The sequence below is a fragment of the Conger conger genome, chromosome 13 (genome assembly GCF_963514075.1).
Source record: "Conger conger chromosome 13, fConCon1.1, whole genome shotgun sequence".
Classification (NCBI taxonomy): domain Eukaryota; kingdom Metazoa; phylum Chordata; class Actinopteri; order Anguilliformes; family Congridae; genus Conger; species Conger conger.
In genome coordinates this window covers 28,385,141-28,502,829 of record NC_083772.1, presented here as the reverse complement: position 1 = coordinate 28,502,829, position 117,689 = coordinate 28,385,141, and the positions used below count along the sequence as shown (strand labels likewise).

The window sequence follows — 117,689 nt, the reverse complement described above, 5'->3', positions numbered from 1 at the left end:
GAGGATGTCGACATGTGCAGGATGCAGTCAGCCCAGGCAGGCAGTGGATGTGAAAGGTATCCAGACGCCTGATGTTGGAGCGGTATACCGCTAGGCCTCCGCACATACCGCACAATACAGCAGGGTAGAGAGACACACTGCTTGCTAAACTGCCACCTTTGTTGGTGTCTTTAGGTTGTTATTATCAGACACCCCGGAGCGCAGTCTGCCAAAAGCAGCTGAGCCTTTGTTGAAGCGATCAAAAACCTTGAGGGATGTGCCATCGATGATGAGCTGAGGATGGATGGTGAAGGTGTTTCAGTTGGCGAAGATTGAACAAACTACCATCAAGGCAAAACTGTACCTGAATGCCATCATCAGGAGAAAGATGCGTGTGTGTGTGACTGAAGCAAGAAGCTGGTTGAATATAGCTGGAGCTAGTACACAGCCCTGTTTAACCCCCACCTTTACTGTGAAGGACAGTGATTGCATCCCTCTGACAAGGACATGTGCCTCCATGCCATCATGGAACTTCTTGAGGATGTTCTGGTATTTGGGAGATACTCATCAGGGCCTCTTGTTGTTCGTCAGGCTACACATAGCTGATCAAACCTCTGTGAGCTATGGTGGTTCATCCAAAGAGAAGGCCTCTGGAGGGTTGGAGGGGATATTTTGGTTTTGGTTAAACAACTGGGCTTATCGCAGCCATCAAGGCATCCCTGCCTGCAGTCGAAAAACATGCATTAAACTAAAATCCCCCCCTTCTTGGCTACATGGAATGTCTGTACCCTCCTTTACATCCAAGAAGGCAACACAAGGCCTTCCAGATGAACAGCCCTCATAGCCCATGAGCTGAGGAAGTACAACATTGTTATCTCTGCTCTGAGTAACAAAAGTTAGCACATTTTTAGAATGAGAAACTATTATGCATTTGGCCCGTTGGACACTCTATTTTATCAAACCTCATTGTTCGGTCTGATTATACTTTGGATAAATGTTTGAGCTTACTACCTCAAAAAATGTATACATGTTGTTAAGTTTTTGGTTATTATTTTAATATTTGATATTATTCCCAATGTAAATATGCTATCATCAATGGAGGTATTGCATCTACATTTTGGTGCCACCTGTGAGCATACACTGCCCTCCATAATGTGTGGGACAAAGACTCATCATGTATTTATATGATTTGTAATAAAATAAATCAAATTTGGGTAAAGTGCACATTGTCAGATTATAATGAAGGACATTTTCATTTTCTTTCAATACTAATTAAAAAATTAAAATTAGGAAAATTAAAGAGGAGGTCAAGCGCATTAAGAATAACAAACGATAACTGCTGTATAAGAATAAAGATATTGCTGAGGCCTTAAATGGCTACTTTGTTGAGAGTTTTACCAGGGAGGAGGTTACTAGTAGGCTGGAAGGCATACTTAATACTAACAATGTCTTAGCCAATATTGAGATTGGGGATACAGATATATTGGATAAATTACATACATTTTGTATGTAATTTATCATTGCCAAGTATTTTTAGACAGTCTTTAGAAACTGGATAAATACTGTATGACTGGAAACAAGGTACTATAATACCAATATATAAGAATCTAGGACACTACAGGTCTCTCAGTCTAATTTATATCACATGTAAAATACTGGAATCTATAGGGATAGCCAGCATGGTTTTTGATAGGGTTGGTCATGCCTGACAAACCCTTTGGCATTCTTTGAGGAAGTGTTTTGATGATAGCAGGGCTTGTGATATTGTATACCTTGGTTTCCAAAAACCACATGATTTGATTTGATTTGATTTGATTTGATAATCTTTATTTTGAACTTACATATATTAAAACAAAATAAAACATAATGAAGGCCACAAACTATATTTAATGAAAAATAAAAAATAAAAAAAACAAAATAAATAAAAGTGCGATCATTTCTCATCCCCTGTGTCCAAAAAGGAGTAGGAAGAAGTAAAGACTTATTTACTCCTACCCCCTTATTTCATTAATCATAATTTCAATAATCAATTCCAAATGCGCTGTATGCTTACTATATATTATGATAGCTATATATAATTTATTTATACCTACATATACACACCTATTTGAATATTCTCATATATTTATATATACATACATACATACATACATACATTCATACACATACACACATGCCAACATACATTCATGCATACATACATACATCACATATACATACATATACTGTACATACATATTTACATACACATACATATAACCCGCATCCATGTTGGTGTATGTTACAGGCGTGAAGACTCTCTGATCACTGTATTGTTCACAAAAAAAGATATAATACTAAATTAAAAACAATCCTCTTTCCTCCACACTATAACCATTGAGAATGATGTTTTTATACAACCTCTTAAATTGTACAATATTAGTGCTCTTTTGGAGTTCCAAATCCAAACCATTCCATAGGTTGACCCCACCGATTGTAATCCACTGACTTCTCATAGTGGTATGTATAGGAAGTTGCTTTAACTTAAAATCCCCTCTTAAATTATAACCCCCCTCTCTCTCAAAAAACATCTTCTGTATATTCCCCGGAAGTAAATTATTTCTTGCTTTAAATATGATTTGAGCTGTTTTGAAACTGACCAAATCCATAAACATCAATGTATTTAGCTGTACAAAAAGAGAGTTTGTGTGATCCTGGAAACCAACATTGTTCACAATCCTTATTGCTCTCTTTTGCAGTATGACCAGTGGTTGTAAGATACTTTTATATGTGTTACCCCAAATCTCCACACAATAACTAAGATATGGCAATATCATTGAACAATAGAGTATATACAAAGCCCTTTGATTTAGAATGTGTCTTGTTTTCCCCAGTATAGCAACATTTCTTGCCAGTTTAGCCCTTATATATGAAATATGGTGTTTCCAGCTGATTTTGTGGTCTAGAATCACACCTAGAAATTTAATTTGATATACTCTTTCTATTTTTATATTATCTATCATTACTGTTGCCTCTGTTTCAATTTTACGATGACCAAAAAACATTATCTTTGTTTTATTCAAATTTAATGACAGTTTGTTCCTGTCAAACCACCGTTATAGTTTATTCATTTCTGAAGTGATCACCTTCAAAAGCTGCTGCAAATTGTCCCCAGAACAGAAAATATTTGTATCGTCAGCAAATAAAACAAATTTAAGAATGTCTGAAACTTTGCAGATGTCATTTATATAAATAATAAACAGTTTGGGTCCTAAAATGGAACCCTGAGGAACCCCACACTTGATGTCCATAAGTGTTGACTTACACTCACCCAACTTTACAAATTGCTGCCTGCCCAACAAATAGCTTCTTATCCAGTTCAGCGCTACCCCTCTAATACCATACCTTTCCAATTTATCTAATAATATATCATGATTTATAGTATCAAAGGCCTTTTTTAAGTCAATAAATATTCCTATAGCATATTTTTTGGTATCTATACAATTAGTGATCTCTTCCAATAATTCAATTAGTGCTAAAGATGTACTTCTATTTTGTCTGAAACCATATTGGCTCTCAGTCAACAGCTCGTGTTTATCAATAAATGCGTCTAGCCTTACACTGAATACCTTTTCTAAAATTTTTGAAAACTGTGAAAGCAATGAGACAGGCCTGTAATTTGTAAAGCTGTGTTTACCACCAGTTTTATATAACGGTATGACTTTAGCTACTTTCATTTCACTTGGGAATTTGCCAGCTTGGAAGGACAAGTTGCAGATGTGTGTTAATGGTTTTGAGATTCCGTCAATGACTTTCTTGACTATTGTCATATCCATTTCATTACAGTCAGTTGACCTTTTGTTCTTGAAATTGCTTACAATGTCCACTACTTCTTTTTCTTCTACTGCTTTAAGAAACATTGAACTTGGATTTTTATCATAGTTATAGCCATCAAAACCTTCACTTGACTCTAAATTGATTTGGTTTGATAATTCCGGTCCCACATTGACAAAGAATTTATTAAAACCATTAACAACATCCTCCATATTTTTTAAAGTCTTATCATTTTCGACAAAGTGCGATGGGTAACTAGAACCTCTAAATCCATTTCGAATTATACTATTCAATACACTCCATAAACCTTTAATGTTGCTCTTATTATAATCCAATAATTTATTATAATAATCTTTCTTACATGTTCTCATAATATTAGTTAACTTATTTTTATATTTTTTATATTTATTTTCAGTCTCTATATTTCTATATTTTATGAATTGTCTGTATAATGTATTTTTCTTTTTACAAGCATTTTGCAATCCCTTAGTTAGCCATGGACTATCCTTGTATTTTAGTTTACTGTTGTATTTTTTAATCGGACAATATGTATCATATAATAACTGGAATACATTTAGAAAGGATTCATATGCTCTATCTATGTCTTCTATATTGTAAACCATTTCCCAATTTTGTTCTAATAATGCATTTCTAAGTAGAGTCATAGATTCCTCATTCAGATCACGTTTATAGATGAATTTATTGGCATCCTTGTCCTTCCTATTATTGCAGTCATAGACTACAAATACTGGCAAGTGGTCACTGATGTCGTTTACTAGGAGCCCACTCATTATATTGTCTTCCAGAACATTTGTCAGTATATTATCAATCAACGTGGCACTGTGTACTGTAATTCTGCTTGGTCTTGTGATCTTTGGATGTAAACCCAAACCGTATATTGTGTTGATGAAATCCTCTGTATTCTTATGCTTATTTGGGTTCAGAAGGTCCACATTCATATCACCACAAATGAACATTATTTTTTGATTTGATATTGCAAACACTTTTTCCATCCAATCACTAAACAAGTCAATACTTGATCCAGGTGTTCTGTAAATACAACTAACTAATACATTTTTCTTTTTTTCCATACATATCTCTACTGTTATGCATTCTATTATATCATCAACAACTGCTGTCATACATTCCACCACTTTATAGTTGAGTCTATTATCCACATATAATGCCACACCACCTCTTGTCTTATTCTTTCTGCTCTTATAGTTCAAGTCATAACCATTCAATTGTAAGTCATCAACACCCTTCTCAGGGTTGATCCAGGTCTCTGATATTGCTATTATGTTGAATGGTTTCTTGAATTGCTCTAAGTATCTTTTAATGCTTTTGAAATTGGCGGACAGGCTTCTACTGTTAAAGTGGATGATTGAAAAGCTGTGATCCAACTTAATCTTTGTATTAAACTGTTCTTCTGAATAGTAGCTGCAGTTGTTGTTGATATTGTTAAAGAAATTGTTTTCAGGGTCAATGTCGTTTTCAATGTCCTGTGCTTTGTGTTCAGTATATTGAAATGTTTTTAAACGTTCATCTAAGATTATTAGTTGGTCAATAATTTCACCCTTAGATGAATAGCTTTTGTCCTGATTCGTCATGATGTGTTGTGAAATTGCTTTGACAGTCTATCCATTGATCTATGATGTGTCTTTCCCATTACCTTTTGTTGTTTGATTCATTCGTAATTGTCCAGGTCCTGCAGCTCTCTGATGACTAGCACTTTTGCCTGTTCTGGCGTTCCGTTTAATTTGATGAAGATTTTGCAGTTGGTTGTCCACGTTGATTGTATTTTCTGCTGCTTTTTCAGGAATCGAGCCTTTCTGGCAATGTCCCCATTCTTTTTGGTCAAATGTTCGTTCAAGTACACTTGTGTTCCCTTTAGCCTTCTTCCCTGCTTGAGCAGTTCCATCTTGTGTTTTCTGTTTCATCTTGTGTTTTCTGTTTGCGAATCGCATTATAACGGCTGGTTTATCATTCTTGTTTTTCCTGGTGAGAGGGTGACAAGCCTCAATGTTTTTTCTGTCTATTACAATTCCCTTTGATTCCAAGAAAGTAGTCACCTGGTTCTCCACGGAGTTCGGGTCCCGTTCGTCGCTTGCATCCTCGCCGCTCATTGTTGAGGAGACGGCCTTTGCGTACGATCGGGGCTTGATCTCCAATCCCGAGACAATGATGTCATTAATTTGTGTGTACTGTTCCAAGTCCGCAACGCGGTTCTCCAAACAGGAAATAACTTTTTCTTTCTCCGTGTTCTGCTGTCGCAATGCTTTTACTTCTGCCACCAAGCTCATGATAGTTTTCTGTTGCTTGTTAACAGTGGCAACCTCCTCGGTTAACATGTTGAGAGTAAATTTTAACTCCTCAAGATCCTCCGTTGTAGCTGGAGTTTTCTTCGGTCCCATGGTGTTGTTTGTACCGACGTTGCCCTCCTGGATCCTGGCTGAAAAACGAGCCACACCAGTCTAGCAATATATTCCAGTTTATATTCCAGATGATAAGCTTTCTCCCGCCGCTAAACGACACTAACCTGTACTTCGGCTAAAGACGAGCCTCGACAGGCTAGTTTGTTTGCTAACTAAGCGACCGTTGCGCCGCTGTTTTCCCGCAACGTCAGCCCTTCCAAACTTTCAGCTTCAACAGACACACAGAGGCACTAACTAAAAACAAAACAAACAAAAGTTAAATAACACAATAATACTTGAAAAGAAAAGAAACTCAAACTCATTATCAAAATGAGGGAGGTAGGAATTGTAGGAGCCATTTCAGAGTGGGTTCGGAATTGGCTACAGGAAAGGATACAAAGAGTAGTAGTACGAGGGGCCTTATCCGAGCTGGGTATTGTGGGAAGTGGAGTCCCACAGGGATCGGTGCTGGGGCCACTGCTCTTCCTCATTTACATAAATGACCTAGGCATGGGCATTTCAAGTAATTTAGTTAAATTTGCAGTTGAAACCAGGAGGTTTAGCTAACAGTATAGACTAAAGTAATCCAGGAAGACTTAAACAGAATCCAGAAGTGGGCGGAAACCAAAGTTCTACACATAGGAAATAAAAATATGAGGCAGGATTACTCCATGGGGGATAAAAAATTGGATAGTGCTCAAGTGGAAAAAGACTTGGGGGTCATAGATGACCAAAGCCTCTTTGGTTCTAGTCAATGTGCGGCAGCAGTAAAAAAGGCCAATAGCATGCTAGCATACATAGCCAGGAGTATTGATTATAAGTTCATGGAAGTTATTCTCTTGTTCGACCACACCTGGAGTACTGTGTGCAGTCCTGGGATCCACACTATAAGAAGGGCATAGAAAAGGTTCAGAGAAGGGCAACCAGCTTGATTCCATGTATAAAAGATAAAAGTTAGACGTGGTTTGAGGCTTTTTTAAGAGATTACCAAAGTGAATTATAGGGGATTCTTCAGGTAGAGGTCGGTTAGCAGAATGAGAGGGCACACATGGAAATTGTCAAAGGAGAAATTCTGTACAGAATTCTTTTCACACAGCGAGTGGTCTAGCAGATGTGTGGAATAGCTTGCCAGGACATGTAGTGGAGGCAGAAACACAGGGGGTTTTCAAGACCAGGCTTGATATGATGTTAGATTCTATTTAGCTTTTAGGCAAATTAGGTAGTAGGAACACTTAGGGGTAGGAAAAGGCGAGCATTGCCTGTTCTCAACATGATCAGAGTCTATTCAGATATCAGATATCTTATTTCAGTTTTTCCTACAAGCAATATTAAAACTCTTTGCATTTGAATGGCTCTCTATGGGAATTGGGGGGTAGGACTAGATTCAGCTGAATTGTGATTTTCTTTTTCTGTTGCCTTTGTTGCCTTTGCAATTTGCTCCACCTCAATCTGCTTATCTTGGGACCCAGTCATGCCTTTGAGAATCACAGAACATTGGAGGATTGTATTTAACTCTGGTACACTGCAGTACAGTATCTGAGATGTGCAGTGGGATGGCACTTCAGACCATTCTTCTGGCACTGACAGTCCTCTGGGCTGCAGCACAGACCCCACCATGTAGAATACTGGGAAGGGCAGCCAGGCCCAGCTTCTATCAACATGGAGACATTAACATTGGTGGAATTTTTTCCCTGCGGCAAACTCCTCAAGACCTAACCGTCAAATTTGACGCTAAGCCAGAACCACTAAGGTGCTCTCGGTGAGGTTCACAGTTGTTTGTATTGAGGGTATTTTGAAGATCACTTTTTGTGATTCCAACAATCCTAAGGGTTATGTGAAAAATGTATTGACGGAATGTACTCTGCGTACATTACCCTGCATTTGGTTTGCCAGCTTTGGAAATGCATAATAAGTGGCAAATGACAGTGTAAAATACTGTATGTTAAAATGGTTATTTTTAGTATTAAAAGGATCATTAAAACAACAATCAAAATGTGTCATTTCTAGCGTTAACTTCAGAGAATTCCGGGTGGCCCAGACCATGATCTTCGCCATTGAAGAAATAAACAACAGAACTGACCTCCTCCCAGGTGTATCTCTTGGATATAAAATATATGACACCTGTGTCTCTGCAGTATTCTCTATACGATCAGCCATGGCTCTGATGAACGGTTATGAGGAAACACTGACTGACACATCTTGCTCCACACCAGCAGTAGTGCCGGCCATCATTGGAGAGTCAAGTTCTACGAACACTATTGCAATTGCTGCAACAGTCGGATTATTTCAAATTCCAGTGGTGAGTTATTTCAGTCTTTTCCAAATACTGCAGTACAAGTAGCCATTCAGTGATATTTAAAAGTGAAAGTAGCATAAGAATAAGGGTTTATGAACTCTCATGCTCAGGGATTTTCTGTTGTGTGAATCATAGTAAAAAAAGCAATAATGGAAAATGTGTGATTGAAAAATTGTCCAAAACGCTTGATTGCATTTTGTTAAAATGTCCAAAATAACACAATTCATAAAAAAATTTCATATATTGAGAGTTTTTCTGCAGACATTTGCTGATGATATTCCGTACCGATTTCTGGCATAGGCAATTGCCTTGAGTGGCAGGTGCTGAGAGGAGCATACACATGCACTCTGCGTGCATAGACACACACTCATGCACACTTCCCTATCAATCTACACACGGTTCATGTTGAGGCATCTGATGCGTCCAGAATGGGCCCTATGCTGTGCTCCTCCCACTTCTGTGGCTGTCTTCTCACCTGCTAGGAGCCTGAGGATGGATGTCATTGAGCACCTGTCACACTCAGGTGTAATTTCCCCTGCACTTTTACATATGGCTTTTTTTGTCCTGCCCACTACTCAGAAAATAAAAAGCAAAAAATTATTACGCGCTTTATGTGAATCTGATTTATAAAAGTTTGGCCACACAGACCCAGCGCCCACTTAGAGAGCCCTTCCTCAATCCAGCAATTAAATGCATACAAGCATGCAGCCATGGTCAAGATTCAGCTGTTTTTCATGTCAGAATGAGGAAGAAAGGTGACTTTGACCATGGAATGATTGTTAGTGCCAGACAGGGTGGTTTGAGTATCTCAGAAACTGCTGAACTCCAGGGCTTTTCACCCACAACAATCTCTGCGAAAAACAAAAAACATCCAATGAGCAGGAGTTCTGTAGACAAAAACGTCTTGTTAATGAGAGATTTTAGAGGAGAAGGGTCAGACTGGTCAAAGCCAACAGGAAGGTGACAGTAATACAAATAACCAAACATTACAGTATGGTATGTTGCACATACAACGCGTCAAACCTGTAAGTGTACAGGCTACAGCAGCAGAAGACCAATAAGTCTAAAAAATAAGTATAATAAATACCAAATAATGTGCTCACTAAGTGTAAACCCGCTGTGATACAGCAGATACAATATTAATTTCTAGACTGTTCTGATTTCAAAAGTAAAATAATATAGCGATACACACATGGCAAGGCAATAGGGTAGTAGCAATTATAATTAAAGTAGAACCTGCAGACCCAAAGTCATTATAATTTTTTATTTGAATCAAACAACATTTCGACCCATAGTGGATCTTTGTTAGGTCAAACTAAAAGGGGCCATGTACATAGGCACATTGCCCACCTGGTCTCGATCACCTGATGTCAATTCCAGGTATATGACATCACATTATATGTCATTTGGCTGATGGATGATGGCCGATGGAGATAAACCAGTATAGGTTAAAAACCAGTATAGGTTAAAGACCATTAACCACTTTCAATCAGTGAAGTATTTTGTACAATTAACATTAATGATATCATCACATCTAACATCAGTCATCAATATGTATAGGCACATGTTGTAAACTCTATACAATACATGAAATATAAAAAAATTGTATATTAAAACAGTAGCATATAATCAAATTGTCCACCATCTACAGAAAATGTGTAAATTAATTTTCTTGATGGGTCTTGTATTTTCTTAGGGTGTACTGTCTGCAAGGTGTATACACTCAGTGAGGTATTCTTCTGCATACCACTGTTGTAATGTGTGGTTATTTGTATTGCTGTCATCTTCCTGTCAGATTTGTCCAATCTGGTCATTCTCCTATGACCTCTCTCAGTAACAAGGCATTTCTGCCTGAAGAACTGCTACACACTAGATGTTTTTTAGTTTTTTGCACCATTCTCTGCAAACTCTAGAATGGTGTTGTGTGTGATAATCCCAGGAGATCAGCAGTTTCTGAAATACTCAAACCACCCTGTCTGACACCAACAATCATTCCACATTCAAAGTAATTTAGATGACATTTTCCGCATTCTGATGGTACATGTGAACATTAACGGAAGCATCTGACCCGTATCTGTATAATTTTATGCACTGCTGCCGCATGATTGGCTGATTAGATACTTGCATGAATAAGTAGGTGTGTTCCTAATAAAGTGCTCTGTGAGTGTATATGGTACATTTTCATCCTTAGACAGTCCATATTTCCCCCCTAATTTGGAACTTTTACATGCTCTATGCCTATATATATAAAGGTGTAAATGTTGTGTTGGGCTTGCTTAAAATCTAGTGTGACTGCATTTTGTTTATCACATGTTCGTATGTTGCTTTTGTGCTCTGTTATCCTCGTTTTTAATGCTCTTGTTGTTTAACAGACTACATGTACATTTGATCAAATAGATGACAGACCACATGGACATTTGAGCAATTAGATGACATTCTTTTGTGTACATGTGATAGTCCATTTGATTTTGATGGCCTATCTGTATGTGGGTGATTATATGTGGTACATCTAACGGTAAAATTGAACTGTATACATGACCCTCTGGAACATCATTTAGGAATGTCTTTTTTTGGATCGGGGGTAAGTATGGCTTGACTACCAGTTGTCTTATGTTGGGAGGACATTTATACAAAATTCTAGAGGGTTCCTTAAAAATATTGGAAAGTTGTCAGTCTGTGCTGTCTCAAGATTTTTTTAAATTCTCTGCTTAGGGGTGAATAATGTAGGAAGCAGTTAATGGAAGGATAAAAGTTTTTGGAGAGTGTCTTAGCTTACAGACTTGTTTCTGGTAATACTGATCCAATTTCAGGGTACTCTTTCTGCCTAAACCTATTGACAGGTTCATTTCTCTTTTTTCTAAATCATGTGGATATTTACATATTCTGTGAATGCGGCAGTGGAGGCTGGTGACTTCCAGAATTGAGGAGGCCATTTTTTTCCGCTTGCTCACTTCACTCGCGATGGAATGTTCCCTGTTCTCTTATCTGTCTTTGTGCTGGCCAAAGGCATACTATTTGGAGTGTAAGCTACAGTCAGAAAGTTCTGGCTGATGAAATTCATTGTGCAGAGCTTAGCCTTGTGCCTTCCTGAAGAAATGACATTGCTGTAAGTCTATGAGCCTGCCTGATAATTAAGCTGAGAAATGACATTTGGATGTAATATAAATGCCAAGTGAACATGTGTAAAAGGCAGGAATTTTAATTATGTAGTTAAAAACAATTTTGTTTAGCTTACATTTTTCATTCTTCTACAGCTTCAACATGTAATCACCAATTTAATCAAGTTTAGCATATACAAAAGATAAGATAACACTTTCTTTATCATATGTAGTTTTATTCAATATATTTAATATAAAATATGTAAAAATATGGTTCCAGTTGGCTTTATCTAACGTTAACGTTATCCACTAGAGGGCAGCACTCTATTCGTATTTAGAGTGAATTTCCTCACAGAGCAACAATTCGGTAATTTGATATGGAAGATTATTAAATTGACTTGTAATAAAACGAAATGGACTACATTAAAAATAAAACTGTTCAATAAATCCCAAATGGTGTCTAACATGACCTATTGAATGTCATTCTCACTCCCTAGTATCTGGAATCTGCATATCTCCAGCCCAAGATCTCAAATTGCGCTAGAATCTCGCCGACTTCCGAGGTAGTTTTAAGCAAAAGTGTTTGGCCAAATGAGCTATAAACTCCAGGGATGATAGCCAGGGGTGTTCTCTAAATTTCCTGAAAAGCACAAGTTGATAGGACACTCGTAGCCACTATGGCGAGTGTTTGTTTGACTGAAGTGACTAGCGAATTCTCAAAAGGGCTTCTGTGTTGAATAGAAAGGAAAGGATAGTTGATTCCAAATGAACCAGTAGCATGTGATTGGACGAACAAAATGTCAATCTTTGCCCTGGACACAATGCATGGTGAGGCCAGGCCTCCGTTGCCCACCCATTTTCAGTGATCTGGCCAATCACATATTGGCATGAAAAAAATGCATTAGATTGACTTCTATGAGAATCTCATTTCCTAGGGGAGGCCTGGCCTGGCCTGGCCTCCCTTAATACAAACTGATAGGGAAATCTGGCCTGTTGCTTTACAATTGCAATATTGGGTTTTAGCCATGGGAAAATTGAGATTTATGAACAAAACTAAAATAATATGAATATAAAAAATAAAAAATATGTTTTTTGTTAAAATAAATAAATAAAATAAATATATTTATTGTTTTTTTTTAATCTCTCTCTTCTCTCAAATTATTGGGGAGGCCAGGCCTCCTCCACCTCTATGGAGGAGCCTCCACTGGAATGCGGCTATACTGGCTTTTGGGCAGACTTTTTTCAATTATGTGAAATGGAATGAGCTTGTATGGAGGAACACCTATCAGCTTTTCTATATAGATCAGTGGCTAGGGCCTGGAAAATCATCCAAAAATCTTTGCCACAATGTGATGTAGATACACATTTTTTTAACTAAATTTATTTTCAAAAATAGCAACATACACTGAGCTGAAGTTTGGACTCATCTTACTTCCCATTGATGTTCCCTTACCCTGAAGATAAAAAGTGTCCTCTAACATGAAAAAGTACTTTGACAGGACACATTTCTGATCTCTTACACTGTGAGCTAGTCAACTTGTCCTGTGATCTTTGATATAAGTGAGCGCCTCCAATGCCTGGCTTATGCAGGGAAAACAGCAAGATCATTAAAAGCAGAGCACAGAAGCAACATACAGTGTATCATTGGTAATATTTCCAAACTCCCAAGGGGTGAGAGGACGAAAATGGCAACTCTAAACATCAATACCAAGATATTCAGCAATGGGTTGTTCGTAATACACGCCACAAACCATGAGAACTTGTCCTGTGGAGGACAACCATACAACTAATTTCCACCAAAAATATTTAAAATCTCAGGTCAGTGAGAAAGGATAAAAATATAGCAATAACATAGATTCATTGTGGTTGATTTCTGCACAGTTTATGGTTGCTCAAATCAAGCTGATCAGGAGAGAGACGTTTGCCAAATATTATAACCCACCAGGGACAAGGAAATTGAAGGTTGTCAACAGAAAGAATCTTACACCAGAAACATGGAATATATATATATATATATATATCAGTGGAGGCTCCTCCATAGAGGTGGAGGAGGCCTGGCCTCCCCAATAATTTGAGAGAAGAGAGAGATTTAAAAAAAACAATAAATATATTTATTTTATTGATTTATTTTAACAAAAAACATATTTTTTATTTTTTATATTCATATTATTTTAGTTTTGTTCATAAATCTAAATTTTCCCATGGCTAAAACCCAATATTGCAATTGTAAAGCAACAGGCCAGATTTCCCTATCAGTTTGTATTAAGGGAGGCCAGGCCTCCCCTAGGAAATTAGCTTTTCATAGAAGTCAATGTAATGCATTTTTTTTCATGCCAATATGTGATTGGCCAGATCACTGAAAATGGGTGGGCAACGGAGGCCTGGCCTCACCATGCATTGTGTCCAGGGCAAAGATTGACATTTTGTTCGTCCAATCACATGCTACTGGTTCATTTGGAATCAACTATCCTTTCCTTTCTATTCAACACAGAAGCCATTTTGAGAATTCGCTAGTCACTTCAGTCAAACAAACACTCGCCATAGTGGCTACGAGTGTCCTATCAACTTGTGCTTTTCAGGAAATTTAGAGAACACCCCTGGCTATCATCCCTGGAGTTTATAGCTCATTTGGCCAAACACTTTTGCTTAAAACTACCTCAGAAGTCGGCGAGATTCTAGCGCAATTTGAGATCTTGGGCTGGAGATATGCAGATTCCAGATACTAGGGAGTGAGAATGACATTCAATAGGTCATGTTAGACACCATTTGGGATTTATTGAACAGTTTTATTTTTAATGTAGTCCATTTCGTTTTATTACAAGTCAATTTAATAATCTTCCATATCAAATTACCGAATTGTTGCTCTGTGAGGAAATTCACTCTAAATACGAATAGAGTGCTGCCCTCTAGTGGATAACGTTAACGTTAGATAAAGCCAACTGGAACCATATTTTTACATATTTTATATTAAATATATTGAATAAAACTACATATGATAAAGAAAGTGTTATCTTATCTTTTTTATATGCTAAACTTGATTAAATTGGTGATTACATGTTGAAGCTGTAGAAGAATGAAAAATGTAAGCTAAACAAAATTGTTTTTAACTACATAATTAAAATTCCTGCCTTTTACACATGTTCACTTGGCATTTATATTACATCCAAATGTCATTTCTCAGCTTAATTATCAGGCAGGCTCATAGACTTACAGCAATGTCATTTCTTCAGGAAGGCACAAGGCTAAGCTCTGCACAATGAATTTCATCAGCCAGAACTTTCTGACTGTAGCTTACACTCCAAATAGTATGCCTTTGGCCAGCACAAAGACAGATAAGAGAACAGGGAACATTCCATCGCGAGTGAAGTGAGCAAGCGGAAAAAAATGGCCTCCTCAATTCTGGAAGTCACCAGCCTCCACTGATATATATATATATATATATATACATATATATTTATATATATATACAGTGGTGTGAAAAAGTGTTTGCCCCCTTCCTGATCTCTTATTTTTTGCATGTTTGTCACACTTAAATGTTTCAGATCATCAAACAAATTTAAATATAAGTCAAAGACAACACAAGTAAACACAAAATGCAGTTTTTAAATGAAGGTTTTTATTATTAAGGGAGAAATAAAATCCAAACCTACATGGCCCTGTGTGAAAAAGTGATTGCCCCCTAAACCTAATAACTGGTTGGGCCACCCTTAGCAGCAACAACTGCAATCAAGCGTTTGCGATAACTTGCAATGAGCCTCTTACAGCGCTGTGGAGGAATTTTGGCCCACTCATCTTTGCAGAATTGTTGTAATTCAGCCACATTGGAGGGTTTTCGAGCATGAACCGCCTTTTTAAGGTCATGCCAGCATCTCAATAGGATTCAGGTCAGGACTTTGACTAGACCACTCCAAAGTCTTCATTTTGTTTTCTCCAGCCATTCAGAGGTGGACTTGCTGGTGTGTTTTGGATCATTGTCCTGCTGCAGAACCCAAGTTCGTTTCAGCTTGAGGTCACGAACAGATGGCCGGACATTCTCCTTCAGGATTTTTTGGTAGACAGCAGAATTCATGGTTCCATTTATCACAGCAAGTCTTCCAGGTCCTGAAGCAGCAAAACAGCCCCAGACCATCACACTACCACCACCATATTTTACTGTTGGTATGATGTTCTTTTTCTGAAATGCGGTGTTACTTTTACGCCAGATGTAATGGGACACACACCTTCCAAAAAGTTCAACTTTTGTCTCGTCAGACCACAGAATATTTTCCCAAAGGTCTTGGGGAACATCAAGATGTTTTCTGGCAAAATTGAGACGAGCCTTAATGTTCTTTTTGCTCAGCAGTGGTTTTCGTCTAGGAACTCTGCCATGCAGGCCATTTTTGCCCAGTCTCTTTCTTATGGTGGAGTCATGAACACTGACCTTAACTGAGGCAAGTGAGGCCTGCAGTTCTTTGGATGTTGTTGTGGGGTCTTTTGTGACCTCTTGGATGAGTCGTCGCTGCGCTCTTGGGGTAATTTTGGTCGGCCGGCCACTCCTGGGAAGGTTCACCACTGTTCCATGTTTTTGCCATTTGTGGATAATGGCTCTCACTGTGGTTCGCTGGAGTCCCGAAGCTTTAGAAATGGCTCTATAACCTTTTCCAGACTGATAGATCTCAATTACTTTCTTTCTCATTTGTTCCTGAATTTCTTTAGATCTCGGCATGATGTCTAGCTTTTGAGGATCATTTGGTCTACTTCACTTTGTCAGGCCGGTGCTATTTAAGTGATTTCTTGATTGAGAACAGGTGTGGCAGTAATCAGGCAAGGCAGGAAATTGAACTCAGGTTTGATAAACCACAGTTAAGTTATGTTTTAACAGGGGGGGCAATCACTTTTTCACACAGGGCCATGTAGGTGTGAAAAAGGTTTTTCTCCCTTAATAATAAAAACCTTCATTTAAAAACTGCATTTTGTGTTTACTTGTGTTGCCTTTGACTAATATTTAAATTTGTTTGATGATCTGAAACATTTAAGTGTGACAAACATGCAAAAAAGATAAGAAATCAGGAAGGGGGCAAACACTTTTTCACACCACTGTATATATATTGTTCAGATCACTTTGTCACTGGTACGCTTACTTTTAATGCGTTCTATCATATAACTCAGTGATATAACTAACCAGTGAGCTGACAAATCCCAAGGACCTGTTTTATCAAGTGTAAAGTCCAAATTAGCGAGCTACAAATTAATGGGTTACTATGGCTGCTCCAACATGTCATCGTTAGGAAATTGTTGTGTGATTAAGAACATAGGCTATTGAAACAGTGGGTAGCACTGCAGCTTCACAGCAAGGAGGTCCTGGGTTGAAATCCCGGTCGGCCGCCAGGGCCTCTGTGTGGAGTTTGCATGTTTTTCCCGTGTTTGCGTGGGTTTCCTCCGGGTACTCCGGTTTCCTCCCACAGTCCAAATACATGCAGGTTAGGCTGATTGGAGAGTCTAAATTGCCCGTGGATATGAGTGTGTGAGTGTGTTCAGGATAAGCAGGTTAAGATAATGGATGGATGGATGGGCTATTGAAACAGCAGTTGCAGCTAATATACTACTTTGCCCTTTTTCCAAAGTGAAAAAAAGTCACAGTTTTCGCCTGGTTGCTACAATGTAACTAATAAAGTAGTGGGCTGCTTGGACACATTACTGGCTGTCTGCAACTCTTTGTAAATAGCCTGAACTTTGGACTGGAAGAAAGTAAGACATTTATTGCAAAGTTCAATGGAGATAGGTACAGGAAAATTGCCTGGAGCAGCTTGTTGACAGTGGAGAAGAGAACTTTGTTGTTGCCTCTATTAGAATAAGTTATACTGGCATAGTAAGAGGAGCTTGCAACCGAAAGGGCTGATTTGTAATTTCGGAGGTGTACCAGGGTGATTGAGGTTTTTAAATTCATAAAAAATAAATTAAGAAAGTGAGATTCTTCAGACTTCGGTTTGCAGAACAAAGGTACACAAAGTGAAATTAGCAAAGGATACATTTCACATAGACAATCAGAAGTACAGAAAATGGGCCCTGTATGGAATAACAGACGAGGATGTGTAGTAGAAGCATACATGTTGGGGTTTTCAAGACCAGGCTTGATACGCTGCTAGATACTATCTAGCTTTTAGGTAAACTAGGCATTTCGTACACTATGGTGGTAGGAAAAAGGGAGCATTGCTTGGGCTGAATAGCCTGTTCTTGTACTTATGCTATGCAATGTTCTGATACATTTCATTTTTTGTGTTGTTTTCAGATCAGTCACTTTGCTACATGTGCATGTTTGAGCAACAGAAAAGAATTCCCCACATTCTTCAGAACAATTCCCAGTGACTATTACCAGAGCAGAGCACTCGCTCAGCTGGTGAAGCACTTTGGCTGGACCTGGGTTGGAGCAGTGAGGAGTGACAGTGACTATGGCAACAACGGAATGGCCACATTTATAGAAACTGCTCAAGAGGAAGGGATCTGCATTGAGTATTCGGAGAAATTTTACAGGACGGAGCCAGAGAAATTACTGAAGGTTGTAGATGTTATCAAAAGAGGTTCTGCAAAGGTAATTGTTGCATTCCTTGGTCAAGGTGAAATGAACAAGTTATTGGAGCAGCTGACCATTCAGAATATTACTGGTCTCCAAATGGTTGGCAGCGAAGGCTGGATAACAGCAAGCAATCTAGTGACACCTACGAGTTTCAGAATACTGGGAGGGTCTCTTGGCTTTGCTGTCACCAAAGGTAAAATTGATGGCTTCAAAGAATTTATACTAAAACTTCACCCCTCACAAAGCCCAGGAAACCTTGCGATTATAGACCTTTGGGAAAATGCATTTCAATGTTCCCTAACAAACAATCTACCTCACATGAATCCCTGTACTGGATCAGAGAGCTTGAATGAATTGGAAAATGAATACACTGATGTATCCGAGCTGAGAATCTCCAACAATGTTTATAAAGCAGTGTATGCTGTTGCTCATTCTCTACATAACCTGCTGGCCTGTACATCCCATGAGGGCTGCACAAACAGTGTGAAACCAGAGCCCTGGCAGGTAATTGAATAAGCCCTTTTTACTTGGATAACGAAAAGTTAATCGGCTACAATCCGCATTATGAACAAATCCAGATTTTTCAAATCTTTGTTTCTGTACAGGTGCTTATGGCTTTGAAAAAAGTCAATTTTACTTTGGGAACTGGAGAGAAAGTCTCTTTCGACAGTAATGGTGATCCAGCAGCCAGATATGAGCTGGTGAACTGGCAGCTTGCTCCTGGCGGTGCAGTGAAGTTTAGAGTGGTCGGCTACTATGATGCTTCTTTACCATCTGGTCAGCAGTTTGTGATGAGTCCTGTTAGTATGGTTTGGGCAGGTGGACAAAAAAAGGTAAATGTGTTTATGCACTTCAGGAGAAGTTAATTTGATAACAGCACATGCATGCATTCATAAATACAAATACAACAAGACAAAAATGTCACGTGTGAGGAAAGACTGTAACATTACTGTAGAAAGTCCAGAATTGTTATACTTCTGTGTGAAAATATTTTTCTTGTGTTTCATGTTCTATATGCTAAAGTATTGCAAATAATTATTATGATGTACTAACATGTCACATTTCCCATGTATGCTTGAGTTAATAACTGAAACATCTTGCACACAGAAACCCAGATCAGTGTGCAGTGAGAGCTGTCCCCCAGGCACCCGGAAGGCTGTGCAGAGAGGAAGGCCAGTCTGCTGCTATGACTGTGTGCCTTGTGCTGAGGGAGAAATCAGCAATGCTACAGGTAACCCAAACCAGTCAAAAAATAACATTGTTTTGCATATGCTCATTGTACTGTACAGCCATAGCTGTAAGAGGGTTCTAATAATGTCATTTTTTTTCCAGATTCTAATGACTGTATTCAGTGTATGGAAGAATACTGGTCTAATGCTAAAAGAGATCAATGTGTGTTAAAGGCTGTCGAATTTCTGTCATTTCATGAAATTATGGGAATTGTGCTTGCTATTTTTTCTGTATTTGGAGCATGTGTTACCACATTTGTGGCAGTGCTGTTCTTCATAAAGAAGGAATCACCTATTGTGAAAGCCAACAACTCAGAGCTGAGCTTTCTGCTGCTCTTTTCATTGGAACTGTGTTTCCTTTGCTCTCTTACCTTCATTGGCCAGCCCTCTGAGTGGTCCTGTATGCTGCGCCACACTGCGTTTGGGATCACCTTTGTCCTCTGCATCTCTTGTGTTCTTGGGAAAACAATAGTGGTATTAATGGCCTTCAGGGCAACACTTCCAGGCAGTAATGTCATGAAGTGGTTTGGGCCACCCCAGCAGAGACTGAGTGTTCTTGCTTTAACCTTCATACAGGTGCTTATTTGTGTGCTTTGGTTAACAATATCCCCTCCTTACCCCAACAAGAATACGAAACACTACAAAGAAAAGATCATTCTAGAATGTGACATAGGATCAGCAGTGGGGTTCTGGGCTGTGCTGGGTTATATTGGGCTCCTCTCCATCCTGTGTTTTGTTTTGGCTTTTCTGGCTCGTAAGCTGCCTGATAACTTCAATGAAGCTAAATTCATCACATTCAGCATGCTCATATTCTGTGCCGTCTGGATCACCTTCATACCAGCTTATGTCAGCTCACCGGGAAAGTTCACTGTAGCTGTGGAGATCTTTGCAATTTTAGCATCTAGTTTTGGCTTGCTCTTCTGTATCTTTCTTCCAAAATGTTATATAATATTATTCAGACCTGAGCAGAATACAAGGAAACATATAATGGGTAAAAAAGACATGAAATCTCAGTGATTCCCAGAAACATTTTATCCCTAGGATAGTGTTTTAGGGTGCTAGACCACATATTCATAATATGTGAAATAAGAATGTTACCTTACAAGGATCACACAATATATACATTGAAGAAATTATGTTTAGAAACCCATGTTCATTTGATGGCAACCCTCAAGAACTACTGTAAGGGCCTACAACTGGATCATTTTATTATGGCCAAAAAATAAAAAACCAATTACATTCATAATAGACTTCGTTCCAATGGCGTCACTGGAACATAGCCCAGCATTTTCTTATAAAAAAACACTATGAATTAAATGGCTGCTGTTGATGGTGAAGTGTTCATGGTACTGAAGCAATCAAATGGTAAATGAAGTGTCAATGAAGTACAGTTGCATAATTACAGAGAGATGGGTAGTTCAAGTCAATGATTCAGGAAGACACAAGTCGATTAAATTATCCATTAACAATAATAATAAACCAGCAACCCTTGTATAGATGCAGATATTGTGTATGTTCTGAATCCCCTCTTCATTCAACGCAAGTTGAATCAGTTTATCGTTTTGGTAGAAGCTGGTTTGCAAAGTAAACGGTTGTACTTTTGCTTGCTCACGTTTCATACATGTTCATGCAGTCATTTCACATTTTTTATATGATAAATGAGGAATAACACACAGGGGTGATGAGAAAATGGCAGATTTAATGAGCGAGAAAATCCAATACATAATCCAAAAAAAGGTAATGGTTATCCAGGCAGACAGACACATATGGGGCAGGCAGAGCATAATCGTGATACAGGCAGAGTTCAAAAACCATGGCGACAGACCAAACCAGCGAAAGTACAAATCCAAAATCCAAAAACACAGGCAGATATCAAAAAACCATAGAATACAAAAATCAGGGCACAGAAAAACAGACAGGATACAGGGTAGCAGAATAAGGCTAGAACCAGGGGCAGACTCGGAAAATGGGACAATATGGACTAGCAAAAAGAAACTGAAAAGGACAGGTATAAATACACAGGGGAATGAGACAACCTAGGCAGGGCATGGGAGTGTGGGCGGTCGAACAAATAGACAACAGGTGAGAAACAGGAAAGGGCAGTACGATAATAACGAGGGATGCACAAAGACGCTGACTGGAGTCACAAAGACACACATGTAATCCAAACGGCTCCGGTCTAGGGAGTAGACAATTGCACAGAGTTAAGGAATGTAGAGATAGTGGAGAGCAGGTGCGAACACTTCGCTGAATTAAGGCAGGCGATTAAGAGATAGAAAAGGGATGCCGAGTTATAGAGCAGTATAGAAGTGGAGATAAAGTCTGTTGGTTTATGTAATTAAATTACTATTACCTAAAACTAGTGACAGTTAGTTAGTTACACAGACAATTAGTGTGTTAATATAATTAGTACTGTACAAAATCTATGTTAGTTGTTATTAGTAGATTAGGGCTATCTTCAAACATGAATGGAGAAAAAGCAGGAAGTAAGAAAAATTAGACTAAGAAGGAATTGTGGAAAACCAGAAAATTCCGAAAACCCCCGAATAGTGATTCACGCAGACAGGGAAGTGACTCGGGCTCAGTACTACATAAAGACACAGACATCACAGGGGAAGACGAGTGCAACGACTAATGAATGTAAACAGAAACCAGACATGAATATGAAAAATAATACATTGTCTTTTCAGATTTTCCTCTTTTTTGCCCCAGTCTTGTTTTTCCTGATGTGAGACGACATTTCTCAAATATTTGAAGTATGCTGTGAATGTATGCTAGCTTGCAATGTGATCGGCAACTAAATGCAATCAAGTGTTTGCTTTCGATACATTTAGGTAAGCCTATGCGAATGAGAAGTGGTGGGGAAGAGGAGGTCATGAAATAAGTCTAGATTTTGCGTAAGGTTTGGTTTATTTTATTAAAGGTAGTTCCATATGTATGATATACTCTATGAACACATTTGTTGTACTGTAATTAATATTGGGCGCAAGTCTATTGATGACAATACTATTGAAGATTGCCCATTGGTTTAACGCGGCCGTGATGGCAACAATTATTTAATAATTGAGAAATAAAAAAATGAGTTAACCAACAGGTGGAAATCTAATGTGTCATTATACTGAAGCACGCATGAATCACTAAATGCAGCATATCCTACCTACAGGAATCAATCATACACAATACAAAGTATTACAAGCATACCAACTATATTACATCATTCGACAATCTTTCTGTAAAGCATCATTTGGAAGAGTGAGGATGACCATTTCATCTCATTCTACTATTTCTAAAATAATATGCCCACGTCAGCCTCTTTTGTGGCGAATTTATAATCGGGATTACCCTCGTTGTACCAGGTAACTTACAAACTCATTCAGACTATGAATAAGATGCTGAATAATGTACATGGGACGGATGTCCGTTTAATAAGTGTCAGTGAGACGGGTGCGTGGGGGGTTTGGACCCAAAATGCACAACTCAGAAACAGTAGTGTAGTAAAGTTCCGTCAGGGCTTTATTTGGGGAATATCCAGAGAGCGTAGTCAAAAACAAGCAATGTTCATACACGTAAATATCCAGCCAGAAAACCAAAGCGCAGTACCGAGGGAGAAGGCAGTCTCGTAGTCGGTACACCATGCGGGAAGTCCGGTAGCCAGGAAAGCTGTCAGTGGGGCAGAAGTACAGGCGGACAGTAGGCAGGCTCAGGGTCAATGACGGTGCAAGAGTCAAGACCAAAGTCTGCTCCGTGGGGCAAAAGCACAAAAACAGCAGGCAAAGTCATGGTACAGGCAGGCGATGGTCAACAAACCAGAAGTCAATAAACAATGGTCAAAAACAGGCTTGGATCGTAACGGGTAGCCAATGGCTTGGCATAACCGCTCAAGCGACTGCACTGACAAACAGGAGGCAAACAATTTTGCACAGACATGACGTGAAACTGAGCTTATATGCAGGTGTAGACAGGAGTAGACAATTAGCTTGAGAGCAGCAAGAGAATGGAAATCAGGTGTGGAGGATTGACAAGTTAACAAGGTAATTAGTAATCGTCAGTAATAAACCTATCCTGCCCTAGCATTAGTAAATTAGTAAATGACATGCACAAGAAACGTAAGGTAACATGAGCACATGATTAGTATGTTAGTATTACCAAATCCTGATCTAGCATTAGTAGATTTAGTAAATAGACTAGGGAAATTGAAACAATTAGGGTGTGAGTGACAGAAAGGGAGAGAGAGAAAGCAGGAATGCAAGGTTTGCAGAAAGACACAAAAAAGTGTATGCTAAATCAATGAACAGTACAACATAACATGGAACATAAATTGTGACATAAGTTTGCAAAACAATGACAATAAACTATATAACATGACATGGCAAGACTAACAATTAAATCGTAACAATAACTAAACATGAAACATAACATGACATGAAACCTAAAAACGTGGTGATACTAGACTAACATAATACGTGACATGAAAATAACATAACCAAGACAATAACTAAACATAAAACATGACATGACAAACATGAAACGTGACAGTCAGCAAGACGCTGGCTAAAGACAATTTTAGCATTCCTGCTTGCATGTAAAATAAATTGCTCTGGGTGCTATCCAAATTTATTGTTAGAGTTTCTGCTGCATTTATAGTAATCATTGTAGTGTGTATATGCTTGAGATGAATTGATCGCATATATCGTTATAGTTTTCATACAAGTTATGATTCTAGGTAGCTTAAAACTATTTCAGGAACCAGCACATCCCTCCACCTTCTCTGTAAACATGCTGGCATTTAAATGTCATTGGCCGTGGCAATTAGAACCAATTTTCAACCAATGAGCTTGAATTATTGTAGTTTACAATATTTTGGTACAGAGTGTCGGGCCGTCAGATGTATATTTTGAAACCCGAATTTAAAGACTATAAACACAGGCTGAGGGTGAGTGAACATGTCAGTGATAGGTAGGGATTTACAATGGTCTTGTAACCATGTTTTAACACAAAAATCTTACCTATTTTACCTTTAAGTCAGGGGGTTGTTTTTAAAACCTTATGATATAGAACAGGGTTGTCAAACTGAATCCCCAAGGGGCCGCAGTGTCTGCGGGTTTTTGTGGTTTCCTTTCAATCAGCTGCCAATTAAGGCCAATTAAGGCCTTGAGAACAAGGTGTGTGGATACTTTAACCAATCAATGACTTGAATGAACCCAGAACACCCCAAAAACCAGCAGACACTACAGCCCTCCAGGACTGGAGTTTGACACCTGTGATATAGAAAGATTCAATTGTATCACTTAGCAAAGGAAGTGAACAAATCGGTGTGTGGACGTTTGATTGGCAAGTTTCATCTGTTTAGTTTTATCAACTGCAGGAGGAGTTACATCCATAATATGTCAGGGTTTTCCTGCTCATTTTCCAGGTAGTATCATTTTTCGGTCTCACACATACAGATTGCTGCCTTGGTTAATTGGTTTCCAGGTGCAGTTTAATTACTGACCAATTATCTCTTATTGGTTGGCGGGCCCTACCCTATTTAAGACTCATTGTCCCTCTGATCTGTGTGTTACATTGTGTTTCAGACACTGAGCCAGGTAGAGGTAGCCTTCAAGGCTGGTATTTCATTAGAGACTTTCTGGCGTGTTACCATGTATTCGGGTAACTGTATCAGGTTTTCTTTATTATTTTTCTTTTATCTATTAAGTCAAAATAGACTTGTGTACCAGGTTTTCGATACTATTTTGGTTGGCGTTTCACAAGGGAGTTTCTGTCCTGTTTTCCGTTTTCCCCTTTCTCTTCTAGTGGTTCCCCTAGATTATATTGGGGTGAACCCGAGATTATTTTAGTGGTTATCACATGTTCTGTGGGTAACTTGAAGATTCCCTATTCACTTGCGTCTGGTCCTCGTCCCCGCTCCCTCACATAATAAGAATAAGTACCTGTGATAAACAGAAATATGCTGTTAATTAAAAAAAATAATAATCACAAGGTGAAATATTTTTTTAAAATCTTTAACAGATTTTCATAATATATAATTATTAATTTAAATTTTTCTTTTATATGAATTGATATTTTATTGTAAAAAATGCATTCAGGGAATTCGGCATAAGAACACAATGAACAATACATTCAGTGAATTTATTGTGTTGTGCTTTTCCTATGATACTGACACATGAGTAGCCTATGGGCCTAAGCTTTAGCTATGTAAAAATCCCAACTATCGTTAGTTGATTTGTTGACTTGTTGATTTGATTCTACGACCATCCACGTTGGTCCATAGTTTTGACTTTTTACAAATGTTTTAAAATATCGCAAACGATGTAGCCTGTGTCCCAAAAACCAAAGTTACTCATGAGCCAAATAAAATCTAAAGTATTGTCTGCAAAATATGTCTAATGGTGCTGTGTGTGTGTGCATGCATGTGTGTGTGTGCAATAGAGGAAGAGCCCCCAAAAGATTATTGCACCAGGGCCCATCCTAACTAGCTGCCGCCACTGGTTGTGTGTATAGCCAATACAGCACGCTCTTCGTGTAATAATTTCAATGAAGCTTGGGAAAAGCCTGATGCTTGGTTGTGTTTATTGTGCTCAGTAAGGGCTGTCTTTGAGCCACCCTTCCAAAGAGTTTGTTGGTATGGATGTGCATTTTCTAGTTATTTTTGAGATGTGGTGACCACAAAATGCAACCAATCTCTGAAATTCTTAAACTGTGATCCTTGGGTTCTTTATGGCCTTCATCACCCTCTGTGGGAACAAATTACACTTGCATCCTCTTTCAGGCAAGTTTGCAACCATTCCATATGTTTTACATGTTTTTATTTTTACATTTCCACGTGGTATGTTTCACCATTTATGTATTTTTTTTCCCATTGCCAGACTTGTGACAGTCAATTACCATCTATCTCTTCTGATCTGAGTTCCTTGGCTTTTCCCATGCTGATGGATGAAAAAGGGACTTTGCATGCTTGTTGGAGGTTTCATGCATGCTAATTGTTCTACTTTAGTGAAACAGGAAGTGATGGAATGACACAATATACTTCCTTTAGACTGAAGTAACATTGTATTGCCAAATTCACTTTGTTCGTTTTTACTGGATTTAGGATGCCTATGATAATACTTAATAACTTAATAAGAAACATTGAAACATGAGAGGAAATGTATTTAAATAAAAGCATACAGTTTTTCCATCTTTTGGTTGACCATGATACAAGCTTATACTGTAGATGAGTGGTAATTACATGATAATGGGACTTCCAAAAATGTGCTAGAGTTGCCCTCTGGTGGTGATGGCACCCTCAATGGTAGCAGTATAAAAACCAGGTCATGTTTATATGGTACAAATAAAGTATGTGAAATATGCTATTATTAGTTATGCCTTGCTGATCTGCATTGTTTTAGGATTCTGCTCTGGGCAAAATAAAACTGCATGCTTATGGAAGGATAACAGTATTTCAATTCTTGCTTTTAATTCTTGCAACGTTGTTTCACTTTCTCCAGAAAGCAAAATAACACGATGGGATTAGTGCTTGATCAATTGCATCATTTGCAAGTAATATGTGGCCATACCTTCTTCCACATTACTTAATTAAATGAAAGCGTTGAAATTGAATGCAGGTTGCAGTGCTTTCTGACTCTGTTCAGATTTGCTATTACTCCAATGCTTCTGCAATTTGTTCCACCTCAATCTGTTTATCCTGTGGTCAGGTCATGCCTTTGAGAATCACAGACTGATGGAGAATTAAAACTGCTGTATTTAAAACTGTTACACAGCAGTGCTAGGTCTGAGATGTGCAGTGGGATGGCACTGCAGACCATTCTGCTGGCACTGACAGTCCTCTGGGCTGCAGCACAGACACCACCATGCAGAAAACTGGGGAGGGCAGCCAAGCCCAGCTTCTATCAACATGGAGACATCACCATTGGTGGGGTCTTTGCCCTGAAATCTGCTTTGGAAATTACTATTAAATTTGACATTAAACCCAACTTCCAGAAGTGTTCAGGGTGAGGTTAAATAATATTCAACATTTAGCTGCTGCTTGTATTCATGATTATTAGATGACGCTGTCCTGGAGTACATGTAATTCAAACTAATTCATACTAATTAAAGGTAATATCAAACACTACTGAATATTCTTTGGTAATTACACTGCAGTAGACTTGTATGTGAAGTGAATGCATAATTTCATGGATATTTTGAAATTAGAATTATCATCATAACGTGAAATTTCTAGAGTTAATTTCAGAGAATTCCGGGTGGCTCAGACAATGATCTTCACCATTGAAGAAATAAATAACAGAACTGACCTGCTCCCTGGAGTAACTCTTGGATATAAGATTTATGATTCCTGCATCTCTACAATATTCTCTCTAAGAGCAGCCATGGCTCTGATGAATGGTTATGAGGAAACACTGTCCGACACATCATGTTCCACACCAGCAGTAGTGCAGGCCATTATTGGGGACTCTGTGTCAACTAACTCCATTGCAATTGCAGCAACTGTTGGATTATTTCAAATTCCATTAGTAAGATTTCAATTTCTCCCTTGTATATACTCCAAAAAAAATTTGTAACACACTGATATGTAACTGAAATAACTATGTTAAGTACTGGACCTCCTCAGGAAGGATTTTCTATTGTGAAAATAGAATGGTAAAAAATGTAATATCTTTCACAAACAAATAAAGTCACAGTAAAATATCCACTGTTAATTCTAGCCTTGTTTACAGAGTACATACGGTCTTACTCTGGACTGGTGCAGAGCCATATGTACCTTGTATGAGTTGATCTAACGATGGTCACTTTACTGCATAGCCATGATAATTTTGCTAAATGCTTGTAAGTGTATAAAGCAGGTATTTCCCATTGTGTCAATTCTATGATATAAATCTATCTATATACAGTTGTCTTCAAGAAAATATCAGAACAACATCAGTAACCTGATGAACCACTGTTATTAGTAGTGGTGATATTTCTGCATGGCAAATACACTACTACATCTATGTAGTGAAGTAATAGAAAAACAACAGACCCAACTGTCACGACATGCACGCTGCTTGTTCTTGACTGATTCATTGAAAGGGGCGTGTTCAAAATAATAGCTGTGTGGAGTTTGCTTACAGAATTAATTAATTCTGTGAAAAAACAGGTGTCATTAATTGTCCTTTATTAATTCAGAAGGGAAGCAATATTTCACACATTGTGATAAAATATATTTCCTTCTAAAAAGTAAAATGGGCCGTTCCAGACAATGTTCGGAGGAAAACGTCATTTGATTAAAACTTTGAGAGGGGAAAACATATAAAGAAGTGCAGCAAATTATAGGATGCTCAGCTAAAATTCTCAAATGCTTTAAAATGGCAACTAAAACCTGAAACAAGCGGAAGAAAACAAGCAACTACTCTTAAAACCGATCGAAGAATAGTCAAAATGGCAAAGATTCAGCTATTCATCAGCTCCATAAAGTTCAAAGATGATCTACAATTACCTGTAAGTGCTGTTACAGTCTGAAGATGTTTGATCGAAGCTAAGCTATCAGCTGTTGAAAAAGGGCATGTGTGGAATCGGTAAAGATTTGGCAAGGAACACATCTATTGGCCCAAAGAGAAATGGCGTAACGTTCTGTGGACTGATGAGAGTAAAATTGGTGTTTTTAGGTCTATTTTTTTCATACTACGGTGTTGGGTTTGTATACCAGGGATCATGCATCAGTTTGAATACATCAAAATACATGAGATTATGTTGCTGTATACTGAAGAGGAAACAGCGACCGCAAACACACGAGTAAGCAAGTAATCTGTCTCGCCATGTTTTATGTTTATTCATTTTGTATTAGTCTTGTATTGTCTTATCATGTATTATGTTAGTCTAGGTTTGTCATGTTGTTTAGTTATGTCTCGTTACGATTTATTTTCTTGTCATGTCTAGTTATGTTTTCGTACGATTATATTACCTGGTTATGTTGAGTGGTTATTGTCTTAGTTTCGCTTTGTGTTATGTTTTGATGCATGTTTATTGTTACGTTAACTGGTCGTTGTTTATGCATACACTTTTTCCGCAAACCTTGCGTTCCGCCTTTTCTCTCTCTCTCTCTCTCTTTCTGTCATTCACTCCCTAATTGTTTCCATTTGTCTATTTACTAAAACTACTAACGCTAGATCAGGATTGGGTAGAAACTAACAAACTAATCATGTGTTCATGTTACCTTACGTTTCTCGTGCATGTCATTTACTAATTTACTAATGCTAGGGCAGGATAGGTTTATTACTAACGATTACTAATCTCCTTGTTAAACTTGTCATCCATCGCACCTGTTTTCCATTTCCTTGCTACGCTCTAACTAATTGTCTGCACCTGTCTACACCCGCATTTATAGCCCAGTCGCGCTACTGTTCACTGCGGGTTCGAATCCCCGTCGGCTGGGGCCTTTCTGTGCGGAGTTTGCATGTTCTCCCCGTGTCTGCGTGGGTTTCCTCCAGGTACTCCGGTTTCCTCCCACAGTCCAAAGACATGCAGGTTAGGCTGATTGGAGAGTCTAAATTGCCCGTAGGTATGAGTGTGTGAGTGAATGTTGTGTGTGCCCTGCGATGGACTGGCGACCTGTCCAGGGTGTATTCCTGCCTTTCGCCCAATGTAAGCTGGGACAGGCTCCAGCCCCCCTGCGACCCTGTTCAGGATAAGCGGGTTAGGATAATGAATGAATGAATTTCAAATCCGCATACAACTACATTACATGTCAAACTTGGGTTTTATGGTAGCTAATGTCAATTACAATGTCAATTACAAACAAGCTCTCTCGAAAATACAGTTAATATTTGTATGACACTGGAATACCAAGCAATGTCCAGGCAACTAGTACATAAGGTCACCTAACAAGACATTCAAAATCACTTGCTGTCCTACTTGCATATCGATCTTAAAGATCAAACTGAAAAGTTTTTTTTAAAATAGTGCAACCCTGGATCATGCTCCAGATCAAAATCGAACGTGAACTACGTTGACAATGAAAATGTACCGGGCTTTTCAAGCCAACCTGAAGAACGTTAATGTTACTGTACCTTAAGTTTGTGGTTCGCTAGCTTCAACTATGAACCATTTGAAATGCAAGCCAACATCACTACAACTTGCCAGTCAACAAAATAAGAAAATATGCATATGCTGATTAACGGTGACACGAGCCTTTCCGTATGAATTTTCAAATGTCTGTTGAAATTTGACGTGGTTGCTCCCGCATCTTTTATTTTAATTCTCCACATTTTGCTAGTTGTAATCATTTGGTTTGGCTTGATGAGCCAGAATTATTGAAACTCAAAGGCCACAACATGCAGAACTGTAATCTTAGTGAGCTATGCTGCAAGAAATACAGTGTAGGGTGTTGCAATGGTAGCTAACTAAAACGATGTTGGGTGTGTTTTAACAAAGGAATGTCTTTCATATAAATGGTTGAAAAATAATAATTGGCTGTGACATTATTCACTTCGTCATTTTCATGATGCCATTTGGCAGACTCTCTTTGTTCATGAGTCCTTATTGAGGAGTCCGAGTCAAGTCTGGAGTCTGTGTATGTGCGAATAAAGTGCGACTCGAGTCCCCATCTCTGGTGTGCACGTACGTACAGTAAATCCTCAAATTGTGTCCGGGATTCTATTTGAAGCCAGGCCTCGGATAATAGCCGGGGGCGTGGTCGATTCGGACAAATAAAGGCCGGCCCCCAAATACAAGCTGGGGTAATATTGCCTACCAGTAGGGCTATCAGTCCATGGGCACTAGAAGACATTGTTTCGATTTAACTCAATGAAATAAAAGAGCTCTTCTTAATATTTTATATTGTTGGTTGGTTTAATACTGTTGCCAATGAAAAGTCGTTGTCCTACACCATGGGTCTCCAACACGTTGCTCTCAAGCTACCAGTCGCTTGCCGCCCCCTTCTGAGTAGCTTGCCAAAGGCTGAAGCAGTATACATTAAAATACATTTGTTGCCGCGAGGCATTCCAGCCTATGAATTTAATAAAATTTAGGCTACTTGGCTACGCAATACGGTTTCCATGTATTTACAGCACAGCGCATGTTCGATGAATGAAAGCGGCTGCCTTGGCTCGCAATAAACGGGTGGAAATCCCGACACTCTTTCAACTACATAAAACTTAACAGTGAACCATCGAATACCCCCCAGATTTCAGTGCCCATCAGTCCCAACATTTAGCAATAGAATCAAACAGTCAATTAAATCCCAAACCAAAGCGAAAATCTTTTGATACCCTACCGGTATGCTACTCCAAACGAAACGCATGTCTCATAATAAAACGCACTTTAGGAAAAAAAGATCCTTAACTTGCTGTTATCTACGCTAATTTGTTATTGTTCATGAAGGCGTGTCTGGCAAGTTGTTATTTTATGAAGACGCATCTGTTTTGGCTTTCATTCATGGTTTAGCTACTCAAGTTGCGTTTCTGTACGGTTACAAGTGTTGAACAGTGTTGGCCCACTTGAGGGGTGTGGCCTTAGCCAAGATGGCAGCTTAGCCCGAAAGACTCCGACAACCGTACGCTATTTCAATTAAAAACCCCAGGAATGCACTGGGTAATGTGAAAAAGTTTTGTGGCATCGATTATGTCAGACGACTCTACGAAGCAGCCATACGAAATATTTACTAGAGCACGCACGGCAAGCAGTATAACAGCTGAGACAACCCCGCAGACTGCTAGCAGTAGCACAGAAGCTAACAAGATGGCTAATATAGCAGCGGTGCTACTTCGCAGTGATTTTGGTTTGAAGTTAGACAACATCGATAACCGGCTGACTGACGTGGCAAACTCCATAACATCGTTAGAGGGCAAAATGATCAACGTGGAACAAGATGTCTCCTCAAACACCAAAAGGATTGACGAAGCTGAAGCACGCATATCCACAGCGGGGGACCAGCTGCGGAGGGCCGAAACAGAGTTAACATCAATGACCAAGCGCATAGCCTACCTCGAGTCAAAGACAGATGACCTGGAGAACCGGGGAAGGAGGAAGAACCTGAGACTCCTTGGTCTTCGCGAAGGAGCTGAAGGGACCCGACCACTCTTTGACTTTGTAAACGACATGCTGCCACAGTGCGACATGCTGCCACAGTGCGACATGCTGCACGTCCACCGCACTCTGGGACCAGCAAAGCCTAACCAAAGCAGAGCAGTCCTCATCCGCTTTCTGAAGTTCCAGGAGAAGGAATCCGTTTAAGACGGCGAGACATCACACACGATGGAGCCAAGATTTCATTTGCCCAAGATCTTTCAGCAGAAACGGTCCGAGTCCGACGCGGATTCAACGCTGTTACGAAGCTGTTTGTTGACATGGGAGCCTTCCGAGGCTTCCAGCACAACCCATGCAAGATCAGAGTGCTACATGACGGGAGGATTCATCTCTTCTCAACACCACAGGATGCCGAAAAGTTTCATCGTGACATCAAGTAGCGTTCATCAAGCAACATTACGGTTATTCCACTAACGATCACTGAATCCGATCACAACAAACTTTGAGACTCAGCCGGAAAACACAATGATCGGCTGGACAGCTGTTCAGCTAGGACTCGGCTATTATAGTCTCAAATAGTTAATGCCTTGTAGATTGGGTTATTTGCACTATGTGTCAGGCTTGAATAAGTGCTAATAGGTAGTAGCAGTACATTTTGTTTTATTTTTATTTTTTTTGGTTTTGTTATGATCAATATTATTTTACTAACATGTTGAATGTGTGCTACTATTTTGGTATTATTTCAATTAGAAGAAGGGGGTTGATTTGAATACATCAGATGAGCGGTTGTTGGACATTGATGGTTGTTCTGTCCAGAGCTGAGTCCATGCAGCCTAGCTGCTCCTCAAAGGAGTGTGGATCAGCGTCTCTCTCATGTCCACCCACAGAAGGGGGGAAGCATAGCACTTTGTTTGGGGAAGTGGGGGTGGGGGGTTGGGTACAGTTTACGTAATTTATGTCATGTGGTTTCTGTTGTGTGTGTGTGTGTGTGTGTGTGCGTGTGTGTGTGTATGTACTTGCACCAAAAGAAAAGAAAATACAATGTCATGACTTTATACTATGCTGAGATAATCATGTATGGTGAGGACAAACATGGAAAGTAGTTTTGATATAAACATTGCGGGGAATGAGAAAACTGTCTAAATTAAAACAAGTATTGAACAGGGTTAAACATCTCAAATCTAAAATAGTCTTTCTACAAGAATCACATTTGACTCCTTCAGACATACATCAACTGAGTAAAAGATGGCCTGGCCAAGTATTTCACGCTTCATACAATACCTATGCAAGAGGTGTAGTTGTTCTCGTTCACCGCTCAATTCCATTTCAACACATTTGGAAGGTATATTATTGTCCAGGGTAATAATTTTGTCACAGAAACTAAATCTTGTAAATATATATGGTCCAAATGAGGATAACCCATAATTTTTTGAAAGATTATTTCTTACTGTGTCAGCCTTAGAGGGACTCAATATCATCGGAGGAGATTTTAACTGTACCATTGACCCAGTACTGGATAGATCCACCCAAATTGATGCAACTCATGTACAAACTAGAAAAACACCGACTAATTATATTAGGGACCTGAGGTTGATTGACGTTTGGAGAGCGCAGAACCCAAGTAAAAGGGAATATTCTTGTTATTCAAGTACATATAAAACTCATTCACGCATTGATTATTTTCTAATCTCAATGGAATTAATGTCTAAAGTTAAAAAATGCTGGTACAACAGTATAGTAATTAGTGACCATGCAACAGTATCTATGGAAATACATTTAGATAAACTGGAGCGGTGCTCCAGGTGGAGACTACAAGTTTATCTGTTACAGGATCCAGCCTTTGTTAAATTTATGGAAAATTGCATTGACAAATATTTTGCACTAAATACGGACGAAACCACAGCCAGCATTAGATGGGAGGCATTTAAAGCCTATATAAGGGGAGAAATCATTAGCTACACAAGTTCTAAAACCAAGCGGCAAAACCAAGAATTACAAACATTAGAAAACAAAATTAAAGAGGTAGAGACCGAAATTCATAAAGACAATGACCCCCAAAAATTGCATTATCTATCCATAAAGAGAGCGAAATATGATAGATTAACAACAGACAAAGTGGCAAAAAGTTTAATGTGGACTAAACAAACATACTATGACCAAGGAGAAAAGGCTGGTAAATTACTGGCCTGGAGGGTATTATGCAGTCAGAGAGAGCAATTAATAGTATAACGTCAACAGCTGGCAATTTGACTATGGATCCTGTGGAGATAAACAATAGTTTTAGAGACTTTTATAAATTGCTATACGAATCAGAACATAACGGAAATAAAGAAGCTCAAACTACATTCCTGGACCAATTACAATTTCCGACTGTATCAGACGGTGAAAAGAAAAAATTAGATAGTCCAATAACAGCAGAAGAGCTCTGTGAAGCTATGGGAAACATGAACAGCGGGAAGGCACCTGGACCAGACGGGCTACCAATAGAGTTCTACAAAACCTTTTCAAGACGACTTGTGAGGCCGTTGCTTGACATGTTTGAAGAGTCATTTACTAACGGAACGCTCCCAGATTCATTAAGATTAGCTATAATAACTTTAATATTAAAACCAAACAAACCTCCAAATGAATGCTCATCATACAGGCCAATTAGTCTAATGGGATGTGATACAAAAATACTATGCAAAGTACTCTCTAGCAGATTGGATAAACACATTCCTCAGCTGGTTATTGATGATCAACAAGGTTTTGTACGAAATAGACAAGGTTATCACAACATTAGAAGGGTTTTGAATATACTATATGAACGACATAATGAAAAAGACACAGCAATGCTATCTGTAGACGCGCGACAAGCGTTTGACAGGATAGAATGGGATTATCTTTTTGAGTTACTTCCCAGATTTGGGTTAGGCGTGACCTTTCTCAAATGGATTCAACTACTATATACAAACCCAACCGCTGAAATCCTAACCAACAATAACATCTCAAAACCTTTTAGTTTATGGAAGTCTACTCGGCAGGGGTGCCCTTTGTCCCCGTTGCTCTTCATACTAGCAATCGAACCTCTAGCTATGGCCGTGAGAACACATATAGGAATATCAGGCATTACAATTGGTGGGAGAGAACATTGCATATCTTCATATGCAGATGATATTATATTCTTTCTAACTAATCTAAAAACTAGTATACCCGATCTGATCACTTTGATTGACAATTTTGGGACGTTCTCCGGATATACAATTAGCAATTCCAAATCAGTATTGATGTTTCTCAATAAAGAAGAAAGACATAATCCCATAATCAGTACTCCATTTACAACAACTATGGAGGGATTTCGGTACTTGGGTATTAAAATCACCCCTGAACTCAAGGAAATAATCTCACCAAACTATGATCACCTGGTAGACAGTATAACCGAAACATTGAGTCGTTGGTCCAGTTTGCCTATATCTATGATAGGGCGAATAAATCTAATAAAAATGACAATTTTACCAAAATTTTTATTTGATTTTCAAGCACTCCCATTGCCACTAACGAACATGTTTTATGACAAACTTGACAAGTTGTTTAGACAATTTATCTGGAATGAAAAGAGGGCTAGACTCCGCCTTAGACTGTTATATCTGCCTTATGAGAGAGGGGGGCTTCAGCTTCCCAACCTTAGATGGTATTATATGGCAGCCCAGTTGACTTCAGCATCATATTACTTCTGTACAACATCACCCCCAGCCTGGGTAAGCATTGAGCAAGAGTCCATTCCAGATCTACCATTAAAGTGGTATATATACTCCTCAGATGTTAAAACATTGAAGAAAAAAACTAAAAATCCTTTTCTTAAAAACAACATTTCGGTTTGGTATGCAACGCACAAACATATAGGTGACAGTACTATCCCAATATACTCCTATTTGGGGTAATGAACAATTTAAACCTGGTAGAAGGGATGGAGGATTTAAATTATGGAGTATGAAGGGTATTCAAAAAATTGAAGATCTGTATGTAAAAGAAGTTTTGCTTTCTTTTGATCAATTATGTCAGAAATACCACATACCTAAAAAACATTTGTTTAAATACTTACAGTTAAGAAGCTTCATGGCATCGAGATGTGAAGAGATAAAGCACATTCCACCCTTATCAACACTTGAAGGGATGACACTTACAAATTTAGAAGGTAAGGCCATGTTTCTAGGTATTACAGCATTTTGGTTGAATATAGCAATGAATCATCATTAGATAAATTAAATGCTTGGAAAATAGACATACAAGAAGACATTGACGAGGAAGATCGGTGTGATGCTTGTTTAATAGTGGTGTGTGTTTATATATCATTGAATAAGCAAACTCATCTCGGTCATGGTTATTACACTTTCTTTGTACAATATGTCATCATGCAAAATGTACACCGCGTGTCTATTTTACAGAAAAAAAGGCTATAATGTATAAACTATTCAATGAAATAACTAATTCATTTGGTGTTGGTATTATTTTCTGATATGCAAAGAGTGCTGCTGGGAAATATGTTTGCTGTTTTCCAATGTGAACCGTCTTGATCATGTGTTGACAGCTAGTCTAATGCGTAAAATATTGAGTGCCATTTAGCTGCCTTGTGTGAAAATGCCCTTCAAGCACAAAAGTGGGTCGCAGTAGCAGCTGCCCATCGCAATCACTGCAAACTCTGATCCTTGGGTTCTTTATGGCCTTCCTCACCATCTGTAGGGACAAATTGCACTTGCGTCCTCTTTCAGGCAAGTTTGCAACCATTCCATATGTTTTACATGTTTTTATTTTTACATTTCCATGTGGTATGTTTAACCATTTATGTTTTTTTTTGTCCCATTACCAGACTTGTGACAGTCAATTACCATCTATCTCTTCTGATTTGACATTCTTTGGCTTTTCCCATGCTGATGGATGAAAAAGGGACTTTGCATGCTTGTTACCTAATTGTTCTACTATCGTGAAACAGGAAGTAATGGTAAATGGTTGGCATTTATATAGCACATTTCTCCAAAGCGCTGTACAATTGATGCTTCTCATTCACCCATTCATACACACACTTACACACACTTACACACCAACAGCGATTGGCTGCCATGCAAGGCCCAGCTCATCAGGAGCAAATGGGGGTTAGGTGTCTTGCTCAGGGACACTTAACAGAGGTTAACACAATTAAGTAACATTGTATTGCCAAATTCACTTCGTTTAATTTTACATTTAGGACACCTATGATTTTCGAAAAAATGTCAATAATTTAATAATTTAATAACTTAATAAGAAACATTGAAACATAAGAGGAAATGTATTTAAATCCATTTTTTGGCTATGATACAAGCTTATATTGTAGATGAGTGGTAATTACATGATAATGGGACTTCCAAAAATGTGCCAGAGTTGCCCTCTGGTGGTGACGGAACCCTCAATGTTTAGCAGTATCTAAACCAGGTCATGTTTACATGGTACAAATAAAGTATGTGACATATGCAATTACTAGTCATGGCTTACTGAACAGCATTGTTTTAGGATTCTGCTCTGGGGGAAATAAAACTGCATGATTATAAAATGGAAGGATAACAGTATTTCTTGATTTTGCCTTGAAAAAAAAAAAAAAAAATTTCCCCAGAAAGCAAAATAACACGATGGGATTAGTGCTTGATCATTTGCAAGTAATATGTGGCCGTACTTTCTTCCACATTCTTCATACTTAATTAAATGAAAGAGTTGACATTGAATGCAGGTTGCAGTGCTTTCTGATTCTGTTCACATTTGGTGTTACTCTGATGCTTCTGCATTTTGTTCCACCTCAGTCTGTTAATCCCGAGGCTCAGTCATGCCTTTGAGAATCATAGACTGATGGAGAATGAAAGCTGCAGTATTTAAACCTGATACACAGCAGTACTGGATCTGAGATGTGCAGTGGGATGGCACTGCAGACCATTCTTCTGGCACTGACAGTCCTCTGGGCTGCAGCACAGACACCACCATGCAGAAGACTGGGGAGGGCAGCCAAGCCCAGCTTCTATCAACACGGAGACATCACCATCGGTGGGGTCTTTGCCCTGAACCAAACTCCTTTGGAACTAACCATTAAATTTGACATTAAACCTGAGTCCCAGAAGTGTTCAGGGTGAGGTTAAGTAATATTCAACATTTAGCTGCTGTTTGTATCCATGATTAGTAGATGATGCTGTCCTGTAGTACATGTAATTCAATCTAATTCATACTAATTAAAGGTAATATCAAACACTACTGAATATGCTTTGGTAATTACACTGCAGTAGGTTTTCATGTTTCTATTGAAATTAGAATTATCATCATAATGTGAAATTTCTAGAGTTAATTTCAGAGAATTCCGGGTGGCTCAGACAATGATCTTCGCCATTGAAGAAATCAATAACAGAACGGACTTGCTCCCTGGAGTAACTCTTGGATATAAGATTTATGATTCCTGCATCTCTACAATATTCTCTCTAAGAGCAGCCATGGCTCTGATGAATGGTTATGAGGAAACACTGTCTGACACATCATGTTCCACACCAGCAGTAGTGCAGGCAATTATTGGGGAGTCTGTGTCAACTAACTCCATTGCAATTGCAGCAACTGTTGGATTATTTCAAATTCCATTGGTAAGAGTTCAATTTCTCCCTTGTATATACTCCCAAAATAATGAGTAACAGACTGATATGTAACAGGACGGCTTGTAGCGTAGTGGTCAAAGTTCATGACTGGGACACAGAAGGTTGTTGGTTCTAATCCTGGTGTAGCCACTATAAGATCGACAAAGCCGTTGGGCCCCTGAGCAAGGCCCTTAACCCTGCATTGCTCCAGGGGAGGATTGTCTCCTGCTTAGTCTAATCAACTGTATGTCGCTCTGGATTCAGTAATGTAATGTAATGTAACTGAAATAAGTATGTTCAGTATTAGACCTCCTAAGCAAGGATTTTCTATTATGAAAATAGAATGGTGAAAAATTACATTTTAATATCTCACAAACAAGTGAAAAGTCAAAGTAAAATATCCACTGTTAATTCAAAGAGTACATATGGTCTTACTCTGTACTGGTGCAGAGCCATATGTACCTTGTATGAGTTGATTTAACGATGGTCATTTTACTGCATAGCCATGATAATTTTGCTCAATGCTTGTTAGTGTATAAAGTAGGTATTATTAAGTAGGTGAATTATATGATATAAAGCTCATTGACTTCTGAATAAATCCAGATAAATATTTAAACTTTGTTTAAATTTTTTAAATACTAATTTTCTACCTCTTGCTATGCTTTTCAGATCAGTCACTTCTCAACATGTGCATGTCTGAGTAACAGAAAAGAGTTTCCCTCATTCTTCAGAACCATTCCCAGTGACTATTACCAGAGCAGAGCACTGGCTCAGCTGGTGAAGCACTTTGGCTGGACCTGGATAGGAGCTGTGAGGAGTGATAATGACTATGGCAACAACGGAATGGCCACATTCATAGAAGCTGCTCAAGAAGAAGGCATCTGCATTGAGTATTCAGAGAAATTTCACATAACAGAACACGAGAAACTACTGAAGGTGGTAGATGTTATCAAAAGAGGTACTGCAAAAGTAATTGTAGCATTTTTTTCTCAGGTTGAGATGAAGAGTTTACTAGAGCAGCTGACCCTGCAGAATATTACAGGTTTACAAATGGTTGGCAGTGAGGCCTGGATAACAGAATACAATCTAGCAACACAAAGAAGTTATAGAATTCTTGGAGGGTCTATTGGCTTTGCTATTACCAAAGGCAAAATAAGTGGCTTCAAAGAATTCATACTAAAACTTCACCCCTCACAAAGCCCAGCAAACCCTGCTGTTCTAGACTTTTGGGAAAATGTGTTTCAGTGTTCCCTAATAAATGGAAACAATCTTCCTCACATGAATCCCTGTACTGGATCAGAGAGCTTGATTGAATTGGAAAATGAATACACTGATGTGTCAGAGCTGAGGATCTCCAACAATGTTTATAAAGCAGTGTATGCTGTTGCTCATTCTCTACATGACCTGCTGGCATGTACACCCCATCAAGGCTGCACAAACAGTGTGAAAACAGAGCCCTGGCAGGTAACTCAATTAGCCCTTATATAGTTATTCAACTCCTCCATTATGAACACAGACAATCAAGCATTTACAGCATGTCTGCTTGAATATCTACAGGTGCTTGAGGCTTTGAAAAAGGTCAATTTCACTTTGGGAACTGGAGAGAAAGTCTCTTTTGACAGTAATGGAGACCCAACAGCCAGATATGAGCTGGTGAACTGGCAGCTTGGTCCTGATGGGGTAGTAGAGTTCAGAGTGGTTGGCTACTATGATGCTTCTCTACCATCTGATCAGCAGTTTGTGATGAGTCCTGTTAGTATTGTATGGGCGGGTGGGGAAAACGAGGTAAGCGTTTATTCACAACATGAACTACATCACATTGCCCATTAGTGCTTTTATTGAAGAGTTGAAACATGTTGCACAGAAACCCAGGTCAGTCTGCAGTGAGAGCTGTCCCCCAGGCACCCGGAAGGCTGTGCAGAGAGGAAGGCCAGTCTGCTGCTATGACTGTGTGCCCTGTGCTGAGGGTGAAATCAGCAATGCTACAGGTAATTCAGAGTCTTCTCAGTCTGAAGAGAACATTTTGTTTTGTTTTGCTTCTTGCATTATGTAATATCCAATCATTGTTCTGTCATACACTCATTGTGTTATATATCCATACCTATTCATTCAGAGCAATTGCACATTGTCACTGAATTTTCTAATCATGGTATTGATTGTTTTCTTACAGATTCTAATGAATGTATTAAGTGCCTGGAGGAATACTGGTCTAATGCTAAAAGAGATCAATGTGTTCTAAAGGCTGTCGAATTTCTGTCCTTTCAAGAAATTATGGGAATAGTACTTGCTATTTTTTCCATATTTGGAGCATGTATAACTGTACTTGTGGCTGTGCTGTTCTTCATAAAAAAGGACACTCCCATTGTGAAAGCCAACAACTCAGAGCTGAGCTTCCTGCTGCTCTTTTCATTGAACCTGTGTTTCCTTTGCTCTCTTACCTTCATTGGCCGGCCCTCTGAGTGGTCCTGTATGCTGCGCCACACTGCGTTTGGGATCACCTTTGTCCTCTGCATCTCTTGTGTTCTGGGGAAAACAATAGTGGTATTAATGGCATTTAGGGCAACACTTCCAGGCAGTAATGTCATGAAGTGGTTTGGGCCACTCCAGCAGAGACTGAGTGTTCTTGCTTTCACTCTCATACAGGTCCTTATTTGTGTGCTTTGGTTAACAATATCGCCCCCTTTCCCAAACAATAACATGAAGCACTACAAAGAAAAGATAATTCTAGAATGTGATGTAGGATCAGCAGTGGGGTTCTGGGCTGTACTGGGTTATATTGGGCTCCTCTCTATATTGTGTTTTGTTTTAGCTTTTGTGGCTCGTAAGCTGCCTGACAACTTCAATGAAGCTAAATTCATCACATTCAGCATGCTCATCTTCTGTGCAGTCTGGATCACCTTTATACCAGCTTATGTCAGCTCACCTGGAAAGTTCACTGTTGCTGTGGAGATATTTGCAATTTTAGCATCTAGTTTTGGCTTGCTGTTCTGTATCTTTCTTCCAAAATGTTACATCATGTTATTCAGACCTGAACAAAATACAAAGAAACATATAATGGGTAAAACACATGTAAAATCTCAGTGATTGTTGGCATGTGTTATGCTGAGCAGAAATGTCATGTCTGTAATATCTGAGAGAGGAATGTAACCGAATGGTCCAATAATAAACTAATTTCAATTAATTATATTCACCAAGCTGTGCTCATCACGATTGTGTTATTACCACCATAAGTGGCTTAATCCTTGAGTATTGCAATCCAAACACAGGCTAACAGAGCGAAAGGACTCTAGAAACAAGCAGTCTTTTTTTACCAGTGGTAAGATTGCTAGCTATACAGTCTTATCAAGACATGAGGCGGGTTTAGAAAAGCATTGTCTAGGTGATATTCAGTACAATGGTGTCGGTAATTAGGTCAGATGGAGTGAAAACACACTTAATTTGACTGAGAGCAAAGCACTGAAGTGCCAGAAGCTGGAGCGCGAGAGACTAGCTAGCCACTAGCTAACTACATGGTAGGCATTACAAGCTAGGTAGTAGTAGTGGTTGTATACAGACTAAAGAGCCGAGGGACGCCACTCAAATTCATTATAGGTTAGGTATTTCTGGTCAGTGGTGGAGTGAAAACACTCCCTGAGACCAAAAGCCAGGCACAGGACACAGTTCCACAATCACTGGTAATAGTATCAGTGGTACAACACAGGCACAAGCTGGCTGAGCGAAACCAATACTAGGCCACAAGCACGTGTGCTTAAGGCTAAGAAAGTAAACCGGGAATGGTTTCATTACAGTCACAGAAATAAAATTATCAGCAGCGCAATTCAAACAAAAGGCTGACAGAGTGAAAAGCACTCCTGGCCATGGTACAATATTCTGTCAGACATAGTGGAAGCACTATTAACAGAGCCGATCCCTCAAACTCGAGCTTCAGAAACTTGTTAGCTAATAGCTAACTAATACATATATAGAGCAGTTATCAGCCTAGTTTGTGCTTGTCTGAGCAAGCTAGGGAGTATGCCCAGCTCTGCTTAGTTTTCTTAGAACAATTAGCAGTAGGAGAACGGATGAGGGCAGGTGTCTTGTCGCAGCCTCTTGAGGGCGAATCACAATTGCAGCTCCAACAGCATGGTCATGAAGCTTCTAGCGAAGCGAATTTAGATGTGAGTCTAGTAGAAGCCCTTGTCCATGACCTGTGAGTGGTTACCAGGAGTAGTGGACAGGAGGGGCAGAGATTGGGGTGAACAGGGCATTTGTGGGGCACATTATGCAGCCCATATCACCCCACTTCAGAAGTGATTTGTTGGTATACTTTGCTCAACCTGTGCATTCATGAGATGGAACTATATCCAGTAGTGAGACTGCCTCTGGCAGTAATGAAATAGAACAGGACTTTAAGAATTGATATCCCAAGGTATTCAGCATATTGCAATAAACACTCTGTGATCACTTTATTTGGTAGAACTGTAGACCAGCTTGTTAATGTAAATATTTAATCACCCAATCATGTGGCAGAAACAACAGCACATACAGGCATGTAGGATCCACAGTCATTCAACTGTAGTTAGCTTACTTTTGAACTGGAACTGGAGACAACATTCATTGGAATAAAAATATTTTTTCAAATGTATGGTGTCACTTTATTAAAACATTTTTATTATCTCAATAGATGGATTATATTTATTTTGCCACTCGAATGGGTTATCTGAAATGCTACCAGACACATAAACGTTATGAAACGAGAACCCGTGGTATTTCATGGATTTTGGCACAGCTAACAGGGTGGTTAGGCACAACGCGAAGCAGAGTTCCATTACATTACATTACATTAATGGCATTTGCCAGACGCTCCTATCCAGAGCGATGAACAACAAAGTGCAAATTGCAAACCCATACCAGGGATAAGTGCACTGAAAGACCCTAGAGGGAAGTACAATTTCGACTGCTACCTACACAACAAAGATAAGGACCAGTACCTATTTGACCACCCCCTAGCTGTGCCAATATCCCCTTTTTCCAAAGATTTAAGTTACACATTTATCTTTCAAATTTTCAAAGAAAGACAAGACAACTTTAAATTAATATATTTTAACAGAACTATGTTTTATGCTAAATGTATTCTTCCGCTGACCAGTAGTTTATTGGTTGCTAAGCAATGGTATTGCAAATGTATCCCCACTCCACTATCGGTGCTCACGTTAGCTCGCATAACAGCTTTAACCCAGTCGTCTTTAAGGTGGGGTCTTTTGGACAACTGTGAAACTAAGACTTAGATCTATATTGTTCTTGGCCTGCTTGAGGCAGCCAAAAGCTGTACAGTGAAGCATTTTAAATATTGAAACTTTGAGACATAAGTCAGCACTTGTTCGATTTCCAGTTATGTTTGCACTGAAATGTGAACAACTGCAACCATGTGACATGACACTCCTTAGATACTTTACGAACTTGCAAATATGGCGGTGCTCAGGAAATTCAATACTGGATAAGCCAATAAAATAAAAACTGAAACTAAAAAAATATATTTTATTGCTTTCATTTATTTACGCATAGTCTGTACATGAAGTAAGAATGATCTGACTGCAAGAGGTTTGCTTCAAACAAATCAAATAAAATTGCTCAGTTTTTGGAATGTTACATTATTTATAAAGTTCTGAAACCATTCTGATTGACAAAGATGTAATAATAGAGGACATGAGAAAGGGAGCAAGTATGTAACAATCACTTTGTACATACGGGAAGTGAGCAGACCCAGCAATGCTGCTCAAGATTTTTCAGCTTTTGTTACTTCTGCTAACAGTGGAAGTTGAACCATCTTTTCCTGCTTATCCTGGGACTCAGTCATGCCCTTGAGAATCACAACTGAATGGAGAATTAAAACTGTTGTATTTAAACCTGGTACACTGCAGTGCTAGATCTGAGATGTGCAGTGGGATGGCACTGCAGACCATTCTGCTGGCACTGCCAGTCCTCTGGGCTGCAGCACAGACACCACCATGCAGAATACTGGGGAGGGCAGCCAAGCCCAGCTTCTATCAACACGGAGACGTCAACGTCGGTGGGGTCTTCTCATTGCACAGCAATCCAACAGATATAACCATCCAATTCGCAGCCACACCAGTGCCCCTAAAGTGTGCAAGGTAAAGTTAAATAATAATTGACTTTCAACAGCAGTGAATATTTGAATTTAATGAAGAGTACTGGATTAACAGTGTTCTTACAATACAGGAATGCAGGAAGTTGTTGTACAGTATGTATGCAAAGTCCCATTATGTAAGGATGTTTATTATGAAATATTATATAGCATAATGATATTTGTGAAATGAAAAATCTAAATTATAAAATAAATAATAATAAATAAAAAGAATTAATGTAATAATGTCATTTCCAGAATTAACTTCAGAGAATTCCGGTTGGCTCAGACCATGATCTTTGCCATTGAGGAAATAAACAACAGATCTGACCTTCTCCCATTTGTATCTCTTGGATACAAGATATATGATTCTTGTGCTTCTACTACGTTCTCTGTACGATCAGCCATGGCTCTGATGAACGGTTATGAAGAAACACTGTCTGACACGTCATGCTCCACACCTGCAGTAGTGCAGGCCATCATTGGAGAATCTGGATCTACTAACACTATTGCAATGGCTTCTGCTGTTGGATTATTTCAAATTCCAGTGGTAAGAGTTATTTTACTCTTCTCTACATACTGAGTTACTTAAGGATAGCATAAATGACGCCTGGTAATTATAAGGTTTCCCAAGCAGTCCATTGTGGCAGTGAGCTAAAACAAATTAATAGATGTCATTTTTAAATTATTCAAATGAAAGATTGTGTAGCTATTGAAATTACACTGCGATATACACTCACTGAGCACTTTATTAGCTTTTTATTAGATTAATTAGACGTATTCATTAGTTACTGTCACCTTCCTGTCATGTTTTTTAACCAGTCTGGCTGTTCCCCTCTGACTTCTCTCATTAACAGCACATTTTTGCCTGCAGAACTGCTGCTCACAGTGTTTTTTTTTGGTTTTTCGCACCATTCTCTGCAAACTAGAGTGCTGTGCATGAAAATCCCTGAAGATCAGCAGTTTCTGAGATACTCAAACCACCCTGTCTGGCACCAAGTCACTTAGATCCAATTTTTTGCCCATTCTGACTCTTGACCATGTCTGCATGCTTTTATTTATTTAGTTGCTGCCACATGAGTTTAGTTTACATTGAAATTGTCACCTGTTTATCAAACACTTCATATTTTTATTTTCTTGTCTCGTGGTTAATGGTGAAATAACTACGTCACTGCTGAATTTAGTATAATGCTGAGTTAAAAGCAAATTTCTGATGCATTTATTGTAGTGTAATTAGCTGAGTTCTGATGTATTGTATGTCTTCATTTCAGATCAGTCACTTCTCAACATGTGCATGTCTGAGCAACAGAAAAGAATTCCCCACATTCTTCAGAACCATTCCCAGTGACTATTACCAGAGCAGAGCACTGGCTCAGCTGGTGAAGCACTTTGGCTGGACTTGGATAGGAGCAGTGAGGAGTGACAGTGACTATGGCAACAATGGGATGGCCACATTTATAAAAGCTGCTCAACAAGAAGGGATCTGCATTGAGTATTCAGAGAAATTTCACAGAACAGAACCAGATAAACTACTTAATGCTGTTGATGTTATCAGCAGAAATACTGCAAAGGTAGTTGTCGCATTTCTTTCACAACTAGACATGAACAGCTTATTGGAGCAGCTGAACCTGCAAAACATTACTGGTCTCCAAATAGTAGGCAGTGAAGGCTGGATAACAGCAAGCAATCTAGTGACACCTACAAGTTTCCGAATACTGGGAGGGTCAATTGGTTTTGCGGTAAGCAAAGCAAAAATAAAGGGCTTGAAGGAGTTTGTGCTGAAACTTCATCCTTCGCAAAACCCAGACAATAGTGATATTGTGGACTTTTGGGAAACTGCTTTTCAATGTTCTCTGACCAATGGAGAAAAAATACCTCACATTAATCCCTGTACTGGATCTGAGAGCTTGAGTGAACTGGAAAACCAGTACACTGATGTATCAGAGTTGAGAATCTCCAACAATGTCTACAAAGCAGTATACACTGTTGCTCATTCTCTGCATGATGTGCTGGCATGTACACCCCATCAAGGATGTCTAAGTAATATGAAAACAGAGCCCTCACAGGTAAGCCTATTAGCCTTTCTTACATAAATAAATGTCCACACGCATATTTTCAGCTTTTCGAATAATCCTTGAGAGCTTTCGGTTTGTGTTCCATAATGATTCAAGTAAATTGCCATTTTTGTTGATGTATGCATATTTAAAACTATTCCCACGTGACATGACATATATTTTTGCATAATTATCGAATGACATTCGTAATATAAAGCTTTGAGCAATCTGCCTCTTTTAGACCGAGCCGAATGCCTTTCAACACCCTTTGAGAACCCTGTTGATCTTCTAAATTAGTTAGGTATTTACCAGTCTCCATCTCTTTCACTACTGCCCATGTTAACATGGAGAGCTGACTGCAGAGGGCAGAGGGGGAGGGGTTAGGAACTCTGAAAACACTGCTCTTTGTGAACACTCTATGGGTGTTTTAGTCACTAAAACCAGGAAAAGAACGCTGATTCTTGTGGGCCTTGAATAACATTCTCATTATGAACAAAATGAGCCACACTTCTCTCAACTGACACCTGTGGCCCTTCATTATAGGTGCTTGAAGCTCTGAAAAAAGTAAATTTCACTTTGGGAACTGGAGAGCATGTCTCCTTTGACAATAATGGAGACCCGGTAGCCAGATATGAGGTGGTGAACTGGCAGCTTGGTCCTGATGATGCAGTGAAGTTCAGAGTGGTTGGCTACTATGATGCTTCTTTACCATCTGGTCAGCAGTTTGTGATGAGTGCTATAAGCATGGTTTGGGCAGGTGGACAAAAAGATGTAAGTGTTCTTGTGCAACTTTGGTCAGATATAATCAATGATACAAATGAGAACATCTTCTGTCTTTCAAATGGAGTGTATTTTATTAACATGACCAGATATCTTCCTTTATCTAATATATTCCAAAATCTGGTGGCCGCTTCAATAAACATGTAATAATGTGCATTTAACATATACTTATATCATATATACATATATACATATATATATCATAATCTAATAATAAGTATCTATGTCTGTCCATCAATGTTGAACAGAAACCCAGGTCAGTGTGCAGTGAGAGCTGTCCCCCAGGCACTCGGAAGGCTGTGCAGAGAGGAAGACCAGTCTGCTGCTATGACTGTGTGCCCTGTGCTGAGGGTGAAATCAGCAATACAACAGGTAATTCACAAACCAGTCTGGAAATAATATTTCTGGGTTGATTGCAGTGTGCCTTCAAGTTGGAGATTAGCATATTTTACTGTGACATGCTGTATTTCATGGATTTGGATGAAAATCCAAATTGCCCTATTGCAGCGTGTCCTCTAATTTGTTTTTATAGTCCCATGCTAATGCTGACTGCATCGTGCTCTACAGACCACACCATAGGATACAAAAATTGCATACTTCATAAACCTGCTGCTGACCAGGTTTTAAAAGAGACTAAAGGCCAGATTTTACATGAAACACGCAGGGCAAAATGCGGCCTGATGAGGGTATGTTGGTGCGGTCGTAGTCTGCCTGAAATCTGTCAGGAGCAATTGGGAGTTAGATGTCTTGCTCAGGAACACTTTGACTCACTCAAAGCGGGATCGATCCGGCAACCCTCCGACTACCAGACGACTACTCTTACCTCCTGAGCCAATGTTTCCCCTTATTTTATTAATATCTTATTTATGAAGACTACAGCTCATTACACAATCAGCAAATGGGACTGCCTACAAACCACATTTTGCTAAAGAGGCAGATCTTAAGCAGAGCAGTCAAAACACGTTTTGAATTGACTATGTTCACTGTGTGTGCTGTATTCCTTGCATCGGCTGCCACATAAATGTGTATCCAGTTAAAGGCAACAATGTTCTGTTAAAGGCAAAAATCATGTGAACAAAAGCAGCATATCAATGCATTCAGCATACTCATATTTTTTTACAAGTGGCAACAACTTCAAACACTTGTTACTGTCACTATGGTTGCGCATGTTATTTCAGCTTGGATGAGATATTGGTAAATTTCATAAATTAACAGTAACAGTAACAGTAACAAACATCTAACAGTGGAAATAGGTTGTTTGAAACATTGAGAGTTTTTTTGCCTTCTCCATCTTGGTGGAAATTAATTATCTTCATTCGAAGACAGAACAGCCACTGCATTAGGATACTTTAGAAAGCATGGAGTTACTTCACAATTTAAAGTTCAGCCCTGGAATTATACTCACCGGACTCTAACGAGTAAATCACCTGGGTCTGGGCCTTAGTAATCATCTTTTTAAAAAGTAACAAATAATCCAAAAGGATTCCCAAACTATTACACAGGGCCCTTTTCCTTTTTTATAATTTGCGGAAAGGTCTCATGTTTAAGGTCTCAAGGTTTAGCAAGCATCGTTATTGTTGAAGTGGTTTAAAGTATTGTCATATTTAAATGGTCCCTGCATTGTAATCATTACAATCACAGCTATATCATGAATTTAATGGTGCAGAGGGTAGCACTGCCGCCACACAGCAAGGAGGTCCTGGGTTCGAATCCCGGTTGGCCGGGGCCTCTCTGTGCGGAGTTTGCATGTTCTCCCCGTGTTTGTGTGGGTTTCCTCTGGGTACTCCAGTTTCCTCCCACAGTCCAAAGACATGCAGGTTAGGCTGATTGGAGAGTCTAAATTGCCCGTGGGTATGAGTGTGTGAGTGAATGGTATGTGTGCCCTGCGATGGACTGGCAACCTGTCCAGGGTGTATTCCTGCCTTTCGCCCAATGTATGCTGGGACAGGCTCCAGCCCCCCTGCGACCCTGTACAGGATAAGCAGGTTAAGACAATGAATTAATGAATGTTCTGTGCCTTATATGTGCATACCACAGAATGCGTTCCTACAGCTTTAAATATCTCTGAACTCTGCTCAGGAGCATGTGCACAATGGCGGGAAAAACAGTTCAAGGAGCATTCTCACGCTTGTTCCACTTCTTCCAATGAACTCCTTATCAACTTCTGCAGCAATTGGAGAATTAATTAAGTATCCACAACCAAGATTTTGATACAGCTTCTTAGCTAGATATTTACTTATTCATTGTTTAGTTGACCCCTTCCTCCAATGAATCCTCCTATTACTGCAGAAGTTGGTAAGTACTGCAGGATGTAGCAAGGGTTCAAAGTTATTATCGACAGTGATGCAAACTCCGTGTTCACTTTCTGCCAACAGCCGTTGCCCCCGATCCCATTCGCTGCAGCAAAGGCTCTCTGTCTCGGTAGGCATGGGTTCACAGTTCCCGCACTGACACCAATTTCTGTTCCCACTTCTCTGCTGTTAGCTTCAGATGCTTCGTAGTCCACTGTCTGTCTCTCTCGCTCACTTAATTGTTTCTCTGTAAATTGCTTTTCAAAACTGTAAGGTATTTCTAATAACATTACTATATTTTCAGGGGAGTGTCATGTGATCCCCTGGATGGGTGCGCGCCCATAAACACAAGCTGGAGATTCAAGCCACTAAGTTTTGCCGCATATTCAGGAAGCGGCTACACTGACAGTGATTTTAAGGCTTTGAAGGCTTACACCCATAATTTAATCCAGTTTACATTACATTACATTATTGGCATTTGGCAGACGCTCTTATCCAGAGCGACGTACAACAAAGTGCATACCCATAACCAGGGATAAGTTCGCTGAATGACCCTAGAGGGAAGTACAATTTCAACTGCTACCTGTACAACAAAGATAAGAAGGGCCATTTTTTTTTTTTTTTTTTTTTTTTTAACAAACAAACAAACAAACAGAGCAAAAGTGACCAAAGTGAACTATCCAAACACTGCTTACCTAGCCAACTAAAAATACCGATACACAAAGCAAGTCACAGAGACAACAATTAAGGTTCACAGGGAGGTAGGGTGGGATGGGGAGAGGTGCTGCTTGAAGAGGTGTGTCTTCAGCTTGCGCTTGAAGGTGGGGAGAGATTCTATAGTTCTGACCTCAACAGGGAGTTCGTTCCACCACCGTGGAGCCAGAACAGACAGTAGTCATGAGCGTGAGGAGGAGGTTCTGAGAGGGGGAGGTGCCAAGCGGCCTGTGGAGGCTGAACGAAGAGGTCTGGCAGGGGTGTAGAGTCTGATGATTTTTTGCAGATAAGCTGGGGAAGACTCTTTAACTGCTTGGAAGGCTAGCACCAATGTTTTGAATTTGATGCGAGCCATGACAGGCAGCCAGTGGAGGGAAGTAAGCAGGGGGGTGACGTGTGAGTATTTGGGAAGGTTGAAGACCAGACGAGCTGCTGCATTCTGGATGAGTTGGAGGGGTCTGATGGCGGACGCTGGGAGGCCAGCCAAAAGGGAATTGCAGTAGTCCAGGTGGGACAGAACCATCGCTTGGACCAGGAGCTGGGTCGAGTAGGGGGTGAGAAATGGGCGGATTCTCCGTATGTTGTATAGGAAGAACCTGCAAGACCGGGTCACCGCCGCAATGTTCTCGGAAAGGGACAGTCTGCTGTCCATCACCACGCCGAGGTTCCTTGCACTGGGTGACGGCGTGAGTGTGGTATCCCCGAGGGAAATGGAGAGATCCAGATGGGGAGAGGTATTAGCAGGGATGAATATCATTTCAGTTTTACCTGGGTTGAGCTTTAGATGGTGGTTGTCCATCCAGCTCTGGATGTCCCTCAGGCAAGCAGAGATACGGGCTGAAACCTGCGTATCAGACGGCGGGAACGAGACGAAGAGTTGGGTATCGTCCGCGTAGCAGTGGTAGGATAGCCCATGTGCAGTGATCACAGGGCCAAGGGAGCGAGTGTAAAGAGAAAAAAGAAGTGGGCCAAGGACTGAGCCCTGGGGAACTCCTGTGGCGAGGGGCCGAGGTGTCGATACCGAACCAGCCCAGGCAACCTGGAAGGAGCGACCAGAGAGGTAGGACTCAATCCAGTCCAGGGCTGTGCCACAGATGCCCGTTGCTGACAGGGCAGACAGGAGGATGGAGTGATCCACAGTGTCGAAGGCAGCAGAGAGATCTAGAAGAATGAGGACAGAGGAGAGGGAGGCTGCTCGTGCGGCATGGAGTGACTCACTGACGGAGAGGAGCGCAGTCTCTGTCGAGTGGCCCGATCTGAAGACAGACTGATGGGGGTCTAGCAGGTTGTTGTTAGAAAAGAAGGAAGAAAGTTGAGTAGAAGCGGCTCGTTCTCGTTCGTAGTTTTAGAAAGGAAAGGAAGAAGAGATACCGGGCGGTAGTTCTGGATGATGGAGGGATCCAGGGTAGGCTTTTTTAGCAGCGGAGTGATGTAGGCCCTCTTGGAGGATGCCGGAAAACAGCCGGAAGACAGGGAGGAGTTGACAAGGGAGGTGACAAATGGGAGAATGTCAGGTGTGATAGTTTGGAGAAGAGAAGAGGGGATAGGGTCAAGGGCACAGGTTGTAGGGCGGTGGCAGAGCAGGAGTTGAGAAACATCAGAGTCTGTAAGGGAGGAGAAAGTGGAAAAGGAAGGGATGGGCCTAGAGGGGGGGAAGGGCACAGTGAGGGGGGCGGTGGTTGTAAAGGATCTGCGGATGACTGTGACCTTCTCATCGAAGAAATCAGCAAAGTCATCAGCAGCGAAGGAGGACTGAGGAGGAGGAGGCGGTGCGTTGAGGAGAGAGGAGAAAATGGAGAAAAGTTTCCGGGGGTTAGAAGCGGAGTTCTGAATTTGTGTTTGATAGTATTTTGCTTTGGCGGCAGTGACATCGGAAGAGAATGCCGCCAGGAGAGACTGGTAAGTCATGAGGTCTGAAGCGTCTCTGGATTTCCCCCACTTCCTCTCCGCTGCGCGGAGGCTGGCCCTGGAGGTACGGAGGGTGTCAGATATCCAAGGACTGGGAGGGGATGTGCGAGGTGGCTTTGAGACAGGGGGACAGAGAGAGTCAAAGGCGGAGGAGAGAGATGAAAGGAGGGTGGCAGATGCAGAGTCAGCAGGGAGTTTGGAGAAGGCTTCGAGAGGGGGGAGTGAGGCGGTGACGGTGCTGGGAAAGGAAGAGGGTGAGAGGGAGCGGAGGTTACGGCGGGCTGAGGAAGTGTTGGTGGGAGGAGGGGGAGGAGGATGGGGAGGAAGAGGGAGGGAGAATGAGATGAAGTGGTGATCAGATGTATGCAGAGGGGTAACCGTGAAATCGGAGCATGAGCAGTTCCTCACAAAGACAAGGTCTAGGACATTGCCCGCCTTGTGGGTTGGAGGAGAGTGTTGCAGGGAGAGGCCGAAGGAGTGGATTAGCGGTAGGAAGGCAGCAGACTGGGAGGCTTCTAGGTGGATGTTGAAGTCTCCAAGGAGAATCAGTGGGGTGCCATCCTCAGGGAAGGAGCTGAGAAGGGTGTCTAGCTCATCAAGGAAGTTTCCCAGGGGCCCTGGAGGACGGTAGATAACTGCAATGAAAAGGTTAGTAGGGTAGGATACTGCAACAGAATGGAATTCAAAAGTGGATATGGACAGGTCAGAGAGGGGGAGAACAGAGAATTTCCACGAGGGGGAAATGAAAAGACCAGTACCACCGCCACGGCCGGAAGGCCGGGGAGTGTGCAAGAAGGAGAAGGACGATGAGAGGGCAGTGGGAGTGGCGGTGTTGTCAGGTGTGATCCAGGTCTCTGTGAGGGCAAGGAATTGTAGGGACTGGAGGGAGGCATACGCAGGGATGAAGTCAGCCTTCCGAGTGGCAGACTGGCAGTTCCATAGTCCCCCTGTGACAGCAAAGTCCTCACAGGGGGTCAGCGGGGGATAGCTGAGGTTTGAGGGGTTCCGACGCCGTGGAGGCCCACGTCGCAGGGGGGGTCTTCGAGGGAGAGAGCAGACTGGGATGGGGTGAAACATAACATCACAACTGGGACGGAGCGACGCTAGCGTCGCTCTGACACGCCTATTTAAATGGCCTACAATTGCTCACAAGCAATACCAAATCAAAGCTAATCTACTGATAAATTCCACAGCTATTTAAGTTATTTAAGACAAATGTTCAATCACTCTACAGGTATGCAACCAGAAGAAGTGATTAACAGGTAATAGACAAACAACCTGGCTCAACCCTTGCTGTTCAAATGAGCAATTTTAAAAAATCTACGTTACCGCGTCTAGAGGAAAACCCGCAGCGATACTAAACACCTGGTCAGAATGATGCACTTACTTGCCTACTATTGGGTACTGGCTATAATTTCAATATACTGGTTAAGTAAGGTGTTGGATAAGTAGGTAAAATGTTCTCTAAATGTAGTGTACTTAAAATCCCTGGATGATATTTCTGAGGTTTCGCTGGGTGTATGTGGTAGCACACTTGATGAACCTTTTAGGAGGTCCTACGGAGAGGAAGAGGTGAGGCCATCTTTGGGTCCCATTCATCAGAGAGGAAGAGATTGGGGCCTTTTCACTACAAAGGTGGTCATTTAAAGAACTTCCACAGTAACATTGAAAAATAGTATGGAGGATATTTTTAATATAATGCCCCTAATGTACAAAAATACACATTAAACAGTTGGCATTTTAGTAGACAGTACATATTTTTAGAACAAAGGTCGTTTGGAGACTGTTTCAGACACTGGACTAGGAGGACGCTTGAGTAATGTTAATACACAGCTGTGGAATAAAAACTGAAGGCACACTGCAGCCGACCCTTCTAGGTTTTGGTCTGTATATTATTCACAGTATTCTATCAGAGTTCTGAACATTATCACAATGAGTTTTCTAATAATGGTATTCATTGTTTTCTTACAGATTCTAATGACTGTATTCTCTGCGCAAATGAATACTGGTCTAATAAAAAAAGAGATCAATGTGTTTTAAAGGTGGTTGAATATCTGTCTTTTAAAGAAATTATGGGAATAGTACTTGCTATTTTTTCATTATTTGGAGCATGTGTAACTATACTTGTGGCTGTGCTGTTCTTCATAAAGAAGGATACTCCCATTGTGAAAGCCAACAACTCAGAGCTGAGCTTCCTGCTGCTCTTTTCATTGAAACTGTGTTTCCTTTGCTCTCTTACCTTCATCGGCCGGCCCTCTGAGTGGTCCTGTATGCTGCGCCACACTGCGTTTGGGATCACCTTTGTCCTCTGCATTTCTTGTGTTCTGGGGAAAACAGTAGTGGTGTTAATGGCCTTCAGGGCTACACTTCCAGGCAGTAATGTCATGAAGTGGTTTGGGCCACTCCAGCAGAGACTGAGTGTTCTTGCTTTCACCCTCATTCAGGTCCTTATTTGTGTGCTTTGGTTAAAAATATCCCCTCCTTACCCCAACAAGAACATGAAGCACTACAAAGAAAAGATCATTCTAGAATGTGATGTAGGATCAGCAGTGGGGTTCTGGGCTGTACTGGGTTATATTGGGCTCCTCTCTATATTATGTTTTGTTTTAGCTTTTCTGGCTCGTAAGCTGCCTGACAACTTCAATGAAGCTAAATTCATCACATTCAGTATGCTCATATTCTGTGCAGTCTGGATTGCCTTTTTACCTGCTTATGTCAGCTCACCTGGAAAGTTCACTGTAGCTGTGGAAATATTTGCCATTTTAGCTTCCAGTTTTGGTTTGCTTTTCTGTATTTTTGCACCGAAGTGTTACATCATTCTGTTAAAACCTGAATTAAATTCGAGAAAACATATGATGGGCAAGGTGCCCTCAAAATCTCTTTAATTATTTCAATAAAACTATTCTATATATTATTCTTTCCTATTGACGTGTACATTTCTTCAGCTGTGCAAGTGTCATATACATGTTTGGGTTACATGGTTACAAATGGACAACATCCAACTTGCATACTCAGTAGTTATTGTAGAAAAATCAGTAAGCATTGTTGTCTACCAGCTAGATTTATATCAGACTACAGCATTAGATTAATTACCAAATGTATGTACTTGCAGCAAAGGCTGGGTATTTGTCACAAGTGTCATGCGTGTCTGTGATTTTTCCCATTACTTGGCAGTTTGGCAGGTGAGTTTCCTCAATTCCCTAGATTTTCCTAGATTTTGGATGATAACTCAACCTTAATGTAGCCTACAGTGGTATGCAACAGGCATACCCATTTTAACAATATTGCCAAATGCTTGGAGAAACAACTAAAATATGCTGGGAATAAGATTAATTCACTGGGATTTTAAAGGAATTTAAAGACATTAAAATAGACAAATGGTAACCAGGTTTTTTTATTAATGCAATTTGAGCATGTTCTTTCTGTGATGGTCTGAATTAAGCAATATATATTTTACTCTGAGGCTATTTGTTCCTAGCAGCTTGTTCCTAGCAACTGCCCATTGATTTTCTTTAATTTCAAGTACAACTCCATGATTTATTTTCTACATTTTCAACAATTTTGCCGTGACTGTTCTGTGGCTTTGGTCAATATTTCCTGTCGCAAATACCCACCCTTAACTATAGTGTTCCGGTCTTGTTTATATTGCTCAGTAAGCACCATATGTCAAAGACATATTTCTTGATTTGGCTCTGTACTCTAAACCTGTTTTTTCACATGGTTAAAGTGTATTTTCAGCTTAGTCACATTTAATGTTCGGTACAAACAGATTCACTGGGTTGGTCTTTTGAGCAGGTATAAAACAGCATTCAGTATCTAGTCAATGGAGTTGTGCGAAAAGACAAAGCCATTATGAGGCTCAGAAATAAGAGTCAGAGACATAGGCTAAAGCCAAAATCAACTCTTCGGAACATGGGCCAAGGAAAATGACCAAAGAATTCTCAACTTAATGTAGACAAAAAAAAAAAAACTGTCCAACAGTACAGAAATACTTTTCTGGAGGCAAGACAGTACAGACTCATGCACCAACCACTCCTACGAGCATATTTGTTCTTAAATCGCTTGGACGAGTGATTGAAGAGAACTTCCATTCACCTTTGTGTCTTTGTGTCCTCTTATTTAGTAGAGAATGTTTTTATCAGGAAGGAACAACATGTATAGGTGGTCCCGTCCAGTCGTACGAATCATGGAAACACTGCATTCCACTCACTTCCTATGGAATCAGCACTGTTCGTCTGGCACACTGGACATGGATCAAACTAAAAAAATAGGCGTTGCTAATCAAATATGATTAAAGATTCAGAAACTGCATTGCTCATTTCTTGCCTCAAATGTTTTTAGAAACATATTTTGGTGGACTGTTTAGAAGGAATAAGAGAACCTTTATCAATGTTTCACCATATTATTGGTGAAAAATGTTTTCTTCCCGAAAATCGGGAAAACCCATCATTTTTTTAAAAGGAGACCATGTAACTATCTTTTCTATTATTGAGTAGTCATGTAGTCATTTAGGTAAACTTATATGCAATACTGGTTTGATGTTTGAATAAATAGTTTCATATTTTGACATCTTTGTGACACTTTATTATACCTTAGCTGATTGTTACCCATCAAAATATGCAGAAAAATTTTATGTTCAGCCAAGCCTCCTACAATGCCTGGAAATTAAACTTTCTTCATTTGACTTTAAAATTCAGTTTTTAGTGTATGGTCTCCCCAAAATACCGATCTTTTTGCACCACATCCATACATTTGTTTGTCAAATTTATTTTGACTTAAAGGTACAATAGGCAATTTCAGACTTCTAACGGTCAAGAGAGGAATTTCAACAACAGACAACCTCAAATGACAACACTGTTTATGCTTCCCAAAGTCTATGAATATAATGTGTAATATAAATCGTTATTATCCAGTTAAGTGTGCTCGTGCACTGTTTTGGAAAGCTGACAGTGACAAACGCAACAGAGCCTGCCGTCTTTTCGTAGTGTTCTAGTAAGAAAATGTTGTCCAATAGGTGACTTTATGAGATTGGTTACGACATTGGTTTGCGACACAACTCTTATACTTATAGTTTTCACTTTAGCGAAGCAACTATATTGTAAGCAAGCAAGTTATTTGGCTGCGTAACTAGCTGGCTATATAACTAAGATATGATAGTCTACCACAAACGATGCAACTTAGAGTTTTAGAGAAATAAAGGTTTTTACAGATGATTGAACATGTAAAGAGACAAATGGAATGTGTAGCTGCCCAAATTGCACTCCAGACAAGCGATCACTGAAACTGTATACGATTGCTTATCTAGTTATAAAACAACACCAGTTCGCTATGACAAGCAAATTAGCGATTACTAGTTAGCTTCCCGAATGTGCAAATATACACCTGAAGCACAACGCTTGTGCAATCGCTACTATGTTCGTATTGCCTATATTTTATCTTAAGTGGATATCTGTAAATTATTCAAGCTAACTAGCTACTGATAACAAACTGGTATTGCTTTATCATTAGATATGTAGTCTTTGCTGGGATAATAAGCAAGACAGAGTTTCAGTGATTGCTTGTCTGGAGTGCAATTTGGGTAGTGACACGAACAATCAGAATAAGCCCCCAGAATGCCATTGGCTGTGGCAGTTGGAACCATTTTTCAACCAATGGGCTTTAATTGCTCTATAGTTGTACAATGTTTTGATACATTTGACAGCCCGACAAATGTACACTTTTAAACCCGAATTTAAGGAATATAAACACAGGCAGAGAGTGAGTCAACATGTCAGTGAGCCTTTGTCAATGTCTTGTAACAATGTTTTAACACAAAAATCTTACCTATGGTACCTTTAACAATATTTCTTAAATGAGTTTTTTGGCCCTTCCCCTTAGTGATGAGAAAATTTGTTAATTTTGGTGAGCCGGATCTTTTGGCTCCATTTGTTCAAAATATTTCCTCACTTGTTCATTCACTTGTACACCTGGAAAGTATGCACATTAGTGTCATATGTTACTCAGATCAGTTGCCCTGTTGTAGCCAAGCCTATTAATCGGAGGAAAATAAAACGATTGCAGGCAGCAAGCGAGTCCGGGTTGGATCTGCCCTGATTCAAGCACAAATTCAGCTGGTTCTGGCACAGAACCGGTCCAGAGTCACTTGCTGGTCAATAAATTTAACATTTGTTTAATTATGCGTTGCAGTATGGATGATACTGCACAAAAGCCATCTGTTTAATAGCCTAAATAATACATTAGCTATGAATAGTATTATTAAACATTTTACAGCTTCATTTCAGGTTTCTTATGAAAATGTAAGTTATGAGATGTTGTCAAAGTTAAGACTATTTAAAATTACATAGGCTACAATTACATTGTATATAATGTAACATTCGCTCAAATTAAACATTAATGCAATTAAGACAATACCTGAAATATATTTTTGCAGCCTACAGATAGCTAGCTACTTTTCTTCTTATGACTCATGGCTTACCAGCTCATGGGTCTGTTCTTCAGTTGATCAATGGTTAATTTGGCTGTCTTGTTCTATGGCTCATTTGGCCCTCTTGTTCATTAGCTCTTTTCAGTCACTTCTAGTTCACCGGCTCAGTGGCTCTCTCGTTCGTTCACTCCTTTCTGTCACATTTCATTCACTTGCTAAGTATGATTTTATGACTCTCCTGACATAGGTACTTACGGTTGTTCATTTGCGATTGCTTGATTGGCATTTATGTATGCCCTCACACGAATGCTGGCCTGATAAATAGCTATTGGACACTGTGTCACTAAAATCAATGTCTTCTTACGGCAAAGGAGGCGATGGGGGAGTCGGCAGATCTCAGCACTTGGGGAGAGAGCCAAACAAACAAATCTTTCACAGAGAAGAATCGGGTCAGTTTGTTCATTTGAAAGATTCGTTCAGAAAGATTTGTTTCTTCACGTCATTTTTTTGGAGGGATTTTGTTTGTCATTTTGAGTCCAAATGTCACATTCATAACCCTGGAATTTTATCAAATCGCTAGGTAACATGAGACGGCAAAAAAGAAGAAGATTTTTTATCAATAGAATTCAGTTAATTCAATTAAGAATGAATATAGCTATAGTATAAGAATATTGACAACTGAAATATGAATGTTTGGACCCAATGGGAGATACCGAATTGGCCTGTAATCAGTGTAGTTCTCACAGACACATCTACGGAAAGACCGGTGTTCTGCCGATCCAACACATAGCAGTACTAATTAATTAATTCCCAGTCATTGCCTCAAAATGTAAGCCCCTGATAAACTTAATCTGTACATCGGTGTTATTTATATATATAAAGCAGAGAAATGGGGCGACTTCGGCTCAGGCGATAAGAGCAGTTGTCTGGCAGTCAGAAGGTTGCTGGTTCGATTCCCACCATGGGTATGTTGAAGTGTCCCTGAGCAAGACACCTAATCCCTAAATGCTCCTGATGAGCTGGTTGGTACCTTGCATGGAAGCCAATCGCCATTGGTGTGTGAGTACATGTATGAATGGGTAAATGAGAAGCATCAATTGTACACTGCTTTGGATAAAGGCAGTATATAAATGCCAGCCATTTACCAACTTGTTGTTACCTTCAACTGACAGGCGATGCCTGGCCAAATTCTATGAATAAAATGTTCATTCATTCTACTGTGAGTAACGAGGAAAAAAGGTGTTGATTCCGTGAAGCGGATGTTATTTATTTGCCGGCTGGTTTGTTCCACCATATTCCCGATATGCAGCAAATAGAATCAATATATTCAAAACCACATGTAACCGCAACCTGTCCTCTGCCACAGCAATCTCAAAGTGCCCTATTGCAACTGTACCTACAATGCAATGCTCTTAAAGCATTTTCAAAAATTCTGTTGTAATATAAGTTGCCTTGTGAGATGGAAATGGCTCTATGGGCGTTAAATTGAACATCTTTTCTGGTTTCATGGGATAGATGTTTTATCATTGGCATAAGTTATATATTTCATTCTTTATTAAAAAAAAAAGTGAAAGAGGGTCCAATTCCACTTGGGCATGGGTCAACCGAATTAGCAACATCAGGGTCCGGCAAAACCAGGCTCTCCTGGTCCTTTTTATTGTTTCACTGGTTTATAATTTTGTGTGCATGCAATAAACTCCTGAAGCCATTGTGATGGGACTTTTCTTATGCCTCTTATGTTATTGTTTTTTTGCAACATTAATTAAAGGGGTAGAGTAATGGAATATTAATTATTCAATTGGTAGGCTGTGCCCTTGGTTTTTGTGATGTTGTTGCATGTAACAGTCACATTTAGATTATAGTTAGCCTATTTTATAAAATGGATGCAATCTGATTGGTTCATAGCAGGGATTTTTTGTATGCCATTGCTGTGCATTCTGATGCTTGTTTAGAGGCAATGCACGACAGTCACCTTGCAACAATGCTGCCCAGTATTTGCAAGCAAGCAGGACGCAGAGCTCCACTGGTTTTAGTAAATGTATACATATAAAGTGGCTTCAGAAAGTATTCAGACCCTTCACATTTTGTACACTTTATGTTTCAGATTTACTGCCATTTTTTTCCCATCAGTGTACACTCAATAACCCATAGTGAAAACATGTTTTTAGATTTATTTATTTTTTGCTCATTTATTAAAAATAAAAAACTTGAATCTCTCATTTCTATAAGTATTCAGACCCTTAATTCAGTACTTTGTAGAAGCCCCATTGGCAGCAATTACAGCTTTGAGTCTTCTTGGGTAAGTCCCTTCTTGCCCGGTTAGGAAGAACTGGTGTTTCCAAATGAATATGGAGGCCACCGTAATCCTGGGAACACACACAGCTTTAGAAATGTATACCTTTGCCTTGATCTATGCCACAATTTTATTGCAAAGGTCTACAGCGAGTTCCTTGGACTTCATGGCTTGGTTTCTGTCCTGACATGCAGTGTGAATTGTGGGACCTTATATACACAGGTGTGTGCCTTCCTAAACCATTTCCTTCTAGACACATTTCAAGGATAATTAAAGCAAACAGGAGGCATCTGACCACAATTTGGAGTGCCACAGCGAAGGGTCTGAATACCTATGTAAATGAGAGATTTCAGTTTTTGATTTTTAATAAATTTGCAAAAGAAATTCTAAAAACATGTTGGGAGAAAATGGCAGTGAATCTACAACATCAAGTGTACAAAATGTGAAGGGTGTCAGAGCGTTTGCCTCTGTTGCCAGTGTAGTTGGCGCCACCTCAACCTGCTTATCCTGAGACTCAGTCATGCCCTTGAGAATCACAGATCAATGGAGAATTAAAACAGCTGTATTTAAACCTGCTACACCACAGTGCTGGATCTCTGATGTGCAGTGGGATGGCACTGAAGACTATTCTGCTGACACTGGCAGTCCTCTGGGCTAGAGCACAGACACCACCATGCAGAATACTGGGGAGGGCTGCCAAGCCCAGCTTCTATCAACAAGGAGACATCTACATTGGTGGGGTCTTCTCCCTGCATAGCAATCCAACAGAAATAAACATCCAATTCAAAACCACACCGGAGCCCCTAAAGTGTCCAAGGTAAAGTTACATTACAATGAACTTTCAGCAGTAATGTGATTATGGAAATGGTCTTGTGAAAAGGAGATGGTAGGTTTACATCCGAGTTGGAGCATTGAGCTTAATGGTATGCAGGGTTGGGCCGCTGAGGGTTTTTTGCATTCATTCCATTTTTAACAAGAAGAGCCCACGTACAAACTTCTCTGACCAGTATGTATCAGTAATCCTGTTGCACATTAAAGGTGTGATCCCCATCTGTGAGCAAAAAATACAGTATAACTTAAGATGAACCAAGAACCAAGTGGTATGACATTGAAATAAGGACTGAGAAGCATTTTAGCAAATGACATTACGTTTCCAATGGTTTGTTAGGCTTTCAGAAAATAACACAGCATTATTTTGCTTGTTGTAAGCATTTTCAATATGCACGCTGAGACAGTTCTTGAGATTTTATGGCCAAAAAGGTTGACGTTTTATAACAAATTTGAGATTTGCTAAATAGAGGACTTCCTTTGGGGGAATTCCAAGGAATCTTTCATCTCTCTAGCCTCTCAAATATTATTGAGTAAATATTTCTGAGGAAGACAGTGCACCTGAACACCTGTGGCTCCACAATAGAGGGTAGTTTAATCGTTGTGACACCATTTTATATCAGTGCTCATCTAAATACATTCTCAAAATATTGTATTATTCAGTACGCTTATAAATTAAGGGCAAGCCTGTGTTTGAATAGTAAATAGCATGTGAAATTGTGGAATATGTTTGACTTGTTGATGGGGGTTGGGTATTTGGCAAAATCGTTAATCAATGGACCTCAATTAATATATTAGTATGCACAATGTTATTATTGTGATTATTGTACTTATTTTTGACCGGTTGCTATCTGAGGAGAGCACAAGGAGAGGGAGAGATAGGGGGACGGTAACAGGCGGGGGGTCAATGCAAACACTTTTTTTCTGTTTTATACTTTAGTAAACAAAATACAATATTTCAAACATCATAATAACTCATAATATAATTTAGTTTCTATGTGTCCTTTTGGAGTCTCCAAATGTCCATTTGAGAAAACTGCCTACTTAGAGTAATTCTGACTGAGTAAAGACCTCCAAATGGTTACCTTTCAGAAGATGCCAAGATTATGCTTATAGTCAAAAGGGTTCAAGAATAGGGGTGTCTCCGTGGCGCAGCCTGTAGAGCACTGACCGCATGCTCATTGCGAGCCGCGACGTCGGCGGTTCGAATCCGACCGTCTGACATCTGTCGCATGTCTTCCCCTCTCTCTCGCTCCCATTCTTCCTGTCTCTCTATACTGTATACTGTCCAATAAAAGCTGAAAAAGGCCTAAAAAATATCTTTAAAAAAAAAAAAATGGTTCAAGAATAGTAGGCATTTTATTTTGACTAGGTTTATTTTAACATTTGGCAAGGATGTTTGGTAAGAAATACAAGAGCGATTTATCTGTCTGTGATTAATGACACCTTGCTGACTTTTGTTCAATCCAACGTATAATAAACAACTAGTAATGTGCCATCTCTAGGATTAATTTCAGAGAATTGCGAGTGTCCCACACTATGATCTTCGCCATTGAAGAAATTAACAACAGAACTGACCTCCTCCCAGGTGTATCTCTTGGATATAAGATATATGACACCTGTGCTTCTACAACATTCTCTATACGGTCAGCCATGGCTCTGATGAATGGGTATAAGGAAATGCTGAACGACACATCTTGCTCCACACCAGAAACAGTGAAGGCCATTATTGGAGAATCTCGGTCTACAAACTCCATTGCAATTGCTGCAGCAGTTGGATTATTTCAAATCCCACTGGTGAGAATTCCTTTATTCCTTTCTGCAAAAAAGGGTGAGTTATGCAAATGATGTTCTCATTTGAATAATAAATTGTATTCAGCATTATTTATCATGGCAGGAATGATATAAGGCAAAAATACATTCCTAACAATGTGTTATAAAGCCATTTACTAGTTTAAAATCAGCTAATATTTATTTATCCAATAAATACAACCAGTAAAACCGATTTTCATTTGTAGTCTGTAAAAGCAGTTCAGTGCTGAAATGTACAGTACTTGAGTATTATACAACATACTTATCATCAAAAGGATCACTGCACTGAATGTATAAAACAATTGGCATAGTCAAATTGTGGAAATGTTTCACGCATTCTGTGTTCAGAGATGCTCTTCTACTTACTACTTTTGTAATATGTGGTTATTTGCATTACTGTCACCTTCCTGTCAGCTTCGACCAGTCTGGCCCTTCTCCTCTGACCTCTCTCATTAACAATGCCATTTTGCCCACAGAACTGCTGCTCACTGAATCTAACTGCATTATTACTTGTCAGCTGAACCACAGCAGTTAGATAGCCTTTTAAATAATACATTTGTCAACATTTTCTATTATATTCTTACAGGCCTCAGACAAGAGATTTGAGACAGGGCTTTTTATTGTAAAATTCAATATTGTTCCAAAACTTAAGGACCAAAAGCTGTTCTGGATGTTAAATCAGCTTGGGTTTTTACATTGAAGTCAATGGGTAGAAAACTCTTTTGAACTGAGCAGGCATACTTCCAGCTTCACTGCCTGGAGCCTCCCACCCTCTCAATGATACTAAATAGAGTGGAGAAAGCTAAACATAAGCAAACCACTGGGTCTGGGTATATGTATATGTTTCATGGTTTATATACACTCGGCAAGCACTTTATTAGGTATTTATTATACTTATTTGTCTGAGTTATTCTGCTGCTGTAGCCCATCCACTTAGAGGTTTGTGTTGAGATGCTATAGTCTACATACAACTGTTCTAATGCATGTTTATTTTCATTACGGTCACCTTCCTGTCAGCTTCGAACAGTATCTTCTCCTCTGACCTCTCTCATTAACAATGCGTTTCTACCCGCAGAACTGTTGCTCATGTTTTTTTTTCCACCATGTCTGGCACTAACAATCATTCCACGGTCAAAGTCACTTAGATCATATTTCTTCCCCAATCTGACATTTGGTCTGAAAAACAGCTGAACCTCTTGACCATGTCTGCATGCTTTTATGCATTTAGTTGCAGCCACATGATTTACTGATTAAATATTTCCATTAACAAGCTGGTGTACAGGTCTACCTAATAAATTGCTCACTGAGTGTATATTTGGGGTCTGTTTTAATGTTTTCATTTCAGATCAGCCACTTTTCAACATGTGCATGTCTGAGCAACAGAAAAGAGTTTCCCTCATTCTTCAGAACGATTCCCAGTGACTATTACCAGAGCAGAGCACTGGCTCAGCTGGTGAAGCACTTTGGCTGGACCTGGATAGGAGCTGTGAGGAGTGACAGTGACTATGGCAACAATGGGATGGCAACGTTTATAGATGCGGCTCAACAAGAAGGCATCTGCATTGAGTATTCCGAGAAATTTCAAAGAACAGAACCAGCGAAACTACTGAAGGTTGTAGATGTTATCAAAAGAAGTACTGCAAAAGTAATTGTAGCATTTCTTGACCAGCTTGATATGAACAGCTTATTAGTTCAACTGACCATTCAGAACATTACTGGTCTTCAAATGGTTGGCAGTGAAGGCTGGATAACAGCAAGCAATCTAGGAACACCTATGGGTTTCAGAATACTGGGCGGGTCTATTGGGTTTGCTATCAGTAGAGCCAAGATAAATGGATTTAAAAAGTTTTTGTTGAAACTTCACCCATCCCAGTACCCAAACAATACTGTGGTTATAGACTTTTGGGAAGCTGCCTTTCAGTGTTCTCTAAGAAAAGGAGATGACAAGCCTCATATTGCCCCATGCACTGGATCTGAGAGCTTGAGTGAATTGGAAAACCAATACACTGATGTATCAGAGCTGAGATTCTCCAATAATGTTTATAAAGCAGTGTACGCTGTTGCTCATTCTCTACATGACCTGCTGGCATGTACACCCCATCAAGGCTGTACAAATGGTGTGAAAATAGAACCCTGGCAGGTAACTCAATGCTCTCCTTTAACTTCATTAATAGAACCCATACTCCGAACCAGTTAAATGGCATCTGTGATGAAACTTTACCTTTTCAACAGGTGCTTGAGGCTCTGAAAAAAGTCAATTTTAGTTTGGGAAATGGGGAGTATGTCTCCTTTGACAATAATGGAGACCCAGCAGCCAGATATGAGGTGGTGAACTGGCAGCTTTCTCCTGATGGTGCAGTAGAGTTCAGAGTGGTTGGCTTCTATGATGCTTCTTTACCATCTGATCAGCAGTTTGTGATGAGTGCTGTTAGTATGGTTTGGGCAGGTGGGGAAAATGAGGTAAGTGTTTATGCAGTACACCGAAGGGTCCTCTGACACCAGTACTTATCCAATATGTAGCTTTCAGTATTGAGCACCAATGGCTATTTCACTTTTATTACAAAGGAATGTATCAGCAAGATTGATAAAACACTGTAAGCATAGAGTATATTCCATATTTCATTATATATTGACTTCATAAAACGTGTAAATCGCCTGAATTTAAGAAAGGGTACCTTGCTTGTATGTGTTTGTATGCTTTTAAAATTCTGTTATAATTTGTCACATGCTACGCATTAAATTTGTCCTTCAGAATTTGTGTTTGGGAGGGGTAAGCCACAAATTTTAGCATTATAGCTAATATGATTTGTTTTAATGTGATGCTTACCCATTCTCAAAAAATAACAATATAGGAGAACAAATACAAAGCATAAAGGGACAGAATGTATAACGTGAATATCAATGTATTATGATACGAAAATGTATCTTTTGTATGCAACAATGATGTAATCATTACTTGTACCCCTTTCTCACAGAAAACCCAGGATATACACAAGATATTGTACCTGGGATCGACCCGTGCTTCATTCACTGGAATGTCCCGGGTCCTTTCCATTCACACCAGACGCTGGACTTTCCCAGGTCTGCCGGTTTAGTCACTGCTGAACAAGGCTGTCCCATCTTGAAATAAAAATGGACGTTATGTTCCCATAAATTGATCTGATGTTTTTTGCAATAAAAATATATAAATACATAAAATAAAACAAACAATGATGGACAGTTTTGTTTATTGGAGATTCAATGTGGAGGACGGTGTGTTTGATCTGGTATTTTTCTCAGGCAATCTTAAAATTTAAAGGATTTAATAATTTTATGCTGTCACCTAATGTAAGCTTAATGCAAATAATTACGGTATACAATCTTGTTCAAGCATCTTTACGATCGAGAATAGTTCTTCTGCTGTCATCGCCTGTTTTACTAAAGAGTAATGAAATTGATCGCAAGATAATTACCTGATCTAGTTGCGGCTGAGAGAAACATTGATAGCGTCTCAACCAGATGATAACTTGCAACAGCCACAATGCAGTTCCTTTGAGGGAGAGAAACATAACTAGCATTGCCAAAAAATATAAAATAATCATAGGTGGGTGTTAAAATGACGGTTTTAACGAAAATGATCCTACATAGTCAAGCAAAGAGACCGTATTTAACATGCACCTGCAATAACAGAAATATATGCTTGTTCACAAGTTGCATTGTGTTCTTTATTGTAACGACAACAGACCACATTGGGTGCATGATCTAGCCTGATAGCGATTGGCTGGAAAGATATGACATTTATTTTTTTAAATTACTTGGGTGCACCTTGATACACAGCTCCAGGTTGACATTACATTTCCCAACCCCAAGCCTAATTCTGTAACCTCTGTGACCTACAATAAAACGTAACATAGATCATGAACGATTTTCGAGAAGAAAAGAATGACACAACTTATTTAAAATTAAAACTTAAATTCAGGTACCATTGCCAGTGATTCTCTGGGCATAACCAGTGATGTTCCTTGATTGAATCCTGGGTTGAGTAACCCAGGATCCCCCCTTTCATAACAAAGCCAAGCTGTGTCCAATCACAGGTAATTCCCAGGTTGTGAGCAGGGTCGCGGTCCCGGGACGGATTTCCCGGGTTGACCCTTTCACACCAACAACACAGGACATTCCCGGGTTGTTGTTTCTGTGTGAAAGGGGTATTTGACAGAGAGAAGATCATTAGTTGTTGTTGAACCAGAGCAAAGGAGATGGGGAGGCTAGTTTCTCAGTTATCAGCAGTTAGGGTTTAGCAATAAGAGTTTAGGAAAGGTAGCAGCAAATCTACCATACAGTCTACCAGTGTTGAGACACAAGAGAGGAGTCATTATTACATCATTAAAAAACAGATTGGTTCGCTGTTATGGAGTATCCTTATGGAGAATGTATGGGCCATAATATTTACAAGTGCTTTGCATTGAAACATGTTGCACAGAAACCCAGGTCAGTGTGCAGTGAGAGCTGTCCCCCAGGCACCCGGAAGGCTGTGCAGAGAGGAAGGCCAGTCTGCTGCTATGACTGTGTGCCCTGTGCTGAGGGAGAAATCAGCAATGCTACAGGTGATCAGTATACCTTGTTATAAGCCCAAGCAGAAGTAGTGTTAATTGTATGCTTTACCAGTGGTGTCTGGTGAGCTGAGAATTGATAGGGCACTTTCCTTTAAACTAATCATTGATCTCAACCTGTTTTCTTTCATTTTCATTGATTAACAAGCAATGATCTGACTAATCAGAAATTAACACCCAGGTACTTAACATTGTGTTAAATGATGAATACAATTTAGGAAAATACCCTTTAATCACTAAGCCGTGGTGGAGACATCCCCTGATTTCCCTTGAGTATCAAAACAATGATTAATTCACGATCCATCAGTACCATCAGATATAGCCAGCTCACCCCACATAGGCAGTTTAGGAGCCTGTGCCTTATACATTTACTTTTATTTGCATGGCGAAATTGTGAACATTTTAGCAACATTATCTGCGGACACATGTAGACTTATTTATCTACACTGGAGACTGGCGTGGAAAAGATCTGCAATGTGTACTGTACATTGTAAACAAATCTTGAAGCACAGATTTTTGTTATTGTTTTGTTATTTTGTTATTCTGAAAGCTAACGTTGTAGATAACTGTGTGGTGCCTCTTTTTTGAAAAGTGTAGGCTAGGCTACGTAGTGATTGTTAATGGATAAATTGAATTTATGATTTAATATGAAGAAGCTGTGTTGTACTTGCCAATTGATTAGTCACACTTTTGATTGACATACTTGTCAAAAAGAGTTTATGAAAACAGGTTGAGATCAATGATTTGTTTAAAGGAAATGTTTGTGCCCCACTAATTGTCAGCTCACCAGACGCCACTCTACTTTACACTTAATTGCAATTGCGTGATATGAATCCCATCAGAACTGTTTACTTACAATGTCTCCACAACACTTGAGTTTTCTAATCATGGTATCGGCTGTTTTCTTGCAGATTCTAATGACTGTATTCAATGCCCGGAGGAATACTGGTCTAATGCTAAAAGAGATCAATGTGTTTTAAAGACTGTTGAATTCCTGTCTTTTAAAGAAATTATGGGAATAGTGCTTGTTCTTTTTTCATTGTTTGGAACTTGTGTAACTCTATTTGTGGCCGTTTTGTTCTTTATTCAGAAGGATACACCCATTGTGAAAGCCAACAACTCAGAGCTGAGTTTCCTGCTACTCTTTTCATTGAAACTGTGTTTCCTGTGCTCTCTTACCTTCATTGGCCGACCCTCTGACTGGTCCTGTATGCTGCGCCACATTTCATTTGGGATTACCTTTGTCCTCTGCATTTCTTGTGTTCTTGGGAAAACAATAGTGGTGTTAATGGCTTTCAGGGCAACACTTCCTGGTAGTAATGTCATGAAGTGGTTTGGGCCTCCCCAGCAGAGATTGAGTGTTCTTGCTTTCACTCTCATACAGGTCCTTATTTGTGTACTTTGGTTAATAATATCCCCTCCTTTCCCCAACAAGAACATGAAGCACTACAAAGAAAAGATCATTCTAGAATGTGATGTAGGATCAGCAGTGGGGTTCTGGGCTGTGCTGGGCTATATTGGGCTCCTCGCTATATTGTGTTTTGTTTTAGCTTTTCTGGCTCGTAAACTGCCTGACAACTTCAATGAAGCCAAATTCATCACATTCAGCATGCTCATATTCTGTGCAGTCTGGATCACCTTTTTACCTGCTTATTTCAGCTCACCAGGAAAGTTCACTGTAGCTGTGGAAATATTTGCCATTTTAGCTTCCAGTTTTGGTTTGCTTTTCTCTATTTTTGCGCCCAAGTGTTACATCATTCTGTTAAAACCTGAATTAAACTCAAGAAAACATATGATGGGCAAGATGCCCTCAAAATCTCTTTAATTTTTCCAACTAGTCAGGGGCACAGTTCAGAAGTTTGGGCCCCCTGAAAGAATATTGCCCTTGGCCCCCCTTTTTAAATAAAAGAAATATGATTTTTTTACACAAAGGGCATATTTAGTAGACTGAATCAATACATTACTTGGATATAGAGATCAAATCCATAGAGGAGGGGGTGGGGTGTTTTGCTAGTCAGTCAGGGCCACATCAGAGTCTGCAGGTCCTATTGTCCATAAATAATTTTTCAACAGTTTTCTGCTTTTGCATATGGGCACTGGGGTTCAAGCTAATAGTTAACAGAAAAGGCTAATATTCCCATGTCCGTTTGCATTTGTAGGAGAGTTGGTTCAACCCGTAACTTCTACTGACAAGTTAGCAATTACATCAACATCAGCCTAATGTTAGTGCTTAATGATGGCACAGAGTGTGTAATCCCTTTTATCAGAGTTTATGGTTTGACCAGCTGAAACTATGTTTTGAAACATCTGGTAGCTGGTCATTTCAAGCTGGTCATCACTGGATTTTACAGTGGGGATCATTCAAGAAAATTAATGATAAGCTGAGAAAGACAGAGACATGGAAAGGGAATGGAAACAGGAATCTTTATTGAATTTTCACAGTGATAACATCCACTACTTTCATCACATATTACATCATTTGTTGGTTTATTTTTATTCTGAAATGTCATATGTAATTTATAGAACACATTTAATTAATTAATACGTTATAGACATGGTAGACACGGTAGACACTCAAACTGACCAGGAGGAGCAAGGTGGAAGCAAGACAAGTGGAATTACTCTAATTAAAGCACACTTGCACACAGAGATTTGTCAGAACGGGAGGCAATGGATATGTCCTGTTACTGTTTCCATCTTCCATCCATCATGCAATTCGTTCGGATTTCATATCGCATTCTGTCCAGAAGACGTTTTCGTAGGTTTTGACAAGAACATGATCTAACATTGATGTTTTAACTAGCTGTCTAATTTCAATCTGTATATATTTGTTCTATGTGTTCTATTTGAAATTTCAGTTAGACTGTAGCCTGTACACATATATTACATAGCAGAGATAGGAGTGTATAATTGCAGTTGTTCATATAGACTAGAATATAATATGGTTGAAAATACTTCACAAGGCTTTTATTAGGTTTTTTTATATTATTTTTATTTTGTAGCTCTACATTTATGTCAATAAAATAATTGCTGTTACATTGAATTCATCACAAATGTGTCGACTACGTCTACATAAATAAAAACAACTATGTTTTTAGTGAAATGTTTGCATTTACTGAAAGCTTCAAAAGACAAGAAAATAAATTGATCAGCCCTAATGCTGACATCAGCCTACTCTTCTTCAAAGTATCAGCACAGATGTCTGACAACATGCTATACAGCCATGTACAATGTGTATTGTATGTCAATCAACATCTGCTCACAACTGGGTGAGATTCAAGAATTCATAATCTTTGAGTAGTTCACTGTACAGTGTATTCGCAATTTTGCATATTAAAGTTATAGTACAAGTATATAGTAGATGACATTATGGAATGCCTCTAAATCCACTGCTGTGCTAGCTGCAGACATATCTCTGTATCTGCCTTTCATATCATGGGGCAGCAACAGGGGGCCAGGGTTTTCCATTCTCTAAGAAGCTTGCAAGCTCCAGTAGTTACTCAAGGTATTGCTGTTTTGTAAGCCTCTGGTGCCCAAAGCAAATTTCCATTCCATTCAAAACTATTTTTACTAAATTAAAATTTCCGAGGCCCACAGAATAAGATCTAGGATTTATTTCATTCCACTTTGGTGCGCATGGTCACAATGCACGCCATGAACGAGAATGCGGCTGAAATTGACTCAACTCGATATGCTGTGTTGAGGTACCTGCACAGAATAGTTTCTTATATTGTTATTTTGATATTATTATGGTCAATAATTATGTTACCTGCTAACATAATTGAATAATGAGAATAGCTTCATATATTTAATTTGCTCTTCATTTGTGAGACAATGCATATGGTGCTGGTTCAGGTGGTGGTGATTAAGATGATAAACCTGTCAATTATAAATATGCAAATTTTATGTATATAAAATAATAGCCTATATAAGACTAATTTATCAACAGATTTAACATAATTCTTTGCGTTATATCCATGTATTTTTTATTTTATTTTTTTAATGAGAATAAAACCATAATTAGCTGTGACAGTTCTCACTTGGTAATTGTAGCCCATCACCTTCCCAATCTGTCTCCAAAATAGTGTAGTTGAGGTTACGTTTGATTATAATGAAGTGATAGCATCAAATGTCGCTTGTGGCAAGCTACTTGATGATATAATATTCATCATTTCAGATCTTTGTTTGTACTTGTTCCATTGACCGATGCTATGCACTATTATACATTGGTTAGGATAAAAGTTTATTCCCAATGGGCCAGATATCAACCAGACATACAAATATCAGCTTGTTGAGAATTGCATGAATTCATGGTGTTTTTAATCACAAATCAGTCCACATCTATCTTGCAGCTATAGCTTTTCAACAATATATTATTACCTTAAAAATGCTGTCCAGCTATGGTATTGCATAATGGCTTACACTGACAGAGGTTGTGGCTAGCCAGCTATAATTACTTATGTTACAGTCAAGTGCCACACAATGTTTGCTCATGTAATGTCACAGTGTCACCAAATTCTTCTATAAGAAGAACATTCATTCATTCATTCATTACTCTAAGACATGCAGGTTAGACTGATTGGAGAGTCTAAATTGGCCATAGGTATGAGTGTGTGAGTGAATGGTGTGTGTGCTCTGTGATGGACTGGCGACCTGTCCAGGGTGTATGCTGGGATAGGCTCTAGCCCCCCTGCGACCCTGTTCAGGATAAGCGGGTTAGGATAATGAATGAATGAATGAGACGTAGAAGCCATATTACAAATGCCCATTATGCACACGGCTTCCACTTTCTCAATTCTCAGAGCGTACCCATGGATTAAATCATTGCTATGCATTTAACCGTGATCCTTACCATTTGAGGTACCCAATGTGCCTACTCTAGTGCTGATAGCCCCATAGTCCAATATGGCCACCTCCCTGAATTGGCTCCTCGCGCCATTGAGCAGCTCCCATAGGCATCCATGGGACCGAAAAGTGGACGCTGTCTCCAGTTATATACACACAAGCACTTTATTAGGTATTTATTCTTTATTCTTTTTTTTACTTCTACTGCTGTAGCCTATTCACTTAGAGTTCTGTCTGAATATTGAGTATTTGCAGCATAATATAAAAAACAAAGGGTCGGCTGCAGTGTGCCCTCCAAAGTACTGTAACTACACAAGCAAGTCTCCTGCTAGTCCAAAACAGCTTCCGGACTACTGTGTTCTTAAAATATGTACTCTCTATTGAACATGCTGCCAGCTGATTTGAGCATATTTTTTAAGTAAGCAATTTGCACTACTGTCACCTTCCTGTCAGCTTTCTCCTGTCAGGCATCTCTGTCTGCAGAACTGCAGCCCATTGGATGTTTTTTGTTTTTTTGCACCATTCTCTGCAAACTCTAGAGACTGTTGTGCATGAAAATCTCAGGAGATCAGCCATTTCTGAGAAACTCAAACCACCCTGTCTGGCAACAACAATCATTCCACAGTCAAAGTCACTTAGATCACATTTCTTCCCCATTCTGATGGTTAATGTAAACATTAACTGACGCACAAGCCCGTATCTGCATGATTTTATGCATTGCACTGCTGCCACTCGATTGACAGATTACATAATCACATGAATAAATAGGTGTTCAGGTGTTATACAGTGCTCTGTGAGTATATGTTCCCTTCTATTGTGCTTGGACTTTGTCTTGTTTTTCCTGTTAGACTTTAAGCCCCTCAGTGTCTTGATTTTCTCCTGAACCCTTTGTTTTTTCTTCCCTGTGGTTTTTTGTTCTTTTGTTTTGTTGTGAAATACTTTCCTTGTTTATCCCACTCTGGTTCTCCTGCATTTGGGTCAACACCATAGCTCCCCCTGTTGCTGTAAATAAAAAAATAAAAACAGCAAATATCCCATTGGCTTTTTAAAAAATGCATGTACAAATCACAGTCTAAACATGGCCAATGAGAAGACCCAGCAGGGCTTCTCAGGATTGTTCAGCTTTTCTGTCAATTCTGCTAACAGTGCAAGTTGACCAACACTATCCTGCTTATCCTGTGACTCAGTCATGCCCTTGAGAATCACAACTGAATGGAGAACTTCTGTATTTAAACCTGGTACACGGCAGTGCTGGATCTGAGATGTGCAGTGGGATGGCACTGCAGACTATTCTGCTGGCACTGACAGTCCTCTGGGCTGCAGCACAGACACCACCATGCAGAAGACTGGGGAGGGCAGCCAAGCCCAGCTTCTATCAACACAGAGACGTCAACATCGGTGGGGTCTTCTCCCTGCACAGCAGTCCAAAAAAAATAACCGTCCAATTTGCAGCGACACCAGAGCCCCTAAAGTGTGCAAGGTACAGTTAAATGACAATTAACTTTCAACAGCTGTGTATATTTGAATTTAAGGAAGAGTGCTGACTTAACAGTGTACTTATAATACATATTTTGGGCTTAAGTAGTAAGTAAATCTACAGTATATATGCATTGTAAGTCCCACCATGTAAGGATGTTTGCTAAAGAATATGTTACAGCTTAATGATATTTGTGAAATTATTTATTTATTTTTTATCTCTAGAATTAATTTCAGAGAATTCCAGTTTGCTCAGACCATGATCTTTGCCATTGAAGAAATAAACAATAGATCTGACCTCCTCCCACTTGTATCACTTGGATATAAGATATATGATTCCTGTGCTTCTACTACATTCTCTGTACGATCAACAATGGCTCTGATGAACGGTTATGAAGAAACACTGTCGGACACATCATGCTCTACACCTGCAGTAGTGCAGGCCATCATTGGAGAATCTGGATCTACTAACACTATTTCCATTGCAGCAGCTGTTGGATTATTTCAAATTCCCGTGGTAAGCGGCATTTTACTCTTTTTCACATCCTCAGTAATTTAAAGATGTCATAAATTAAGCCTGGTTTCCTAAGCAGCTACTGACCATTATGGCAATGTGTTAAAACAAATTTATAGATGCCATTTTTAAACGATTGAAAGATTGTGTAGTTACTGAAATTACACTGCTATAAATATGTGCATTATTATCATTATTACTAATTTTATAATAAGTGTACATTACTCATTCATATTCCTCATTGTTTCTGCTGAGTTAAGAGTTCATTTTTGGTGCAAGTATTTGCAGAAGTGATACTGCAATTACTTCCGTGCCATGTTGCTGTCTTGATGCAATCCATATTGGGGCGACTCAATGTGGATATAATTGTAGCTTCATTGAGACACAAATGTCACATCAATTGATATTATTTTAATTATATTGAAGCTATTTTTAGCTTAAATAAATTAGCTTAACCAAGTCATATAAATAAGCCTGGCTTAGTTGTGATGTGATGTATATCTTAATTTCAGATCAGCCACTTTGCAACATGTGCATGTCTGAGCAACAGAAAAGAATTTCCCTCATTTTTCAGAACCATTCCCAGTGACTATTACCAGAGCAGAGCACTGGCTCAGCTGGTGAAGCACTTTGGCTGGACCTGGATAGGAGCCGTCAGAACTGATAATGACTATGGCAATAATGGAATGGCCACATTTATAGAAGCTGCTCAACAAGAAGGCATCTGCATTGAGTATTCTGAGAAATTTCACAGGACAGAACCAGATAAATTATTGAAGGTTGTAGATGTTATTAAAAGAGGTACTGCAAAGGTAATTGTAGCATTCCTTGACCCGTTTGAGATGAATATGTTATTAGTGCAACTGACCATTCAGAATATTACTGGTCTCCAAATGGTAGGCAGTGAAGGCTGGATAACATCAAGCAATCTAGTGACACCTACAAGTTTCCGAATACTGGGAGGGTCAATCGGCTTTGCAATAAGCAAAGCCAAAATAAATGGCTTGAAGGATTTTGTGCTGAAACTTCACCCTTCGCAAAACCCAAACAACAGTGATATTGTAGACTTCTGGGAAACTGCTTTTCAATGTTCTCTGACCAATGGAGTAAATCTCCCTCACATTAATCCCTGCACTGGATCTGAGAGCTTGAGTGAACTGGAAAACCAATACACAGACCTATCAGAGCTGAGAATCTCCAACAATGTTTACAAAGCAGTGTATGCTGTTGCTCATTCTCTACATGATCTGCTGGCATGTACAGCCTATCAAGGCTGCACAAACAGTGTGAAAACAGAGCCCTGGCAGGTAAGCCAATAAGCCTTTCTTAACTATCCTCATTATGAACTAAATGAGCCACGCTACTCTCAGCTGATACCTGTGGTCCTTCATCATAGGTTCTTGAGGCCCTGAAAAAAGTCAATTTCACTTTGGGAAATGAAGAGAAAGTCTCTTTTGACAGTAGTGGAGACCCAGTAGCCAGATATGAAGTGGTGAACTGGCAGCTTGGTCCTGATGGTGCAGTACAGTTCAGAGCAGTTGGCTACTACGATGCTTCTTTACCACCTGGTCAGCAGTTTGTAATGAGTCCTGTTAGCATGGTTTGGGCAGGTGGACAAAAAGAGGTAAGTGTAACACAAATATATTGATATAATCAAATAATATATGTGAGAACATCATCTTTCTTTCAAATTGAGTGCATGTTATTTTAACTTTACCCAGACTTCCACCTCTATCTGTTCATACAGTATATCTGAAAAAATGTTGATGCATGTGCATTTAGATGATACATATGCAGTGCAGCATAATCAATAAGTTTGTAAACCTATCGATCAATGTTGACCAGAAACCCAGATCAGTGTGCAGTGAGAGCTGTCCCCCAGGCACTCGGAAGGCTGTGCAGAGAGGAAGGCCAGTCTGCTGCTATGACTGTGTGCCCTGCGCTGAGGGAGAAATCAGTAATGCTACAGGTAATTTAGAGTCAATGCAAACCAGTCTACATAGAACATTTATGGGTCGATTGCAGTGTGCCTTTAAGTTAGATGATTTTCAGAGACTTTCTGTATTTCCCCAATGTAGAAAATTGTCTTAGTCCTGATTCTTACTCCTTACTTTTGTTGCATGCTAATCTTGATTACACCTTCCTTTAAATGCCACGCCACAGAACACTAAATTAACATACTTCATTAACATGTTGCTGCCAGGTTTTAAAGTTTTAAGTTCACTCTTTATAGCTTACACCACACACCATGAACCTGAAACTAGCTTGTACTTTTACACCAATTATGATATAATATCAAATAATATTGTATATCATTGCATTGAAAAGGCGGCACGGATGATGCTGCTTCAGGTTAATATACATCCATATTGGGTGATCCGTGTAGGAATTACATGCCTTTTTATACATGGTCCTCCCATTTTGAGGGACCAATATTTGACAGTATGCTTCTCAATTGTTCCTGATTAGTCAGGTGTATTCAATCTCTTCTTTAGTGCAGGTATAAGAAAGCTTTCAGTGTCTAGACTTGATTCTGGGCTTTTGATTGCCTTTGGAGTCTGTTATTGCCGTTTGTCAACAAGAGGACCAGAGTTGTGCCAATGAAAGTCAAGGAAGCCTTTGTGAGACTGAGAAATAAAACAGTCAGAGAAATTGTGAAATAGTAAAATAAATATAATTGTTGTGTTTTTGCTTAGTAACGAAGCTAGAAAAGAATGTTTGTTTCCAGGAGCACTGAATGTCTAAATGGGGCCAGCGCCATGGCCACTAAAACTCACGCGAAGGGATTAAAATGCTGGCTGTATGTTACAAACATTTATGTTGAAAATGTACACTTTACCATTGCTCAACAACTTTTATACTGTTGATCAATATTGTGTACATGTTTTGGATTTCAAATAACTTCCCTAATCGGCATGTCATCATTGCAGTCCAAATTGTATTAACCAGGTATGTGGCCTATACTGATGAGAAAGCTATTAAGTTGGTGAAATTTTCTCAAAGGGCTCAATCTTGGACCCAAACATGTGTCATTGCTAGTTTCAGAGAGATGCAATACAATTGTCCTTCTGTCCTGCGCCTATGCCAAATGACCATGCACCTGGGTGGGTTGGTCTTGAAGTGAGAGATAATTGCCTATCTTGCTATGTTGTTGCAGCAGAATGCATTTGCGTTATGACCAACCAAAACCTGGTCATATCGCAGTTCCATTGCTATCTTAGTGGCATAATATGTGCCGCAGTGCTGTAAAGGGTGTATCATCACGTGGTTTTAAATTTTAATTAATACTTTAAAAAACTGTGTGAGAATCCATTTTGCTCAAAAACGAGATAATTACAATGAGATAATATGAAAAAAAGTTATTAAAAGTTATATTAAATCTAGCTGAGTCCGGTCACATATTCTGTAGGTCCTCCTTGTTCTTCTTTGCAAGTGCATCACCTGTAGCTATGCAAATGAAGTGGTGATGAAAATAATGTACATGTTAATTGACCATTCTTAAGACTCACACACTCGAGCAACCTCAGTCAAAACATTCATTCAAGATGATGCTACCCATACCATTAAGCCAGCTACTGCAAGAAACAATAGATTGTTGCTGGAGATCAGCTGCCATTTCTTCAAACCAACAGCAAGCCTGAAATTATGTTGTTGAAGTCCTCAAGTCATCAAATGCAAGTCTGAGTCAAGTCTCAAGTCTCTGAGCTAGAGTCTAAGTCAAGTCTCAAGTCCCTGAGCTAGAGTCCGAGTCAAGCCTCAAGTATCCAGAATGGTGCAGCCTAAACAACAGTATGGCTATAGAAATTCATCACGATTCTGATGCTAACCAGAAGTGTAGAAGACATATTTTGTTTATGACATGAACAACTGAAGAAGCAGTATTATCAGGGCACACAAAAAGATAGTGGTTATTTCATTTACTTATTCACATATCATTGAACTTCCAGGCCTGAGCCAACATTTTGGTAAAGCCTTTCTCAAGATGGGAGGGAGAATGAGATGAAGTGTTGATCAGATGTATGCAGAGGGGTAACCATGAAATTGGAGCATGAGCATTTCCTCACGAAGACAAGGTCTAGGACATTGCCCGCCTTGTGGGTTGGAGGAGAGTTTTACAGGGAGAGGTTGAAGGAGTGAAGTAGTGGTAGGAAGGCAGCAGCCTGGGAGGCTTCAAGGTGGATGTTGAAGTTTCCAGGAGAATCAGTGGGGTGCCATCCTCAGGGAAGGTACTGAGAAGGGTGTGTAGTTCATCAAGGAAACTTCCCAGGGGCCCTGGAGGACGATAGACAACTGCAATAAAGAGGTTAGTAGGGTAGGATAGTACAACAGAATGGTATTCAAAAGTGGATATGGACAGGTCAGGGAGGGGCAGAACTGAGAATTTCCATGAGGGGGAGATTGACAAACGAGTTCCACCACCACGGCCGGATGGCCGGGGAGTGTGAGAGAAGGAGAAGGAGGATGAGAGGGCAGCGGGAGTGGTGGTGTTGTCAGGTGTGAGCCAGGTCTCAGTAAGGAATTGTAGGGACTGGAGGGAGGCATATGCAGGGATGAAGTCAGCCTGAGTGGCACACTAGCAGTTCCATAGTCCCCCTGTGACCGCAAAGTCCTCAAAGAGGGTCAGCGGGGGGTAGCAGAGGTTGGAGGGGTTCCGGCACCGTGGAAGCCCATGTCGCAGGGGATGTCTTCGGTGAGGGAGAGAGCAGACTGGGATGGGTGGAACATAACATAACATAACATAACAAACTGGGACGGAGCGAAGCTTCGCTCTGAGCACACCTATTTCTATTGGATAAAATCGTTTAAAAGGAATACCAAATCAAGACTAATCTAGCGACAAATTCCAGTTCTATTAAAACAAATGTTCAATCACTTAACATGTAGGTCTAGCCAACCAGTTATTAACACAACGATAAAACAAACTAGCTCAAGCCCTAACCTCAGCTGTTCAAAATAGCAATTTAAAAATGTACTTTACCGTGTCTAGAGGAACGGCCCGCAGCTATACCAACACACCTGGTTAAAATTATGCACTCACTGTCCAACGACTACTTTCCCAAATCTAATACATATTTTAAGAACACAGTAGTCCGGAAGCTGTTTTGGACTAGCAGGAGACTGGCTTGTGTAGTTACAGTACTTTGGAAGGCATACTGCAGCCGACCCTTTAAAGATTAGTTTTTTATATTATGCTGCAAATGCTCAATATTCAGTCAGAACTCTTTGAATATTATCACCATGAGTGTTCTAATAATGGTATGTCATTTTTTTCTTACAGATTCTAATGACTGTATTCCCTGTCCTAATGAATACTGGTCTAATACAAAAGGAGATCAATGTGTTTTAAAGGCTGTTGAATTTCTGTCTTTTAAAGAAATTATGGGAATCATACTTGTTATTTTTTCCATATTTGGAGCATGTATAACTATACTTGTGGCTGTGCTGTTCTTTATAAAGAAAGACACTCCCATTGTGAAAGCCAACAACTCAGAGCTGAGCTTCCTGCTGCTCTTTTCATTGAAACTGTGTTTCCTTTGCTCTCTTACCTTCATCGGCCGGCCCTCTGAGTGGTCCTGTATGCTGCGCCACACTGCGTTTGGGATCACCTTTGTCCTCTGCATCTCTTGTGTTCTGGGGAAAACAATAGTGGTGTTAATTGCCTTCAGGGCTACACTTCCAGGCAGTAATATCATGAAATGGTTTGGGCCTCCCCAGCAGAGACTGAGTGTTCTGGCATTCACTCTCATACAGGTCCTTATTTGTGTGCTTTGGCTAACAACATCGCCTCCTTTCCCCAACAAGAATACAAAGCACTACAAAGAAAAGATCATTCTAGAATGTGATGTAGGATCAGCAGTGGGGTTCTGGGCTGTACTGGGTTACATTGGGCTCCTCTCTATATTGTGTTTTATTTTAGCTTTTCTGGCCCGTAAGCTGCCTGACAACTTCAATGAGGCCAAATTCATCACATTCAGCATGCTCATATTCTGTGCAGTCTGGATTACTTTTTTACCTGCTTATGTCAGCTCACCTGGAAAGTTCACTGTAGCTGTGGAAATATTTGCCATTTTGGCCTCCAGTTTTGGCTTACTTTTCTGTATTTTTGCACCTAAGTGTTACATCATTCTGTTAAAACCCGAATTAAACTCAAGAAAACATGTGATGGGCAAGATGCCCTCAAAATCTCTTTAATTCTAAATAAAGAGATGTGCATTTCTACAACTGTGCAAGTGTATACATGATTGGGTATGAAGTGGTAACCCATCATCATGGTTGCACATGCTACCACATTCCTTTATTGTGAAAGAGTATATCTGGCATTTGTCTGTTCAGTTAATCAAAATATGTCGTGATACTAATAGGAATAATAAAAACAAAGTTTTAGCCTTTAGCCTTTTTTCTACATAGTTATTCGTCAAAGAATGTCAAATACATAGAACATATACATTGCTTTTCATTTTCTAGTCATTACATGCTTTGAGAGTCACTTTAAGATTAATCCTAATGAAATCAAGACCCTTGTGAGTTTGTTTTTCAAGGGTCACAATTACTCTATGACAAAAAACTAAGTAACAAGCTCAGACACAGTGCAAGTGGCTTTTTCTCATGAGAAAAGTGGATACTTGTGCTTGTGGAAACACAATGGGGTCATAACCATAACCACAGACAAAGCGTGGTTCAAATCTGTGGACAATAGCACCAAGATTATTATTCTGTTTTGTCTTGTTTCTGATCTATGTCTAGATGGGTTTCAAAAAAGGCCAAAATGAATAATTATTCAATAATTCAATCAGGCCTACTCCTTCGTTATAAGCATACTGAATAATAAAAAGATATTTTGAGAATGTATGTAGATGTAGACAATATAAAATTGAATCATGTCACTGAACATGCCCTCTGCTGTGGATCAAAGCTGTTTGCACTGTGCTCCTCAGAAATATTCCATGGCCTCCAAATTTAGAGTTTTCTGTTTTGACTTAGGCATTGCAAAATAACAACCTTTTTAAGAGTAAAATTTCAAGCACTTGGTTTGTGTATGCTGCAGAAATAAATCTGTGTCATTTCATGCAAGCCAATGAACCCATGTAATTTAATTGGCTCAATCGTCACTATAATAACTTGCCACTAGCTGGCTGAATATGGAAGTTATACTGTAGTTACTTGCACACAGCAGGTCCCATTAGCTATACTGAGGGACTTCTTGCCCAGTGCTGGTTAGAGAATCTTGTAGGTGAGCTCCTCTTGTTCCAGGGAGTCTGTACAAACTGGAGATAATAACATTCCTATGCATAGACGGTGAGGACCCTCCAAGCTTGTTTTGCTACCCAACATTACAAAATAAGGAACTGTTGTGACTAAAACATTGGCATCATAAAATAGTTTACAGAGATAAAACCATTAGTTTTAACACTTTCAAACGGTATATCAAGTGACCGGATTCACAGTAAGAATGCAAATAAACTTCAGGGTTTAAGTATGCATGGTTCAGAGAGGTGTTCCCCCCTCTTGCAGCTCCATAAAATGCTAACTTTTAACATCAGTCAGTTAACATCTGCTGGGCAACATCTGTGCATAGACATTGGAGGTTGAAATCTGCTATTGGCATCTAAATCATGCATCCGAGCTGGTGTTCTTGGTATTCATGTGCACAGGGTCTTACATTCTTGGTCTTACAGGTACAATTCATCTAGCACTTTTGGAAAATTCAGCTTTCTTGTGTTTTTGAACTTTTTTTCTTTGGGACTATCTTGGGGAAACAAGCTGTGATTTGATATTTTCTCACATTAATTGCTTTTGGGACTGTAACTTGTCTATGTCTGTAACATATGTTGTTTGCTAAGGTAGTTGGACCTTTGTCTTCACATCAGACATTGAATACTTGTTGTAACTAAATAAAATGTCTTCATTTTAATCTTGCTTGTTGTAGGGGAGAGCTGGGCATATTGTCACACTCTTTCTTACATTTCTTGGGCACAATACATCACAATGTAATGAATGTCATACCAAACAATCAAGTCTCAGAAACATGTTGTATTCATAAAAGTTGCATATCTTATATGAGTAGTTATAGACTGTTAAGTAGAAAGAGTGCACTTGTGGAGGTAAGTTGTCACATTGGATTTATCAACAAACCAGAACAAAATCAAGTCATTGTGAAATCAATAATCTCTATGATGAAAGACAGTGGAACACAAGCTTCCTGACATTTTGCCTAATATCTGAAACCATTCATTGTGACAAATAATAGAGGAAATCAGGAAGGGGGGATACTTGGTACTAAATAAATAAATATATACACTCAGTGACAAATTTATTAGGGTCAGAACCTGTACACCCGCATGTTACTGCAAATATTCAATCAGCCAATCATGTTGCAGCAACTAAATGCATAAAAAACATGCAGACATAGTCTAAGTGACTTTGACCATGGAATAATTGTTGGTGCCAGACAGGGTGGATTGAGTATCTCAGAAACACCTTATCTCCTTGGATTTTCAGGCACAACAGTCTCTAGTTGACAGAGAATGATGCCAAAAACAACTGCTGCCAAGAAGCTGATGGGAAGGTGATTGTAACACAAAGAACACTTAGTAAGTCTAATAAATACCCAATAAAGTGCTCATTGTGTGTATATTTATCACAAAAAACTATGTTTTAAGTGAAATGTTTGCATTTGCTGAAAGCCTCAAAAGAATCGGATATATGTACAGTATTGGAACAGCAAGGTCAATTTTTGCTATACTCTGAAGACAATCTGAATTTGAGGGCAAAAGATGTACATGAGATGACAGAATTTCAGCTTTTATTTTCTGGTATTTTATCTAGATTTGTTAAACAACTTATGTGAACATATCACCTTTTGTATTAGACCACTCAATGTTAATACAGCCCAGACGTGTCCTGTTAAATGTATTGGTTAAACAATAAATAGTTTATGTCAACTCTTGGTTTCAATATTAGGTTTTGCCATATAAGTACATTTGTGTACTTATATAAGCAGATAATCAATAGTGAATTGCATTCAAAAGTTTAATTTATAAATGAAAATGAAAATCTTGTAAGCTCATTGGGAGGGGGGAGGCAGGATTAATACAAATTGAGTGGTCTAATACAAATACAAATTCCTATGTATCCTTGAGTTAATGCTCCCAGATGGATGCTGCTGTCCAATGTGTCAAGCTAGCTGCAGATGAGACTGGGCTGGGGGTGCTATGTTAAGTGGCCAAACTACATGACAACCATGGCCATGAGAAAACTCTGTATTTAATATCATTGTTATGATTCACTTGCTAAAGAAACTGGAAAACAGATTTTGTTGCTTCCTCTCATAGTTTGGTTGCAGGAGCACTGAATATCTGAGTTGAGCAGTCTCATTGCACAGTAACGGATGAGATTATCATTATGCAATTATTAGATATAAAAAATACAATAAAAAATGTTCAAATAAATATAGGATAGGATTGCATATTCTCACTCCTCTAAATTATATACACCATTGATCTTGTCTCTGCTTCCACTGCAAGTCACTCCACCTTATCCTGGGACTATGTTATGCCTTTGAGACTCACAGGTCAATGGAGAATTAAAACTGTGGTATTTAAACCTGGTACACAGCAGTGCTGAATCTGAGATGTGCAGTGGGATGGCACTGCAGACCATTCTGCTGGCACTGACAGTCCTCTGGGCGGCAGCACAGACACCACCATGCAGAAGACTGGGGAGGGCAGCCAAGCCCAGCTTCTATCAAGAAGGAAACATCAACATTGGTGGGGTCTTCTCTTTACACAGCCAACCCAGGGAAAGAGACATGCAATTCACAGGAACACCAGAGCCTGTGGACTGTGTACGGTAAGGTAAATAAAAATGAATTTTAAACTGTAGTGTATGCAGAAGGCAGGGAACTAATGTGCATGTGCAAATCCCAGGTGTAACTGACTTTAGATGAGTATAAACTCGTGAAATATCACACTTATAGTGCTCTCTGGGTTATAGTATCTTGTAACAGCCTTTTAAAATGGAATTCATTTGAATATTGAATTTGAGTTACAAATTATGAATTTAAGTCAATTTAAGTTAAGTATATGAATTACTGAATGAATGAATTAAGTATAATAAAATATATTATCGAAATAATAGTGTGCAATTTCCATAGAGTTAATTTCAGAGAATACCGACTGGCACAGACCATGATCTTCACCATTGAAGAAATAAACAACAGAACTGACCTCCTACCAGGTGTATCTCTTGGATATAAGATATATGACACCTGTGCTTCGTCAACAATCTCTTTACGGTCAGCCATGGCCTTGATGAATGGTTATGAGGAAACACTGACTGACACATCTTGCTTCACACCAGCAGTAGTGCAGGCTATCATCGGGGAATCTGGATCTACTAACACAATTGCAATATCCGCAACAGTTGGATTACTTCAAATTCCAGTGGTAAGTTTTTTCTCTGTTCTTCATGGAGTTATGGGTAGTTATTCAGGAAAATGTTCATTTGAAAGCAAAATCATTCTGGCAACTACATTTGGATTTCATGAAAGTACAGAATCTGATTTGATCTGATCCTGACAATTAAGGATGTTTAAATTAATTTAAACTTGGAACCAGCACAACTGCACCGTCCTAATTGCTATTATGTTGTAGTGCAAGACAAATTATGGAAATTTAGATTTTTGAACAGACATATTTATTTTGGCCAGTATAAAATGTCATATATTATTGTGTTTACCAAAAAATTCTGATTTTCATAAATCTGTTTTAATTTAAATGTAAGCTTTGCTTAAAATATATAATTCATCTTCACAGAGGATGTTTCAAACTCAACAATAAAATGAAAGAACAGCATTTGGAACTACAAGAACAAATCTTACCCAGGTCCCCATTTATTCCCACTTGACCTCATTACTAAGCAAGTGATGTGCACCTCCACTTTTGTTTATTGTTCTGAATCTAGATTTGTTCTTGAACCAGGATAAATAAATGAAAGTTCTTGCAAAAATTCTACTATTTTGTAACAAATGTCTACCTCCAACAGTATTCAATGCAAATATGCAGTAAATGTTTTGTTTATCACTTATTATCTTGACTATAACCCTCTTCATTGATTTACATTTCATTGTTATATTTATTTACTTTAATTTCTTTACAGATCAGCCACTTTGCTACATGTGCATGTCTGAGCAACAGAAAAGAGTTTCCCACATTCTTCAGAACCATTCCCAGTGACTATTACCAGAGCAGAGCATTGGCTCAGCTGGTGAAACACTTTGGCTGGACCTGGGTTGGAGCAGTGAGGAGTGACAGTGACTATGGCAACAACGGAATGGCTACATTTATAAAAGCTGCTCAACAAGAAGGGATCTGCATTGAGTATTCTGAGAAATTTCATAGAACAGAACCAGAAAAATTACTGAAGGTTGTAGATGTTATCAAAAGAGGTACTGCAAATGTAATTATAGCATTTCTTGCTCAGGGAGAGATGAACCACTTATTGGAGCAGCTGATCTTTCAGAATATTACTGGTCTCCAAATGGTAGGCAGTGAGGCCTGGATAACAGCAAGCAATCTAGTGACACCTACAAGTTTCCGAATACTGGGAGGGTCAATCGGTTTTGCGGTAAGCAAAGCCAAAATAAATGGATTGAAGGAGTTTGTACTGAAGCTTCATCCTTCACAAAACCCAGACAACAGTGATATTGTGGACTTTTGGGAAACTGCTTTTCAATGTTCTCTGACCAATGGAGTAAATCTACCTCACATTAATCCCTGCACTGGATCTGAGAGCTTGAGTGAACTGGAAAACCAATACACTGATGTATCAGAGCTGAGAATCTCCAACAATGTTTACAAAGCAGTATATGCTGTTGCCCATTCTCTACATGACCTGCTGGCATGTACAGCCCATCAAGGCTGCACAAACAGTATGAAACCAGAACCCTGGAAGGTAACTCAAAAAGCCCTTCTCATATACGTAGTTAATATTTGTCATATACAATCTTCATTTTCAACAAAGGAACCAATCTCAGCTTTCTATATCTTTGTGTACAGGTCCTTCTGGCTCTGAAAAAAGTCAACTTCACTTTAGGATCTGGGGAGCATGTCTCCTTTGACAGTAATGGAGACCCAGTAGCCAGATATGAGGTGGTGAACTGGCAGCTTGGTCCTGATGGAGCAGTAGAGTTCAGAGTCATTGGCAATTATGATGCTTCGTTACCACCTGGTCAGCAGTTTTTGATGCGTCCTGTTACTATGGTTTGGGCAGGTGGGCAAAAAGAGGTAAGTGTTCATGTTCATGACACGTTTCCAAATTTATTTATGTAATGTATACCTGAATGGGTATACATTACACTTTACAGTACAGTTACAGTATAGTTTATACTGTACACTCCATGTACAATGTACTATTTCATACTCGTTACACCAAAATATAATTGCAACACCTTTTGGCCTCACTACAGCATAGTCATCTTGCTTTTTGCATTACTGGAAAAGTGTTCCTTTCCCTTCATTTGTAATTTTGGCATCCTCATGATATTATTTTTACATAATATTATTCATGAATGGAAGTTTGGCACAAACCTTCTCTTTCATTCAGAAACCTAGGTCTGTGTGCAGTGAGAGCTGTCCTCCAGGCACTCGGAAGGTCATGCAGAGAGGAAAGCCTGTCTGCTGCTATGACTGTGTGCCCTGTGCTGAGGGAGAAATCAGCAATGCTACAGGTAAGACAGAGCTAACTCTAACAATTAAACATACAAGGAGTGGCTAACTGATCTATGGTTCCTTTTGTGCTATTAGCCAGTAGAGGCCATCTGAAAGAAACACATGTATCTACAATCACTAAATTACGACCATTTCAAAGTCTTTAATTTCTACAACTGAATTTAAACCAAAGGCATTCTGGTCTCTTGGAAATTAACCTGGAACTTTTTGATTGAAAGTCCAGCTCCCAAAACATTATACCAATCTGCTGTCAAATGGCATCATGACATTGATCATAACACAACAGTATGTCAGCCTGTTTTAATGCGCAAGGCATGTCATGACTACAAATTGAAGTCAAATAAGAATGACTGTATGAGCAGTGAGAAGAGAGAACAGCAAAAACAAAACCAAGCAAAAACCAAGCATCACACAGAAATGGTGTCAGTTGTGTACTTATGAGTTTTAAAATGTAGATTGCTTCTCATTAAGGTATTTCTTATATTTCTACAGATTCTAATAACTGCAATCAGTGTCCAGAAGCCTACTGGTCCAATTCCAAAAGAGATCAGTGTGTTTTAAAGGCAGTTGAATTTTTGTCCTTTCATGAAATCATGGGAATCATACTTGTCATTTTTTCACTACTTGGAGCATGTGCAACTGTACTTGTGGCTGTGCTGTTCTTTATAAAGAAGGATACCCCCATTGTGAAAGCCAACAATTCTGAGCTGAGCTTCCTGCTGCTCTTTTCATTGAAATTATGTTTCCTTTGCTCTCTTACCTTCATCGGACGGCCCTTTGATTGGTCCTGTATGCTGCGCCACACTGCATTTGGGATCACATTTGTCCTCTGCATCTCTTGTGTTCTGGGGAAAACAATAGTGGTGTTAATGGCCTTCAGGGCTACACTTCCAGGAAGTGATGTCATGAAGTGGTTTGGGCCTCCCCAGCAGAGACTGAGTGTTCTTGCTTTCACTTTCACACAGGTCCTGATTTGTGTGCTTTGGTTAACAATATCCCCTCCTTTCCCCAACAAGAACATGAAGCACTACAAGGAAAAGATCATTCTAGAATGTGATGTCGGATCAGCACTGGGGTTCTGGGCTGTGCTGGGTTATATTGGACTCCTCTCTATATTGTGTTTTGTTTTAGCTTTCCTGGCTCGTAAGCTGCCTGACAACTTCAATGAAGCCAAATTCATTACATTCAGCATGCTCATATTCTGTGTAGTCTGGATCACCTTTATACCAGCTTATGTCAGCTCACCTGGAAAGTTCACTGTAGCTGTTGAAATATTTGCCATTTTAGCTTCCAGTTTTGGTTTGCTTTTCTGTATTTTTGCACCTAAGTGTTACATCATTTTGTTCAAACCTGAATTAAACTCAAGAAAACATGTGATGGGCAAGATGCCCTCAAAATCTCTGTAGATTAATACATTAAATGATTGGAAATAATAATTGTTTGTAGTAAATACTTTTAAACATCAGTAAAAACAAGATATATAGTATATACAGTATACAGTATACCACATTCATTCACCTCCAGAGGTATTGGAACAGCAAAGTCAATTATTTTGTTTTACATTTTTACATTTTAGTCATCCAGCAGGCTCTTTTAATCCAAATCGTTTTACAAGTGCATAGGTTCTTCTACAAGTTAAAACATCAAATCCATAAATAGCAAAACATGCATGAAGAGCTGTTCTAACAAAAAAAACAAAAAAAATAGTCATTGTAAGTGCAATTTATTTATTTTTTTAAATAATATAGGGTGCACAAAAGGGATATCGGAAGGGAGGGGTGGATCAGGAGGGAAGACTAAGGTATAGTCTGAAGAGGTGTGTTTTTAGTCTGCATCGAAATATGGAGAGGGATTCTGCTGTCCTGACAGTGGTAGGCAAGTCATTGCTCTTCTGAGGAACCAGAATGGAAAACAAGCGTGAACGTGCTGGGGTGTAGGGAGTAATTCAAGTTTGGATGTACGGTCGGGAATTCCCCTTAGCAGCCTGGAATGCATGTGGCAATAGGCAGCCAGTGGAGGGCAATCAAGAGTGAGGTGACGTGAGCTTACCTGGGCTGACTGGTGGTGAGGCAGGCTGCAGCATTCTGGACCAGCTGGAGAGGCTTGATGGCACAAGCTGGGAGACATACCTGGCGGGATTTGCAGTAATCCAGAAGGGAGATAACAAGCCCCTGGACTCGGAGCTAGGTAGCTTTATCCACCAGGAGATGATGGATATGGCGTATATTGTGGAGGAAGAACCTGCAGGTTCTGGCAGTGGAGGATATATGTGGAGCGAGGGTGAGATGGTTATCAAGGGTCACTTTACTAGCTTTATGGGAGGAGGATACTACAAACTCCTCGAGTAAGAGGTTGATTGTTGGAGAGGACTTAGCTGGGATGTAGAGAAGCTCAGTCTTGCCAAGGTTAAGCTTCAGGTTGTGGGAAGTCATCCACACAGAGATATCGGCCAAACAGGCAGAGATCCGGAGATAGGCGGAGATAAGTTGACAGTTGGGAGCAGACAGACATTCCAGAGTTTTAAATAGGAAGGGAAGAAGAGAGACTGGTATCGGCCTGGTAGTTGTTCGGAGCAGAGGGGCCAAGAGTAGGTTTTTTGAGAAGAGGAGTGACTCTGGCCCTCTAAAGGGAAGAGGGCATAGTGTTGGAAGAAAGGGAAGTCTTGATTAGAGAGAAGAGAAAAGGGAGAATGACATTAGAAATGGATTGTAGAAGGGATGGGGGTCAGGTTGGTAAGGGTTGATTGTATATGTAAATATATACAACATTATTTTACAGTTGGGGGCGGGTTAATTTACATTACATTACATTACATTATTGGCATTTGGCAGACGCTCTTATCCAGAGCGACGTACAACAAAGTGCATACCCATAACCAGGGATAAGTTCGCTGAAAGACCCTAGAGGTAAGTACAATTTCAACTGCATGTTAATGTAATTAATGTAATTACATATGTGTTTATCACAACCCTAACCTACACAAAAAATAAAGCAGCACAAATCTTACATTCTTACTCACTGAAAACAAATGAAAAGATGTCCTACTATAAAAACATAACATTGCCTACATATGAATTAATCTATTTGTTCATTTATTTCACAGATCTTTACTTTGGTCTGTGAGCCCAGTAAATAGTAAATGGTTGGAATATATATATAGGACCTTTGTCCAAAGCGCTGTACAATTGATGCTTCTCATTCACCCATTCAGACACACACACACACCAACGGTGTGATTGGTTACCATGCAAGGCACCAACCAGCTCGTCAGGAGCAATTGCGGGTTAGGTGTCTTGCTCAGGGACACGTCGACACACCCAGGGCGGGATTGAACCGGCAACCCTCCGACTGCCAGACGACTGCTCTTACTTCCTGAGCCAATGTCTCTCATGCACACCCCAAATGACAGGCACACAGAGAGGGCCAGTAAAAAAACAGAGGGCCGGTGAAAACTTCATCGATTTTTTTATGGTCCATCAGTCAATGCGGCGGGATTACAATTTGCAAAGAAGTACAGAGATGGGCCACAAAGGTTCTGGAACAAGGTTGTCAGGACTGACTGACAACCAAGGTCTAAGGCACATGTTGTGAAAACAAAATGGAGAGAAATCAAAAGCATCCGGTGAGTAGCTGTTCTGCCGGCATGAATGGCTTGTTAATTAGAGATATCAATGGAGAAGAGCCAAAGCTGGTTAAAGCTGACAGGAAGGTGAGAGTAATGCAAATAACAAAACATTAAAACAGTGGTATGCAGAAGAGCATCTCTGAACACACAACAAACCAAACCTCTTAAGTGGCTAGGCTAAAGCAGCAGAAGCAGCAGATCAATAAGTCAAAGAAATAAGTAAATAAATACCTAATAAAGTGCTATTATATATCAAAAACAGTAATACATATGAGTAGTTTATATTGAGTTTAATAATAAAATTGGAGAATAATAAACATTAATATGAACCCAAAAATATGGTGGCGGTCATGTTGCATTGACTGTTCCTTTTCTGGTCCCTAGGCTGTAACTTCTTGCGGTCAGCTAGCCATAGCACCAGGTGTATACTAGTTGTAAAGTATAACAGGACACAGTCAGTCACCGCAAAGTGAGCTGCTTGTCTTGGCATTTAGCAGAGTTATGCGGGGTTGTGAGAACTCTGGTTTCATGGATGCAGCACAGTGTGTGTGAGCACCAGAGACACGTCCTTGCTTGGCAAGAGAATGAAAGGTGAATAAGAGATAATGGAATAATAGAATTGTCACACTTGGGCTGCGTGAAGATTCATGTGTGTATTGTGCTTATTGTGCTAATTGCAAGTAATTACATAAAAACATATTTTTAACTCTTGAAATTAAATGCTGTGGTGAATCTAAATATTTGCTGGATGCGTGGACACCTGGACACTCAAACTAACCACATGGCAGATAATACAGAATTGATATTGAGTCATACCTGCATTGTGTTGATAAATTAAGGGAAAATGATCAAATAAATTAAGCATGTGTGTTCAGCAACCTAAATTTGAGCAGATTGATTAACCTCATTCTATCATTTGTTTACAATATAACACAATAAGCACAATAGAAACACAGTTTTATTCTTCATGGCATGCATAGCCATGTCTGACAAAATGTGGCTTAACAGGGCAAATAATCCCTCTGAACACGAAAAGCACATCATTAAGAAATATTAACAGCTTGTAATGCAATTGTGGTTGGAACGAAAACCAGCATACAAAGAGGGGCCCCAGGACTGAGTTTGGGAACCACTGGTGTATACAGTATGCAACATCACCACATGTGTGTAAGCACAAGCTCTGATACATGCCTCATACAGAATAAAATACAGAACAAAATTTTCAGGAAGACAGGTAAAGTCTTCCAGAGGAAGAAAGGTGAACAGGTGAGATTGAATCTCAAATCCACTAGTACTTAGCAAGCTAGCACCATGGGCGATAGGGGCTGTGTTGTTCTGCAAGCAGAACATTTGTCTCTCCTTTGGGAGACTCAGACACTCCCCATGTCAGGCTCCTCATGTAAGTTGTCAGCATAGTCCTATATAAGTCATTGAGACAATGCTGCAGTACCACTGGACACTGCCAGGTTAAGACACAAAGATTCTAAGAGATGCTGCTGCTCACAGACATCTTGATACTTGTCATGTTTGCTGGCCTTGGAAAACCTGTCTGTCGACCATATGGAGCTCAAGAATTCTCACAGTTTTCAAAAGAAGGCACCATCACAATAGGAGGCATTTTTTCATTTCATCAAAATCCAGTGAATGTGGATCCAACACTTCAAGTCAACCCTGGAAGTATTCAATGTCAGGGGTAATCCAAAATTAAAATAATACCAGTTGCGATGCAAAATGTGATGCAGAACCTATCATTACGTTTTTGTTATTGCAGTAATTAGCTTCCATATTGCATGCATTTATAACCAGAGTGGAGGAAAATGTGGCCCGATAATTTATCAGCTTCTCGTGTGGAGGAAACACTGAACAGTATTGTGACCTTTTGTAAAATAAAATACAGTATAAGGTATCGTGAAAAATATTTAATTAAGTGAATATTTAATTAAGTTTTGACTGAGTGAATATAAGTTGTAAATACCTTGTGTTTTTGGCATCAGAACAGAACGTTATGTATTCTGAAATTGTATTTTTGGAACTAGTGTATTTTTTAAAATGTTTTGGTTGTTAAATAAAGTGCATGTTTCATAACATTTACATTTTTTCTTTTACTTTTGCGTTTCCTTCAGAGGGAAAAAAGACCAGTTTGATAGTTCTTTTTCCATTATCATATTGCACACGTTATAATATTTTTTAAAAATGACAACACCAGTCTATTTCTCTTGGCAGGTTGGATCCAGGGGAACTGCAGTATGCTCAGACTATGATCTTTGCCATTGAAGAGATAAACAACAACTCTAAGATTCTCCCAGGAATTTCTTTGGGCTACAGGATATATGACTCCTGTCCAAGCATTCCTCTCTCTGTAAGGGCATCCCTGGCTCTAATGAATGGACCTGAGGAAGGCACAAAGACCTGCCTCAGATTATCAACAGTCCATGCAGTAATAGGAGAGACAACCTCAACTTCATCCATTGGGATTGCAAGAACAGTGGGACCATTCCATATACCTGTGGTTAGTGAACTTTATGTAATTGTCAACTGTTGTCAAGTAAATATGCTTTAAAATGTACAAAATTAAGATATTCTCTTTGTGTATGAATACATATGGTGCATGTATGTGTGAGAAATATGATCTAAGTGATTTTGATCTTCGAATGATTGTTGGTGCCAGACAGGGTGGTTTGAGTATCTCAGAAACTGGGATTTTCACACACAATAGTCTCTAGAGTTTGCAGTGAACAAAAAACAAAAAACATCCAGTGAGCAGCAGTTCTGCAGGCATAAATGCATTGTTAATGAGAAAGGTCAGAGGAGAAGGGCCAGACTGGTCAAAGCTGACAGGAAGGTGACAGTAAAGCAAATAACCACTTTACAACAGTAGTTGGAGGGTGTCTTTTATGATGAAAAGGGGCAAAATTCAAAACAGGGCAAGTTCTCAAAACTTTGTGAAAACACAGCATTCAAAAATATTTACTAAATCTCACCAAGTGATACCTTATTTTATTGCTCTAATTCTGTACTTTACCATGACATTTGAAACATGTATCTGAAGCACAGAGCCACATATACCAGTCATTATTAGAACACATGTTGGACATTCGATGAATGAATAAATAAACAAATAAAAAATGTAATGAATGTGTTATGTCCGTCCTGGGTTTGAATCCCCGTCAGCCGGGGCCTCTCTGTGCAGAGTTTGCATGTTCTCCCCGTGTCTGCGTGGGTTTCCTCCGGGTACTCCAGTTTCCTCCCACAGTCCAAGTGTCAAAGCCAGGTAATCCAATAAACAGTGCCAAATCGAGTTTCAAAAAGAATAGTAAATAAACAGTCCAAAGTCAAAAAATGGCAAAAGTACAAAGGGGCAAGGCAAGAGAGATGTTGAAAACACAAAGCGTAGATCAAAACAAAAAACTCAGAAAGGCATCAAATCAAAAGGGCAAAGGCAAACTCAGAATCGGGCAAAAGTGTGTCTCAGGAATCTCAATCAATAACAGGCTTACACAAAATCGGCACTGACATGATGATCAACGTTCTAACAAAGTTTCTAGCAGAGACTTGTTTAAATACATGAAGGGAAATAACATACTAGGTGGGGCACGGGAGTGAGGGCTTAACAAACAAAACAGGTAAGGAACATAATTGGGTAGTAATGCAATAACAAGGGGAACAGGAAAACGTGGACTGGATACATATAGACCCACATGTAATACAAGCGGCTCCGGATAAGGAGTGGAAAATTGCAATGAACTTGGGTGCCAGCTTACGTGCCTCGATGCGGAGGGTGATGTCTCTGGTGGTAAGACAATGTGGTAAGATGGTGCCTTGGACCGACGTCGGTAGGCTGTCACCATCTGGGCATTAGCACACTGCAGGTTAAGTCGAGTAGTCCTCCAAGTCCTGATGCAGCACCAGATCAAGACTTCAGCCAATGGAACTCCCACCTCCTCCTCTTGGCTGGGGAACAGCTGGGGTTGGTAACCAGGGCAACATTTGAAGGGGGATAACTTGGAGGAGGAGGAGGTGTGGGAATTAATAGCATACTCAGCCCAAGGCAACAAGTGGCTCCACAAGGATGAGTTCTTCTCACATAGGCATCTATGCACAGTCTCAATCACCTGGTTGGCCCACTTGGTCTGGCCGTTGGTCTGGGGGTGAAAACCTGAAGATAAACTGGAGGTAGAACCTATTAACATGCAAAAAGCTTTCCAAAAACGTGCAGTGAGCTGGGGACCTCTATCGGTGACTATATCGGATGGGATACCACGTAACCAAATGAAGTGGTGAATAATTAGGTTAGTGGTCTCATTGGCTATGTGAAATCCCGGGGTGGCATGAGAGGAGGGACGAGTGACCCCACTGCAGGACCTGCAATCTGGCACAAGGTGGTACGTAGAATCGGTCCCCAGGACAGTTGCTGTCTCACCGTTCTGGGCGTTCCGGACGGGGAAACGGGGCTTGTGCCCCAGTAGCTAATGCCTCCATTCCTCAAGGGCTAGTTTGACTGCCAGCAATTCCCTATTTCCAATGTCATAATTCTCCTCCGTGGGTGAGGGGCGGTGAGAAAAGAAGGCAAAGGGATGTACCTTGTTGTCCTTCTTAGAGTGTTGAGATAAGACAGTCCCGATGTTAGATGCATCCACCTCAACAATGAACTGGAGAGCGGGGTCTGGGTGAATAAGGATAGGGGCTGTTGAAAAGAATTCCTTGAGGGCAAGAAATGCCTGATTAGCTGTTTCGTTCCGTTGGAATTTCCTTTTGATGGAGGTGAGGGCAGTGAGGAGGGCTGCAATGGTGCTGTAGTTGTGAATAAACCTACGGTAAAAGTTGGCAAATCCCAAGAAGCGCTGTGAGTCTTTTCGGCCCTCAGATGGCGGCCACTCCACCACAGCACTGATTTTCTTGGGATCCATGAAGATGCTACCCACAGAGACAACGTACCCCAAAAATGAGGTAGTGGGGCAGTGTAATTCGCATTTCTCTGCCTTTACAAACAACCGGTTGTCTAGAAGGTGATGGAGAACCTTGTGGACGTGAGTAACATGCTCCTCCTCAGTTCGGGAATGTATTAATATATTGTCCAAGTATACAAAAACAAACGTGTTGATCATATCCCCCAGAATGTCATTAACTAGGTTCTGGAAAATGGCAGGAGCGTTAGTAAGTCTGAATGGCATCACCATGTATTCCCAGTGGCCAGTAGGGGTGTTGAATGCCATTTTCCCTTCATCCCCCTCTCAAAACCAGATGATAGGCATTGCGTAGATGCTTTGTGAATATGGTGGCTTCCTGCAGCTGTTCAAACGCCGAAGCCATGAGGGGGAGAGGGTAAGGGTTCTTGACTGTGATGTCATTGAGTGCACGGTAGTCGATGCAAGGGCGTAATGAACCGTCCTTCTTGCCCACAAAGAAGAATCCAATGCCAGTTGAGGATGAAGAAGTCGGATGATCCCTGCAGCCTGCGACTCACCAAGGTATTTCTCCATGGTGGGGGGGGGGGAAGGGGTTGTGGGACCCAGGAGGAGATTGATCACACAATCATAGAGGCGATGAGGAGGCAGGGAGGTAGCTCGGGACTTACAGAGAACTCTCTGAGGTCAAGGTACTCGGAAGGAACCATTTCTTGGTCCAGAATATTCTTGGGACAGAAGAGTGGGCCTGGCGAAGACGATGGATACTGTGTCTGTTTTGTTACTATTTTACATGTTTGAAATAAAGATATCATATCATATCATATCATGAGCAGCACAGAATGGGTTCCAACCCAAAATCTCATGTGTCTTCCAGTCCATCTCAGGGTTATGCTACACTAGCTATGGGTGGCCCAGGACGATTGGGGAGTGAGGGGAATCTATGATGTGGAGCACCAGCTCCTCTTGGTGGTTTCTGGATACCAGCAGTTTAAGGGGGACGCTAATGTTGGTGATGTTAGCCAGTTTCTGGCCAATGAGTGAATTGGCCACTAGGGGGTGCGGAATCTTGACCAATGGAATTCCCCATCTAGCGGCTACACCAGCGTCCCGGAAACTTGCCTCGGCCCCGGAGTCGACAAGGGCGGTGATCTTCCTCGTCTGGTGCTCCCAGGTGATGGTAGTCAGAAGGCAAGTGTGGTGTTTGGAGGAGGATTCTACAGGGATTACATCCACTAGTGCTCCTCTACTCACTAGTGGTTGTTTACTAGGCGTGAAGAGACAAAGTGTCCAAATTTGCAGTAGAGGCATCACCTGCTAGTCATTCTCCACTCCCTCTCCTCCTTGGATAGACGGGTACGGTCCACCAGCATGGGTACCATCTCAGATGCTTGGGTAGGAGGGTTACTTCGGGGAGGAGAATAAACACCGGTTTTGGAGATCTCCCTGCTGGATTGACCTGTGCGCCCCGGACTCCGGAAACACTGGCAATCAGAAAAAGCAGAAAGTAAGAAAAAGCGAGGCAGAGAAGCAATCGTTGAAACCCGGAAAATTCCAAAACCACCCAAAAAGTGCTGCACGCAGACAGGAGAGTGACTAGGGCTCAGAAACATACAGACACAGACATCACAGGGAAGACGGATGCAATACTGTGGATGAATAACCAGATATGAAATAATACAAAATAATAAATTACAAGAATAACGAAGATAACTAACAGACGGGAACATTACAGAATGAATAAATACATTATCTTCCTATTGAAAGATTATTATTTTACTTAAGTCACTTCATAAAAAGTACCAAAACATTATGTGATAACCCATAGGTCAGACCTGGTTAACCTGATAATATAAATAATGATGCTTTGCTTTCAGTATGCTCAGATTATACTCTTTGCCATTAAAGAGATAAATAACAACTCTAAGATTCTCCCAGGAATTTCTTTGGGCTATAGGATATAAGACTATATATATAAGGTGACAATAATCATGCATTACAACAGTGGTATGCAGAAGAGCATCTCTGAACATACAACATGTCAAACCTCTCAGTGGATAGGCTAAAGCAGCAGAATACTTAATACGTCTAAAAAATAAGTCTATAAATACCTGCTCACTGAGTGTGTCTAAGGGCTTGTGAATGTGTACCAGTGAGTCTGCATTTGTATAGTGTGTGAGAGAGTTGCTTCAACTGAGCTGTTTCAACTGAATCCGATGGATGCTTTAGGAATTTTGATGTTTCCCTCTGTACACAACACTACTTTTTTATCATACTTGCTTATCTTGTTTGTTACAGCTCAGTCATTATGCTACATGTGCATGCCTCAGTAACAGACAGGAGTACCCAACTTTCTTCAGAACCATTCCCAGTGATTTATATCAAAGCAGAGCCTTGGCAAAGCTTGTCAAGCACTTAGGATGGACCTGGGTTGGTGCCATTAGAACAAACAATGACTATGGCAACAACGGAATGGCTACTTTCTTAAAAGCAGCCAAGAACGAGGGCATCTGCATAGAGTACTCAGTGCCCATCTACAGGACTGATTCAAGACAGAAATTTCTTGAAGTTGTGGAGATCATAAAAAAAGCATCTTCTAAAGTCATTGTTGCTTTTGCTGACGGTACTGATTTGGACCTGCTCATTAAAGAAATGTTCCTGCAGAATGTGACAGGTTTTCAGTGGGTGGGCAGCGAAGGCTGGATCACATACCGGTACATTGCCACCCGAGTGAGCTATGCCGTGGTGGGAGGGGCCATTGGCTTTGCTGTCCCTAACATTCACATACCAGGGCTGAAGGAGTTTATCATGAACACACGACCATCAACCAGGCCAGGGAACCTGGGCTTGGTAGAGCTCTGGGAGAGTATTTTCAGCTGCATTCTAACACCTCGCAAGGATGTCAGCATGAAAGCTTGCACAGGATCAGAGTCTTTGCATGGAAAACTCACCCGCTACACAGACATATCCGATTCCAGCTTGCTGAACAACGTGTATAAGGCTGTGTATGCAGTCGCCCATTCACTGCACAATCTTATCATATGCAAAGATGGACATGGACCTTTCATGAACAAAACATGTGCAGACAAGGCCAGAATAGAACCATGGCAGGTTGTACTGCATAGATGCTGTTGTTTATACAGTGGGGTCCAAAATTCTTCTATTTTGCATTCTTCTATAATAGAATACAAACTTTTTAATTACTATTTGTATTATCAGCATGACAATTTGAGCGAATATTGAATCTTTGAAAAGATTACATTAATTTCAGAATTTCTGAGTAATTGGAATGTCAACCTTTTGCTTTAATAGCATGGACAAATTTGTGCAAAAATTATGATTCATGTTATCCCAGCATTATTTGTCAATTTGCCAAGAGCATTTTGTGTTGTTACTGAATGCTTGGCTTTTGTCAGTCTTCAAGTGCCCCATAAATGTTCAATGGGGTTGAAGTCAGGTGGATGTGAATTTTGCAGCACACACTTTTCTTCAAGTAATTCTTGCTTTGAAGTGACTTTAATTTGTTGTAATTTTTTCAAAATTCTAAAACGTTTCCAGGATTATGTGAAAAAAACTTCTCAGATTTTCAATGTAGTCTCAGAATTTTAGACCCCACTGTATGTGCTATGCGTACATAAATATATACATCCGCATATCAAATCAAGTAGTTGAATCAGTGCTTTTGAATTGTTTCCCCCCTCTAGGTGCTTCATTATTTGACCCAGGTAAACTTCTCCACTAAACAGGGTGAGAGGATTCACTTTGATAAACAGGGGAATCCTGCAGCAAGGTACTCCTTGGTAAACTGGCAGTTCAATTCCCATGGTGCCATTGTGTTCAAGATCATAGGACTGTATGATGCATCTCTGCCAGAGGACCAGCAGTTTGTGATGAAGGATGATGTGCAGGCTGTCTGGGCAGGCAGTCAGCAAGAGGTAAGCTGATGTGCTACTGTACTCAGACAGTTTGGTAACATCAGACTATGGGAAATAGTTGATGCGTACTGCCCTTCTCATGATTATGCATTGTCAACAGTCACCAATTACCAAAATATTCAATGAAAAAACTATGTTTAAAGTGAGAGATAATGTGATCATGGTTGGCAAAAGCTGAAAAAGACAGGAAATTCAACCCAAAACCCACGTTTTAATGAAAAGATAATGATTGGCAAAAGCAGGAGTACCTGTCTGAACATCGATTCTCATGGCTGCTACCATTAGATCAGATATAGACTATGTACTTAAGTAATTTGGCAGTGATTACCCCTTTAATTTCTTTTAGAGAGCATTAAGTACTAGGAAGTAAACACATTTTCCGTACGAAATACTTACCTAATTAATTTCTAAAAATGTATCAATTCTTCTGAAAATAATCAATTTGGTTGTTGATTCAAAGAGAATATTTGATTGAATCCTCAGCAGCCTTCCCAGTGGTACATGTTGTTTGAAGTACAGTACTGTGCAAAAGTTTTAGGCAGGTGTGAAAGAATTCTGTAAAGTAAGAATGCTTTCAAAAATAGAAATGTTAAGTTTATTTTTATCAATTAACAAAATGCAAAGTCAGTGAACAGAATAAAAATCTAAATCAAATCAATATTTGGTGTGACCACCCTTTGCTTTCAAACCAGCATCAATTCTTCTTGGTACACTTACACAAAGATTTTGTGGGCATATAGTCAAGTGTGTGATTAACCAATTATACCAAACAGGAACTAATGATCATCAATTTAATATGTAGGTTGAAACACAATCATGAACTGAAACAGAAACACCTCTGTAGGAGGGTTAAAATTTGGTGAGGAACAGCCAAGGTGAGGTTGCTGAAGACAGTTTAATGTCAGAAGTCATACACCATGGCAAGACTGAGCACAGCAACAAGACACAAGGTTGTTATATTGCATCAGCAAGGTCTCCGACTTGGAAACAAGGCCAAGCGACTCAACTATGCACGAAAATACAGGAACTGGGGTGCAGACAAATGGCAGAAATATTTGGCTGTAGCAGAAGGCAGTTTGTTTGCCGAAGGGCTGGAGAGCGGACAAGAATGAGTCTCTGCAGGCAACAGTGAAGCATGGTGGAGGTTCCTTGCAAGTTTGGGGCTGCATTTCTCCAAATGGAGTTGGGGATTTGGTCAGAATTAATGGTTTATTCAATGCTGAGAAGTACAGGCAGATACTTATCCATCAGGCAATACAATCAGGGAGGCATCTGATTGGCCCCAAATTTATTCTGCAGCAGGACAATGACCCCAAACATACAGCCAATGTCATTAAGAACTATCTTCAGTGTAAAGAAGAAGGAATCCTGGAAGTGATGGTATGGTCCCCACAGAGTCTGTCTGGGATTATATGAAGAGATAGAAACATTTGCCTAAATTCACAGAATAACTGTGGCTAGTTCTCCAAGATGTTTGGAATAACCTACCTGCCGAGTTCCTTCAAAAACTATGTGCAAGTATACATAGAAGAATTTATGCTGTTTTGAAGGCAAAGGGTGGTCACACCAAATATTGATTTGATTTAGATTTTTCTTCTGTTCATTCACTTCTGTTCATGCATTGAATTGATAAAAAATAAAGTATTAACATTTCTATTTTTGAAAGCATTCTTATTTTATAGCATTTTTTCACACCTGCCTAAAACTTTTGCACAGAACTGTAGATCACCATAGTTACAGTACCCAAAGGAGGTATTAATGCATTGTGTGTTGCAACCTTGTCAGTGCATATGTCAAGATAATGTTCTCGGTATTACTGTGAATTTCCTGTTTCCAGTTTCCTTTTTCGGGTTTTGCCAATCATTATCTCTTCTTTTAAACGTAATTTCTGGTTTGAATTTCCTGTCTTTTGCCAACCATTATGACATTATCTCTCACTTTAAACATAGTTTTTGCGCTGAATTTTCAGACTTTTTTTACCGGAAGGTAATGTAATCATATCTATATAAACAGTGGTTGATACCTTGTGTTTTCAGAAAGTAAACCATTTCAAAATCTGCATTTTAAAATATTCCACTTGCATTCTGAATAAATTTAGTATAATTTTGCAGCCATAATAACTTGAACTATTAATTACTAATATAGTTTGTATTTGACGATTAAAAAAGAAAACGGAGTCAAAAATGAAATAGTTGAAGTTATTGTCCAGAAGCATTCCAATGGCTGATTTTGTTAAACTTTCAGCTCCTGCTTGGCTTGTGCCATTGCAAGTGGATTTTTTAAAGTTTGTTTTACACCAACTAGTTAGCTAGGTCACTAAGCAAGCGCAAAAAGAGAAGAGATGAAAGAGATGCATGCGCTTTACTTTCTATAACTTGCTTCCCAAGACCATGTAAATATTAGGATTCTAACTACAACACATGCCTATGCCGAAAGCTGATCTGCTTCAAAACACTGAGACGGGTGCGTGGGGGTTGGACCCAAAATGCACGACTCAGAAACAATAGTAATATAAAGACCCCTCAGGGCTTTATTCGGGACGAATCCCAGGAGCGTAGTCAAAACAAGCAAAGTCCATACACGTAGATCCAGCCAAACAAATAGTAAACAAACAAAAAGCACGGTACCGAGGGAAGAGGCAAACTCGTAGTCGGTAGACGTGCAGGGAGGTCCGGTAGCAGGAGAGCTGTCAGCGGGGCAGATGAACAGACGGACGGCAGGCAGAGTGGCGTAGTCGTGGGCGAAGCGGGAGTCGAAACCATGAAACAATCAGCAAAGCAAAAGTACAAAAACTGTAGGCGAGGACGTGGTCAAAAAACAAACGATGGTCACAAAACAGAAATCAATAATCAATGGTCGGTAAACAGGCTTGGATCGTAACGTGTAATCAATGGTAGTAAATGCTCAAGAGTTGCGTGATAAACAGAGGCAGACAATTTCGCAGTGAACAATAGCGCGACTGGGCTATAAATGCGGGTGTAGACAGGTGTAGACAATTAGTTAGAGCGTAGCAAGGAAATGGAAAACAGGTGCGATGGATGACAAGTTTAACAAGGAGATTAGTAATCGTTAGTAATAAACCTATCCTGCCCTAGCATTAGTAAATTAGTAAATGACATGCACAAGAAACGTAAGGTAACATGAACACATGATTAGTTTGTTAGTTTCTACCCAATCCTGATCTAGCGTTAGTAGTTTTAGTAAATAGACAAATGGAAACAATTAGGGAGTGAATGACAGAAAGAGAGAGAGAGAAAAGGCGGAACGCAAGGTTTGCGGAAAGACATGTAAAAGTGTATGCATAAACAACGACCAGTTAACGTAACAATAAACATAAATCAAAACATGACACAAAACGAAACTAAGACGATAACCACTCAACATAACAAGGTAATATAATAGACATGACAAGAAAATAAATCGTAACGAAACATAACTAAACATGACAAGAAAATAAATCATAACGAAACATAACTAAACAACATGACGAACTTAGACTAACATAATGCATGATAAGACACTACGTGACTAAGACAACATGAATAAACATAAAACATGGCGAGACAGACCTGAAACGTGACAAACACATTCAGTTATGTCAACAGGGTCAGTTTGTTTGTGTGTGTGTGTGTGTGTGTGTGTGTGGCAGCAATTGCAGATATTATTTTTACAATATTAAGACTGTAGATGTGCAGAACTTATGGCTGAACATGTGGTTAACCACGGCTATTTTCTAGGTGCCGAGGTCAGTCTGTAGTGAGAGCTGCCTTCCTGGAACACACATGGCTTTGGTGAAGGGGAAACCTATCTGCTGCTTTGACTGCATTCAATGTGCAGATGGAGAATTCAGCAACACCACAATTGAGTTTTGGCACATGTTTCTTATATACTAATACTGACATTGTTTCCATGAAGCAACAGTACCATTTAGTTGATTAATTTATTACTAAATTATTGCATATTTATCAAATTGAATGGTTTCAAACAAAATCTAATATTGGAGAATAGGTAATGTGCAGGGTTAAGGGCCTTGTTCAAGGGCCCAATGGCTGTAGGGATCTTATTGTAGCTACACCGCGATTAGAACCACCGACTATGCTACAGGCGGCCCTACAAGTTACCAATGTCACCTCTGTGAAAAAGAGTTTCCACCTTGATGCTCTCTCATGAATCCAATCTTTTCCCAGTCTCTCTTATTGTACATGTCATGGACACTGACATTAGCTCAGGTTAGAGGCCTGCAGGTCATTGCATGTTCTTCTGGGATCATTTGTGTCTTCCTGTCACTGTGCCCTTGGGGGAATTCTGGCAGGCTGGCCACTCCTGGTAAAATTCACTACCATTCCAATTGTTCTCCATTTGGAGATAATGCCTCTCACTGTGGTTTGGTGGAGTCACAAAGCCTGAGAAATGGTTTTGTAACCCTTTCCGTTTACCCAGGTTCTCTTTGGCTAATATTACATTTTCTCTAAAGATTTTAAACCATTCAGTGTGACAAATATACAGTAAAAAGGAAATTATAAAGGGGGCAAACATGTTTCCACCGCACTGCATGTACCACTTTAATTTGTGCATTTTACATAAAAATAATAATCAAATATATTTAATGAATCTTTTACAGATGCTCTGACATGTGTCCCATGCCCTCCGGAGTACAAGTCAAATGAAGAAAGAAATTACTGTGATTTAAAAAGCATTGAATTCCTGACCTTTGATGAACTAATGGGGATACTGTTGGTGGCATTTTCTGTAATTGGTGGGTGCCTTACAATCACAATAGCACTCATATTCTTTGTCTATAAAGACACTCCCATTGTGAAAGCCAACAACTCAGAGCTGAGCTTCCTGTTGCTCTTTTCATTGAAACTGTGTTTCCTTTGCTCTCTTACCTTCATCGGTCGCCCCTCTGAGTGGTCCTGTATGCTGCGCCACACTGCGTTTGGGATCACCTTTGTCCTCTGCATCTCATGTGTTCTGGGGAAAACAATAGTGGTGTTAATGGCCTTCCAGGCTACACTTCCAGGCAGTAGTGTCATGAAGTGGTTTGGGCCTCTGCAGCAGAGACTGAGTGTTCTGGCATTCACTCTCATACAGGTCCTTATTTGTGTGCTTTGGTTAACAATATCGCCCCCTTTCCCCAACAAGAACATGAAGTACTTCAAAGAAAAGATCATTCTAGAATGTGATGTAGGATCAGCAGTGGGGTTCTGGGCTGTGCTGGGATATATTGGGCTCCTCTCAATATTGTGTTTTGTTTTAGCTTTTCTGGCTCGTAAGCTGCCTGACAACTTCAATGAAGCCAAATTCATCACATTCAGCATGCTCATATTCTGTGCAGTCTGGATCACCTTTATACCAGCTTATGTCAGCTCACCTGGGAAGTTCACTGTAGCTGTAGAAATATTTGCTATTTTAGCATCCAGCTATGGAATGCTTTTTTGTATTTTTCTTCCAAAATGTTACATTATTTTACTGAAACCAGAGAAAAACACCAAAAGAAATATGATGGGTAAAACATGAAAAACTAATTTTGGAGATTTTCTAGTACCATATTTCTGTCATATGTGCCTTGATGGCAGAATGATGTATATAATGTACAGCTATAATGTAGCTGTCACACTGGTCACAAAAACCTAATCATGTATTTGTCACTGAATAAAACTGAGAAAAGCCAGCCATCTGTTTTTCAGTAAATTTCCCCATACAGAGATAATTCACCAGTCTACAGTGCAATTCACACAAACCTATAAAGGTAGAAAGTGTACCATATGTCAGGTTCTGTGTTTTTCTCTATCTGTTTTTGTGTAAGTTCTTGTCTCAGACCACCGTAGTCTGTCTGTCTTCCCATGCTTTCCCACTCATTCATCTCACCTGTTCTTCATTTAGTGTCTCCGCCTCCCATTCCTTATTTGGATTTCCTTCCTGTCTTTCTATCTTGCCTCCCACCTGTTTCTCGTTGTCTATTCAATCGGTTTTGTATTTATCCCTGTCCTTTTCAGCTTCTTGGTGCGAGGTCGTCCTCCCAGGTTCCTGAGTTGTCGCTTATAGCCTTTGTCAGAACGTTTGTCTTTTTTTTTTTTTTTTTTTGCTGTTTTTCTGTTTGGGTTTTTTTTTCTGCCCATTTTCACTTTCTGTGTTTTTGGTTTCTTGTCCTTTTGCTTCCCTGTTTTTCTGCGCCCTGATTTTTGGGATATATTGGTTTTTGTTTTTCTGCCTGGGTTTGACTCCGTTTTGGGTCTTTCCTGTGCTTTTTGTCACCCCTGAGTCTGGGATTGGTTGCCCCTGAAGGGGTTCTTGACACCATAATAATGATACGGTGAAAGTTGTGAGTCACTTAAATTGGCAATTGTACTGGTTGGATGTACTGTGTCAATATTAAATGTGCATTTGCTTTAGTTAATTGCAGTCAGTCTGTGCAGTGTAACAGCAGGATGAGGATGTACAGAGATTAACTGATGGAACTGACAGACAGGATCTACCAGACCAGACCACTGGCTCAGCTGGTAAAGCACTTTGGCTGGACCTGGGTTGGGGCAATTAGATCACATGCTGACTATGGATACAATGGCATGGCTGCCTTTCTTAAAGCTGCCCAGCTACAGGGGGTTTGTATTGAGTATTCAGAGCCCATTTTCAGAACCTATTCTAGAGATACATTTTTTTGAGTTATACAGATTATAAAATAGTCCAGCTGTCGGGTGTTTGTGGCATTCCTTCATTCTCACTTGGACCTCCATGAACTAGCCCACCACAATATTACAGGCTACCAGTGGATAGGCAGTGAAGGCTGGATCTCTGACTCCTACATTGCCAAAGTGGATGTTCACCACATACTATCTGGAGCAATAGGCGTTTCAATTTCAAGAGCAAAGGTTACAGGCTTAAAGGACGTCCTCTTTGATGTTCTAGCACTGAATTCATCTGGCAGCGTTATTTTCAAAAAGTTCTGGGAAACCCTGTTTGGTTGCAAAGTGGAGTAAAAAATACATACACTGATTTATCCTTGATGCAGATTTTCAATAATGTCTACAAGGGAGTGTATGCAGTGGCCCTTGCACTCCAAGAGATTTTAACTTGCAGCAATGGTGCTCATCTGTCCAACAGAAAGATATGTTTCAATAATGAACTACTGACACCAGTGAAGGTATGTATGTCCTTTTACTGTGTTAATTACATTCCATTATGTAAATGACAAATGTCTTCACAACCCTCAAATGAAGCATTCAATCGGCATACCTTTCATTTTGCCAAAATTTCCGACTCTATTTTTAAGAGAATGTTTATTATGCATTTATGTTTATTATACCTGACTGGCTTATCTACAGTTTCTACAGCATTTGATCGGACGGCCCGTTGAATGGTCTTGTATGCTGCGACACACTGCATTTTGGATCACCTTTCTCCTCAGCATCTCTTGTGTTCTGGGAAAAATAATAGGTGTTAATGGCCTTCAGGGCTACACTTCCAGGAAGTGATGTCATGAAGTGGTTTGGGCTTCTGCAGCAGAGACTACATGAACATGAAGTACTACAAAGAAATGCATGCGACAATAGGTAGCCAGCAGAGGGCAATCAGGAGTGGGGTGACATGATCTACAGCATTCTGGACCAGCTGGAGAGGCTTGATGACACATGCTGGGAGACAAGCCAGGAGGGAATTGCAGTAATCCAGATGGGAGATGACAAATGCCTGGACTAGGAGCTAGGTAGCTTTATCTGTCAGGAGATGATGGATATGGCATATATTATGGAGGAAGAACCTGCAGGTTCTGGCAGTGGAGGATATATGTGGAGTGAGGGTGAGATGGTTATCAAGGGTCACTTTACTAGCTTCATGGGAGGAGGATACTACAAACTCCTCGATGATCAGTAAGAGGTTGATTGTCAGAGAGGACCTATCTGGGATGTAGAGAAGCTCAGTCTTGCCAATGTTAAGCTTCAGGTGGTGAGAAGTCAACCACGCAGAGATATCAGCCAAGCAGGCAGAGATCCTTGTGGTGACCTGCATATTGGGAGGGAAGGAAATAAAGTGTTGTGTCATTGGCATAAGAGTGGTAAGAAAAAACATGGGAAGAGATAACAGAACCAAGAGATGGTGTATGGTGTATATAGAGAGGAGGAGAGGACCAAGAACTGAGCCCTGTGGGACTCCAGTTTGTCGGTGTGGGTCAGATACTGAGCCCCTCCAAGTCACCTGGTAGGAACGACCAGAGTGGTCGGAAGATAACCATGCAACTGCAGATCCTGTGACACCCATCACAGTTAATCCAGTCAGCATTGAGACCAGAATCTCATGGATGACTGTATTGAAGGTGGCCGACAGGTCAAAGAAGATGAGGACAGAGGAGAGAGATTTTCCTCTAGCAGAGTGGAGTGCCACAAAAAGGGAGGTCTCAGTGGAATGGCCATTCTTGAAGCTGGACTGGTTGGGATCGTGAAGATTGTTCTGGAGGAGATAAGTTGACAGTTGGAAGCAGACAGCACATTCCAGAGTTTTAAATAGGAAGAGAGACAGGCCTGTCTGGAGTAGAGGGGTCAAGAGTAGAAGAGGAGTGACTCTGGCCCTCTTAAGGGAATAGGGCATAGTGCTGGAAGAAAGGGAGGTCTTGATTAGAGAGAAGAGAAAAGGGATAATGACTTTTAGGGGTTAATCAAATATGTATTAATCACAACGCTAAGCTACACAAAAAAATATGCTAATGTTTTTCACATTTTGTGTCATGTTTTAAGGTAAATAACACTCCAGAAATTGTGATTGTTACTTCTTTTATTTTCTTTCATAGAAAATAAAGCAGCACAAATTCTTATAGAAAAATAATTAAAAGATGTCCTCCTATAAAAACATAACATTGCCTACATATGAACAAATCTATTTTACTCAGGTACTACTGAGGTATTTCACGTATTTTCTGATTTGTGAATAGTTTCAATGGATTTTGATAATGTCAGGCACCAATCATGTCAATGCTAACAGTGCTGTGTCCTTCTGATGTAATTTACATAGCAACTGAACTCTCAGATCACACAGACTCACTGATAGTGGGCAAGATTCATGACAATTCAGAAAATCTATAACTTAAATAGATTTAAATCGGTCCCATAGTGGGTCTACATTCTACAACTCCATTTTGCCCTCACTACCATCAGTGGGGTTGTTTTGTAACCACAAGTTACGGCAGTTTAACTGAACATGTAGCCTATCCTATTATTTAACGTCCAATCTTACTGCTTCAGTCTGCTCCTCGAAAATAGTGGCCTCAACTGGATGCTGATACCCAATCAGTGTGTCAATTGTTTTACATTTGGAAGCCTGTGCCTCTAAAGCCTGCTTCCTTTTTTCTCTCATTTTTTTGGCCCCTCCTTTACTTTTTGACCTTTTCATGTCCATGGCTTTCGTTGGCCATCTCACTCCTGTGCGCCACTTTTGCATTAGTCTAGTATGTCAATGCAGGACTGACTGACAACCCAGGTCTAAGGCACAAGTTTCAGTTATTAACAGTTTTTGTTGATAGTATGCTGTTCAGTTTGTCTTTGATATTGCTAAATCCCACAAGCAAGAAAATGCATCGGTTACATTGTACTTACAGTTGTGTTCAAGAAAATAGCAGTACAACATCAGTAACCTGATGAACCACTGTTATTAGTAGTAGTGATATTTCTGCATGGCAAATGCTTTACTTGTTGATGTAGTAGTGGAAAATAAAAACAACAGACCCAACTGTCCTGACATGCACGTTTCTTGTTCTGAGTAATTGACTCATTCATTGAAAGGGGCATGTTCAAAATAATAGAAGTGTGGAGTTTAATTAGAGAATTAATTAATTCTGTGAAAAAACAGGTGTCATTAAGGAAGAAAGGGAAGCAAATGTTTTGCATATTGTTATAAAATATATTTCCTTCTGAATTGCTAAGTAAAATAGGCCGTTCAAAACATTGTTCGGAGGGACAACGTCATTTGATTAAAAAGGGAAAATGTATAAAGAAGTGCAGCAAATTATAGGAAGCTCAGCTAAAATGATCTCAAATGCTTTAAAATGTCAAGAGAAACCCGGAACAAGCGAAGAAAACGAGCAAAGACTGTTTGTAGATTGTAGAATAGTCAGAATGGCAAAGATTCAGCCATTCATCAGCTCCAGAAAGATCAAAGATGATCTACAATTACCTGTAAGTGCTGTTACAGTCAGAAGACATTTCAGAAGCTAAGCTACCAGCAAGAAGCCCCCGTAAAAAAAAAGGGCATGTGCAAAATCGGTTAAAACATCGATAGGCCCAAAGAGAAATGGCGTAACATTCTGTGGACTGATGAGAGTAAAGTTGTTCTTTTCGGGTCTAGTGCTCGTCGACAGTATGTCAGACAACCCCCGGGTACTCAATTCAAGCCACAGTACACTGTGAAAACAGTGAAGCATGGTGGCGCAAAAATAATGATATGGGGATGTTACGGTGTTGGATTCATATACCAGAGATCATGGATAAAAAATACTTAAAGAGATTATGTTGCCCCTGAAATGGGTGTTTCAACAAGACAACGACCGCAAACACATGAGTAAGCGAACAACAACTTGGTTCCAGACAAAAAGGATTGAGGTAATGGAGTGGCCAGCTCCAGGTCCACCTCGTGGAGTAACATTAAAAATGCAGTTTCTGAAGCAAAACCCAAAAATTCACAGGAACTGTGGAATGTAGTTTGTTCATCCTGGGCTCAAATACCTGTTTCTTTGCTTCCTATAAAAGAATAATGCAGACTTGATCAAATTTGCTAATGCTTTGATTTGGAATTGAATGTGTAATGTTTCCACTACATTTCAAATATTGAACGAAAAGCTATAAAAATAAATTGCACTTTATTGTACTTTTTTAAAGCACTGCTATTTATTTGAACACAACTGTATTGATCAGTTTTTTTGTATTTAGTTCTGTTTTTAATTGTTTGTGGCTATTCTCAATGTAGACAGTACTCGCCCGGGTACAGTATTTTGTTATTTTTCTTACACCTGACTCTAAGAACATTTTGCAGTTTGCAGAGAATGGAGCGAAAACAAAATGGAGTGAAAACAAAAAACATCCGGTGAGCAGCAGTTCTGCAGGCAAAAACAGCTTGTGGAGAAGAGTCAAAGCAGAAGAGCATCTCTGAACATACAACACACCAAACCTCTTAAGTGGATAGGCCAAAAAATTAAAAATAATAAAATGCTATTATACATCAAAAACAATTATAAATATAGCTGCAAGCAGCAATGAACGGGCCCAAGCACCATGGGCGCAACCGCCTTGGTGGCATAGTTGTGCCAATGACATGTTTAACAATATGTACACACTTTGGAAATAATCACCTTCCTTGGCAATGTATAGTGTGCACAGGAATTCCCCTTTGATCAATGAAGATGTTGGTGTTGCTATTGGAATGCATCAATGATATGAGACTCACTTCCTGTTGCCAGATGGTGGCGCTATGATATTGAGCCGTGTATGGTTTTTGAATTTGATTACACTCCAATAATAAACCTATTTCAAAATTTATGCCACATCGGAAGATGTTGAGTGAAATTAAGGTCAATTCAATGTTCTAGTTTCCAGATGGTGGCGCTATAACATTGAGTCGTTTTTGGAATATGGATTTAATTACACTCCAACAATATACATATTTCTACATTTTCGGCCACATCGGAAGATGTCAAGTAAAATTAAAGCCACTTCCTGTTGCCAGATGGTGGCGCTATAACATTGAGTCATTTTTGGGATATGGATGTGATTACACTCCCACAACGAACATATCTGTGTAATATCAACCAGATCAGACCATCTAGAAAGAAATTACGACCACTTCCTGTTGCAGCGGCGAGACCTCCAATTGTACGCCTCGCCATAGCCGTACCGTTTCACATATCAGAAATATCCTTTCAATTTAGCATCAGGATTATCCTGAGACCATTCTCACCACATTTGGTGTGAATGTGATGAACTCCCTAGGAGGAGTATTTCAGAGTTTGGTACGTGTAAAAACACTTAAAAACACACAAAATCCAGAATAGCTCACTTCCTGTTTGGAAAAGTTAAGGGATGCAAATGAGAAATGTGTGTGTCTTGAGGAGACCCATATGCATACCATATTCGGTGAATTTACGTGAAAGTATATGTCCACAATATTAGAAAAGAACCATAGGGGGCGCTGCGTAGCCACGCCCAGATGTATGTGGATATGGATGTGATTGCACTCCAACAGTGAATATATCTGTAAAATTTCAGCCCAATCAGACGATGTAGAACGGAATTAAGCCCACTTCCTGTTTTCGCTCGTAACGTGTGTATTGTACGCCTCGCCATTGCCAAACCATTTGAGATATTAAAAATCCGTTTGGCTTTTAGGGTCAGGACTATCCTAAGATCATGCTGACTTCATTTGGTGTGAATGTGATGAATACCCTAGCAGGAACACATACAAATATGATAAAAACCTCACTTCCTGTTGCCAGATGGTGGCGCTATAACATTGACTTCTTCTTGGGACATGGATGTGAGTATACTCACACAATGAACATATTTGTAAAATATCAGCCAGATCAGACGATGTAAACCACAAAATTATGGCCACTTCCTTTTGGCGCGGCGTGACATAAAACTTGTACGCCTCGCCATGACCATACCGTTTGAGATATCAAAAATATCCTGGCAATTTAGAATCATGACTATCTTGAGACCATTCTTACCCCATTTGGTGTGAATGCGATGAACCGCCTAGGAGGAGTACTTAAAAGTGTAGTACATGTGAAAACGCACAAAATTCAAAATGGCTGACTTCCTGTTCGCATATTTGCATCAATGCGAATGAGAAATGTGTTTCAATTGAGGAGCCACACATGCCTACCAAATTAGGTTCATGTAGCTCAAAGTGCCTGCCCACAATAGACAACAATGCAGGGGGGGGGGGGGGGGGGGGTGCAGTGCAATAGGGGGCGCTGTGGAGTCCCTCGGCCAAACCCAGGTCTGAGCATCTGATACATCCTGACGGCCACCACTTCTGATGTGTCTGCAAAATTTCAAGACTTTTTAGCCAGGGCAAGGCCCTCAAAAATGCCCATTTGACGGAAGATAATAATTAATAATAATAATAATAATAATAATAATAATCCTTCCAATAACAATAGGGTCCTTCGCACCCTACGGTGCTTGGGCCCTAATAATAATAATCCTTCCAATAACAATAGGGTCCTTCGCACCCTACGGTGCTTGGGCCCTAAATATAGCTGCAAGCAGCAATGAACGGGCCCAAGCACCATGGGCGCAACCGCCTTGGTGGCATAGTTGTGCCAATGACATGTTTCACAATATGTACACACTTTGGAAATAATCACCTTCCTGGACAACGTATAGTGTGCACAGGAATTCCCCTTTGATCAATGAAGATGTTGCTGCTGCTATTGGAATGCATCAATGATATAAGCCTCACTTCCTATTGCCAGATGGTGGCGCTATAATATTGAGCCGTGTATGGTTCATGGATTTGATTACACTCCAATAATTAACATATTTGTACATTTTCAGCCAAATTGGAAGATGTCAAGTAAAATTAAAGCCACTTCCTGTTCCCAGATGGTGGCGCTATGCCATTGAGCCTTTCTTGGTATATGGATGAGATTACACTCCAAAAATGAACATGTGTGAAGTTTCTGCCACATCAGACAATGTAGAATGAAACAAAAATTACTTCTTGCTTGCACAGTGTAATAATATGCTCCAGTCCTGTATGGAGAGCAGAGATTAATTCATTTCAATAGATTTTACAGCGGGAGGCACAATTTACGCTTGAGAAGTCATTCGGTTATAAATATGCACTCAAAATAAAACCATTGGCGTAAAGAAACTATTCAACTTTATTGTGGCCGCACCGGGGATGGAACCGCGGACCTTGCATGTCTTAATCCACTGTCTGAACCATTAAGCTATACTGCCCTCTTATACACGTACGCCATCTATTGGCCAAAAGTTGTATGTTTCCTTTTATCCTGGTTAAATAATTTCTCTCCGAAGTGTCGGATAATATTGCATTAAACGTCGAGTTAGCCAGCATCATTCTTTTCCATTTCACCGGTAATTATGCTGCCTGAAACGCATTTGTTCAGCCAAATCTAAAGGAGATGCCAAGTCTCTGCCCTCAATCCGGTATTTTCATATTAAGTCAAAAATTCCTAGCGAAATTGTATGTTCTCTTAATTCGTGTTTAATGACAAGCAAAATAAACTAACATATCTGGCGATTTAACTGAAAGTTTTCTATTCATGTAAACAAACGTAGCTGACCTGTTTTTTGACTCACACAGACAGTGGACAGGCTGGCTGCTGTTAGCCAATGCGCGTCATCTCGCAACGACCTGCATGCCATACCTTTGTTGAACATAACGGTCTCATGTTAACACAGAGTTCGACCAGAGCCATCTCAAACGTTAACGTTTCTTTTTGACTTTTGGCTCCTTTAAATATATGCTACTCTCCTGCCAGTTAAAGACAGTCATTAAATGTCTTTAATATTTATTTCAGATATTCTATTCATATAATGAAAATAGATGCAAAGAAACGTTGGGCTGGGTGTTGTCAATACATTTTGTCACGTAGGCTGCAGCTGTAAATCATACATCGTTATGCCTACTGGCTCGCTAGAAAAAAAACAAAAACCTATCTTTGAAAAATCAGTTGAAGGAAGAAAAATATAAAAGTTCCACTTTCTGCCAATAAATGGAATCCCCGTATCAGAAATGGGGGGAAGTTACAGCGACGCAGTTAGTCTGTGAGTAGAATAGATTGTGTAGACAACTTCACTGTTTCCACAAAGGAACCAAAAATGTGCTTTTTAACAGGACTTGGTCAGTGTAATGATATAAATGCTAGCATTCGATTATGGTCAACGGTACCGAAAATGCCCGTTGCACCAGCCATCATAACAAATGTCCCAATATAGGATCGATTTAAACCTCTATATATTTGTATTTCATGTTGACAGTGTAGGCTATTATGTGTATTCCGACGCGAATTACATTTAATTGGGTTACGGCATTCACTTCAATCGAATGAAGTCAAATAGAAACGGCTCGAAATCCTTAATAAGGCTTCTTGGTTTTCAAGCTAACTTTCCGAACAGCTGTTTTGTATTGAGTCCTTAAAATGCTACAACACGGTTTTTTATAAACCAAATAACATTGAACGTCATTGCAAGATATGCATTACATGTGTTAATCTTTGAAATATATGATACTTTCCTGCCAGTAAAAGCCTGTCTTTTATTTTAGTTATTCAATCCATATAATTAAGGTGGATGAGAAAAAACGTTGCTGTGGGCTGGGTGTTGTCAGTACATTTTGTCACGTAGGCTGCCGCTGTTACTCATACATCGTTATGGTTACTGGCTCGCAAAAAGAAACAAAACTTGTCATTGAGGAATCACTTGAGAAACAATACCAACTTTTGCCAGTAGATGGCAGTCGCGTATTAGAAATGGGAGAGTCATTTGCGACTTGCGTTGAAGTTTTAAGACTGGATATAATGAGTCTCCAGCGAAAATAGTGAACTATTATTGCTTAATGGATGTGATGACACTCCAACAATGAACATATGTGAAAAGTTGTAGCCTCAAAATCAGGCAATGTAGAATTTAATACCTTTTTGAAATTATTTAATACATAATTGTATTAAAACATGAACTGTTTGGGCAGCATTACAAGTTAATTTTAAGGCTGACCATAGCCATACCATTCCAAGATATTAAAAATCAGTTCATAGTTGTGTGTCAGGGCTATAATATCATGCTGACCACATTTTGTGTGAATGTGATGAACCCCCTAGGAAGAGTATTTCAAAGTTTGGTACATGAAAAAACACACAAAATCCAAAATAGCTCACTTCCTGTTGGGAAAAGTTAAGGGATGCAAATGAGAAATGTGTGTGTCTTGAGGAGACCCTTATGCCTACCAGACGTGGTGCATTTACGTGAAAGTATATGTCCACAATATTAGAAAAAAGCCATAGGGGGCGCTGTGTAGCCACGCCCAGATGAATGTGGATATGGATGTGATTGCACTCCAAAAGTGAATATATTTGTAAAATATCAGCCCGATCAGATGATGTAGAACGGAATTAAGCCCACTTCCTGTTTTTGGGCGTAACGTGTGTATTATATGCCTCGCCATTGCCAAACCGTTTGATATATCAAAAATCCTTTCGTCATTTAGGGTCAGGACTATTCTAAGATCATGATGACTACATTTGGTGTGAATGTGATGAATACCCTAGCAGTAACGCATACAAACATGATAAAAACCTCACTTCCGTTGCCAGATGGTGGCGCTATAACATTGATTTCTTCTTGGTATTTGGATGTGATTACACTCTAACAGTGAACATATTTGTAAAATATCAGCCAGATCAGACAATGTAGACCATGAATTTATGGCTACTTCCTGTTGGCGCGGCGTGACATAAAAATTGTACGCCTCGCCATAACCATACCATTTGAGATATCAAAAATATCCTTGCAATTTAGAATCATGACTATCTTGACACCATTCTTACCACATTTGGTGTGAATGCGATGAACCACCTAGGAGGAGTACTTAAAAGTGTAGTACAAGTGAAAACGCACAAAATTCAAAATGGCTGACTTCCTGTTCGCATATTTGCATCAATGCGAATGAGAAATGTGTTTCAATTGAGGAGCCACACAGGCATACCAAATTAGGTTCATGTAGCTCAAAGTGCCTGCCCACAATAGACAACAATGCAATGGGGGGGGGGGGCAGCGCATTAGGGGGCGCTGTGGAGTCCCTCGGCCACACCCAGGTCTAAGCATCTGATAGAA

At 39.8% G+C, this 117,689-nt stretch overlaps 7 protein-coding genes across 7 annotated transcripts; all 7 read left to right on the top strand.

Annotated features, from left to right (window-relative positions):
- The first annotated feature begins 7,747 nt into the window (after window positions 1-7,747).
- LOC133108139 (extracellular calcium-sensing receptor-like) lies at window positions 7,748-20,399 on the top strand. The gene is made up of 6 exons (XM_061217572.1): window positions 7,748-7,965; window positions 8,214-8,505; window positions 17,869-18,657; window positions 18,759-18,986; window positions 19,261-19,384; window positions 19,486-20,399. Exons 1-6 carry the CDS (start codon window positions 7,748-7,750, stop codon window positions 20,397-20,399), a joined length of 2,565 nt encoding a protein of 854 aa, XP_061073556.1.
- A 17,894-nt stretch (window positions 20,400-38,293) lies between these two features.
- LOC133108138 (extracellular calcium-sensing receptor-like) lies at window positions 38,294-42,085 on the top strand. Its single transcript, XM_061217571.1, has 6 exons — window positions 38,294-38,511; window positions 38,719-39,010; window positions 39,671-40,465; window positions 40,559-40,786; window positions 40,866-40,989; window positions 41,172-42,085. The coding sequence occupies exons 1-6, from the start codon at window positions 38,294-38,296 to the stop codon at window positions 42,083-42,085; spliced, it is 2,571 nt and encodes an 856-aa protein (XP_061073555.1).
- Window positions 42,086-44,995: 2,910 nt separating this feature from the next.
- LOC133107836 (extracellular calcium-sensing receptor-like) lies at window positions 44,996-55,757 on the top strand. Its single transcript, XM_061217061.1, has 6 exons — window positions 44,996-45,132; window positions 45,384-45,675; window positions 46,397-47,191; window positions 47,723-47,950; window positions 48,208-48,331; window positions 54,844-55,757. Exons 2-6 carry the CDS (start codon window positions 45,418-45,420, stop codon window positions 55,755-55,757), a joined length of 2,319 nt encoding a protein of 772 aa, XP_061073045.1. The 5' UTR covers window positions 44,996-45,132; window positions 45,384-45,417.
- A 6,443-nt stretch (window positions 55,758-62,200) lies between these two features.
- LOC133107792 (extracellular calcium-sensing receptor-like) lies at window positions 62,201-70,643 on the top strand. Its single transcript, XM_061216979.1, has 6 exons — window positions 62,201-62,406; window positions 63,923-64,214; window positions 65,575-66,369; window positions 66,462-66,689; window positions 68,689-68,812; window positions 69,730-70,643. Exons 1-6 carry the CDS (start codon window positions 62,201-62,203, stop codon window positions 70,641-70,643), a joined length of 2,559 nt encoding a protein of 852 aa, XP_061072963.1.
- A 4,740-nt stretch (window positions 70,644-75,383) lies between these two features.
- LOC133107788 (extracellular calcium-sensing receptor-like) lies at window positions 75,384-81,845 on the top strand. The gene is made up of 5 exons (XM_061216975.1): window positions 75,384-75,656; window positions 76,166-76,960; window positions 77,050-77,277; window positions 77,499-77,622; window positions 80,932-81,845. Exons 1-5 carry the CDS (start codon window positions 75,399-75,401, stop codon window positions 81,843-81,845), a joined length of 2,319 nt encoding a protein of 772 aa, XP_061072959.1. The 5' UTR covers window positions 75,384-75,398.
- Window positions 81,846-85,365: 3,520 nt separating this feature from the next.
- LOC133107846 (extracellular calcium-sensing receptor-like) lies at window positions 85,366-89,787 on the top strand. The gene is made up of 6 exons (XM_061217091.1): window positions 85,366-85,502; window positions 85,807-86,098; window positions 86,811-87,605; window positions 87,710-87,937; window positions 88,257-88,380; window positions 88,874-89,787. The coding sequence occupies exons 1-6, from the start codon at window positions 85,462-85,464 to the stop codon at window positions 89,785-89,787; spliced, it is 2,394 nt and encodes a 797-aa protein (XP_061073075.1). The 5' UTR covers window positions 85,366-85,461.
- A 3,709-nt stretch (window positions 89,788-93,496) lies between these two features.
- On the top strand, window positions 93,497-106,365 carry LOC133108631 (extracellular calcium-sensing receptor-like). Its single transcript, XM_061218249.1, has 6 exons — window positions 93,497-93,699; window positions 94,230-94,515; window positions 99,209-100,021; window positions 100,615-100,845; window positions 104,583-104,706; window positions 105,467-106,365. Exons 1-6 carry the CDS (start codon window positions 93,497-93,499, stop codon window positions 106,363-106,365), a joined length of 2,556 nt encoding a protein of 851 aa, XP_061074233.1.
- Window positions 106,366-117,689: the final 11,324 nt, after the last annotated feature.

Coding starts and splice junctions, on each gene's coding strand:
- LOC133108138 (XM_061217571.1), top strand. CDS start 38,294: ATGTGCAGTGGGATGGCACTGCAGACCATTCTTCTGGCACTGACAGTC. Junction 40,466..40,558: donor TGAAAACAGAGCCCTGGCAG/GTAACTCAATTA, acceptor GAATATCTACAG/GTGCTTGAGGCTTTGAAAAA. Junction 40,990..41,171: donor TGAAATCAGCAATGCTACAG/GTAATTCAGAGT, acceptor GTTTTCTTACAG/ATTCTAATGAATGTATTAAG.
- LOC133108631 (XM_061218249.1), top strand. CDS start 93,497: ATGCTGCTGCTCACAGACATCTTGATACTTGTCATGTTTGCTGGCCTT. Junction 94,516..99,208: donor GACCATTCCATATACCTGTG/GTTAGTGAACTT, acceptor TGTTTGTTACAG/CTCAGTCATTATGCTACATG. Junction 104,707..105,466: donor AGAATTCAGCAACACCACAA/TTGAGTTTTGGC, acceptor AATCTTTTACAG/ATGCTCTGACATGTGTCCCA.
- LOC133107836 (XM_061217061.1), top strand. CDS start 45,418: ATGATCTTTGCCATTGAGGAAATAAACAACAGATCTGACCTTCTCCCA. Junction 45,676..46,396: donor GATTATTTCAAATTCCAGTG/GTAAGAGTTATT, acceptor TCTTCATTTCAG/ATCAGTCACTTCTCAACATG. Junction 47,951..48,207: donor GGGCAGGTGGACAAAAAGAT/GTAAGTGTTCTT, acceptor AATGTTGAACAG/AAACCCAGGTCAGTGTGCAG.
- LOC133107792 (XM_061216979.1), top strand. CDS start 62,201: ATGGCACTGAAGACTATTCTGCTGACACTGGCAGTCCTCTGGGCTAGA. Junction 66,690..68,688: donor GGGCAGGTGGGGAAAATGAG/GTAAGTGTTTAT, acceptor CATGTTGCACAG/AAACCCAGGTCAGTGTGCAG. Junction 68,813..69,729: donor AGAAATCAGCAATGCTACAG/GTGATCAGTATA, acceptor GTTTTCTTGCAG/ATTCTAATGACTGTATTCAA.
- LOC133108139 (XM_061217572.1), top strand. CDS start 7,748: ATGTGCAGTGGGATGGCACTTCAGACCATTCTTCTGGCACTGACAGTC. Junction 8,506..17,868: donor GATTATTTCAAATTCCAGTG/GTGAGTTATTTC, acceptor TGTTGTTTTCAG/ATCAGTCACTTTGCTACATG. Junction 18,987..19,260: donor GGGCAGGTGGACAAAAAAAG/GTAAATGTGTTT, acceptor TCTTGCACACAG/AAACCCAGATCAGTGTGCAG.
- LOC133107846 (XM_061217091.1), top strand. CDS start 85,462: ATGCAATTCACAGGAACACCAGAGCCTGTGGACTGTGTACG. Junction 85,503..85,806: donor GAGCCTGTGGACTGTGTACG/GTAAGGTAAATA, acceptor CAATTTCCATAG/AGTTAATTTCAGAGAATACC. Junction 86,099..86,810: donor GATTACTTCAAATTCCAGTG/GTAAGTTTTTTC, acceptor ATTTCTTTACAG/ATCAGCCACTTTGCTACATG.
- LOC133107788 (XM_061216975.1), top strand. CDS start 75,399: ATGATCTTTGCCATTGAAGAAATAAACAATAGATCTGACCTCCTCCCA. Junction 75,657..76,165: donor GATTATTTCAAATTCCCGTG/GTAAGCGGCATT, acceptor TCTTAATTTCAG/ATCAGCCACTTTGCAACATG. Junction 77,278..77,498: donor GGGCAGGTGGACAAAAAGAG/GTAAGTGTAACA, acceptor AATGTTGACCAG/AAACCCAGATCAGTGTGCAG.